The sequence below is a fragment of the Natator depressus genome, chromosome 11 (assembly GCF_965152275.1).
Source record: "Natator depressus isolate rNatDep1 chromosome 11, rNatDep2.hap1, whole genome shotgun sequence".
Lineage (NCBI taxonomy): Eukaryota > Metazoa > Chordata > Testudines > Cheloniidae > Natator > Natator depressus.
In genome coordinates this window covers 74,023,874-74,166,578 of record NC_134244.1, presented here as the reverse complement: position 1 = coordinate 74,166,578, position 142,705 = coordinate 74,023,874, and the positions used below count along the sequence as shown (strand labels likewise).

Sequence of the window (142,705 nt, the reverse complement as noted above, 5' to 3'; positions counted from 1 at the left end):
AAATCACTGCTGATAAAGTCTGTGGCTAACACAGCTTGGAGGAGTGGTAAATAATGCTAGTGACGGGGCCGTTGTATGGAGCAGCCTGGATAGTTTGGTAAACTGGGATTAGTAAAACAAATGCAGCCAAAAGCAAGGCCCTATAGCTGGGAATGGAGACGGGTGGCCGCCCCTAGAGCCTCGGGAACGGTAGCCTGGAAAGCAGTGACTAGGAGAAGGATTTACGTGTCACAGAGGACAAAGAGCTGAACACCGACTCCCATTGCTAATGTGATCCTCGGATGTAGAAACAGGGGAGCAGCCTTGGCTTCTTTGTGTATGTAATTAAATCACCTCTTCATTTCTTTAAGTAGCTCATTGCTTGTTTGGGGGCTTTTCGGGGGGCGCGGGTTCTGCTTTGGTTTTGGTTTTGTTTAAATTTCCCGCCGGTGAGGGTGATTGGCTCCTGGTTGTGCAATCGGCTGAAAAAAAAGATTTAAAGGGCTGCTGGCTACTTCCTCTGCTCAGGAAAGTGCGGCGGGGCCATGGCCGCCGGGGAGCTGGCCGGGAGCTTCCAGGACGAAGTGACTTGCTCCATCTGCCTGGAGTATTTCACAGACCCGGTGACCATTGAGTGTGGGCACAACTTCTGCCGGGCCTGCCTCAGCCAGTGCTGGGGGGAGCCGGAGCCAAACTTCTCCTGCCCCCAGTGCAGAGAAACCGCCCTGCAGAGAGACCTGCGTCCCCACGGGCAGCTGGGGAGCCTGGCGGAGCTAGGGAAACGCCTGAGGCTGCAGGCGGGGCCAGAGCCCGAGGGGCAGAGAGTGGGTGACAGGCACCAGGAGGCTCTGAAACTCTCCTGCGAGGAGGATCAACCCCCCCTTTGCTTGGTGTGTGACCGATCCTGGGCGCACCGCGCTCGCATGGTGGTTCCCATGGAGGAGGCTGCCCAGGAGCACAGGGTAGGGAACAGTTATCTGCATGTCTGGGAGTTACAGGGGCAGCTTCTCTGCAGCTACAGAGCCCCCCGTGTGTCTGACCAGCCCTGGGTTAGAGCCAGGGAGCTGCCTAATAACGGGATTGTTGTGCAGTGGGAATTTTTCATAATATTTTGGATGAATATTGTGTGTGCCTCAGTGTCCCCTATGTGGTGCATGTTTAACACCCACAGACCCCCGTTGTCGTCAGCTGGGATCAAAGAGGGGGACCTGTGGAGCTGAATGGACGAGCCTCTACTGCGTGAGCTGAAAGACCTGTTCTCTTCTCCAAGACTGAAGGAGGTTCACACATCTTTAGTTGGTCTAGGTGCTGCTGAAGGGGGACAGAGCGCCACACCAAGCCGGCATGGGTTACACGTGGTTAAGGCTATGAGTTTTTCACAGAGGTTGCAGAAGTCACGGAATCCGTGACTTCCAGAGACCTCTGTGACTTCAGCTCGTAGCTCCAAGCGAGCCCCCACAGCTGCCCAGCCACTGTGAGCGGTGTGGGGACCCCGCAGCTGAACTCCCCATGGACAGGTCACGGGCTTCTGTGAATTTTTCTTTATTGCCCGTGACCTGCCGTGACTGTTACTAAAAATATCCCGGACAAAATCTTAGCCTTACCCATGGTTAAGTAGGTGAGGGGAGGGGGGAAAGGTGTTACTTGTAGAGACCCAGAGATACAGGCATGAGGGACAGCTGGCTGCCTGGGGCCCCATGCCCATGGAGTGTCCCAGAAGACAATGGCCATTCCAATTGCCTGGACATTGGGCACCAAACAATAAATGACCATGGACGGCCCACCCTCCATGGGAAGCCAGCCAAGTGTGCCCAGCGGGAGGACAAAGGATTGGGCTGGGGTTAAGTGTGGGCATCTGGAGGCAGGAGAGCAGCTTGTGGGCTCGGACGACAGAGGGGACAGAGGGCTCCGGGACTGACCCAGATGGACCTTTCCGTTCTCTGTGTTCACTAAGCACTGTCTGCGCTGTGTTCCAGACATGTCAAAAAACAGGGAGAGTCAATTATTTTTTATAAAGGTCCAAATTTCTTGGTCAAGGCATAGTCAAGGTCCAGACTTCAGAGAAAATAATAAAAAATAATAACAATCATGATCATAATAAAATAATAAAAAGATTTCAGGATCTGCTCGAAAGCAGCTGGTGGCCCAGATTTGGCCCGCGGTCTGCCTGTTGACTGCCCCTGTAATAACCCCCCGTGCTTTCACAATGCTGGTTGAGAGTCACTCCAGGGTAAGGAAGTGGGGGTACATGGCTCCCTGGGGGCCTACAAGTCTCCCTTGGGTGTCCCACTCAGGTGGACTTGCTGACGTGAAGCGGGGTGTTGAAGGCTCTGAGATTCATAGTCAGGAGGCGGTGAAGCCAGGTGACTTTCCTCATTGGAAAAAGTATGACCTTAAGGGGGTTGCCACACTAAAGAGCTCCTCCCAGGGACTGTTCAAGAGCACCAGACCTATGGCAGGGAAACCGCCTGGAGATGATGGTGCTGGGGCGGAGTGGGCCAGGCCCAGCAGCTCTGCCGGGGAGCTACCTTGGAGCTGAGGTCACTTTTTCAGAGGGTTGGAGAAGGGGGACCTGCTCCCACAGCCTCACTCTGCTCAGTTATCGCTGGGCACAAACCAGTGACCCCAAACCAGCCCCCAGAGCCATTGTCTGTTTGCAGGAGCAAATCCTGAGCCGCCTGTAGCATCTGTGGGAGGAGACAGAAGAGCTCCTGGGCCTGAAATCCGACTGGGACAAGGAGAGTGAGAGGATCCTGGTAGGTGCCCTGCCCTGCCCGGCCGCTTTGCATAGGGGTGTCAGCGACAGCAGCAGGGGGTCTCTGCGCTGCTTGGGGTCTGGGTCATTCAGAAGGTTAAAGGGTTTCCAGGGTCGCTACAGGGAGACAGGTCAGGGTCATTGTAACCAGTGCAGGGCAGCTCTGCTCTCAGGTACCTGGTGTACATCAGGAGTGACCCCACCGAAGTCAGTGGGGTCAGGGTCAGACTCCTCTGGGACCCTGGTGTTAGTTCCCACTGGGGTCAGTGGGTTTACACCAGGGTAGCTGGGAGCAGCCTCTGGCTCTGTCTCTCTAGCACTGGGAGTGGGGGCCAGAGGGAGAGGCCAGTGAAACACTGAACAGACACAGATGTGGCAGGGGTCGGGGCGGAGCGGGGGAGACTTTTGCTGATCCCAGGGTTCGAGTGTCAGACGTTCCAGTGATGCCACTGGGCAGTTTGGGAAGCACCATTTGCCACGGCCTGGTCTGCACTTCACTCTGGTGCTGGGACAGTGCTGGGGACGGGCTGGGGGTTGGTGATTTTGGGTCACATTTTTATACTAGCAAAAGCTCTAGTGTAGCCACAGTGACTCTGGCAAAGATATTGAATGAAAGGCTCTGTGGAGCCCGGACAAGGCTTTGTCCCATTTCCCATGACACCCGCTCTCCCCGTGTCCCTGCCCTGCCCCTGCGTCTCTCTGTGCACCCCAGAGGCAGACGGAAGTGGAGCGGCCGCTGGTGGTGTCCAAGTGCGAGGGGCTGCGCCAGTTTCTGGCTGAACAGGAGCGCCTCCTCCTGGCCCGGCTGGGAGAGCTGGACGAGGCGATTGGGAGGAGGAGGGAGGAAAATGCCACCCACCTGGGTGAGGAGATTTCCCGGCTCAGCGCCCTGATCACAGAGCTGGAGGGGAAGCGTCAGCAGCCGGTGCTGGAATTGCTGCAGGTGAGACAGTGTCAGATGCGCCCAGAGCCCAGTGCAGGGAGGAGACGGCCCCTGAGTCACTCGGGCTGACAGGGTAACTCAGTGCAGGGAGCACGGCCCGGGGCGTCTGCAGGGCCAGGGGCCCAGGGCTGCAGAGAGACAGGAGTTTGGGCTGTCGGGGAGGTGGGGGGAGGCTGGTGAAAGGCTGTTCCAGCCCTGGGCTCAGCACAGAGGACCCGGCCGTCCCGTCCCTGAGGAACATCTGGTGTGAACGGGGCTCTGCGCCCACTAGCACAGCCCTTCAGTGCTCCACCCCGCTGGGGGAGCAGCCTGTGGGGCTGGGGCTGGGGGAGCAGAGTGACCCCTCTGGGGCAGGGGGCCGGCTGGGCCATGGGCACTGACTCTCTGCTCTGTCTCTCCTTCCCCTCTAGGGTGTCAGAAGTGCCGTGAGCAGATACATCCGGGCTCCGTCTGCCCCCACGCCTCGTTGTGCTGGGAAAGACTCAGGGTATGTCTACACTACGAAATTAGGTCGAATTTATGGAAGTCGGTTTTTTAGAAATCGGTTTTATATAGTCGAGTGTGTGTGTCCCCAGAGAAAATGCTCTAAGTGCATTAAGTGCATTGACTCGGCGGAGAGCTTCCACAGTACCGAGGCTAGCGTCGACTTCCGGAGCGTTGCACTGTGGGTGGCTATCCCACAGTTCCCGCAGTCTCCGCTGCCCATTGGAATTCTGGGTTGAGATCCCAGTGCCTGATGGGGCTAAAACATTGTCGCGGGTGGTTCTGGGTACATGTCGTCAGGCCCCCGTTCCCTCCCTCCCTCCATGAAAGCAACGGCAGACAATCGTTTCGCGCCTTTTTTCCTGAGTTACCTGTGCAGACGCCAGACCACGGCAAGCGTGAAGCCCGCTCAGCTCACCTTCACCGTACGTCTCCTGGGTGTTGGCAGACGCGGTACTGCATTGCTACACAGCAGCAGCAACCCATTGCCTTGGGGCAGCAGACAGTGCAATAGGACTGGTAGCCGTCATCGTCGTGTCCGAGATGCTCCTGGTCGCCTCTGTGAGGTTGATCAGGAGCGCCTCGGCAGACATGGGCGCAGGGACTAAATTTGGAGTGACTTGATCCGGTCATTCTCTTTAGTCCTGCAGTCAATCCTATTGAACCATCTTATGGTGAGCAGGCAGGCGATACGGATTGCTAGCAGTCCTATTGCACCGTCTTCTGCCGAGCAGCCATGAGATGTGGATGGCTAGCAGTCCTTCTGCACCGTCTGCTGCCAGCCAAAGATGTAAAAGATAGATGGAGTGGATCAAAACAAGAAATAGACCAGATTTGTTTTGTACTCATTTGCAAACACACACACACACACACACACACCCCGCGTCTAGGGGACTCATTCCTCTAGGTCACACTGCAGTCACGCACAGAGAAGGTGCAGCGAGGTAAATCTAGCCATGTATCAAGCAGAGGCCAGACTAACCTCCTTGTTCCAATAAGAACAATAACTTTGGTGCACCATTTCTTATTGGAACCCTCCGTGAAGTCCTGCCTGAAATACTCCTTGATGTAAAGCCACCCCCTTTATTGATTTTAGCTCCCTGTAAGCCAACCCTGTGAGCCGTGTCGTCAGTCGCCCCTCCCTGCGTCAGAGCAACGGCAAACACTCGTGCATCCGAGTTGAGAGTGCTGTCCAGAGCAGTCACAATGGAGCACTCTGGGATAGCTCCCGGAGGCCAATACCGTCGAATTGTGTCCACAGTACCCCAAATTCAACCCGGCAAGGCCGATTTAAGCGCTAATCCACTTCTCAGGGGTGGAGTAAGGAAATCGATTTTAAGAGCCCTTTAAGTCAAAATAAAGGGCTTCATCGTGTGGACGGGTGCAGGTTTACATCGATTTAAAGCTGCTAAATGAGACCTAAAGTCCTAGTGTAGACCAGGGCTCAGAGCCCAGGCAGCAGACCCAGCATCCCAACCGTGGGACGGTCTCATGGGGCAGTGTCTCGGTCCCAGAACCCCCACCCCATGGGGAGTGACCAGGCCCCTTGGAGGCTAAGAGGAGAAGCTGAGAAGAAGCTGGGCATGGAGAATGGGCCCCTCTCTCATCCCTGGGAGAAGCCCCTCCAGGCCCTTGTAGGGAACGTGGGGCTGGGCCAGGTGTGAGGGGAGCTGGCCCTGCCTGGGCTGGGTTTTCTCTCTGGATGGAGAGAGGCCCCCAGTCTCCAGGCCGGCCCCGGCAGATTGTGCAGGCAGTAAATTCCCTGGGCAGCAGAGGTCACGGCCCCGTTAGCCCTGCCTGTGGCCCAGCTCCCACCCACTCCCCATCTGGCTCTGGGGGGCAGGAACTTAGAGCAAAGGAATGGGAGGAATAAACACGCTCGTGACTCTGCAGGGATGAGAAGGCTACGTCTCCGCATCCGGTGCCCGAGTCCCCTGAGCTGGAAAAAAGAACCAGGACTTCCCTCGAGAGAACAATCTCCAGGAGGCTGTGACGGGATTCCTGGGTAAGGGGCGCTGCCGGGGGTTTCTCTCATTGTATTCGAGCAGGGCAGGGGGAGGGATTTGGCCCAGCAGGTTGGGTTATTATCAGTTCGTGGGTGCCCGTATTACTCGTGGATCAGAGCCACACTATCAGAGGCTCGTTCACCTGCACATCCACCAATGTGATATATGCCATCATGTGCCAGCAATGCCCCTCTGCCATGTACATTGGTCAAACTGGACAGGCTCTACGTAAAAGAATAAATGGACACTAATCAGATGTCAAGAATTATAACATTCATAAACCAGTCGGAGAACACTTCAATCTCTCTGGCCACGCGATTACAGACATGAAAGTCGCTATTTTACAACAAAAAAACTTCAAATCCAGACTCCAGCGAGAAACTCCTGAATTGGAATTCATTTGCAAATTGGATACAATTAACTTAGGCTTGAATAGAGACTGAAAGTGGCTTAGTCATTACGCAAGGTAGCCTATTTCCCCTTGTTTTTTCCTAACCCCCCCCTCCCCTCAGACGTTCTTGTTAAACCCTGGATTTGTCCTGGAAATGGCCCACCTTGATTATCATACACATTGTAAGGAGAGTGGTCACTTTAGATAAGCTATTACCAGCAGGAGAGTGGGGTGGGAGGAGGTATTTTTTCATGCTTTTTGTGTGGATATAAAAAGATCTTCTACACTTTCCACAGCATGCATCCGATGAAGTGAGCTGTAGCTCACGAAAGCTTATGCTCAAATAAATTGGTTAGTCTCTAAGGTGCCACAAGTACTCCTTTTCTTTCTGCGAATACAGACTAACACGGCTGTTACTCTGAAACCATTCAGAGCACTGTGACTGCCCAGCCCAGAGGGGCCCAGATCCTGGGAGAGCCCTTGGGGTCCCAGCTTCCCTGGCTGCTCAGAGCAGAGCCCAAAGGGGAAGATTTCAGGAGAGCAGATAATTCAATCATGAATCTGTGCGCCCAGTGCTGTCTCCTGCTCTCTCCCTGGCTATCTGAGCGCAGGGGCTGATGCTCCTGGTTAACAGGAGACATTATCACGGATTCTCAGCCTCCCTGACTGACACCAGCTGAGCATCAGGGCCCTAGTGTTTAAGCACCTTGGGCCACACTTTCAATGGTATTTAGGTGTCTGCTGGGAACCTCCAAAGCACCTAACTCCTATGGACTTGCCAAACCTGCTTCAGCCCTTTGGAAAATCCCCTTCTCCAGGCGGTTTCCCTGCCATAGGTCTGGTGCTCTTGAAGGGTCCCTGGGAGGAGCTCTTTAGTGTGGCAACCCCTTAAGATCACACTTTTTCCAGTGAGGAAAGTCACCTGGCTTCACCGCCTCCTGACTCTGAATCCCAGAGCCTTCAGCACCCCTGCTTCACGTCAGCAAGTCCACCTGAGTGGGACACCCAAGGGAGACTTGTAGGCCCCCAGGGAGCCATGTACCCCCACTTCCTTCCCCTGGAGTGACTCTCAACCAGCATTGTGAGAGCAGGGGGGGTTATTACAGGGGCAGTCAACAGGCAGACCGTGGGCCAAATCTGGGCCACCAGCTGCTTTCCAGCAGACCCTGAAATCTTTTTATTGTTTTATTCTGATCAGGATTGTTATTGGTGTTTATTGTTTTCTCTGAAGTCTGGACCTTGATGATGCCCCGACCAAGAAATCGGGACCGGAATAAGAAGTAACCGGCTCCCCCGGTCCCGGCCTGTCCGGAGCAGGGCGCGGCCAGGGCCCAGTGACCACGGGGACGGGCAGGTCCGGCTGGGCCAGCCCCGGAGCCCGCTGTCCCCCGAGCCGGGCCGGCTCCCCGCCGCCAGCAGCCCGCCCCTCCGACCCACCCGGCTCTGCCCGCGGCTGGGCCCCGGCCGGCTCCCTGGGGCGGGCCGCCCTGCCCCGTCTCGGCGGGCGCCAGCGGCCCGGGCGGGGGCGCGGCATCGCCTCCCGGGCCGGCCCCGGCCCGGCCGCCTCAGGCCGCGCCGCGGGGTGCGCAGGGGACCCCGGCCGGGAGCCCGGGAGCCGCGGCCCCGCCCGGGACGGGCCCGGCCGGCGTCAGGGCGGCCCGACGCCCGAGGCTTTTCCCGGCCCAGCCCGGCGGAGCGGGAGACCCGCGGCCCCGACGGACGGGCCCGCCCGCCCCGGGAGACCTGCCGCGCCCCCCCGCCCGCGGGCGTCGCGAGGCCTCCGGCGGGCCCGGGCCGGGGGGTCCGGCGGGGTCCGGGCCCCGGTCCGCGCGTTCACAGACCCGGGGGCAGCGACCGGAAGTCCCCCCGGCACCCCAGGGCCTGCGGCCACCCAGGCGAGTCCGCTCCGCGGCCGGCGGCGGGCGCCCGGTGCTCGCGGGGGGGGCTGCGGGGGGGCGGAGCCAGGGAGCCCGGCGCCGAGCGGCCTCGCCCGGAGCGCGGGACGGCCGGGTCGGGCCGCGGCCGCGGCGTGCGCCCCGCAATGCCCGATGGGACATGGCGGGTCACCCGCAGGGCCCGGCTCCGCCCCCCCCCCGCCGCGGGTCTGCTCGCGAGTCTGACGCCGGCGGGACTCGACCCCGCTGCGGCGGCCCGTGAGGCCGGATCCGGGGCGGTTCAGCCGGCGTGCGCGGGAGCCGGGGGAGGAGCCCGGCCGGGCCTCCAGCGCCGCCCTCCGCGCAGGCAGCCGCGAGCGGGGCCGGGCTCCGGGGCGCCCTGAGCTGGCGGGGGGGCCGGGGGGAACCGGGGCCGGCGGGGGGGCCGCAGCATAAAACCAGCGGCTTTGAATTCCCGACCCCCCCCCGCCCACACCCAGAGACCCACAGAGAGACCCCCCACACCCACAGAGAGACCCCCCACACCCACAGAGACCCCCCCCGCACACACCCACAGACACAGAGACCCTGAGACAGAGACCCCCCCACAGAGACCCCCTCACACACACAGACACAGAGACCCTGAGACAGACACCCCCCCACATACACGAGACAGAGAGACAGAGACCCCCCCCCACAGAGACCCCCCACACCCACAGAGACCCTGAGACAGAGACCCCCCCACACACACACACACGCGTCCTGTGAACCGGGAGTTCGCGGCTATTTCTTAAACCGCGGGCAATTAGCGCAAGATTTGAGGATTCCCTGAACTAGTTAATAGCCAAGAATAACAATTCCTGCAACCCAATCCAGTAAATTTCATAGTGTGTGCCCACACACACACACACACACACACACACTGGGGCTGTCAAGCGATTAAAAAAAATCACCATTAAGCGCGCAGTTGTACAACGCTAGAATACCATTTACTTAAATATTTGGCATGCTTACATCTTCAAATATATTAATTTCAATTACAACACGATACAAAGTGTACAGTCCTCACTTTATATTTATTTTTGATTACAAATATTTGCGCTGTAAAAACAAAAACATTGTGTTTTTCAGCTCACCTCATACCCGTACTGTAGTGCAATCTCTTTCCCATAAAAGTTGAACTTACAAATGTAGAATTATGTAAAAAAACAGCAACCCTACATTCAAAAATAAAACAGTGTAAAATTTTAGAGCCCACAAGTCCCCTCAGTCCTACTTCTTGGTCAGCCAATCGCTCAGACAAGCAAGGGTAGTTACAATTTGCAGGAGATAATGCTGCCGCTTCTTGTTTACAGTGTCACCTGAAAGTGAGAGCAGGAGTTCGCATGGCACTGCTGTAGCTAGTGTTGCAAGTTATTTACATGCCAGGTGCGCTAAAGATTCATATGTCCCTTCATGCTTCAACCACCATTCCAGAGGATATGCCTCCGTGCTGATGACGGGTTCTGCTCGATAAAGATCCAAAGCAGTGCGGACCGATGACACGTGTTCATTTTCATCATCTGAGTCGGATGCCTCCAGCAGAAGGCTGATTTTCTCTTTTGGTGGTTTGGGTTCTGTAGTTTCCGCATCGGAGTGTTGCTCTTTTAAGACTTCTAAAAGCGTGCTCCACATCTCGTCCCTCTCAGACTTTGGATGGCACTTCAGATTCTTAAACCTTGGGCCGAGCACTGTCGCTGTTTTTAGAAATCTCACATTGGTACTTTCTTTGCGTTTTGTCAAATCTGCTGTGAAAGTGTTCTTAAAACGAATATGTGCTGGGTCATCATCCAAGACTGCAATAACATGAAACATATGCAGAATGCAGGTAAAATAGAGCAGGAGACCTACAATTCTCCCCCCAAGGAGTACAGTCACAAATTTAATTGATGTATTATTTTTTTAACGAGCATCATCAGCATGGAAGTATGTCCTCTGGAATGGTGGCCGAAGCATGAAGGGGCATACGAATGTTTAGCATATCTGGCATATCTTGCAACGCCGGCTACAAAAGTGCCATGTGAACGCCTGTTCTCACTTTCAGGTGACATTGTAAATAAGAAGCAGGCAACAGTATCTCCCGTCAGCTGTAAACAAACTTTTGTCTTAGCGATTGGCAGAATAAGAAGTAGGACTGAGTGGACTGGTAGGCGCTAAAGTTTTAAACTGTTTTGTTTTTGAGCGCAGTTATGCAACCAAAAAAAAAAACCAGCTGCATTTGTTACACTTTCACAATAAAGAGTTTGCACTTCAGTACTTGTATGAGGTGAATTGAAAAATACTACTACTTGCGTTTTATCATTTTTACAGGGCATATATTTGTAATAAAAAATAATAATATAAAGTGAGCACTCTGCACTTTGTATTCTGTGTTGTAATTGAAATCAGTATTGAAAATGTATCAAAAAAATTTAATAAATTTCAATTGGTCTTCTATTGTTATAAGTGTGATTAATCGCGATTGATTTTTTTGAGTTAATCGTGTGAGATAACTGTGATTGACAGCCTTAACGTACATATATAAAATAATACCAAATCCTCAGAACACCAATGTAATGGGGAAACTAATTCTTACCTTAAAATGACAAGTGATTTTATGTACTCATGTGGCACTTGTTGGCATTGCCCTAGCAACAAAGCTATTGAAACAGAAAAGCAAGCAGGGTGCGGCAGTGAGGCTGATGCCTAGCAGGGCTACCAGGGAAAAAAAAAATTCTTTTCATTTTGCCTGTGCTCCTAAGAGGTTGAAAGTTACCTAAACCCCAAAGCATAAACGTGGGAGTGGGGGCAGGTGCTTTGAAACTTCCATTCCCAGGATGGCCATGGCAAATGGGTCATGAGAGACAGAATCTACAGGGGCCAGGGCAGGGCTTGCAACTAAACTCCCATGTTTCCCTCAGGATTTTCAAACTACACCGGACCCTCACGAGAATGTGGGATTTGGGATCCATGCATTCTAGCGGGTACTGCGTTACAGCGGGGACCGCGTTACAATGAAAGTTAATGACCGTTACTAAATTTGGGATCCGCAACCACGTTCTATCAGAATTTGTATTATATAGACACGTGTTCTAGCGAGCGTCCGGTGTATAACTTTCAGGTTCTCATCTCTGTCAGTTAAGGCTATGTCTACCCTATAGCATTTACAGCGGCACAGCTGCAGTGGGCTAGCCCCTTGTTCTGTGTTTGGGCGTGGCAGGGGATTCATTCATGGTCTTTTTCCTCTTTCAGGTGCTTTCAAGGGTCATCATGGTGCACCTTGGTAAGTGCAGACAGGGCTTGTTAGGGGTTGCGTGCACACCATGTTGTACTGGCAGACCCCAGGTTCTGCATCCCTCTAAATCAATCACAGTTAGTGGAGAATGTGCAGCCTTCACCGCTGAACTCTCTTAAGGGTTGGTAGAGCAAATCTGTCATCTTTATTGTAAATAAATTGCTTTAAGACCTCAGTCTCCTGGCAAGGTACAGACTTCGATTCCATCATGAAGAATAATCTATTGTTGCTGTGTAAGGGAAGGTTACAGCAGTTTTATTGATTTTTAAATGAAACCAAGCTTTTCTCTAAGGCCTTTGGAATTTTTTGGCTCGACGTCTATACACATCTGTTTATAATCAAATCTATTGTGACACCTGTTGATCTTCCCTTCAGCTCATCTCCTTATGAAAAATTATCATGGAGGACACGTAGCTATCCGATTGGCTCTTGGTGGTTGTGCCAACAGACCCTTCTTCCGTATAGTGGCCGCATATAACAAGCGAGCACGGGACAGCAAGTATTTGGAGCAAGTGGGCTGCTATGACCCACTCCCAAATAGCCACAATGAAAAGCTTGTTGGCTTGAACATCGAGAGAATCAAACACTGGATTGGTTGTGGAGCACATGTCACAAAACCGGTTGAAAAACTTCTAGGTAACTCAATGTGTTTTTCAATCTGAACTATTTGCTTATTTCTCTTAAAAGACAACAGGTTTTCCTTGGTGATCCTCCGCATACTTGGAGTACCAAAGACTCTTTCTTCATTTCTTTGCATGAATTCTTGAGAATATGTATATATGCAATCACCCTTCTTTTGGCCACAGGAAATGGGATGTTTCAGAGTAGCAGCCTTGTTAGTCTGTCTCCGGAAAAAGAACGGGAGGACTTGTGGCACCTTAGAGACTAACAAATTCATTTGAGCATAAGCTTTCGTGGGCTACAGCTCACTTCATCAGATGAATAGAATGGAACATATAGTAAGAAGATCTATACACATACAGAGAATCATGAAAAGGTGGGAGTTGCCATACAAACTGTAAGAGGCTAATTAAGATGAGCTATCATTTGTTAGTCTCTAAGGTGTCACAAGTACTCCTGTTCTTTTTGAGGAAATGGGAACGGGTCTCATTTATGGAGACACTGAGCTGGCCGAGACAGCAGTAAAAGGCACTTCAAGCCACTAGAGGGTTGGTGAGAGAGACAATTACTCTCACTTCTTAAAAGTCTCATTAACTATTGGAACAGTTGACCCAGGGTTGTCGTGAATTCTCCATCACTGACAATTTAACTTGAGATTGGATGTTTTTCTGAAATATCTATGCTAAGAATTATTTTGGGGAAGATCTATAGCATGTGTTATATAGGATGTCAGACGAGATAATCACAGCGCTCCCTTCTAGCCTTTGAATCTGTGAGTCTAGAACAGTCATATTGCAACTCCAGCTATAAACATAAATAGTCTTTCTTTCAGGTCTTTCTGGATTTTTCCCATTGCATCCTATGACAATCACAAATGCAGAAAGATTAAGGAAGAGAAGAGCCTTGAAAGCCATAACAGCTTCTGAGGAAGAAACTCCAGGTGACTGATAACATCTAACTGAACTGAATGACTCAAAAGATTACTGTACAGACAACGATCAGAACAGTGTGCCAACTAAAAAGGACAATATCTTTACTACAGGCAAAGAAATGATAGTGGATGTGAATTATTTCATAAGAACATTAAAGTATTTTGAGGCTTTAGGAGTTCTCAGACAAGGATTCTGATTGTCCTCATTTGTTAATTACTTCTTATTTTGCACAAATTATTCATCTTTCATGTTTCTCAAACTGCAATTACTTAGGCCCAGATCCACAAAGGTAAAATTTAGGCTTCTAAATTCCACTGAAATCCAATGGAAGTCAAGAACCAAAATACCTTTGTGGATCTGGGCCTTCCAGATTACAGCATTCATACAAACTGAATACAAACTCCCGTTTTCTAAATAGCTCTATTGTGGAGGTAGAGAGAGCGTTACTGACTGCCGTAAGAGTCTAATGTATAGGAAGTTGTGCTGGATCAACGAACAGGTGAGGATGCACCTGTAGGCTTCCTTCTAAACGTCACCTTACCATTACTTAAGACAAGCCACAGTTGTTTTTTAATTTTACAGTGAACTATTTCAAGATTTTTGTTAGAGGAGGGGCACTCAGACCTGGCCACTGTTGATTCTTTATTTTCACCCAATGAAGCTGCAAATAGTGTAAGCAGCAGAAAATCCTTTTTTCGGTGCAGGGGTGCAGCACAGAATGTGACACGATTTACTTAACCACACTACTGTTCTTCCAGAAGGTATCCCACAGAACATGACCACTCTAAACATAGCAAATACTTGGATGTTTTTATACCTTTCTCCCTGAACAGTATTTGATCAAACATTATACATGCGTCCAGCTAAAACAATAATTTAAAAATCCAGGATTACTACATGGTGTTCATAGATTATCAGCCACCCATAGCAGCCATTCATATTCCAGCGTGATAAGCACAATAAACATTGAGCTATGTTCAGAGGCAGACGGCTATCCCTGTTACTTGGAGGAACTCGCACATCATTCGTTCTATCGTCTTCCATCCACATTGTAACTCGCTTAAATGTCTTAGGTAAGGCTTGTACCATCCCCGAAGATCACCAACCTCAGACTCTGGTAGACCAAACAAAGCCACTGAGTTTGAGTCATAGAACCATCACCCCAAAAGCCTTAATGCCAATCAGTGCAAATCTCAGAATTGATGATAGGGAGCACATGAGATCTTTCTCAGCCCACGCTGCAGCACATCACCCCTTTTAAAGCGCTTGACGTAACAAAGCTGAGACACGCTCACTGGACGATCACAGTATCCTGCTTATTTAAGAAGAGCACAATACAATAGACCACTCTAGTGCTGACAGAAAAGTCGCCTTCCTCAGCTGTTGCTCCAAGATGGCAATCTGCTGCTGTTCCTGCATGTGAGGAAGTTGGTGGGGCTCAAAAGGAGGGCAGCTCACAGCAAGAGAAATGGCTGAGAAGAGCTAGACAAGTTAGAGGCACTTGAGATTCACTGCAGGCCTATGTGGTGCTCCCTTGGCACCAGACCCATAAGGGTGCAGGGAGAACCATGGAAACTCAGCCGGCTCTCACTTGACAGGCAGCTGGGAATTGGTTCCATTTTTAATGGAGAAGTAAAATCTGAGCAAATGTATACATGGAACCAAAGAAAAATAAGATCTTTTGGGTGATACCTGAAGTCCTGCCTGAAAAGGTTCAGGCAGACATGGCTGGTTTGGATTTGGCCTATTAGTACATTTAAACCAGAAGTTCTCAGAACACATTTTTTGGTGGCCTCAGACTGTGACCACCAATTCTTGCTGGTGGCCGCACTGACGCTTTTCCCTAAAATACTTAACTGTAGGAAAAACAAATAAATATGCACATACACGTGTCCAAATCATTGTAATTTATTTATGTAGGGTTTTTTCAGACTCAAAAATAATACGAAAAATTATATTTGTATGTTGAATATTGCTTTTCGCAGCACCCTTAGTAGTTAGCTGGGAGTTTGTGAAAAGTGATATTAACAAACATACAAGTATCACTTTTCACAGCCTCCCAGGCAGCTAGTAAGCGTGCTGTGAAAAGTGATACTTGCATGTTTCTTTGTTTCGCTTTTCTCAGCAAGCCCTGGGTTTGGAGAGGGAGGCAGCAGGGGTCTGGGGCAATGGGGGGGATAGAGGTGGAACCAGGGAAGGCAGTGGGGGCTGGGGGCGATAAATGGGGGTTAGGGGAGGCGTCGGGGAGAATGGTGAGCCCTGCTGCCATATGGCTGGAGCTGGGAGGCAGCACCCCCAGGGTCCAGAGTGAGCGGCTGGAGCCCAGGGTTGGTGGCTGCTGCTGCGCAGCTGGAGCTGTGGATCAACACCCACCACCCTGGGGCTGGGGCTGGGGCTGGGGCTGGGTTTAGGGAGCGGGGTTAGGGCTGGGGGTCGGTGCCAGAGCCCGGAGCCAGCACTTGTTGCTGCACAGCCAGGGGTTAGCGCCCAGGGCCAAGGACACGTGGCCGGAGCCTGGGTCAGAGCCCGGGGCTCGAGCCGTGCAGCTGAAGCCCTGCGGCCAGGTTCTCACCCAGGGCTGAAGCCCAAGCCCCAAGGTGCCCTGCCCACCCCACAGGTGAGTCAAGAACTCACCTGGCTCCTGCAGCATTGTGCCCCACCTGTCTCCAGAGGCGGGGCATGGTGGCTCATGCAGGAGCAACAGGGAGGGAAGGGGAGAGGCTGATGCTTTGGCCTCTCCACCGCTGCCCAGGAGGCTGTTAGGCCTGCACAAAAAGCCCCTGGTAGCCGCATGTGAGAAATGCTGATTTAAACTCACTTCCATGCTGTCAAAACCTTTGCCATTGTACCTCCTAACTGCTGGTTTCTCAGGTCAGAGTGCACTTAAGGGTTAAGTGAAGTGCTGCTGTAAGAATAAGCCTCGTGTCCTTTAAAGGAAACCAAGACAGAAGAAAATACTGATGATTTTTAATATTTTTTCTTTATCTAAAAAAATTAATGAAACGATATAGAAAATTCTATTAAACACACCTTTTGCATTTTACAGATTTGTAGTATGCAAAATTTGATTTTATGTAGTGCCCATCCCCATATATATTCCAGATTAGTATAAACAAGACATGATTTCCCTGGTAACTGGGACCAGTTTTTATTCTGTCTCCTCAAATTTAAAAGTTCATTTGTATGTAGGCTTCGGGAAGAGTTCCTTTCTCATTTCTAAACACACAACACGGTTTTCTTTTCTGGATTTCTCGGCCTCAAATACAAGGAGGTGGGTCTGCAGGGTTGCTTCAGGACCAGTCTGAATGAGGGATGGTTTATTCTCCTGTTTAAAAAACAAAATTATTTCTAGTGTTACAGGAATAAAAGACAGAGAAGTCTGGTTTATAAAGCTGGATCTCTGCATCCCTCTCCCAAAAGGACTGCATGATCAGGCTCAAGGGAGTATTCAGAAATAAATTGTTGATCATCCCTTTAATCGAGTTATACCAAAGCAAGAGTTAGACAGTGGTTGGGCAATCACCATACAGTAAAATGGAGTAAATATTAATTAGAATGTTACTGCCAATAAAGACAGGTGACTCAGTAGTAAAGCTTTGATAATTAGGGGAGGCAACATTGTCTAGTAATAACTGGCTGAACGAAGAGAGGTCCTACACTCAACAGTCACTCCCATGTTGGAGGAATCTCAACTACAAAGATGAACAATCATCTTCCCAAAATAATTTTAAAATGGTGACACCCCCAATGACTTATCTCTCAGACAGAAAGAAAAGAAATAATGGTGGGGAGAAAAGGGGACCCTGGCCTGGGGAGAGGAGGCATACAGAAGTTCTGTGTGGTAGGGGAAGGTCGGAGGGCACACAGAGCCCCAGCCTAGGGGAGATGAAGAAACATGGGACAGAGCCTGTGACATGAAAGAGGGGTGAGCAGATGCAGGGAATCTGTGAAATAGAGAGGATGGGAGGGTGGCACATGGGGGGAGGGGAATGGAGGGCAGCCAGGAGCCCTCAGTGTGTGCAATGAGTACAGCCTACAGAAGCATCTAAGTGTGAGAATGCCAAGTTCATAATACTTTGCATGTCTAAAATGACTTTTATCACTGTCCCAAAGAACTTTAAAAATGCAATTATTTCTTCCCATTTACAAATAAACTCTCTTGCCATGGTTTTCTGGAGAGAGCTGCACAGAGTCAGAGTATTAGCTATGTTTCTGGCTCCTGACCAAAACAGATAATCTGTCAACATTTGCTTTACGTGCATGTAGCATTCAGGGGTGGGGTTCTGGGAAGGGATCAGGAGTGATGCTTATATGCCTAGATCGTCCAGTAGAAGATTTTGGAAGTAAAAGATGTCTGACAGAGGCAGGTTTCAGTATGAACCTAGCTCTCAGGTAAAGCCTGGCCCCTTCTTGGTGGCTGTGGAGCATTCTTTCTTAAAAGACCTAGTCTTGGACTGCAAAGGCGTGGGGTAGCATTTAAGGAGCACTGACAGGGGATGCATACTTCCTACTGCCAAGGAGCTCAGCTGCACAGGGGCTCACTGCACACCACTATACAGCTGAGATCTGGAACTTGATCAGTGGATCCTTTGTGTTCTCTTATCCTTCTCTCTTATCCTTTGAATTCTCCGGGAATTACTGGGTAAAATCATATTGTTGGTGTAATGCCGGAGGTCAGATTAAAAAACCCACATTAGTCCTTTCCATGGAATCACAGAACCGGAAGGACCGTCCTAGTCCCGTCCCCTGCACTCAAGGCAGGACTAAGTACAGTAGAACCTCAAAAATACGAACACCAGAGTTACAGACGGACCCGTCAACCAGACACCACGTGGACCCAGAAGTACGCAGTCAGGCAGCAGCGGAGACGAAAAACAAAAAAACCCAACAAATACCGTGCTGTGCCGGCACTGCATCGTCAAGTTAGGCACATCGGGGCTGCCTGTCCCCACCCCACCCACCACTTGCCACGCGGAAGGCCAGCCACGTACAGGTGAAGACGCTGAGGTTCACAGGCACAGCTGTGAGCTCCCGAGAAGGAGTGCTGGGGTCTGCACTAGCCACAGGGGCCGTTTCCCGCCTCTGGCTGGGAGGGGGACAAGCCTGCAACCTTAGTCTCAGTCCAGGAAAGAAGCTCCCTGAGCTGCTGCTGGAACCTGGCCGAGAGCGTCAGCTGCTGGAGCCCGAACTCCTGCCCGCCTGCCGCGCTCTGGAGGAGCGGCTGCGTTTGAAAGGGCCCCAGCCTGCACTGCGCACCCACTGGTGCCAAAGCGCCCCCGGGTGCCTCACGCATCACCCTTGCAGTCAGGGGGCTAGAATCAGAAACTTGCCAGGCAGCCGCTGCAGAGTGTGAGCCCCCGTTCCGAGCACTCCGCCCTGAGGAGCAGCCCATAACGGCTTGGGCAAAGTTACGAACAACCTCCATTCCCGAGGTCTCCGTAATTCTCCTGTATTATCTAGACCAGGGGCTGTCAACAGGCGAACCACGGGACAAATCCGGATTGCCAGACGCTTTTGAACAGACCCCAGAAACTTTTTATTTACATATTATCGTTATTATTATTTTTGTAAATGATTTTCTCTGCAGTCTGGCCCCTGACTGTACATTAATGAAGAATTTGGACCTTGACAAAAAATAATTGACTACCCCTCATCTAGACCATCCCTGAGCGGTGACTGTCGATCCTGCTAAGAAACTACAATGACAGAGATTCCACAACCTCCCTAGGTAATTTGTTCCAGTGCTTAACTATGCTGGCAGGAAGTTTTTCCTAACGTCCAACCTAAACCTCCCTTGTTGCAATTTCAGCCCATTGCTTCTTGTCCTGTCCTCAGAGATTCACAAGAACAATTTTTCTCCCTCCTCCTTGTAACAACCTTTTATGTACTTGAAAACTGTTCTCATGTCCCCTCTCAGTCTTCTCTTCTCCAGACTAAACAAACCCAGTTCTTTCAACCTTTCCTCGTAGATCATGTTTTCTAGACCAGGAGTTCTCAACAGGGGGTTCGTGGCCCACTGGGGGTCCATGAACCCTTTCAGGGGGGCCGCAGGGCCCCGTGGCTAAAATCCAAAGCCCGAACCCCAGCACCTCCCACAGGGCTGAAGCCGGGAGCAGCAGGGCTGAATTCTGGAGCCCCGAGCCCCGGTGCTCCCCAAGGGCCAGAAGCCCTGAGCCCATGGGCAGAGTTGGGGGAACACAGGGGTGTTACACCCCCCCCAAACTACAGTGCAAGAGCAGGGCAGTCCTGGGGTAGCTCCACACCCCCCCTCCACCACCTCCTCTCTCCACCCCCTTGCTAGGTCGGAGGTGGGAAGTCAGAGTCCGGCAGCGTGGGACAGCTGCTGCTCTGACTGGTGCCATGGAGCAGGCAGCCGCAGCGTTGCCTCGTCTCCTGCTGCTGCAGGGGGTTGAAGCTGCTCCCCTTTGCTCATGCAGCTGGTAAGAGCTGCCTGGGCGGGGGGACCCGGCTGCTTTGTGGCTGGCAGAGCCCTCAGGGTACAGGGACCGCAGGGGAGCCTTGAGAGCACACAGACCCTAGCTACCTCCTCCCTGTACCCTGAGCTACCCTCTGCCCAGACACAGCCCCTAGCTACCCCCCTCACTGCACCCTGAGCTACCCTCTGCCCAGACACAGCCCCTACCTACCCCCCTCCCTGCACCCTGAGCTACCCTCTGCCCAGACACAGCCCCTAGCTACCTCCTCCCTGCACCCTGAGCTACCCCCCTGCACACCCCCATGCACAGCCCCTAGGAGTCTCCCTGCACCCTGAGCTACCCTCTGCCCACACACAGCCCCTAGCTGTCCCTCTCCCTGCACCTCAAACTTTTTGAGCTGAGCCCCCCCACCTTTGAGTTATAATTTTTGTTGGTAGGCCCCCCAAGTCCAGACAGGCGGGTGGCCTGCTGAGGTGAGTCAGGGGGTGGAAGTAGCATACCCTCCCCAGACCCCGACGTCGGAGCTGGCTTGAGCCTCACTGGCCCCTGCCCACCCAAAACAGAAACTCCCCAGTGCAGCCACAGCCTCAGGGCAGGGACGATGCCCCGGGACTCCGGGGACACAGTCCGGGCCTGTCACCTCCAGGGCACTGGGGTTCTCTTCTGCCCAGGGCAGGAGTGAGCAAACGTCTGTATGACGTGATGACCATTCAGAAACCGGTGAGGAATGAGCTGGTTTGAGGGGAGTTGATCTCGGTCCAGTTGCAGGTCAGTGAACCTCTCCCTGTCTCCATGTCCCTATCTTTAAACAATTACAGGCCCCACAGGAAGGGGTTGGTTTCATGTTTAACCACATGGCTAAGCAATGAGAACCCCAAATCCCCCTGCGCTTTGGGAGCCAGGTTTCCTGTTTGAATTCTGTGTTTCAGAGGACTTCAGGCCTGGGCACTGTGATTATTTACCAGTTTCTCGGGCCTGAGGGGGTCACGTCACTCACAGCTGTGATGGCCGAGAGGTTAAGGCATTGGACTCGAAATCCAATTGGGTTTCCCTGCGCAGGTTCAAATCCTGCTCACAGCGAGGCCTGTGTTTTAGCCACACTTGCTCACCAGGGCAATACATCTCCACCGACCCTGGGACGCTCTCCATACGCTCCCCACCCCAAGGAAACCCTGTTCTGCTCCTTTCATGGGGATGCCTGGGATGGTGCCTCATGCTGTGTCCCTGCGGTCTCAGCTCCCGAGGCCTCTGCCCCTCACCCAGTGCCCCCCGGCTCAGCCCCACCCCTGGGTGCTGCTCCTCTCCAGCGCGTGGAAGGAGCTGAGCACGGGCAGCCCGTATCAGAGGCCAGGGGAGGCTGAGCTTCCCCCAAAAGGACGTCCATGCGGGGGGGAAACGCTGGGGATGTGGGGCGGGTCTCCCCTCCGGAGGCCCGTGGGCCCGTGGTCAACTTTTGAGGGCCGGAAACGAAGCTCCAGAGAAGTGGGGGCCCCGCCTGCACCCCGCTCCCCTCTGCCTCTTAGCCCGATGCCCTGCTCTTGCTCTGCCTCTTCCCATCCCCCCTCCGCCTCTTCCCCCAAAACCTGCACCCCACCCCCCCTCGGCCTTTTCCCCCGCGGCCCCGTCTTCTCATGCCTCTTCCTGTCCTGCTCCACCTCCTTCCCCAAGGACCCCACGGCCCCCCGCTCACCGAAGACAGAGAAAAGGGACGGGTGCCTGGCCCCATGGCCCCCCGGTAGCCTGCCTTAGGGGAAAGGGGCAGAGAGGAGCAAGCAGGGGGTGAGTGGAGTCTTGGGGGAAGAGGCGGAGAGGAGCGAGGGGCAGGTAGGGGGACCTCGGGGGCCAGAGGAGTGAACAGTGGGTGGGCGGGGCCTCGGGGGAAGAGGATGACCAGGGGCGGGGCCTCTGTGGCAGGGCCATGGTCTAGGCGCCGGTGGCCCCCCAACTTCTCGGGGTCATCGGAAACCCAGGATGAAGGTGACACAGGGCCTGGTTCCTGTTTGGGCAAAGATTCCATAACACCTCTCCCTTCCTGGCAGTGTGAAGGGGCTGGACAGGGCATAAAGCCCTCCAGACACGGCCGGAGACAGGGAAAGGGCCGTCAATGCGGAAGAGAATCGGGCCCAGAGTTAGACAAGGGGTGCAGAGAATATTCTGGATTCTGGTCATTGCACTTCGCCCTTGCTCGAAATGCTTCCTGTATTTTCTCCATTTCACTCCCTGACTCTCGATCTCTGCCCCTTTCCCCGTTTCGTCCTCAGAATTAGCACGTTCAGCCAGTTAATCGCAGCAATCCCGCCATAACGCAGCAGCCTGAAATCTCAGCTCTCCCCCGCCCCTCGCACGAGACCTGCTGCCAGCTGAACTGGAGAAAGAATGGGGAACGTCTCTGGCGAAGGGTGTGAAACAGACCCCCGGAAAAGGTGAGTTTTCACAGGGATTTCCTCAAATTAGGAGAAACTTGGGGTCCCAGTTAGTGCCCAGAAAACCCTTCAGGGATCAAACAAACCAGAGGCCCAGCCCACCCCGATCTGGGCTCCACGTGGGAGTGAGCAGGGGGCTGCTGAGACACACACAGACTGCTGGGCACGCACGGACTGTGGCTGGGGAGAGGGCTGCCAGACCTCCCTAGGGTGACCAGACAGCAAGTGTGAAAAATCGGGACAGGGGTGGGAAGTAATCGGAGCCTATATAAGAAAAAGACCCAAAAATCGGGACTGTCCCTCTAAAATCGGGACCTCTGGCCACCCTAGACCTCGCCCACAGACTGCCACTGAGGGAGGAGGGGGCAGATGCACAGACCTGCAGTGACCACACGGATTGTGAGGTTTGCTCCCCTCCTGTCTCCAGTGGGGCTGAGGTTTCTCCCTGAGCCTGCTGAGCCCTGTGGCCCTTCCCAGCCACGCCCGTGGGAGCAGAAAACACCGAGAGACCAGGCCGGGGAGGTCATATGGTTTATTGGACCCGCTTCTGCTGGGGAGAGAGACCAGGGCCTGAGGACGAGCTCTGTGGAGCTCGAAGGCTGGTCTCTCCCCAGCAGAAGTTGGAGAATGAAAGAGATCCCCTCCCCGCCTTGTCTCTCTAATCTCCTGGCACCGACCTTGCAAACAGAGAACTCTGAGGCAGTTCAGTGCTTCCAACCGAGCACCAGGAGCCCGTATGTAACACGGACGTTGCATTCATTCAAACAGTGCCTAGTGCAGCTGGGGGACGGGCTTCAAGCTGCTGCCAGCCACAGCCCCTTCTGTGCCCCAAACCGGGGGCGACTGCACCTACCGGCCAGACCTCTCTGTTCCAGAACGGAGGTGCCCTTTGGTCTCAGCCCGGCGCTCTCAAACAACCACAGCAGCTCCAGTCACCAGGTCCCCTCTTGGCGCAGTGGGAGCGGGCAGCAGGACAGAGCAGGCAGGCCACCGAGGGGGAACTGTACTCCGGGAAGCCGTGACTCTGTCAAGGATTTAGGTGTCATACCGGGCGAGCCGCTCAACATCCGCTCCCGGTGCGATGCTGTGGGGAACAGGGCCAAAGCCATCGGTGATGACGGGGGGATTTTCTTGGTTTTTCAATGGTTTGCATGCCACGTGTGGGACTCAGTTTCCCTGGGTGCTGTTTGTTTAACGAGGTGGCACTGGTGGGAGAGGTAGTTTGTTGTTACAGAGGACCAGCGGTGATCTCGCCTGACAGTTGGGCCCTCAGGCAAAGGCCTGGAGAATGGATACCCCAGCGACTGGTGAGCGGGAGGCCCAGCTTGGAAGTCACAGCCAGGTCGGGCCAGTAGTAGGACAATGGGCTGAGGAGAGAAGACCCGGTGACTGCTTCCAGCCTGGGGGAAAGAAAAGAGGGAGGAGAGGAGAGGCTGAGATAGAGGAGACCCAGGCAGCCTGTTCACCTGGGACAGAAGACAAAGGACACAGGCTTGTGGGAAGCTGATATCGGACGCTTAGCTGGAAGGAGGGGGCTTCTGGACTGGGGAGAGAAAACAGCCAGAGCCCACACAGGTGCAGGAGAGACCTAGATGGACTGTGCTGAGGGAGGTTAGGCCTGAGGCCCTGAGAGTTTGCTGTGCTGTGTTCAGATGCTCAATAAACCCCTCTCTTTTACGCTGGCTGAGAGTCACGGCAGTCTCAGGATCGGGGTTGCGTTCTTCCCTCTGGGAGTAGAAGCCCCAGGGGTCCAGAGTGAGGGGACTCCCTGAGGGGGCCCACGGCAGACAGGCATGCTCAAGGCTCAGAGAAGAGGGGTTCCAGGAGGTGGAAGGGCCTACGACTTAACCCTCGAGAGAGTGGATCTCCGAGAAGGGCTGTCACACTGAAGGAGGTTCCTCCCAAGGACTGTACGAGGCTGAGAGAGAGCACAAGTCCTGTGAGTCCGTGACGCCATCCATGGATAGATAAACAGAGGATGGAACGGGAGGTGATTCAGCAGTGGGGAGACTGACACTGGAATACCGCATCCTGTTCTGGTGTCCACATTTCAAAAATAACGTTAAAAAAAACTGGAGAGGGTGCAGAAAAGAGCCATATTTGAGGGATGGAGAAGACTTATAAGGAGGGATTGAAAAACTCAGTCTGTTTAGTTTTCAAAAAGATGGAGAGGTGAGCTGATGGCAGCCTGCAGTGCCTTCGCTGAGAGAAAACACCAAGTATTTAAAGGGCTCTTTAGTCTTGCAAAGAAAGGCAGAACAAGAACCAATGGCTGGAAGCAGAAATCAGAAAAATTCTCCTGAGAACAAGGCAGAGATTTGTAAGAGGGAGGGCGACTCATCACTGGAACAAACTGCCAAGAGAAGTGATGGATTCTCCATCTCTTGATGTCTTCCAGTGAAGACTAGATGCCTTTCGGGAAGGTGCTTTCATCAAAAAGCAGCTCTTGTGATACACGGGAGGGCTGGGAGATACAGGGCGTCATATTAGATGCTCCAATGGTCCCTTCTGGCCTTAAGTCGACTAATTTATGAAAAACTGGTGTTTTATTGTATAGCCGGCTCCATCCCCCGACTCACCAGTCATTGAGTGCGGAGATCCGGGGGCAACAACTCCAAGCTCCACAGAGGCTGGGCAGGGGCAGGACATCAGCTGGGAGGGGAGGGGAGGGGGGGCAGTGACATCACAAAGGCCTTTTGCAGGACCTCAGCCCATTGGGCAAAGGTGGTGGGGAGGGGGTGACCTCACAGACAGACCCCGACATCAGCGGGGCAGGGCCGAGGTGCAGGGCCAGGGCAGTCGCTGAGACCCCCCCGGCTTTGCAGCCGCACGTCTCCTTCGCTCGAGGACGGGGAGAGAATTAGGATTCACGTCATGAGCATGAGGAGGAGCCTCTGTGGAGTTTCTCCTTTTCCACCACTGATTGTGCCAGAAAACGAACTTCCCTTGACAAGGTCGGAGGCTGCGAGAGGTTTGGAACCTGTTGGGTCTGATGCACCTGCTGCAGGCAGAATTCTCGGCACAGAAAACACTGGCTTAAGGGGGCAGAATGTGATTTCCTACCGAGCACTTTGACGCTTGGAATCACTGGGGACCTTGGGGTTTATCCTTTTTGGTTTCCCTTTTCCTCTTTCCTCCCTCCTTTCTCCTCTTCTCTTGCTTCTTTTTTCCCTGTTTCCCTCTCTCTACCAAGGAGGGGTGAATGTGGAGGGTGGGCGGGGAGGGGGTTGCTCTCATCGCGGGAGGTCCTCACAAAGAGGTGGGTCTGGATCTGAGAGCGATCCGCTCTGATGGTGACCTGGGCCGTCCTGTGGGACCTCTGGTGAGACCTCTCAGCCGCCCGCCCCTCAGCGTCTCAGTGCTGGTTGGCCAAGCGGGGGGCTATCGACAGCGAGGAGACTCAGGTCCTTTTGGTCTCGTTTTAAATCAGGCAAATAAGTCATCATCAATGCAATGTATGGGATTAATCTTGCTGCTTCAGGGGTGGAAGGAGGCAGGGTCTTGGGGGAAGGGGTGGAGTGGGGCGGGGTCTGTGGCGGAGGGTGGGTTTGCCCCGGGCCCACACCTCCCTCGTGACGGCCTTGGCAGCAGTATTGATCCCACCCCGTGGCAGAGCCGGGCTGGAGCCAGGTACGGCCGGGGCAGGGGAGGGCAGGGCAGGGGGTGGGGGAAAGCTGGGCGGGCGGGAGCCAGGGGAGGTACCTCTCTCCAAGCCAGACCTCGTAACCTGAGATCCAGAGAGGGCTGGGGCTCAGGGCACACCCCTCCCATCGGCCTTTCCTGTTGGTTAGCGTCGGTGTGGAGATGCCTCGCACGCTGGGTTTTGTGGGTCCTACTTTCAGGCACCTCCTTCTTCCTGTAAGCGGGGGAATAGTCCCGCTCTTGTGGGGAACTTTCCGAGCTTCTGCACGACCCCGGTGAAGTGGGCTAGCGAAAGGATCTGAGTCCTCGCTCCCACTTCCTTTACCCAGTGGCCTCCCTGCCCTCGAGGACTCCCCTTCCGCTCTCCTGTCTGGCAGAGTCCTCGTAACCCCAACAAGGCTGGGCGCAGGAGTCCTGGGGGGCTCGACCCCCAACCCTGCGGTAGTCACCGAGGACAGGGGCTAGGGTGTCCCCACTCCGGGGTACTCTCTGCACTGGGCACTTCTCTGACCCACTGACCACTACATACAATTTAAAGCAAATGCAAGTTATTTAATCAACAATTAATTTTAAAAAGAATAAGGGAAAATGGGAAAGGTGAAAGGAAACACATCACCCCGCTCTGTGGCAGGGAACATCACAAACAGCGTCTCTGGAACGTCAGGGCAGTTCACAGTCTGCTCCTTGTAGGTCCCAGGCCCCTTCTCTGGCCCTGGCCGTGCTGCAGAGATGCTGTGGGTTGGACACTCGCTCTGGTGGTGGCCACATGCTCTCAGGCTCGAAGTGGCAGGACCCTTCTGCCCAGTGTCGCCCCCGCCCTGTCGGGGTTACGATCCAAGCCTGGCCTGCAGAGCCTCTGGGCTGAGACGTCTCCCTGTGCGGGGCCCGCTGTCCAGGGTCCCCCTCGCTCTCCCCAGCTGCTCACCGCACCCAGCTCCGGACGGCTCCCGCCCCAGCCCCACCACTCGGTCTCTGCCCGGCTGCTGCTCTGCCTCCCGCTCCCTGGGCTGCTTCTCTGGCCCCTCGGGCTCTGGTTGCTTGCAGGACAGGTCTGCTCTCTCTGGGCTGCTTTACTGGTCCCTCTGGATCGGCACAGCTCTTCCCCCCAGCTCAGCTCGGGCCCCTGCTTTCTCCTTAGCTCGGCCCCACTCTGTCTGTCTGACCCAGGCAAATCCAGCTCACATGGAGGACGGGACCCCCCTGGCCTCCTGACTCCCTCATTAGCCTGCCCGCCCTGTCATTCAGGCTGACCTGGAGCGTTGGCCTCTCCCCATTGTTCCTGGGGACTATCAGTCTCAGGGTCCTGGTTTCCCATCGACCCTTCCCCCTTTTAGGACTAGGAGCTAGCCAACCAAAACACCCCCACTGACTGTTAGTAAGGGGGCAACAGTCCCCTTACATTTAGGCCGTAGCTGGGGGGGTTGAGGATCGGCAGCATCTCAGCGTCAGATTTAGGTAGCTAAAGTGAAAGTAGCAGCCAAGCCCACCTCAATATTTTTGTGGAGCTAGCCCCTGGTGCCTAACCTGTTTTGAACAGCCCACTAGGCCCCCATCTGTGTTGTCAGGTGCCCGATCCCAGACCTACATTATTTTAAACAGATGCTTTTGAAAAACGTACCAAAAGTCTAACAGGCTCTAAAAATCAGCTGAATACATTTCGGGCCTACAAGCACTAAAATACCTTCCTCAAACCAGTGTATGGGGCTTTGAACGGTATCACGACATGGCAGGGGCTGACAGTCAGTGCTAACTGTGTGAAGACCCATTTTTCATGATTCTTACTAAAGCCAGTCAGCAAATGTCGTCTAGGAGTAAGTGCTGTAATTATGGGGAAGAAAAATCTGCATTTTTCACACGTAACAGAAGTGGAATAACTGCATTCAAAAATAAAACAATGAAAAACTTGAAAGGCCACAAGCCCACTCAGTCCTACTACTTGTTCAGCCAGTCGCTCAGACAAACAGGTTTGTTGACATTTGCAGGAGCTCGTGTTGCCCACTTCTCGTTTACAGTGTCACCTAAAAGGGAGACCAGGCATTCACAGGGCACTGTTGTAGCTGGCATCGCAGGATAGTGACAGCCCAGATGTGCTGAAGAATCATACGTCCCTTCGCGTTTCAACCACCATTCCAGAGGTCATGCGTCCGTGTTGATGACAGATTGAGATGTCACCAGCGGAAGGTTGATTTTCTTGTTCGGTGGTTTGGATCTTGTCGTTTCCACATTGGCGTGTTGCTCTTTTCAGACTTCTGAAAGCATGCGCCACACCTCATCCCGCTCAAATTTTGGAGTCCAATTTCAGACTCTTAATTCTTGGGTCAAGTCCTGTGGCTACCTTTAGAAATCTCACATTGGTCCTTCTTTCCTTTTGTCAGATCTGCAGTGAAAGTGTTCTTAAAACGAACACCACGTGTTGGGTCATCATTCGAGATGGCTAAGAGATGAAATCTGTGGCAGAGTGCAGGTAAAACAGAGCAGGAGACAGACAATTCTCCCCCAAGGAGCTGAGTCACCGATTTAATTCACACATTACTTTTTTTTAACGAGCGTCATCAGCATGGAAGCATGTCCTCTGGAATGGTGGCAAAGGCATGCAGGGGCATACGAATGTTTAGCATCCCTGGCACATAACTACCATGCAATGCTGGCTGCAAAAGTGCCATGCGAATGCCTCTTCTCAACGTCCGGTGGCCTTGTAGGCGCTAAACGTTTACACTGTTTTCCTTTTGAGTGCAGTTCTGGAACAAAACAAAAAATCTACATTTGTAAGTTGCCAGGAGCTCCTGCTCCCTCCATGGCCCCACCCCTGCCCCGCCTCTTTCCCTCAAGGCCCTGCCCCCCAGCGAAGCTGGAAGCCGGAGCAGGGCTGGGGAGCCACAGACCCGTCGTGTGCCCAGGCTGGGCGGGCCTGAGAACAGCCCCCAGCCCATATCCCCATCCTCCATCCCCCGGCCCAGGGCAGGTGGAGGGTCTGAAGCTCCCCACAGCTGTCTGCACGGCTCTTCCCCCGACCTGGTTCCAGACGGGGCTGGGGCCTCAGAGCCACAGCTGGGTTATGGTAAGAGCCCCCCCGGGCAGCTGGTGACTCAGGAGGGTGCTCGAACCATGGGGCTATGCTGATGTGAGGCGTTCTCTGTCTCTCCAGTTAAAGCTGCGCTGGAGACACAGGCCTGGACGCTGGTCAGTGCTGTAACCCCCCGGCAAGCGGGTCCTACTCATGTTTATGTTCCCTCTCTCAGGCTCTGGCCCAGATCACTCTTTGAAGGAGAGGGAGAGAGCACAAGAAAACACACGCATGAGACTGACGCTATCGGAGGGTGGTTAGCGTACCCACCCACAAGGTGGGAGACCAGAGTCCAGTCCCTCTGCTCCAATTCAGCTTTAATTATTGATCCAGAGGGCAACAGCTTCACTAGGACAGACTGACGGGGCCTCACAGCACAGTATCCCATAGCTTAGTGCTCAGAGCACGCTCCCGAAAAGAGCGGATCCCTGTCCAAATCCCTTCTCATCCTCAGGCAGAGGGGGGCTGTCACCTGGGTCGCTCATGTTCCAGGTGAGTGCTCTAACCAGGGGGCTACAAAGGTGGGAGGGACGTGTCGTTTCCCCTGGCTTCTTGCAAACCCAACAGATGCGGGTATCTCCAAAGAGGGTTCCTGGCTGTGGCTGGCACCTCCCATTGTCAGCATAGGCAGGTCCATGCGTAGCGTGCTGGCTTTTGTGAGTCACATTCCAGGGTTGTGTTTACGCTTCACTTTTATCAGTACAACTTTTGTGTCGGTCAAGAGTTTGAAAAAAACACACCCTGGGCCAACGAAAGTTTTACTGACGAAAAGCACCTAAATCTTTCTGAACCTAGCCCTAAGTCTAGGAGCAAAGAGGACCAGGGAATTGTAGACTCAGATTTTAATGGGTTTCTCTCACCAACTGAACGTCAGATTGTGATGGGGGGGGCTGTTTGTCAAAGGGGGCCACGCTCATAGATCCAGTGTGGAGGTCGCACACTTCCTCACACAGAGGTAGTGGGTATCGAAGGCCGGGAAAGGCTGAGCCTCCCCAAACAGCCTTGCATGGCCCCACTGACGCTCCACCCCCAGGCCTCTTCCTGCTTCCTGGTGCTGTGCTGTGGGGGGCTCTTCCCCCCATGGCCGGGGCCCCAGGCTGGGGCTAGTGGGGGCCGGCCTGTGCTCTGGTGCTGGTGGGGGGGCATGCTGCCTGCCCTCCCACCCGGCACTCCGGGGCTGAGGGGGTGCTCTGGGGCTAAGGGGAGGTGCCCACCTGGTGCTCCAGGGCTGGAGGAGGGGGACCATGTTGCCTGCCCAACTGCCCGTGCTCTGGGACTGGGGTAGGGGGGCCACGCCACCCACCCCACTGCCTGGTGCTCCGGGGCTGCGGGAGCAGGGCTGCGCCACCCGCCTGGCTCTCCGGGGCTGGGGGCACTCAGGCAGCCCGGGGGTGGGGGGAGGTGGTGGTGGCCGTGCAGGGTGGGGCTCTGGGCTCTGGTGGGAGGGGAAGAGCCTGAGGCAGAAGGGATGGGCCAGGCCAGGGGCTAGCGTCCCCAAGCCCAGGTTCCACCCGCCCCCCATGCCGTCACACACGTGTCTGGACTCCCTGTGGGATCAAATAATTGCAACCGTGGGGTCTCAGGATCCCTGGCAGGGCTGAGCAAATATCAACCCGCAGGCAGGGTAGAACAAGCAGTCTGTAGCCTCCGAGCCTCCTGCCCGTGGCCGACAGTAACAGTTCGGGTTCCTGACCTTCTGGGCTGGGCAGAACAAATAGTCAGTTCATCGCCCCCGGGGGGGCAAAACAAACAAACAAACAAACAGTCTGTGGCCCCTGAGCATCCGGGCTGGAGGAGGCAACCACCGTTGGGGTTCTGGCCCTCTGGGCCGGGCAGAACAAACAGTAGCCAAACCTAGCGGGAAGTGGGGGAGTGGCAGGGTCAGCCGGGCCCATCCAGCTCCACCGGGTGCCGACCCAGGGCCCGATGAAGCCAGGGAATTCCACGTTAAGGGATGAACCATCAGCTCCTACTACATTCCCTGGGTCACTTCCTACCCCAGGGCGCTTCTCATACACCTCTCGGCTCGCCGCAGCTCAGCATCCCTGTCAACCTCTGCGCTTGCCTGGCCGCTCACAGTGCAGTCCGGGTCTCAGGTTCCCACTGCTTGGGGAGCCTCCGGCCTCTCTGCAGGAGCTTGCAACACACGTCCTTCCTCCTCCTCAGCCGGCCCAGGCTGGGCTGGGCCGCCTCCTTTTATCTGTCGCTTCCACTGGGAGCGGGTGCAGCAAGGCTGAGGGGACGTGGCCTTCTGAGGCCTGCAGCGACTGGTCTGTCCCTGGTGGCCTAACGAGGGGTCGTACACCCCTTCACACAGATCCTGAAAAGACCAGGAACTAAAATCGAAACTTCTCCTTATGGAGGAAGCCATCCAAGAGGCGGCTGACCTGGTCCCAAGTCTCCTTGGCCATGCGTGCCAGCGCCGCGGCCTTCTCCCTCCAGAGGGTGAACGTAGGAAAAAGACTCCAAAAAGAGACCCACGAGCCCTCCCGTGAGCTCCCAACCAGCCAGAGGTGATGCCCAGCGTATGCAGTCACTTGGGCACGCCTACGCCCGGTACCCGCAGATTGCAGACACACCTAGGAAGCCTAAGGACCCGACAGGCATAGGCACCGAAGCCGTGTTACCGGCTCTCAGAGACAGGAGCACAGATCAGACCACCTCTGGGAATCTCACTTTAGAATTGTTTAAACGTTGCGGAGCTGAGGGGCCACAGAGATGTGGTGACCTTGATCATAATTCAACCCTGACATTGCACCAGCACTGGAGATGTTGGGTGGGTCACTTGTTGTACCAATAAAATAAAAACCAGCAGGATCTTATTAAAGGGAAAAAGGCAAAATACCACATTTATTGTGAATACAGAAAGAATCATAGTAAGCAGTTAGTTACAGCTATAACATTTCATTCAATCTCATATTTATTCACACAGTCATTCATACACACACACACACACACACACACACACACACAGGTTCTGCAAAGTTGTTATCATAGTTACCAGCCTTAAAGTTGCTCGTGCCAAGCCACTGGCCAGGTGGCCTGGACATGAGGAGGGAGCAGGACCTTGTCAGATGCTCATCTGATGCTCCTGGAAGTTGGTTTGCAGAATCAGACCCCAAAGTTCTCACTTTTTAGAGTCTGTTTTTATAGGAATTTCTTCCTATGCCAGTCTATGGGAATTGCTTCATCATGCTGTTGCTGAATCAATCAGCAGATAGCACATTTCTGACGGCTCCAAGATGTTATCTTGTTCTTTGGTTCTCCCATTCTTGAGGCTGTTGGGTGGATTCCAGTCTGCCCTCCGGGGGTCCTCTGGTTATTTCCACTTCACGCCTTCTTCAGCCGATGGACGCTGGATTCTTAGGCTGGCACCTCCCTGATCATTTAGTTATTATCCACACCAAGCATCCATCCACATACATCCTCTATCTCTATTTTAATCACAATTGTTAATACAACAAAAGGGCGGGGAGTCTCTGGGGGCTGTTTCTGTTGTTACAGAGTATTGCTTTGAGTCTCTGTGAATTGCTTGAGAACAGACTCTGTCTTAGGCTGTACTAACACAATTAGCAGCTTGCAAGTTTCACACAGAGAGGGAGAGAAACAGCACCAAAACCCAGGAGAGCTCTTCATTAGTAATACCCTGGAATTGAAACTATGGGGAATCAAACTCATTTGTGATTTTAATACAGAACTTCTTTAATATGATCCAACACACTGACATGTAAAATCACTGGGGCCGGGGGCTGATTTGCTCTTTGGGAGATCCTCCGAGAGCCCTCACCTATGGGCAGCACGTGACCTGCCCGTTGCAGGACCCTAGCCCCGGGCCTCTCCCATTCTGCCCAAGTCCCCGCCCCCCTCCCTGCCGGTGCCCCCCCACCATAGCCACTGGCCCCCCAGTCCCAGGACACCCCAGCCACCCCCAGCCCCGGAGCACCACCCTGAGTCCTGGCCATAGGCCGGTGCTTGTACCGGCCCCAGCCGCCCCAAGTCCCAGCCACATGCTGGCTGCCCCTGCCCAAGTCCCAGCGGAAAAGAGGGAACTGGAAGCAGGCAGGTGGGGGCTGGGGGCAGAGCATGGGCTGGGCTGGGCAGGCTGGGCTGTTTGGGGAGGCTGAGCCTCCCCTGGCCTGTGATACCTGCTGCCCATGCCCTCACCCAAGACAGGTGTGGCTGGGAGATGGCGCTGCTTTCTCCTACAGCAATAAGGGGCCATTCCTACCACGCTCAGAGGCATTGCGTGCACTCACTTGCTCTCCTTAATACCTCCTTTCTTATTTATTTATTTATATTACAGTAACTCCGAAATGGCCCAACCAAGATGCGGGCCCCATTGTGCTGTGCCCTGGACACACCAATAGTGAGGAACCATCCTTGCCCTGGAGAGTTTACAGATTTAAAATTTTTATTAAGATGATGTTTTTTAAAAAAGTGAACGGTACAGAATTTAAGCACAGAAGTTTCAGGTTATCAGGGAATAACGTACAGATTATCAAGGGCTGCGAAGATCGGTTTAAGATCGGGTGGCTAAGGAATACATAATCTGCAATATCCCCGACTGGGGGTAAAAGGTTAACGGGTCAAAGGACAGACATTGAGATATGAGGGCATGTTGTTCATATAATGGCTATGTTCAGGTGTGGAGTATAGTGAGTGAATACGATGATGAGGATGGATTGACCCTCATTTGGTGAGATTTAACGTTCAGTGAGTTTATGGCTCCAGTTCATATGGTCCAACGGACAAAGTCTCTCGGTCCCTCTCTCATAGTTGATGCACCATGTCGCTCCAGCTCATGCCTCCTGGCACTGTCGGTGGCCGGTGATGTGTTCAGTGTAGATGTCCTATTGCAATCTAAATTACACCAGACATCTCCACAGGTGCAGCCATGGTGTGAGTGTGGTATGGACCGGCTGCTGGCCCAGTGACATCTGACCCTGCTCGGAGCCAGGCAGGCGAGACCTGTGGGGGAAATCCCTTCCCTTCTGGTGCTTGTTACCTCCTCCCCACTGCCCTGTGTCGCTGTCACCGCGTCCCACTCACTCACCATCTGGTTGGTTATTTCTCCTGTTCCCCAGACCCAGCTACGATGATGGGGAAGGTTCCCTCGTTCTCTCCCGGCTCCACAGTGAGCTCCGCTCTGCCCGGCTACGTCGCTCTCTGCCTCGCTCTACAGGTTCACAGTCTGGTGTCAGGTAGGAGCTCTGGGCTCCTCGCTGGGTTTGCTGATGTTCTCTTGCTGGTCATCACCATCCACCTCACTTCCCTGCCTTGTCTCGTAAACCACGTCTGCTTTTTGCAGGGCCAGCCCTAGACCAAATGGTGCCCTCGGCGAGGAGCGTTTCTTTGTTGCCCCCCCCTTCCATTTGTTAAATTTTTGAATACTTTTCTCTTATTGTATTTGTAGCCCATTTCATGGCTTTGATGCACGATTTGCATGCATGATTTATCCCTGTCATATAAGACAATAAATGGGCATGCTAGGATCTGTACATCTGTATCTATTCATGCCTATAGAAGCAAAAAAAAAAAGTTTCCTCAAAGAAAATTTTTAATTGTAGGAATAACTGGAATGTACTAACATCTATACTTGAAACATTTCACTTCAAACATTCTGTTTTCCCTTTTGTCACTAACAGACACAGGACCCCAAGCCTGGCACCCCCCGAGCCTGGCGCCCACCAATCCTGGCACTCCAGGTGGTTGGCTGGGTCGCCTGCCCCTAAATCCAGCCCTGGTCTTTTGCTCTTTACACAATGACCATAAACCGCAGAGCACAGCTGGGTCCTAGTGATGGTGTTTATCTATACACAATCTAGTCAGGCCTAGTTATACACACGCTGCTGCTCTGACTGGAGGCTTCTAAGACATAGAACATGGTGAGCGCCGTTACTGGGCTCACAAACTATTTAAAGGGACACTACACAATTCCGCTACACTACACCGCTGGACCATGTAAGTCACAGATCAGACTCTTCAGCCACAAACAAATCATGACTTCCCAACTCTCCACTTATGAAATTAAAACCCACAAGTCATTCACACTGCACTAGGCACAGCCGTCTAGGGGTGAGAGTGAGGCCTTCTTCATTCTGTGCCCTCAGTGAAAGTCTTATCGTATCCCATGGCACCCCCGGGGCTGCCCCCACAGCTACACAGACATTTTGGTTCCCTCCTGCTGTGGTTTCCATTCTGCTAATTTAACCAGCTCTCTTTGTCGCTCTGGATGCTGAGTCTCTGCCCAGAGACCCCCCTTTCTGTTCAGTTCCACAATGGCTGGTTCTCTGCCCCCTGCACTTTTCTATCTGCCTCCTTCTCCCTCTTCATTATCTGACTTCTGACTTTACCTGCACAGTGGCAATGATCTCTTTTCACATCCTGCTGGCCCTTACACCATCCTTACAGCAGTCAGGGAGGGCACTGCACTGGAGCAGCATGAAAAGTCCTTGGTGTGTCAGAGAACCAGCCCCCCCTCCCCATTACCCATTATACCCAAGGTGCTTGTGAGAAGTGTTCAGCCCTGTTCAGCGATGATAGGGACAGTGTATAACATTCACCTGTGAACGCTGGGTGACAGATATGGCAACCACATGCCGTATTTGGGGACTATCAAATTAACATCATGTCTATTTTGCACCCTCTCCATAGATAGTATCTGTGATGGGTTCGGTCACAGAGACCCCCTGGAGACTGTCACCTGATGCTCTGGGGTACCACAGAGAACAACCCTCCTGCCAGAACGGGTGCCCCTCCACTCTTGTCACACTCCAATTCGGCTCTAGCCCAGACTCAGAGGTTGGGCCACGCCCCTCTGCAGTTCGCAGAAACTGAGATTCACTCAGCCGTGGGGCTTCTCAGTTAACAGGGACTTTCCCAGCGCCCAGTGTTCAGCCTTTCTGGGAGCCTGAACCCCAAATAAATCCGTTTTACTCTGTATAAAGCTTATACAGGGTAAACTCATAAAATGTTCGCCCTCTATATCACTGAAAGAGAGACGTGCACAACTGTTTTTCCCCCAGGTAACAATTACTTGCACTGGGTTTATTAATAAACAAAAGCGATTTTATTAAGTATAAAAAGTAGGATTTAAGTGGTTTTAAGTAATAACAGACAGAACAAAGTAAATCATAATGCAAGATAAACCAAAACACGCACGGCTCAGCTTAATACATTAAGAAATCAGTTACAGATGATAACTTCTCACCCTCGATGTTATTTCAAGTAAAATGCTTCCCAGGTCAGTTGCCTTTTCTGACCTGGGTCCAGCCTGTTCTCTCCCACCCCTGTAGTTACAGTTCTTTTGTTTCCAGATACTTTCAGGTATCTCCTTGGGGTGGGGAGGCCATCTCTTAAGCCAGATGAAGACCCTCATTGTTTACTTCCCCCGCCTTATATAGAATTTCCCTAAGGCGGGGAAACCCTTGTTTGGAATCCCACCCCCACTCTGGAAAAGTACCAGCTTCAAGATGGATTTCAGTATCAGGTGACATGGTCACATGTCTGTGTAAGACCCCAGTCTCCATTCTTCCTAGGTTGCCTGACCCATACACAGGAAGGCTTTAAGGTAAACCAGGCCATTTACAGCCAATTGTCCTGTGAATGGGAGTCACCAAGTTCCCGATGCCCCATTGACGGCCCTCACCTGGTCTGACTACACCAGTAATACAAGTTCATACCTCATATTTCTATAAGAACGATAGATGCATACAAATAGGAAAATCAAATGCAGCACATTATAACTTTGTCAGTGATATGTTACAAGAGACCTTTTGCATAAAGCACATTCCAGCTATGTCATTTTCAGATTCATAAGCCTATTTTCATAAAGCATACGGAGTGGAACTTCACAGTATCGATCCGTTCTATATGTATCTTTGTGGGCTCCGGACTGTAATCTACTCTGTGGGGGAGGGTTACCCCATCTCCTGCAGGATATACAAATGATGGGGCGTAATTTCTTGTGGGACAGATAACAGCTCTAGAGAAGTACCAGCCCAGGCAGTGAAACTAGTTCAGAGCAGGTTCCAGAAACCAAAGAGAATGAAGATTTTTGGTATGAAAAGCTGATTTAAGCTAACCAGAAGCCTGGGATCTTGGGCTACAAACTGAGAGAAACCCTTAGAGAAAGGTTTGACAGAGAGTCTGTCCCCATGTGCCAGATGAGAATGCTTTGCGATAAGTGTAAGATGTTTGATTGGTTTGTGGTAACTTTTCTCTCTCGGGCTTTTGTCCATAAATGTTCCCTGCTTTGGAAAACCTGTTTGGTTACTGGTAACCGCTTGCACACACTGTTCATAGCCCTGGGATGGAAAGCAAAGCATAGGTGGTGGACTTTGGTCAGACCTGGTGGGAAAACCTGCAAGCCTTAAACCCCAGTGGAGAGAGAGGGCCATGGGTCCCTGCCCAGAGAGAGGTGACAGCTGGAGGCCTGAGACCTAAGGGACAATCCTTAAGCAGACCCCAGAGGGAGTCAAAGATGCAGCTACCCCAAGCATGTGACTCTCTGCACTTATAGACATGCCTAGGGCACTGCATGGAGACGGGGTGTTCACTTCTAATGCAGGACGCTCTTTTATTTTGTCTTACTGCTGAATTAATGCCACCTTCAGCCCCCTGTCAATTTAATTTCTATTTTCATTGCATTTTTCTCAGCACAGTTCACAGTAACTGGACCTGCCCATCCAATCACCGCTTCCTTAGGTGGGGAGGCCATCCTGCCCTGCCACCTTTCCCCCAGGATGGATGCTCAGAGCATGGAGGTGAGACGGTGCAGGTCCCCGTACTCTGCAGTTGTGCATCTGTACCACGATGGGCAGGATCAGTGTGGGGAGCAGATGCCAGAATATCAAGGAAGGACTGAGCTCTGAAAAGACCACATCACGGATGGGAGTGTTTTCCTGAGAATACGCGATATCCGACCCTCCGACGATGGACAGTACAAGTGTTTTTTTCAGTCTAGAGTGGCTTATGAAGACGCTTTATTGGAACTACAGGTGGCAGGTCAGTAACTTGTTGTGATACTTTGATGTCTTCAATAGGGTCATAAGTGGATCAAAGATTCATTGTGAGATGACACCTGATTTATCTCATTACAGAGGGGCAGTAGCTCTGCTCTGGTGAAGGTTTATTCTAGTTGACTGTTTTTTCTAAGGGCTCTAAAATCCACACAAATACTCAGATTGTCTCGAAGAGTGTTGTGACTCTTTGGAGTCTGGGGTAGCATTCATGGGTTACATTTACGGGGTTAATAAAATACACAAACACGCCTAAAAAGTTGGGTGATATGAATATGTTGTGTTTATTACAACTCTCTTGTGCACCCCTGGGGCCAAACAATAGCTGATCCTCCTCACACTAATGTCTGGCCTCATGTCTGGCACTCACAGGGTAACCGTGGTTGATATACAGGGTCCTGTAGCCCACCGCCTGCCACTGGGGCTTGGCTGCCCATGGGTGCACCCACTATTTTTTCTCCATGGGTGCTCCAGCCCCGCAGCACCCACGGAGTCGGCGCCTACGCCCCTCTCCTCTCCCTCTCTCCACCCTCCTCCCTCTGGAACACCCAGCCCTTCCTCTGCCTGAGGCAGGTGTTAAAGGGGCTTCTCTAAGCCCAAGGGGATTACAAATATGTTTCTAAAATTACCTTTGCAAGTGAAAGTAGTGGAAGAGTTTAGCCTCCCTGCCCATCAGTTCAACTGTGCACAGCTCCTTCCAGTGGTTCTTATTCAACCCTTCAGACCTGCCGCGAAGTGTCTGTGGCGAGAGGCACGGTCTGTGTTCATCAACGGGAAAGCCAGTCCCTTGTCCCTGCTCAGGAGCTGGCAGGATTATGGGGCCACTCACACAGCCTCACTGGAGAATGTGAAGCAGGTGCACATATGCTAGACCAGCAATACGTGAGAGGCAGGGTTACCGGGTGGATAGAGCCGTCGACTGAGCGTCAAGGGACAGGGTTCCAGTCTTGCCTTTGCTACTGAGCTGTGCAAGAATTTGGGCAAGTCTCTGTGCCTCTGTTTCCTCGCTCACCCTTTCTCCATCATGCCTGTTGAGACTGTAAACTCTTCAGCGCAGACTGTCTCCTAGGATGTGTGCATGACGCCCAGCCCGCTGGGGACCCAGTCTCAGCTGGGACCTCTAATTGCTTCTGTAAGACAAACAATCATAGCCCACAGCTCTGGCACACTTGTACGTGTGTTTTTCGTCATTTCCATGTGCCTCTGGAGACATGTGGGGCCAGTGTGAATGGCACTGGAGGAGGCTCTTGTCAGCAGGGTTTGGTCACTGAGGCACTCCCCTGGGCAGTTGCCTGGCTCCCGCCCGGCCAAGGCATGGGGAGGCTGGGACTTTGCAGCTGGCCAGTGAGTTCCTGACTCACCTTCCTCAGGGTGGGCTATTGCTTAAGGGCTGCAGGTCGGAGAGGGGTTTTTCAGAGTGGCCACCAGAGTGGCTGCACACACTTAGGCCACCAAAAAAATTATTGTGAGAACCCCTGCTAGCCTGTGCTTTTCTGGTGAAGACTCCCGAGTGGAAATGGCACCAGACACCCATCCCTTCTTTGTCTCTCCTGGGCGGTTGTTTTCCCTTTCTCGGATGGTCTGTATGCAATTTCCAAGCAACCTAAGGGCCTCTCTGCCCACAGACTGACCCCGCAATAAAGAAATCCATTTGAATTCACAAGACACTTGCTTCAAATTAAGATAATTTTATTTCAGTTCAGCTCATCAGTAATAAAAAATCCCCAGTGTGACCTTATCTAGTGTTTGCGACAGCCCCCATCTCTCCCCCGACCCAGCCCTGCCCCTTCCACCCGAGGCCTCATCCCCTCTGTGCTCAATGGAGCCCGGCTCACATTGTGGGCTTGGCCCCTGCCCTGTGCCCCCAGCCCCCTTCCATTGTGGCCACTGGTCCCTGCCCCAGGTTAGCCCCCTCCTCCCCCCGACCCCGAGAACCAGGAGGCCCGGCAGTGCAGCTCCAGCCTTTCCAAGCTGGAGTGCCAATGTAATGGCAAAAACAGCAGCCAGCAAATTTTCCTACCCCTGGTGCTCTGGGGCCGGGAGGGCTGGAGTAGGAAAATTTGCTGGCTGTTGTTTTTGCCATTACACTAGGCAGTGTGGCCACAGCCCTCCTGGCCCCAAAGCACCAGGCTGTCGACCAGTACATTGGGAGGGCCCAAGGGACCAGCCCTCCCGGCCACGGAGCACCACACGGCCCTGGAGTGTGGGGAGGCCAGACAGCGTGGCCGCAGCCCTCCTGGCCCCAAAGCACTGGGCTGTTGGGCAGCAAGGCCCCTGCCTTCCCGGCCCCGGTGTGCCAGGACTCCGAAGCCGGGCAGAGCAGCCCCAGCCCCCCTGGCCCCAGAGCATCAGCAGGCTGGCAGCCCCGGAAGAGCCGGACACCTGCAGAGTGAGAAGCCGGACGGGGAGAAGGGGCAGAGTGTGGATGGGCCACATCCTGGCTGTTTGGGAAGGCTCAGCTTTCCCTGCCGCCCATGGTTTGTGTTTCTGTTTTGGTGAGTGTATTTCCTGGCTCTGAGAGGTATCAGTTTTCTGCTACCCATTTCAGCATTCTGGAAGGATACAAGGCCCTGCCAAGGCAAACTGAATTCCCCTATAATAAAGTTTTTTATTAGTGAATTATTTAAGGCTTGTTTACACATACACATACACTGGTTTCAATGAACTAGTGAAGAGTTTTTCAAACTGGGTCCGTGGACCCCCAGGTACTCCAGGGGGTGCACTGACCCCACTGATCAACTCCTTCCCCTTCCTCCCTCAACACAGCCTCCTCCCTCCCAGTGCTTCCTGTGTGCTGGGGAACAGCTGTTCAGCGGTGTGCAGCAGGGCCTGGGAGGGAGAGGAAGGAGCAGAGACGGGGTGTGCTCAGGGGAAGGGCTAGAAAGAGGTGGAGAAGAGGAGGGGCAGGGGTGGAGCAGGGGCAGGAAGAGGTGGGGCGAGGATGGGGTCTTGGGGGAAGGGGTGGAGTGAGAGCAGGGCCTGGTGCTGAGCGGGTTGGGCTAGGGGGTTTGCTGAAAATTTGAAATCAAAATGGGGGTCCTTAGGTTGCTAAAATTTGAGAACTGCTGAACTAGGGCAAACATCCAGGTGGACCCTCTGAAACGAGTTTGGAAATGGCTTATATTGATTTAGTTTAAGTCTTGATTTAAGGGATTTGCACTTGATTAACTAAACCAGGTTAACTAAACTGGAGAAAGTTTGTGCATAGAACAGCACTGACATTAACATTAATTCTACTCTACATCAAATAGGAATCTGGCCAAATTAGGTGACCAGCTGCACTCGTGGACTCACATTCAATTATTAGTTTGATAGGAAATGGCTTTTGATAACAGTGTAATAAAGCTTTTGGCTCATTACTGGGTTATCACAAATTTATTTATTTCTTCTGTAGGTTTGGGCTCCGATCCTGATATCTCTGTAGAGGGACATCAGGATGGAGGGATCCAGGTGGTGTGTCGATCATCTGGATGGTACCCAGAGCCTGAGGCTCAGTGGAGAGATCTCCAGGGGAAGCTCTTACCATCAGCCTCTGAAAAAATATCCCAAGAGGCCGGTGGCCTGTTTCAAACAGAGATTGCCATTGTTCTAACAGAAGAGTCCAACCATAAAGTGTCCTGCTGTGTCAGGAACCCCCGACTCGACCAGGAGAGAGAGTCAGCGATTTCCATAGCAGGTCAGTGCCCGGCCGTGCCGCACATGGCTGGACTGAGATGCCACAGACATGGGCAGAAAGTATTTATCATTGTGTCTCCTATTTATTGGCCTGGACCTTCAACATGGTGAGCACTTCTTGGAAACTTCTGAATAAGCTTAGTTCTCTTTGGATATGTCTACGCTGCAATTCAAAACCCATGGCTGGCCCATGCCAGCTGACTCAGGCTGGTGGAGCTTGGGCTAAGGGGCTGTTAAATTGCAGTGTAGACATCTGGGCCTGGGCTAGAGACTGAGCTCGAGGGCCCTGCAAGGTGGAAGTTGTGCCTGCTGCCTTAGGGAGCAGCCCCTCTCTGTTTTGGGTTCTTGGGTGTTAAGATTCTGGATTCTAAAAAACAAAACATTGTGTTACGCTGCAAGCTTCAAGCAAGAGTATTTCGGTTTGTATCTGACTTCTCTCTGTGCTGGAACATCGCAGTTCTCAAGGGGGTGATGAAGAGAATTCTTATTAAAAAACAAAAAGTCTCCAGAACCGAGCCTGGCAGCTACAGCCTAACTTCAGTACCAGACAAATTGGTTGATACTATGGTAAAGAAAAGAAGTACCAGACACATAGGTGAACATGATTTGTTGGGGGAAAAGTCAACGTGGCATTTGTAGAGGGAAATCATGCTGCATTAATCTATTAGAATTTTTTGAAGGGGGTCAACAAACATGTAGAGAAGGGTGATCCAGTACATGCAGGGTACCTTGACTTTCAGAAAGCCTTTGGCAAGGCCCCTCACCAAAGGCTCTTAAGCAAAGTAAGCTGCTATGGGATAAGAGGGAAGGTGCTTTCATGGATCAGTACCTGCTTAAAAGACAGGACACAAAGAGTAGGAATAGATGGTCAGTTTTCAGAAAGAAGAGAGGTAAATCGTGATGTCCTTCAGGAATCTGTACTGGGACCAGTGTTGTTCAACATACTAATAAAAGGTCTGAAAAAGAGGTAAAAAATGAGATGGTAAAACTTGCAGATGATACAAAATTACTCAAGATAGTTAAGTCCAAAACAGACTGTGAAGAATTATGAAGGGATCTCAAAAAACTGGGGAACAAAGTGGCAGATGAAATTCCATGTGGATAAATGCAAAGTGATGCACATTGGAAAACATAATCCCAACTAGACATATAAAATGATCAGGCCTTACTTACCTGTTTCTACTCAAGAAAGAGATCTTGGACTCATTGTGGATAGTTCTCTGAAAACATCCACTCAATGTGCAGTGGTATTAATAAAAGCTAACAGAATGTTAGTAACTATTAGAAAGGGGGTAGATCATAAGACAGTAAATATCATAATAAATTTATATAAACCCATGGTACGCTCATATCTTGAATACTGTAGGCAGTTTTGGTTGCCCCATCTCAGAAAAGCTATATTAGAAATGGAAAGGTGCAGAGAATGGCAACAAAAATGTTTAAGGGCCTGGAACAGCTTCACTCTGAGGAGAAATTAAAATGACTGTGACTTTTCAGCTTGGGAAAGAGACGGCTAAGGGGGGATAGGGCAGAGGTCTATAAAATTGTGAGGGGTGTGGAGAAAGTGAACAAGGAAGTGTTACTTACCCCTTCACATAATACAAGAACCAAGGAATGAAACTAATAGGCAGCAGGTTTAAAGCAAACAAAACGAAATATTTCTTCACACAACGCACAGTCAACCTGTGGAGCTCATTGCCATCTAGTGAAGGCCAAAAGTATAACTGGTTTCAGAAAAGAAGCAGGTGTGTTCATGGAGGACGGGTCCACCAATGGCTACTAGCCAAGATGGGCAGGGATGTGGCCCCTTGCTCTGGGTGTCCTTAAACCTCTGACTGCCAGAAGCTGGGTGTGGGTGACAGGGGATGGATCACTTGATTATTGCCCTGTTCTGTTCATTCCCTCTGCAGCATCTGGCTTTGGCCACTGTCAGAAGACAGGATACTGGGCTCCACGGAACATTTGTTTGACCCAGTCTGGCTGTTCTAATATTCTTATGTACGTATTTGTTCCCAAGTCAATAACACTTTCTCTTGCAGAGCTGTTTTTCCCAAGAGTCGATGCCTGGACTGTGGTTCTGGGGGTGATCCTGGCTCTCCTGGTGGTTCTCATTGCCCTGGCCACTTACTGCTTCTGGAGGCAACACAGAGAGAAAGGTAAAGTGACAAGAGGGGAGAAAATAAATAAATGAATTAATTTATAATGTATCAGAACCCCGCAGAAGGGGAAATTTATTTTATGTGCTTTGGCCTATGAAAAACCATAGGGAGCCCCAGGATAGAAATGAGGGTGGTGTGCGTGCAAGTCACCGTATGCTAGAAGACGGTGCTCTGGAGATGACATCACTGCAGCACCCATGTGGACTAGCCCTGACTTACCTCAAGGGCTGCTTTGGCACCAGAGCAGCCCAGGAGCCAGCGGATGCCAGGAATGTTAAAAGTCACAGTGACGTTGCAGGCTGTATGATTTTATGAAAATATGCTAATGAGTATGAATATAATGTAACTGGAATATGCTTCATGCAAAAGGTCTCTTGTAAGGTATCATTCCAAAGCTTATAATCTACTGAGTGTGGTCATCCTATTTGTATAAATGTATCACTCTTATATCTGAAACTAGAAATAGGAAATATAACTCTGAGGGCCGATTGTAATTATGCAAAGTGTGGGCCATTAATGGTGGTTTGGAATCTTGATGGCTCCCATCAACCAGGACAATTGACGGTGGATGGCTCTGTTTGCAGGCAGGCCTTCCTGTGAGCCAGGCTGGGAGCAATGAAGGCTTGGGGGGGTCTCACAGTGACAGGTGACCATGTCACCTGGTACCGGACTCCATCTTAAACTTGGTGCTTTTCCATTTGGAAGTGGGGGTGGGGACCCAGAGAGACAAAAGATTCCCACCTTATGCCAACGCCATATAAGGGGGTGGAACAGAACACAGAGGGCGGCCATGATGAGAAATCCCCTCGCTACCACCTGGGCTGGAACAAGGGCTGAACCAGGGGAAAGGATTGTGCCCAGACTGGGAAGGGGCCAGTCTGTGAAATAAACTTATTGAAACATCTCGGAGGGTGAGATTTTATCTGTATTCAGTTTTATTACTGTACTAGGCTTAGATTTGCATGTTTTATTTTATTTTGCTTGGTAATTCACTTTTTTCTGTCTGTTATTATTTGGAACCACTTAAATCCTACTTTCTATATTTAATAAAATCACTTTTTACTTATTAATTAACCCAGAGTATGTATTAATACTTGGGCGGGGGGGGGGGCAAACAGCTGTGCATATCTCTCTATCAGTGCTATAGAGGGCGAACAATTTATGAGTTTACCCTGTGTAAGCTTTATACAGGGTAAAACTGATTTATTTGGGGTTTGGACCCCATTGGGAGTTGGGCATCTGAGTGTTAAAGACAGGAACACTTCTTAAGTTGCTTTCAGTTAAGCCTGCAGCTTTGGGGCATGTGGCTCAGACCCTGGGTCTGTGTTGGAGCAGACTGGTGTGTCTGGCTCCACAGGACAGGGTGCTGGAGTCCCAAGTTGGCAAGGTAAGCAGGGGCAGACGTAGTCTTGGCACATCAGTTGGCAGCCCCCAGGGGGTTTCTGTGATCCAACCCGTCACGGTCACCTTAGCTCTTCCCTGCACCGATGCTGCAGGTTCCGAGCACAGAATCTCACTGTGAAAATTTAGATCATGGAGCAAAATTATGTGGCTTTTTTTCAACTAGAAGGTTGCATACTTCATTGCTTATGTAGGCTGAGCCCCTCACCCCGCACTCTGGTCAGAACCCTGTAGATTTTGTCGAAAATCAGATTCCTGAAATTCTTCTCTAGTGGCTACCTGCAGCTGGTTTGCAAACTTAGGCATCACTGTCCAATTTACGAAGTCATAACTGGACACCAATGCCTGCTGGCATAAATTCCCATTTGCAGGGAGGAGCAAGTGTAAATCTTCCTGCCCATTTAATCCATCCTGTTGGAGAATTTGTCCTTCAGAATGGACTTAAACCTGCCCTGCTGGGCTCTATCATTCACAGCAGTCATGACGAGGGAGTTTATGCCAAAGTGAGAGAAGAAGCCCTTTCTGTGCACTTTCATAGAATCATAGAACTGGAAGGGACCTCGAGAGGTCATTAAGTCCAGTCCCCTGCACTCATGGCAGGACCAGCACCATCTAGAACATCCCTGACAGGTGTTTGTCTAACGTGCTCTTAAAAATCTCCAGTGATGGAGACTCCATAATCTCCCTAGGCTATTTATTCCCGTGCTTAACCACCCTGGCAGGTAGGAAGTTTTTCCTAATGTCCAACCTAAACCTCCCTGGCTGCAATTTAAGTCCATTGATTCTTGTCCTATCATCAGAGGTTAAGGAGACCAATTTTTCTCTCTCCTGCTTGTAACAACCTTTTAGGCATTTGAAAACTGTTATCAGGTCCCCTCTCAGTCTTCTCTTTTCCAGACTAAACAAACTCAGTTCTTTCAATCTTCCCTCATAGGTCATGTTTTCCAGACCCCTAATCATCCTTGTTGCTCTTCTCTGAACTCTCTCCAATTTGTCCACATCTTTCCTGAAATGTGGCGCCCAGAGCAGGACACAATACTCCAGTTGAGGCCAAATCAATGCAGTGTGGTGGGCAGTATGGAAGTCAGCAGGCTCCAGAAAACCTTTGCAGACTCCAGTGGTGCATCATTGATCAGGAGGGCTACGCTACCAGGAGCAGATGGCTGCAGGGCATCCACTAACTGATGGACATTCATTGAAGGAACTCTGCCTGAATCCCCAGTGAAGCAGGGGACAAGAGGTCCTGATGGGCCTCGAAATACTCCATGGGTAAAGCTCACCAGTGCTGGGAGAGCAATACAGCGGTGCATAGACAATCCAGGAAGTTTTTGGAAAGCGTAGGGGACAATTTCCTGGTGCAAGTGCTAGGGGAGCCAACTAGGGGGGGCGCTTTTCTTGACCTGCTGCTCACAAACCGGGTAGAATTAGTGGGGGAAGCAAAAGTGGATGGGAATCTGGGAGGCAGTGACCATGAGTTGGTTGAGTTCAGGATCCTGACGCAGGGAAGAAAGGTAAGCAGCAGGATACGGACCCTGGACTTCAGGAAAGCAGACTTCGACTCCCTCAGGGAACAGATGGCCAGGATCCCCTGGGGGACTAACATGAAGGGGAAGGGAGTCCAGGAGAGCTGGCTGTATTTCAAGGAATCTCTGTTGAGGTTACAGGGACAAACCATCCCGATGAGTCGAAAGAATAGTAAACATGGCAGGCGACCAGCTTGGCTTAATGGTGAAATCCTAGCGGATCTTAAACATAAAAAAGAAGCTTACAAGAAGTGGAAGGTTGGACATATGACCAGGGAAGAGTATAAAAATATTGCTCGGGCATGTAGGAAAGATATCAGGAGGGCCAAATCGCACCTGGAGCTGCAGCTAGCAAGAGATGTCAAGAGTAACAAGAAGGGTTTCTTCAGGTATGTTGGCAACAAGAAGAAAGCCAAGGAAAGTGTGGGCCCCTTACTGAATGAGGGAGGCAACCTAGTGACAGAGGATGTGGAAAAAGCTAATGTACTCAATGCTTTTTTTGCCTCTGTTTTCACTAACAAGGTCAGCTCCCAGATTGCTGCGCTGGGCATCACAAAATGGGGAAGAGATGGCCAGCCCTCTGTGGAGATAGAGGTGGTTAGGGACTATTTAGAAAAGCTGGACGTGCACAAGTCCATGGGGCCGGACGAGTTGCATCTGAGAGTGCTGAAGGAATTGGCGGCTGTGATTGCAGAGCCCTTGGCCATTATCTTTGAAAACTCGTGGCGAACGGGGGAAGTCCCGGATGACTGGAAAAAGGCTAATGTAGTGCCAATCTTTAAAAAAGGGAAGAAGGAGGATCCTGGGAACTACAGGCCAGTCAGCCTCACCTCAGTCCCTGGAAAAATCATGGAGCAGGTCCTCAAAGAATCAATCCTGAAGCACTTACATGAGAGGAAAGTGATCAGGAACAGTCAGCATGGATTCACCAAGGGAAGGTCATGCCTGACTAATCTAATCGCCTTTTATGATGAGATTACTGGTTCTGTGGATGAAGGGAAAGCAGTGGATGTATTGTTTCTTGACTTTAGCAAAGCTTTTGACACGGTCTCCCACAGTATTCTTGTCAGCAAGTTAAGGAAGTATGGGCTGGATGAATGCACTATAAGGTGGGTAGAAAGCTGGCTAGATTGTTGGGCTCAACGGGTAGTGATCAATGGCTCCATGTCTAGTTGGCAGCCGGTGTCAAGTGGAGTGCCCCAGGGGTCAGTCCTGGGGCCGGTTTTGTTCAATATCTTCAAAAATGATCTGGAGGATGGTGTGGATTGCACTCTCAGCAAATTTGCGGATGATACTAAACTGGGAGGAGTGGTAGATACGCTGGAGGGGAGGGATAGGATACAGAAGGACCTAGACAAATTGGAGGATTGGGCCAAAAGAAATCTGATGAGGTTCAATAAGGATAAGTGCAGGGTCCTACACTTAGGATGGAAGAATCCAATGCACCGCTACAGACTAGGGACCGAATGGCTAGGCAGCAGTTCTGCGGAAAAGGACCTAGGGGTGACAGTGGACGAGAAGCTGGATATGAGTCAGCAGTGTGCCCTTGTTGCCAAGAAGGCCAATGGCATTTTGGGATGTATAATTAGGGGCATAGCGAGCAGATCGAGGGACGTGATCGTTCCCCTCTATTCGACACTGGTGAGGCCTCATCTGGAGTACTGTGTCCAGTTTTGGGCCCCACACTACAAGAAGGATGTGGATAAATTGGAGAGAGTCCAGCGAAGGGCAACAAAAATGATTAGGGGTCTAGAGCACATGACTTATGAGGAGAGGCTGAGGGAGCTGGGATTGTTTAGTCTGCAGAAGAGAAGAATGAGGGGGGATTTGATAGCTGCTTTCAACTACCTGAAAGGGGGTTCCAAAGAGGATGGCTCTAGACTGTTCTCAATGGTAGCAGATGACAGAACGAGGAGTAATGGTCTCAAGTTGCAATGGGGGAGGTTTAGATTGGATATTAGGAAAAACTTTTTCACTAAGAGGGTGGTGAAACACTGGAATGCGTTACCTAGGGAGGTGGTAGAATCTCCTTCCTTAGAGGTTTTTAAGGTCAGGCTTGACAAAGCCCTGGCTGGGATGATTTAACTGGGAATTGGTCCTGCTTCGAGCAGGGGGTTGGACTAGATGACCTTCTGGGGTCCCTTCCAACCCTGATATTCTATGATTCTATGATTCTATGATTCTATGAACCTGTGGTGGGCCTATATTTCCTACTGCTGATCTGACCAGCAATGTCACCTTTGCTTGAGCTAAGCAGTATGACCTCCATCACCGAGGAAGGTCCCACAGATTCCATGGAGGCCTCTGGTAAGGATAAGGCATTGTGGCCAGAGACCCCCATCTCGACCATGAGAGAAGCACCAGTCCTGATGCCTATAATGCTCTGTAAACAGTCCCCGATGCTGGTTTGGCGATGGAGACCAGGAGAAGGAAGATCCCAACCTTGAAACTGAGAAGCCTTGGGATTCCAGGAATAAAGTCAGAGCCAGACCAGAGGGAGCAAGTACCTGGCCTGACTCATCTGTGACCCATAACAAGGCAGGGACCAGCGCTGATAATGGAAGCAGCTCCACCTGCACTGAGTATGCCAAGGCTGGAAGCAGTATCAGTCCCAAAGTCATCAGTTGTACTGGACTGGTTGACAGTGCCGAAGTCAAGGACGGTGAAAGCTGTTGAGATCTCCCACACCAACCTCGATACTGGCCCTGATTCAACAGCCTGTTCAGCCAATGGGGTGATAGATGGCATAGCCCTGGGCCAAAGGAGAGGTTGGGGTAAAAGGCAAAGGAGGTCTGTGGCTGCCTGGAATGCCACCGACACGGAGACAGTCAGTGCCACCATCATCCTCTTTGGTACCAGACTCCACAGATGCCCTGGGGCCGGAACCAGAGCCCATAATACCAGGTCTCTAATCTCTCCACATCGTACCAGGGAAAGGTTAGAGGCACCCATGCCATATCGCACACGAGCACCAACCCTGTGCAAAGTGAAAGAGTCTCCTGGAGTCTCAGTTGGTCTTATGAGATCCTTTCCTTGGTGCATGCAGTGGCGAACAGCTCCCCCGTTTCTTGAGAGAGGCACCTGCTCTGGACTGCGAAGCAGCAGTGCTCTCAGAGCCCGAGGGCCACTTCCAGTCAGACAAGGACCTCACAACGAAAGGAGGTCACATAGCCTGGTCAAGCAGGTGCTGCTTTAGGCAAAGGTCTCGAGCCACTTGAGTCCATTTCATGACTGAGCAACGCTTCTTTAACGTGGGCCTCACACAGGCACGGCAAGCACCATGTGTGAGGATCACTGCTGGGGACATGAACGACAATGTTTGTCCCTGATGAGGGCATCACCGAGGAAAAACTTAACTAATACCACCATAGGCGCTGACTTCCCCGTTTCCCCTGTGTGCTCGACTTCCCTCTACCCCTGGCCCTGACCCCACTCCACCCCTTCCATACGGCCCCGCCCCACCCCACCTCTTCCCACCCTAGCCCCACCCCCCATGCCAACCCCTTACCCCAAGGCCCCACCCCAACTCTGCCTCCTCCCTGCCCCTATTCCAACCCCTTCCCCAAGGCTCACTGAGCTGTCATTCTCAGGACAAGTCCTACCAAAATTTGAAAAGCTGGTTACAACATTCCGATTCTCCAGAAGAGTAGCTGATTTTAATGAGATGCATATTATTGTTAACAGCTCCGCCATAGCGCTCTTAGGTCATTTCACAACTCTTGGGCATTTGCAACCTGGCAAGGATCTCCTCTGGTCTTGGTGACGTCTGGCTCTTTCATTAATCAGTCTGTTCTATTATCTCTGCTTCACACCTCAAGCCCTGATGTTCATTTCTTGAAAAGAGCAGCTCCAGGGCTGGTCTCTTCCCACCACACTCAGTGTGGTAAAAACTGTTGCAAAGAAATCAGTCTCTCAGCATTGTCATTACCCTCCTCAATTGTTCCCTTTATTTGTTTTATATTTTTGGCTATTCCCTCTTCTAATTCCATTTTAACCCCCTAATTCCTATCATTCGCTTCACCCAATGTACTTAATGTGGCTTTCTACTGGCTTCACAGGGTTAATTCTTTTCATTTGCTGAAGGATCCCTCTTTAGCTCTAACAACCTCTTGCTCCTGAGCAGGTGGCCAGATGAGGTTACTGTACTGTATTTCTTCCTTTCCTTTTCCTTTGCTGCCCAGGAGGCTTCCTTGCTTTGAGGTCTTTTTCACTCACTTCCCTTCTGCAAGGTAATGTGACACTGACTCATTTCTCTCTCTTTTATTTTCAGACAAACTCCAGGCTGAGCTCAGTAAGTTCCATTCCCCCCAGTACGACCCTTGGGTGACATTGTCTCCTGCTCAGTGTGTCTGTGTCCAGGGGCGTTCTTACCCCTCTGTCTGTGTTTGGTTGCAGGGTGGAGAAGCGCCCGGCTCTACGCAGGTACTGTACATACCGCTGGTATTGTATCCATGGTGAGACCCACCTTCCCCTGGGAGCTCTCTGCTCCTTTCCCTGCACAGAGTGTTTCCCTGTGACATTCAGTCGGCTGGAAATAGCAATGTCACTGGGGGCAGACGAAACGCAGATTTATTGCTGAGCACAGGGACACACTCCCTTTGGGAAAGGGCTGATTGGTGGTGAAATATGTCCCCTAGTGTCCCCTTCCCAGGGCTGTACCTGGGTTCTGCAGGATGGGCATTCTTATCTGCCCATCACTGGCACTGAACGGCTCAGCTCTCTCTTCCCAACGGCAGGATTTCCATGCTCAGACCGAGCTCTACCCACAATGTTCTTCTCGTGTAACAGGAGCAGACAAGAGCTGCTCAGCGTCCCCCTGGCTCTGGGGTGAGGCAGGCCCTGTCCCCACTGCAAGGGCAGACAGGTTTTTATAACCAGCTTGTGACACTCCCCTGACCCAGTTGCCACAAATTGTGCCATACGGCAGCTTTTCTGCCTCACACCTGTGGCTATGTGCGTGTTTTCACCTGGCTTGCAGCCTGACCATGTGTGTGTACTCGAGCAGGCTGGGAGAGTCTGGCAGCTCCAGCAGGGATGAGCTTGTCCAGTGGATGTGCACGCACATTGTAGCACCGGGAGCCCCGGGCTCCTCGCACGCCAGGGTATCCTAATGCACTGAGCCGGGGGGGGCGGGGGGGCAGGGCTGGATGAACTAAACTGATGGGAAAAGCTCCTTCCTCTCAGTTTAGAGCATCTCCGTGAAAGTGCTACGGCGGCACAGCTGCATCGGTGCAGGATTTTAAGCGAAGACCTGCCCTTAGACTGTGATTCACAAACGCCAAGACATGAGGTGAGGAGATGCCTACGCTAGACAGTAGGAGATGCGGATGAAAGGGGGGTGTGCTAAGCCCTGCCTCTCTCGTGGAGATGGGCACCTATCTCTGCTCAGTGATCCACAAAGGGAACCCCTTTCTTGGAGTCAGGCTGCTTAGCACCTACGGCAGATCTTGTGGGAATGAATTGGACGCCTTCCTCACGCCACACAAACCGGCCGGGGTGGAGGAGCTGGCAATGACTTGTAGCCCCGTGGTTAAAGCCATCACCTGGGAGACCCTGCTTCAATTCCCCCTTCTGCCCAAGGCAGGGAAGGATTTGAACAGGGGCCTTCTAGCTCTCGGGGTAGGGCCCTAACCCCTGGGGTATAAGTTAGTCTGTTCTGAGACCTCCTCTCTCTGGAAGCTGTTCCACGACGGACTGAATAATTAAAGATCATTGGGCACAGGTGCCGACTTTCTTCTTTCTGGGTGGGTGCTCCACCCCCACCCCAAGGCCCTGCCCACACTCTGCCCCTTCCCCCAAGGCCCTGCCCTTGCTCCATCTCTTCCTGCCCCCGCTCTGCCCCACACCAGCACCTCCCGCCCACTGCCAAACAGCTGGGCCCACCAAACAGCTGATTGGAGGGTGGCTGATGGGCACCCACTGTTTTGTTTCTGAGGGTGTCTAGCCCCGGAGCACCCTCGGAGTCGGCACCTGTGATTGGGTCAGAGAGCGCAAGTATGCGGCTGACTCTACAGCTGGGGGGTTAGAGCACCCCCCGGCGAGGGGGGAAGCCAGGGTCCGTCCCTGCACCAATGGCCCTTTATTTACCCACCATGGAAAATCCTCAGCAGGAGAGAGTGCGGGAGCCCCCCACCTCCGCCTCGCCTCGTGGTCAAAGCGCTCTCCTGAGACTGGCGGAGCCCTGTTTCAGTTTAAGCTCCCCCTCTGCCCGAGGGGAGCAGGGACTGGGAGTCCCCCCATCCTAGGGGAATGCTCTAGCCCCTGGGTTAAAATGTATGAGGGAAGCCCTCCCCAGCCAGCTGCTGCGTGGCCTCGCCTGAGGGACCCGGTCTGAGAGCGCCCCTGAGCTCGCCTACCAAACTAGCTGGGACGGCTGGACCCCGATCTTCCCCCAGTCTGTGGATCACGCTGGGGCCCAGGCCGGGGAATAGGCGTCCACGCGCCTGGAGGGAGGCAGCCGTGGTCATGGCTGGAGGGAGAAACGCAGGCACCGAGGGAACTTTTACTGCACAAACTTCGACTGCGAGTGAGTTTTGGCAGCTCCGGGGTCAGCAGGAGGTTTGTGCCTCACCGTGGAGCTGAAACCAGGGACTTAGGCCCCGAGCTCCTTTTGTGCCGCCCTAGGTGACCCCGGAGCCCGTGGACTGTCCTGTTGACAGCCCCTGGGATCTGTGCCCTCAATCATTCAGATCCAGGTGAAGATCCCCCTCTGCCCGTGTAGCAACCAGCACAACGGGGAACCGGCTTGAGTGGCCTCAGACCCCCCAGCAGCTCCCACAGTACCTGCCCCTCCCCTTCCTTTGCTGCCCCCCAATGTCTGCCTCCTGCCCCAGCCCTGAGCACCTTCCTCTGCCCCCGGCACCTGCCGTCATGAGCAGTGGGCGCAGCTTCCCTTGGCACTGACACCTTCTCCGGGACGCTCCGTCCTTATTTTTATGTTGGTTACAAAGAGGAGGGTAAAAACACTGCTCCCCTAATAATCTGTCCTGTCCCAGCTCAGGCCAAAGGGAATCTTTGTCCCTGAGAGTGACAGCCGTGGCAGAGACTATCCCCTCCCAGCGCTGACCAGCCCCCAGCTCTGTTCCCATGGGGATGGTACAAAGGGTATCACCTCCCTGCCCCCTCCCTCAGTTCCCAGTCCCAGGCCTGTGAGCTGGGGGAGAGGAGGGGGCAGAGAAGGGGGTGCGGGGAGCAGGCTGCTGGGCTGTGGGGGTGCAGGGACAGAGGGCGGTGTGGGGGTGCAATGTCAGGGGTGGATGCTGTGGCCAAGGGGGGCGTGGAGTGGGGAGGGGGCTGCAGCAGCAGGAAGGGAAGAGCCCAGATCATGAGAGAGACTCTGGGGAGGGGGTTGGGGGATGTAATGAGAGGGGAGGGGAGAGGAGAGGGGAGGGGAGGGGAGAGAGACCACAAGGAGGAAGAGAACCATGGCAGAAATGACAAAGGGGAGAAGACCCCAGTGTGAGGAGCAGGAGGATCTTGGGCAGGGTAAGAGTTGGCAGAAGGGAGGGATCCAGGAGCGGGGAAGGCTGGAGTCAGAGGAGGGAGGGATGCGTGAGGAGGGATTGGCCCTGTCTGCACTCTCCGTTTCTTGTTCCTGCAGGAGCCATTGAGCGCACGGTGGCTGCCAACACCCTCAGAGCGCGGCCGGGCTCTGCAGTGTAGACAGGACTAACCTCGGTCTCGTCTGTGCCCTGAGCTGCGCTGGCCCGGGAGGCACCTGCAGGGCCCTGCATGGCTCAGGGGAAGGTGAACATAGATCAGAACCATGTTCCATTGCAAACCCCACCCAGCGCTAGCCAGGACGGGTCAGATCTGTGCCGTGACTAGATTCCAAGACAGGGGGTTTGATGGAGAGGAGATAGCTGCATAGAGGGGGAGGGGGGATAAGTGGGGCGTTGGATGGAAAACAGTTTCTGGGACTGATGGTGAAAAGGCAGCTGCCAGGGGAGCAGGGAGACATCTGGCAGAGAGAGAAAATGGGACAGAGAGCAGGGAGTGACAGTGGACGGCGCTGTACAGCAACGCCAGGGCCAAAATATTCCTGAGGTGCTGCATGAGCCCTTCAATGCCAACTGGCAGAGCACCCACTGTACAGTAACTCAAATCAGGTCTGACACACTCATTACCCCCCCACGCGGTTCTCCTCATAGGTATCCAGACGGTGTCATATATAAACTGGTCACAGGCTGGTCCCCAAAATCATTGTGTGATGTCTGTGTGGGCTGTGTACAAAAGAGTGATACGTGAGTGCTGGAAATATGTTCTGAATGTGTTTGGGAGGCAGTGCGTAAAGCCAGCCAGCCCTAGCCAGAGGAACGTCTGACTGGCTTGGGGACAGGCAGAGAACAACGAAAGTACATTTACAGATAAGGTAAACGAAGCAATGCGGCCGGCAGGAAAGGGCTTAGTGAGCACGCTGGGGACAGAGTCCGCACCCCCAGGAAGTCTTCCTGGCTCCTGAAAAAATGCAGTCGACTTCCAGGACATACTGTTAGTTAGGGAAGAAAGAGAACGGCCCCCTCCGAGCCGTGGAAGCTGGGTCCCCTGGCCTGGGTGGCTAGTGATGTCAACTTCTTAGGTAACGATTGTAACGTGCTAAAACTGAGTTGTAGTCACTAGAAAGTCTGCTTTGTTTAGTTTTGTTTGGAACCAATCTGTTCTCTTCTTCTCTTGCTTAGCATCACTTAAATGGCTGTTCTTTGTTAATAAACTCAGTCTTATTTTTCCTACCTATCAGTGCTGTTATACTGGAGTGTAGACTGAGTCCTCAGCTCAGCTCACAGGCTGGTGTGTGCTGTGTATCTCTTTGGAGACAGAAAACTTAATAACGTTTTGCCAGTGTCCTGTGAGAGCGACTGGACGCTGCAGAGAAATGTCTCTGGGGAACTCGGGAAGTGGAGATCATTGATTTGTTACCTGCAAGCTATGGTAAAGACTGGCAGAGTCTCGAGGAGTTTGCTGGTGAATTGAACGGGAAGATGTGGCGGGGAGCGGACACAGTCTAATCTCCAGTAAAGCTCACTCTTTCTAAAACAGAGGGGTAACACTTCGGTTTACAGTTCTGGGTGTCCGGAACAGAACTTTACACCCCTCCCACATAGGTTTGATTTCTCTCTCAGGAGATGTGGAGGGAGATGCTTCTGTAGGTGGGGGCTCAGGGAGACCGGTTTATTGCTGGGAGACAGGCCCCCCACCCAAGTGATCCCTCCCTCTTGCTCCACATATCTATTCAGGGGACACCATCACAGGGCCTAATAACATCAGATGTCAAGAATTAGAACATTCATAAACCAGTCGGAGAACACTTCAATCTCTCTGGTCATGCGATTACAGACATGAAAGTTGCGATATTACAACAGAAAAACTTCAAAACCAGACTCCAGCGAGAGACTGTTGAATTGGAATTCATTTGCAAATTGGATTCAATTAACAGGCTTGAATAGAGACTGGGAGTGGCTAAGTCATTATGCAAGGTAACCTATTTCCCCTTGTTTTTTCCTACCCCACCTCCGCCCCGTTCCTCAGACGTTCTTGTTAAACCCTGGATTTGTGCTGGAAATGGCCCACCTTGATTATCATACACATTGTAAGGAGAGTGATCACTTTAGATAAGCTATTACCAGCAGGAGAGTGGGGTGGGGGGAGAGAAAACCTTTTGTAGTGTTAAACACCCATTTTTTCATGGTCTGTGTATATAAAAATATCCTCACTGCATTTTCCACTTTATGCATCCGACGAAGTGAGCTGTAGCTCACGAAAGCTTATGCTCAAATAAATTGGTTAGTCTCTAAGGTGCCACAAGTCCTCCGTTTCTTTTTGCGAATACAGACTAACACGGCTGCTACTCTGAAACTTTTTAAAATATTTAACATTATAATTAATGCTGGAGGTTTAAGCAGGGTTTTGGGTGGAGGCTGACAGCTCACAACCCCCCAGGTAATAATTGCATGACCCCCTGAGGGGTCACGACCCGCAGTTTGAGAACCCCTGCTGTAAACTGATGGTGAGAGATTCCCTCCCACACCTCCCTGAAACCAACTGTCTGGCTGAGGCAGCTTCCCACTCGGAGCGCTGGCTTTTGTTGATCCCATTCTTAGGCCCCTAACTCTCCCCATCCCTTGTACAGGGAGCCTAGGTGCCTAACTCAAGGCTCTGGGTTCCACTGGGTGGCAACTGCTGAGTCTGGGTCCCCTTTGTGAATCGGGACCTTTCTGCCTCCCTCACACAGAAATCCTCAAATGCTGCTGAGCAAGGTTCAGGTGCAGCCCGTTTGTGGAAAGGGGAAAATGAAACTCAGCTCCTCTCTTCCCTGCATTGGGGCTGATGAGAATCCAGCAAAACCCCTCCAAATTCAACGGACCTGCTCCGTCTGCCTGGAGCTTTCCAAGGATCCAGCGAGCACAGCCTGTGGGCACAGTTTCTGCTGCGTGTGTGACAGAGCAGCTAGATGCTAACGCCAGACGGTCTCACTCTCTGTGGTCATGGTGTTCCCCTGGATTTGAGGTGTGTTTGTGTACCCCAGTATGTGATCAAGCTAACTGCAGCCATATTATCTGCACTCAGTCACCATGAATTAATGAAATAGAACACCATATATTGAAGGGTTAATTTGAAAGCAGGCTTTTAGAGGCAAGGTCAAAACTAGCTGCAGTTTCTGCTAATCAGAATGGGAGGAGGGAAAAGACAAGTCAACATTTGAGACTGAAAGTAAACAAGTGGACAGAAAGCTTGGAGTTTGGGCACCTTTGATATAGAAGTTTATTATGACTAAAATGGTTAGGAAAAGTGATGACGTAGTAGGGGTCACTATGACCTATGTGTTTTGTAGAAGTTAATTATAAAAAGGGTTAGATATAGAATGTTCTTTGGAGCAGTCCTCTGCAGCCATCCTCAGAGAGATGTTCCAGAGGAACAGCCGTGTTCGTCTGTATTCGCAAACAGAAAAGGAGGACTTGTGGCACCTTAGAGTTAGTCCTTTTCTTTTTCCTAAGAGAGATGTTTTTCTGACACCTTTTCCCCCAGGAGGGAAGTGTTTGGCCACCCCTGACCTACCATTAATTACCCAATACTGTCTCACATTTTAGGAAAATACCCGGGATGTTCTAAATCTATTCCTTAGGTCTGTGTGGGCTTAAATGTAATAAACTGCAGTTTTAGAAAGCGCATACGTACTTGTATTAATCATTTATCAGACGGAATCTCTGTGTTCCCATTGATTTATTCCCGACACTGCCTGGAGTGAAACAGTGAAGTTACCATCGCTGCGGGTTCTGAAACCCCCAGGCAACAACGATGTTGAGAGGACCAGCTGAGGCATAGCCACTAAAATTCACACAAACAGGCAAAGCTCATTGTCCAGGTGAATTAGGTCTCAGTTTCCCTGATTGTAAATAAATCATTTTTTAAAACTTCCCTTTCTACAAGGAGGGTATTGTATCGCCTGATTTATTTTGGGGGTGGGATCAAACAAGTACGGACCAGGTTCTCTTTTCACTGTGAGGGGAAACATGGACCTTGCCATTCCCAGGCTGCCCTGTGGCACTCTGCATTCCCAGAGGGAGAGGGAAGGGGAGGGGGCAGAGATGCCATGAATAGCCTAGAACCCAGCCTCTGGGGGTGAAAAGACAGAGCCAGTGTAGGGGAAGCTGTGGGCTGAGAAGACAGCTAAATTCAGGGACAGCATCTCCCACTCAGAGAAAGAGGAGCAGATGGTGGCTGAATTGCAGAATCTGTGCAGTGAGACCCATCTCAAAAAAGATATACTGGAATTGGAAAAGGTTCAGAAAAGAACAAAAATGATTGGGGGTACGGAACGGCTTCCGTATGAGGAGAGATTAATGAGACTGGGACTTTTCAGCTTGGAAAAGAGATGGCTAAGGGGAGATATGATTGAGGTCTATAAAAATATGACTGGTGTAGAGAAAGTAGATAAGGAAGTGCTGTTTACTACTTCTCATAACACAAGAACTAGGGGTCACCAAATGAAATTAATAGGCAGCAGGTTTAAAACAAATAAAAGGAAGTATTTCTTCACACAATGCACAATCAACCTGTGGTACTCCTTGCCAGGATGCTGTGATGGCCAAGACCATAACAGGGTTCAAAAAAGAACTAGACAAATTCATGGAGGATAGGTCCATCAATGGCTATTAGCCAGGATGGGCAGGGACGGTGTCCCTAGCCTCCTTTTGCCAGAAGCAGGGAATGAGCAACAGACTGAGGTTGACACAGTGTGTGTGAGGATACTGCATGACCCAGGTCAACCCTAACGGACCTCCAGAAGCTGTCCCCCAGTGCCCAACACACCTCTCTGCTTACAGCTGTGAACTCCACTACCCAGGAGTCATGAAGACCAGGAGCCGTCGCTGTATTTAAACCCCCCCATATTTTTGAAATGCCGTTTCTGCATTGCCCAGCTGAGTGAGCGCACACTTAGCAGCTCTCCCAGGGCGCGTGCCGCTGCCCATCTGCGCACGCCAGTTACACATTCTAGACGCACCGATGGCTGGAGTAGGCAGGAAATGCTGGATCTCCTGAGCCTGAGGAGAGAAGAGCTCTGCAGGCAGAGCGACAGAGCAGTGGTATCCGGTATCCGTGAGCAGGTTGCTCGGGGGATGCCGGGGAAGGGGTAGGGCAGGGATCGGCAGCAGCGCCATGGGAACGTGAAGAAACTGCAGCAGGCACACCAGGCAGTCAGGGAAGCCAACAGTTGACCTGGTGCTGAGCCACAGACCTGCTGCTTCTCCAATAAGCTGCATGAAATACTTGGCAGAGACCAACACCCCACATCTCACTGTGGATACCTCTGAGGAGTCTGAGTCACAGGCCCCAGCCGTAAACAGCAGGGATGGGAACGAGGAAGAGTAGCAGACGGGGGGACATGCAATTGGGGATCCCGTTATGATGTTCGAGAATGCACTACAGTCAGACCTGGCTGTCAAGAACTGGCGAGCCTGATGCGGGGGGGGACCCTCAGGTAAATGTGTAAATTTATTTCCCATGACAGTGACGGTGGCCATGAACTTGGCAGGACACAGCTATTGACTTTTCTTTAATTCACTCACACTGGAAGAGGAGGTGGTACCACACAGTGAGGTAGCGTTGGGGGAGCACGTGGAGCAGTTTGCTTCTGACACAGGGAGGACCCTCGAATCCTCCTGAGCAATCCTGATGAAATTTCTGTGCAGGTACTCTGCAATCCTCTGCCCAAGGTTTCGAGGGATTGCAGCCTCGTTTCTTCATCCATGGTAGGGCACTTTCCCACATCAGTCACTGATAACTTCGGCAGGCACCATCACAGTAAAGAGACGAGCAGCAAGTAGGTGGCTTTGGGGTGCTATCAGTAGCCAGGCTCCCTGGACCTTCGTCACACGCAGGAGGGAGATATCAGCTGTTAGCGACCAAAGGGGAAATAGAATGTCTGAGGTAACATGTGTCAGGTGTTCTGTAGGTGGGTTCATTTTTCACGAACCTCCTACAATATTCTGGATCTTTGTAGAATCTTGTGGCACCTTCCAGACTTTCTGAGAACTACATTTTCCTTGAACTTCCTAGAATGCTGTCAGCCTCGCCCTCACGGGTAGATAAGGGGCAGGTGTCGCCAGGCACCCAGTGAGATAGAAGAAAAAAATGAAGTGACGTGAGAGCCATGCTACAATAGTGTGAACCTTATTTTATTGCGGAATCGTGGAAGTGAACTTGTGTTATAAGACTCCAAGAGTGTAAGCAGCAACTAATAAAAGACACATCTAATGAGACGCCAGAGACATCTATCGAACACCTATCGATGCAACAACATAAAAGAACCACTGTTCCTTCTTTTGCCCTGCTTAACACAGAATGTTGGATGACTTTCTAAGACTGCAGAGCATAGACTTTTGGTCTCCATGATACTGTCTGTTTCCCCTGTAGAAAATAAAAGATGATCCCAAAAAAGCCTTCAGGAGCTCAGTATAGGAAGCAAAAAGCTCAGCTGCCATCTACTTTGCAGCAAGGGGCAAATGTGATGGGACAATATCTGAAGCAGATCCACACAGACCAGGTTGTAGGCAGTAGCAGTTGTTCCCGTGCAGAAGAAACTGAGGAGTGAAACATAAATGATGGAAGCCCTATTACTAAGGAATGAGCAGATTCGCCTGAAGATGAGGAATGGGAATGTGAGGAAAGTGATGGAGAATCGTCTAGTTTTCCTGGTGGCGTAAAGGAGAGGGATGATAAAGAAGAATGTGGCTCCCATGAAAAGGGGAGTAATGACAAAGAAAAATCTGGTTTACATGAAAAGGAGAGAAACGATAAAGAAGAATCAGCCTCGCATGATGAGAGAAACAGCAGTAAAAAAAAATTGCACACCACAAATCGATACATCAGAGTCTGCTTTATGGCCGGCGATCCTAAACTCTGCCAATATTGATTGTACAATTTTGAATGGTCTGAGCAAGATTGAGGATATGACATTTCTAGTAAATGAGCAGAAGTGTTCTGTCTCAAAGTCACACTGAGAAAGAGTGCTCGAGAATGGTGAGCAACTGAATCGGCATTGACTAGTTTACTCAAAATCAACTGACAAAGTGTTCTGTTTTTGTTGCAAAATATTTGACAAGAATGCCAAATCCTTGCTTGCGCGTTCCGGGTACAGTTACTACCAAAACTTGGCTGATGCTCTGAAGCAACATGAAAAGTCACCCAGCCATTTTAGGGCCTACTCCAAATGGATGGAGGTCAAGTCCAGGATCAAGCTGAATAAATGTATAGATGCAGAAAACCAGTGCATTATTAATGTAGAAACCCAGCATTGGAGGAACGTGCTTGAGCATCTGATCTCAATTACCCTCCCCCTTGCAAAGAATAATTTGACTTTCCATGGCTCGTCGGATAAGTTGCTCACTGAACATAACAGTAATTTCCTCAGTTTGGTGAAGCTCCTTGGGAAATACGACAATATCATGCATGAGCACTGGCATCGAGGAATTCAACACGAGGTGCAAAACCTGGCAAAACAGATCACTGACTTCAAATTGATGGTCTCAGCTGTGGTCTGGCACAATATCCTGTTCCAAGGAAACATTGTAAGCAAGGCATTACAAACTCATTCGATGGACAACCACTACTACTTTGATGAGACGCTACCTTGATTTCGCTCTGGCCTATGGAGACAACAGATTTGAAGATGCCGTCACTGCTGCCAAAGAAATTTTGGAAGACTTAGGAGTTGAGCCTGTCTTCAAGGGAACTTGTATTCATCGGAAGAAGAGACATGTTGCTTACGAGGGCAGAGATAAGGTGATGGGAAGCTCGGAAGAAAAATTTAAGAGGGAGGTTTTTTGCTCACTTGTGACACTGCTTGAGTGCCCATCGAAGAAAGGTTTGGACAAATGAAGCACCACAAAGAGAGCTGGGTTTTTTTTTTGTATGACCTTAGTAAACTGCCAGCAGACTGGAAAACACTCTTGAACAATTGTATTGACCTTCACCGGACACTGACACAGGGGGAATGTTCAGATAAAGAGCTCTATATCAAATTGGACAACATCTGTCACATTTTGCCACACAGGAAGCACTCTCCACTCCAAGTTCTCCAATTCAAGGGATCAAATCAGGGTCTCAGAAGATAAAGCTCCTAGCCCCATTAACCATGCAGTTAGCAAATGATTTAAATGGGCGGCAGGGAAAAACAAACATAATTACAATGAATGGGTCCTTCCCAGGATCCTTTTCATTCTGAATTCCCTCCCTATCCATATTCCTCCTTTTTATTTTACCAAAATCGACACCATGTCCAGGTCATTGTTGTAGGTACTGGTAACAAACCCAGAATCTCCTTACACAGATTCCAGCTCCCTGTCAAAACAGATGGATTTAAATTTCCTAACTTTAACATCAGGCAATAATTCTTAGCCAAGCAGCACAATGGCTCATTCCCCTGGGCTGCAGAGCTCCAGCTGGAAACAGAAATGGCTGCACCTTTACACCTTGCCAATGCACTGTACTTGGATTGATACCGATTCCCTAAAGAACAATTACCAGCTATTGGGGCAGCCAGAAATACTTGTCATATAGTGTCTACTAAATTTAAAAAATCCCTCCCTTCTTCATCTCAGGGCTTCAGGCTGGGGTAACTCAAAACTCTGTCTAGCAGGCAACCCCATCGTTTGGCCAGATTGGATTAGGACTGGAATTTTGACCATCAGTCAATTTATTGAAAATGACACTTTCCTCCCTTTTACAATCTTAAAAGAAAGGTTCAATCTAGAGTCTAAGAAGGAGTGGCAATACATCCAACTTAACCATGCCATCTCCCATCTGTATGGCCCTGATACCTTTGCTACCCCAACTCATCTCAACTGCTTTCTTTTCTCCAAATATTACCCAGATTGCCAAGATCTATGGCAACACTATATGCATACCTGGCCAGCAAATTTGAATTAAACAAAGATCCTCTAAAGAACGAAATGGGAGGAGGAATAGACCAATTATTCTCTGCTAACCAAGGGAAACAAATTGTAGCCGGAGCTCTGAACTGCTCCTTGGATCTCTGTTTAAGATTAATCCAGTAGAAAATGATATGGAAGATGCATTGGACACCTCTCTGACTGTTCAAAAGAGGTGCCACTGAGTCCGACAAATGTTGGTGCTCTGATTCAGTGTGTGCTAAGGTAGCCCATATGTCGGGGAATGCTCCTGTGCCCTTAGGTTTTGGGCAGAACTTAACTGCAGAGTTATTTTTGTCTGATAAAATACAATTGTGTTACAAGCTGAGCGTGTAATTTTAAGCCTAATGGATGTTAACTGGAAGCTGAATAAATCTGAAAAAACTTTGGCTGAGCAGAGCACTAAGAATTACTAAAAGACTAATACCTCAAACACGGACATCCCCAAAGCAACCAGCAGTTGAGACCTGGAGCATAGACATTGTAAGCTTGGCCACCATGGAAAGTAAACAAAAACACAATCTGAGCTTAGTATACTACATAGATCAGATATGAATAGCAAATTCTCACCCTAAGTGATGATACCAGCGGGTGCAGATTCTTAAGGGGCCAGCTTGGAATCCCCAGCTGTTTCATTCATAGGCTAAATCTCCCGTAAGCCTGGGTCCGGAACTTGCTCCAGTTCCGTCTCTGTTCCTTAGGTGTTTCCAAGAGTCTCTTTGGGTGGGGAGTCAGTGAAGAACGCTGCCTTAAATAGCTTTTGCATATGGCGGGAACCCTTTCTTTCAAAGCTTAGTTCCCAGATCAGTCTGGGGAAAAACACTGATATTCCAAGATGGAAACCAGAACCAGGTGACCTGGTCACATGTTACAGTAGCCATAACTCAGAGGCTGTCTGTAGCATCCTCAGGAAGGCTCCCCAGGTTCAGGAAGAGAAGCTTCTTCTAAGGCCTACTGTTTTCCGAATGGCTCATTAACCTGAATGGGCCCTTCCCAGCCAGCCATTCTGAATGAAAGCAGCTTGTCTAGGGGGCGCTCCCCAAGTGTAAACACAGTTGAAATACAGTTACATAGTCAATATTCCTAACTTCAGATACAGAAATGATGCATGCATACAACTAGGATAATCACAGTCAGCACATCATACCCTATGCAATGACATCTCCCATGACTTCTCTTGCGTAAAATACATCATAACTATGTCGGAATCATCTCACGATAATGTCAGTGTGAAGAATCTGGGGGTGCACTGTCCCGGCGGCTTCCATAGCACTGCTGGGGAATGTTACATGTTACACCGGGGAGGGCACGGTTATGTTAATTTCCAAACAAAAGGAAAAAAAGAAAACCACGTCATGTGCTCCATGACCTTCACGCCACCGGGGAAAGAAAACACACGTGTCAATAGTCCGACAAAGTCTAGGAAAAGTTGTTTCCCAGGCAGCACTGTCAGCCTGTGGTGCATACAAGTGTGTAAGTATCATGAATTTGTTTTCGATGTGCTGCAGGAAACTATTTGCAGATTTCACACAAATAGTTTTGGTCGGTCACAAAAAGGCCAGAGGAATTCATACTATCCCCCCCCCCCCCCATCCCCATTTCACCCAGTGGTTATGGCACTCACCTGGTGTGTGAGGCACCCAGGCTTGAATCTCCAGAATAGCCCCAAAATTGACTTTTTTGATTCACTGGAAATTCCAGAAAAGACCGACGAGTTGGACCTGAAATGATTTTTATTCTGAACTGCCACGGAACCAAAAAGAGCAATCTCCTCAACACTGCCGTTGTCTTCAGCCAAAGGGAGGCACTTGAAAATGCGAGTCTCCTGTTGCCAACCCTTGCAGCTCAGTAGAACTAACGGTGGGTGGTTCTTTAAGGATACCTCTCCTCTCACGTTAATTAACTGGAATTACTGTAACTATCCAATTAATCAGCTGCTTTCGCAAACCAGCTCAGGAGAGCTGATGGAATTTAAAAAGCCAAGTGATCTTAAAACTTCTCAGAAGCTTCATTCCAGGATCCAGGAGGGACACAAAAGTGGCACCAGCTAAAGGCGGGTGGGGGGGAATGTCAGCCTGTCACATGAACCCCCACGTGACTCCTCCCCACCCTGCCCCCCGCGCTCTCCCTATCCCTCCCACCCATCCCATGTTACCTGAGGGGGGCCTCTGTCCTGAGCCACAAGGCTCTGGCCGCAGCGGACTCCTGGCCCAGGGGTCTGTACAGCCCTGTCAGAGGACAGAGCTGGGGGTGCTCTAGGGATCAGCGGCCCCATGTTCTGCTCCTCTCGCCGCTGCGGTTTGCGGTTGAGCTGCAGGGCTCTCCCGGGAACAGCAGTGGCGAAAGCAGCAGAAAGTGGGGCTGCCTGGCGGCCTCACACTGGCAGCTCCTCCGGCACAGCTGTTCCGTACCATCCCTAGCCCTGACGCGGCTCCATCTCTCGGCATCTGTCCAGCCCCGCCGGAAGACAGGGCTTGGGGCGGGGCTGGGGCGGTACCAGAAGAGCCGCGCTGGAGAGCTGCTGGCATGTGGCTACTCCTGTGCCCCCCACGGCGTCTGGGGAGGGGCATGTGGCGCTTGCCCCTCCCCTCGTCGCCTCTGCATCTACTTGGTGAGTACTGGCTGCTTGAATATCACCCAAGTGAGCCTTTATCTATTCCATGGGGGAAACGCTGAGATCAAATCTCCCACGTTAAATTTGTCTGACACATACATATATCTCATGAGAAATAGAAATTCAAAGCAATATAAACTATATTTCAGTTCACTTCCCTTGTAACTTGTCGGCAAGGTGCCATGGCCTGCAACGTGCAGGAGGTCAGACTAGATGATCACGATGGTCCCCTCTGACTTCAAAGTCCATGAGCCTATGAGATCTTTGCCCCAGACTTTCAGACCACAGAACATTAGTGAGGAAATGATTGTTTCACACATTATTCATGAAGACAGGACTGAATGACCTCAAAGGGAAATCTGTAATTATCTACTTCTTTTAATTCAGTTTACAACAACAGATTGATCCAAATTTGTCAGCATGGGACTGCTCCTTCTTTATTGCCATTGTAATGTTTCAGCTCCGGCTATGGGACTGACTCCGGTCATTTCTAATATTCTGAACAAATCAATTCATCGAAGTATTTCCCTGAACCAGTCCCTACCAAGAGTTCTGGTTGGTCTGCGTTCCTTGAAATACTGAGTGGAAAGTCCCCAAGCGAAGATTTTAGGAGGGAACCTATAAGTATTCAGGTTTCAGAGGAGCAGCCGTGTTAGTCTGTATTCGCAAAAAGAACAGGAGGGCTGGTGGCACCTTAGAGACTAACCAATTGATTTGAGCATAAGCTTTCGTGAGCTACAGCTCACTTCATCGGATGCATTCAGTGGAAAATACAGTGGGGAGATTTATATACACAGAGAACATGAAACAATGGGTGTTACCATACAGACGGTAAGGAGAGTGATCACTTAAGATGAGCTATTACCAGCAGGAGAGCGGGGTGCGGGGGAGAAGACAGGAGTGAAGGGGTACCTTTTCTGGCAGGGGGGTTGTTCTCAGTGGTATCCCCAGCACATCGAGTGACCGTCTCCAGGGGGTCTCTGTGACTGAACCCGTCACAGGTGGGTTATGTGCTCCAATCAGGCCTGAGGTAGCCAAAACAGAGGCCTATGGAGGCCAGAGGGAGGAGGTCTGTGTAAAAGGCAGAGGAGGCCTTGGATCTTCTTCAGGGTGATAAGGCCAAACTCCAGAAAAAAAGTCCTGGGAGTCCTTGCTGGGAGAGCAGGGGTGTTATTGACCACAACCCTTTGTGGATTATTTCTGGGAACCTCAGAGGGAAACTGAGGCAGGGCCTCTGCAGAGCCACCCTGGGCCATGAGGGGACACGCTGGAGGCGGTGACCCTGCTACAGTGCCCTATTGCTGTGCTGCTCCCTCCCACCCAGTCCCTGCTTCCTGCAATCCCACCCCTGATTTTATCAAACAGACTTGCTCGGGTCTGTAGGATGGGAGCACCACTTCAGTGCCCCCGCTAAGTCTCATGGGGGTGGGGCTCCCTTCCTGCCTGCGTGAGGAGTTCTGCAGGGAAAGCGTGATGGCGATTGTGTGCCCAGAGTGTTGCGGTTCAAATACAAGACAGGACAAGGCTTTAAGCAAGCAAGCAGGCTGGTCTGCCGACGGGCTGCTCTGCCTGTCAGCTTTTCCACCCTCTCCTTTATTTCTCTCTCTCCCCCCGCGCATTACATATTCCAACAGATAAAAGGAATACACTGGCTTTGTATAATATTCTTATTTACCAATTTCTATCTACCGCATTCCTTGCTCTCGGGCCTTGAGCCCAGTCCTGGGAGGCTTCCCACGGTTCATGTCATCTGGGCGAGATTCCAAGGTTCATGCCCTTGAGAGGAGCCGTGTGTGCACTGCTCCTACACAACACTCCGGGCGTGCCCTGAATGTTGCCAAGTGCATGAACCTTGCATGAATGCTACATCCCCTCCTTTTTTGTTTATTTGTGCTCGGCCATCTCATGGTAGCCATCAATTTGCTTTTGCAAGCCATTTAACTCCCGTACAGACAAGATCATAACTCGTGGAGCCTGCCAGGGCGGTTCTCGACAAAGCCTTAACAAAAAGGAAATACATTGCACACAGCAACAGCAAAAAATAAGCTTAAGAAGGTAAAGTGTAATTGGCTGGGCCCCAATTAGCCATGCTAGAGTACTGGGAAGAGAGGTTCGCGTAAGCAGCGAGCATCATCTCATTCCCTATTTCCTCAGGGTGATGACATACTGGAATAAGGCACGTACCTAACAATTCTTCAGCTGCTACAAAATCAAATAAACAAAAGTGGGTAACATTTGCTATTGAAGCCAATCTTTCCCATAGGTTATATGTCATTCGGGCCCGTAACGGAGGAGGCGCTCCCAAGTCAACCCCTCCAGGAAATAGCAGGCACAAAAGGCATACAATCAGTACAGAATTAGCAGTGATTTGGGCGAGAATCGCCACAAACAGAGTCTCAGGAGTCTCTGGCTGTTGGTTTGCTGCCAGTCTTCGTTGAGCCGCAGCGACCAATGCTTTCACTGCTCCGCATGTCACGGGCTGGCTTGGGACGCTACGTCTCCTCCATCTCCGTCCCGTCATTGTCGACCCGGGAGGCACCGCGTTCTCCTCCAAGGTCAGCTGAAACTCCGGTATGGGGTTTGACAGCCCCTGGTGCCACGCCATGCTGTTTCAGTGCCAGTCGCACACACCGGGCCGGAACCCACAACGGTCCTGCAGGGAGAGACACAGCAGCATATCCCCGACCCCAAGTGATTAAAGGCACTGGGCCCAACCATTGCGGATCGGGCAGCTGATTGTAATAGACACACGGTCTTTCCGGTACCTCGGACTTATGAAAATGCCAATCCGCGGGGGTCTGCTGATCTGCGTTCAGCGTTAAATTATTTAAAGTAAACAAAAGGATATGCAGTTGTTGCTGAATCTCTCCTAAGGTTCGGAGACGCAGCTCCCCTTGTTTTAATTGTTTGTCAAGCAAGGTTTTTAGCGTGCGATTTGCACTTTCAACAATAGCTTGGCCTGTGGAATTATAAGGGATCCCGTGTTTGAGACGGACGTCCCATTGGGCACAAAAGGTGGAGAGGGATGTGGAGCAATAGGCTGGGGCATTATCCGTTTATATCTGGCTCGGGTGACCCATAACAGCAAAACAGGCTAGCAAATGGTGAATAACTTTGGGAGTGGCTTCCCCACGCTGTGGGGTCGCCCAGAGGAATCCCGAATAGATATCAATGGAAACATGTGAAAACGAATAGGGGCAGAACTGTGGCACGTGAGTGACATCCATTTGCCACAGCTGATTCGCTGCGGCACCTCTGGGGTTAACGGCATAAGAAAAGGCAGGGGCAGCAGCGGCACGGTGGGGGCAGGAACGAACAATGGAACGGGCACGATCAGCAGGAATGTGAAACTGCCGGGCCAAGACAGAGGCAGACTGATGAAAAAAGGCATGGCTTTCAATGGGGTCAGAGAAAAGGGAATTTACCTGACCACGTAACGCGCGATCGGCGCGCGCATTGCCTTCAGTGAGTGGCCCAGGCAGAGGGGTGTGACTGCGAATATGAGCAACAAAATAAGGGAAATTACGAGTGGTGAGGAGATACTGTAAGGACAAAAACAGGCGAAGAAGGTCCGCATTGACCTGAGGGGTGATGAGGGCAAGGGGTAAATGATCAATTACCTGATGAACATAATGCGTGTCCACAATCAAATTAAAGGGACAATCAGCAAAAAGTTGAAAGGCCAAAATAACAGCAGCTAGTTCCGAGCGCTGCACGGAACGCTGGGGCAGCGTAAAACGAGAATGCCAACGAGGGGGGGTCACCGGATTGATAGGTGACAACACCGCGACGTGGAGAGCCATCAGTAAAAAGAGTGATAGCTGGAACAATCGGTCGAGAGCGGCTAAGACGATGTACGATTAGTGGCACCTTTTGTGTGATCACCAACCGAGGATCTTTTGGGGGATTATAAGAAATCTCTCTCACATAATCACAAAGAGCAACCTGCCAGGCCAAGGAGGTGTGATACAAGGAATCAAATTCACTACGTGACAAGGGGAACACAATGGCAACTAAATCAGTGCCCGTGAGTTGCACTGCACGGTGGCGGGCTTTACGAACAAGGTCAGACAGGGCGTCTAAATAAGGATAAATGTTCCGAGGAGGAGTGGAAGACAAATATATCCACTCTATGATAGAGACGGCTGTGTCTGTACGAGGTACAAACAGAGCAGCAGTAGGCGTATGAGGGGTAGCAAGGAGAACTAATCGCAGGGGACGAACCTCAGTAAGTCTATCCACAAACTGCTGACTCAACACTGCATTGATCTGTTGAATGCAGGCAATGTGCTCCTCAGTGATGGCAATAACTGCGCCAGGTGCCCGAGCTCCACGTAGAAGCTCGAACAACGGCTGCAGCATCGATGTGGGGAGACGGAAGTAGGGTCGAATCCAATTTAAATGACCCCAAATTTGCTGTAATTTAACGAGGGTTAGGGGTTGGGGTACCACTTCCGGGCGAACAGGGGGAGCATAGGTTTGTAAAACCTTATGCCCGAGGTATTGGTAGGGATAAGAGCGTTGGATTTTTTCTGGTGCCACTAACAGGCCATTTTGGCCGAGAATCTGGGACAAATATTCAAGCTGTTGTGCCGTGACCTGGGGACCGCTAAGCAAAATGTCATCCATATAATGGTAGACCTTTAATGTGGGGTATCTGGCACGAAAAGGGGCGAGGGCCCGATCCACAAAAAGTTGACACAAGGTTGGACTATTTTGCATTCCCTGGGGCAAGACCTTCCACTGATACCTTTGAGAGGGTCGTTGATTATTATATTCTGGCACCGTAAACGTGAATTTTTCGCAATCTTGTGGGCAAAGGGGGATTGTGAAGAAACAATCTTTTAAATCTAACACACAAAGCTGATCGGTTTGAGGAATTAAATTCCGGTTTGGCAACCCAAACTGCAAGGGGCCCATGGGTTGGATGCATTTATTTATTTCCCTTAAATCATGTAACAGCCTCCATGCACCAGATATTTTCTTAATAACAAACACCGGGGTGTTCCAGGGACTAGTAGAGCTCTCCAAGCGCTGTGCCTGCAAATGCTGCTGCACAAGCGAATGAAGCGCTTTCAGCTTTTCTAGGGGGAGGGGCCACTGGTCAATCCATACGGGCTCTAAGGATTGCCATACCAAGGGTAATGCGGAGGGCAAGGTGGGTGGGGGAGGGTTTTGGGCCATTATATATTAATATCGAGGGTGGTGTCCAGCTTTACAAGTAAGTCACGGCCCCAAATATTGAGGTGGACAGGGAGCACAAAAGGGCGGATCGTAGCAAGGGCATGGCCTCCTGGTTTAGAGACCGTGACCCAAGACAAACTTTGGCGCCCGGGTTTGCTACCCCCAATCCCTCACAACTCTTTAGAAGGAACTGTTGGCCAACCGACCGGCCACTCCGGATCACGAATCACCGTAACGTCAGCTCCAGTGTCCACCAGCCCTGTAAAAGGGAAATTATTTAAAAGAAGTGTTAACTGAGGTTTCGAGGGGCGGACCAACATTATTAGAGCAACAAATTGAGAGGACGTGTCGTGAGGCGGCGACTGAGACAGCGTCGATCCAAAGTCGCCTCTGCCCCGGGCTCGATCCTCTGCGGCTGGCACCTGATAGGGGACTAAAATCAATTGTGCAATTGACCGTCCACGCGGGAGGACTGCGGAAGATGGGTCCACACCTGAACCTTAATAACGCTGGTGTAATCGGCGTCAGTGACTCCTGGGATGACAAAAAAACCCTGTTTCCCAGCGTGTGAGCGAGGGAGAACCAGACCCACAAATCCGGCAGGGAGAGGTCCCGTCACCTGTGTAGGTATGGCGCAAACCTCCCCCGGCAACTGAAAATCAGCGTCCTCCTGCATAATCAAATCAAGCCCTGCACTTCCGGCAGTCGCCGCCCTCATGGAGTCTATGGATTGTAAGGCAGAGGAACAGTTGTCTGAGTGGGAAACACCCCCGTTTGGCCCTGGGTTCGGGGGGGACCCGTCGTGTGGTTTCCCGACCCGCTACGACACTGATTAGCCCAGTGATAGCCCTTCCGACACTTGGGGCACTTCTTTGAGGGGCGGGCGGGCGCCGTCGATGAGCTTTTGGTAGGCCTGCCCGAATCCGGGACCTTCCGGAAAGCATGCTGGGCGCAGGTGGAAATAATGGGGAAGACGGCCTGAGGGAGTTGAGACTGCAGCTGAACAGTAGCAAACGGGCCCTCCCCTGCCAACTGCTCATAAATGACACCTTGCTCTCTATATACCTGGGCTTGGCGTTCCGCCGTCTGCCGATACTCACTAAGCCAAATAACGTACTGACTGGGTGTCAGCATCATGCGCAACAGCGCCTTCCAGTCTTCAGGGACCAGGGAGTACCCAGAACCTAGCCCTTCAATGAGACCACGCACATACGTGCTAGTCAGGCCGAACTCGCGAATCGCTTTCTTTACCTCCCGGATCACTGAGTAAGGCAAACTGACCCAGTCTGCAACCTGGTTGCCCTGGCCATCATCCTGCCAGGTCACTGGGCAAACTGAGACCAGATCAGCTAATTCCTCTGCTGTAAGATCTGGGCGAGTCTTCGCTGCGTGAACCATTTGTTGCACCAGCGAAAGCCCCTGAGCAGACGCAGACGACCCCCCGGGGGGCCCCGGAGCATGGGGCCCCACAGGGGGACGGTGATCACACACCGGCTCCGGTGGGGAAGGCAAGGGAGGCGGTGGTAATTGAGGAACTGGGGGCGAAGCAGAGGGAGGGATGGCTGCAGGAGTGGACGGGGGTGGCGGGATCGGCAGCCCCTCTGTTGGCGCAGGAGAGGGTCTTTCCGAGGCGACACGCTGTGTCGCATCGCCAGGAGGGGGGATGGCTGCAGGAGCGGACGGGCGTGGCGAGATCACCAGCCTCGCGAGGGAGGGCCTGTCCGGGGCGACACACTGTATCGAGTCGCGGCAGAGGTGCCAGGCATGTAAAGCCTGCACGGACGCCCGAGGCTCTTTGTGCAATGTCTGGCTCAACCGCTCCCAGTCCGCTAGCTTAAGGGCTCCGGCTTCAGGGTACCACGGGCACTGGGCACTCACCTCCTGTAGCAGGAGAGTGAGTTCTCGAGTGGGGCAGTCATGCTGAGCCTTACGCAGCAAATTCTGTAGCTCATTGCGGTGTTGCACTTGCAAAGCAGAGAGGGAGCTTCCCATACTTACCACGACGAAAAATACTCACCGGAATCCGCGAAGCGGATGAGTGACGCGTCTGAAACCCTTGCCGGGCGAGGCGAGTGCTGAGGGCCCCACGTTGGGCGCCAGTTGTTGCGGTTCAAATACAAGACAGGACAAGGCTTTAAGCAAGCAAGCAGGCTGGTCTGCCGACGGGCTGCTCTGCCTGTCAGCTTTTCCACCCTCTCCTTTATTTCTCTCTCTCCCCCCGCGCATTACATACTCCAACAGATAAAAGGAATACACTGGCTTTGTATAATATTCTTATTTACCAATTTCTATCTACTGCATTCCTTGCTCTCGGGCCTTGAGCCCAGTCCTGGGAGGCTTCCCACGGTTCATGTCATCTGGGCGAGATTCCAAGGTTCATGCCCTTGAGAGGAGCCGTGTGTGCACTGCTCCTACACAACACTCCGGGCGTGCCCTGAATGTTGCCAAGTGCATGAACCTTGCATGAATGCTTCACCAGAGGACAGCCCCAGCAGCATCCTACTGCTTCCTTGGCCCCAAGAGGGGAGAAGCAATGAAAGGGAGTTTGTGTCTCTGGGATGTGGTGGGAGGGGCAGAGCAGGTGAGTTTCCCAAGGCTGAAGCTATAAAAATGATGGTTAGTCAGTAAATTCCTACCTTGAATTCTTCAGCAGCAACCTCCTCTGCAGGAATCACAGAGTGATCTCTGTGCTCCTTGGATTTGTCACACACGACACAGATGAGGATTTTATCCTTTTTGAAGAACAGTTTCAGAGGCTCCTTGTGTTTCTCACACAATGTCTCTGCTTCTGGTTCCTTCACTGACTGCAACCTCAATTCTCTGACTGCTTCTGCAACATTCCTGAGCTTCTTGTTAAGTCTGAGATTCCTCTGGGGAAAGACCTCTCTGCACTGAGGGCAGGAGACCTCTGTATCCAAGCTCTCCCAGCACTGGGTGATGCAGGCTCTGCAGAAATTGTGACTGAACTTGGCTTAGTCATTGGGCATTTCCTTTCTGGGCACAGTCTCGTATTCTCTGGTTTTTGCGGACTGCAGAGTAGCTTTGAACTAAGTGTGATGAGTCCAAACTGAGACTAACTCCTCCCTTTGTTAACCCAGAAATCCATGGCGTAGATACCCCATTGCCCTGCGACTTCCCTTGTCCTTTACTCACTCACGTATACAAATTAGAGCTGGTCACAAAAAAAAATTCTAATGGAACAATTTTTCTGTTGGAAAATGTTATTTTGATTAAATCAAAACTTTGCATGGGAATGTGCCATTGTTGTAACAAAAATATACAAAAATGCTTGTTGTATATTGCATTATCAATTATAAAATGAAATAGTCAAAATCAGAATATAACATTACAATGTATCGAAAAGAAATATTTAAATTGATCCCAAATTATTAACCTTTATTTGGTTTTGCAGGAAGTTTCTCTTTTTTTCTTCTTTTTTCTTTTGGATTCAAAACAAAAAATAAAACTGGAATTTCCCCCAAAGGGAATTTCTGGTTCCTGCAAAGCTCTAATGAAAAGCACCAACTCCTTCTACGTCTTACCAGACATCATATCCAGCACACTAACCACATAGACAGCAACATCAAAAGGCCTGTGACGGAACTTTCTCCCCCATATCACTCACTCCTTTGCACTTCCTTCAGTGAGACAGCCAGTAACTACACAGCTCACTCTACCTTCCTTCAAGAACCTGTACCCACTCCTTCCCTTCCCTCCTGAAAGTTTCAACTTTTCAATGAAAAACTGAATACCGAACTATTTTGTCCAAACCCCAAAGTATTTCAGTTTGGAAATGTCACTGCATGGGAGTTGTAATTTACGTTCCTCCTGCATCCATCCACCATGGACTGGGCTCCCTGATAGCACTCTCCCACAATGCACCACGGTCTCTCCTTTGCGTGAGTCATTGAATGAGGGGAGTCCAATAACCATGATGCATCATGGGAGATGAAGTCCATCTGGGGAACCTAGCCCGTACAATAAAAAGGGGACATCAAGCAGCCCCACGACATCTCCCATGGGACATAGTAGTGGCATGCCCAAATCGATCTGTTTGGTTTCCTGGTGAACTAGTTCAGCTTTGGAGCTTTTATTTTTATTTTTTTTTGGATGAAAAATATCAAAACCATTAACGGATGGCAGCCGTTTTTTGTGAAAACTTTTTAAAATCAAAACCGCAGTTTGTCATCAAAACCAACAAAATTTTCAAGCAGCCTTAATCATAGGACCATCCCATGAGCTCTTCCGTAGATTAGCTAGTGCTGCCAAGCACTTTCATCTCCTTTCATAATTCACAAGGGGCCATCATGTTCTAATGATGATCCACCGACGGTTTGTCACTCTTCTCTGGTCCATGTGGCAAACTGCAATTTGCAAAGCCTCCTGTCCTAAGATATTTGGACATAAGGTGACCAGATAGAAAGTGTGAAAAATCGGGATGGGGTGAGGGGTAATTGGCGCCTGTATAAGAAAAAGCCCTGAATATCTGGACTGTCCCTATAAAATCGGGACATCTGGTCACCCTATTTGGACACCCAAGTCAATTGGAATGTTCTGGCTTTCTCACTTCTTCCTTCACCTATATAAAATAAACATAAGCAAATCAGAAGCATAGCCACAGTCCTCACGCCAAATTATCCATTGTTTGGTCTGTGGTTAAATACTTAGGGTTGTATTTTCAAAACTGCAAACAGAGTTCGGTGCACAGGTCTTGCTCCCAGTCAATGGGACTTGTGCTCCTTACTCTGTTGGGTCTGCAAAACCATCGAAAGCCGGGGCACTTGGCACTGGCCCCTGTCGGGACACTGGGCTAGATGGACCTTTGGCTTGACCCCGTCTGGCCGTTCTTCTGTTAAAGCAAGGGAGCGATCAAGGCGGAGAAGCCCATCTCCTTGCTTCAGGAATTTTGCAGTTTTTTGGTCACAGTCCTCTCTAGTCCAGGATGACTCTGATCGTCCAGGCTCGGATTGTGTCGCTGAGACAACAGGGAGTCCGGCGAGCATGAAAAATACAGGCTTCTCTCGCTGCAGTTAGCCCAGTCTCTCTGATCCTGGAGGACTCCCATCTATCCAGCACCATGGCTCGTCACCTGTATAGCCCCTGGAAGCTCCTCTGCACCCTTCTCAGCAGCATCAGGGATGAGAGGGACGAAGGAGACCTGCAGCTGCAGGAGGAGCAGAGGGGCCCTGTGGGGCAGGGGTAGGGGCGGCTCTAGGGGGAGCTTGCAGGGTCCATAGCAATCCCAAAATTTGCCTTAGCCCCTCCCCCGTAGCCATCCCTCCCAACTGCTGGTAGCACTGCCTTCAGATCCGGGCACCCGGCTGAGAGCCACTGCTCTCTGGCTGCCCCTTTCTGAAGGCAGAGCAGAGAGAGCTCCCCACAGCAGAAACACTCACTTCTCCTGCCCCAGGTTCACGGGCTCTCACTTCCCCTTCTGCATACTCTTGCCCACAAACAGCAGCAGCTAGGGGAAGCGGACTGGCACGTGGCTGGGACAGTGTCCCACACAAGCTCCCCCTACACACACACCTGATCTGCCGAGAGGAGGCTTCAGACACCTGCCTAGACTGGAGGAAATGTCTCCTTCTTCCATTCAGTCCCTTTGCACTCAGGAGGGGCCTGACCCATTTGTAGCCCTGCTGCACTCCAGACACAGGTGCCAACGCAGAGGGTGCTCCAGACCCAGAGCACCCACAGGAAAACATAGCGGGTGCTCGGCACCCACCAGCCACAGCTGTTGGGCTGGCCCCTGCTGATCAGCTCTTTGAGCTGTCTGGCAGCTGGGGAAGGGGCTTGGGGGAGGGTGGAGAGCGGGGAGTGGTGGACGGGCAGGCAGGGACCTATGGGGAGGGGAAGGAGCCAGGGTGGGACCTTGGGGAAGCGGTGGAGGTGGCATCCCCAGGAAAAATAGGTCCGTGCCTGCGGCCCCAGAGATCTGCACAGTCAGCTCCCCTGCTGATGCTAGCCTGGGCCAAGCTCTACACCGGCTCCTCGGCAGCCGGCACTGCAGAGGCTGCAAGCCCCACGTTTACACGTCAGTCTCCCTTTCGCTGGGAAGCTGATGCACGGCTGGCCGGGCACTGGGGGATTCCGCCCGCTACGAGAGGTGGCCATGCCCAGGTGGGTCTCCGCTGAGCTGGGGAGCATGGGGCAGGAGCCTGTCTGCGCTGAGGCCTTTCACTCAGGAGTGGGAGCTGCAAGTCTTCAGGCTCAGGAGTGCCTGGCTTAAAGAGACAGTGGGCTGACACACACGCAGTCTCCCCCACACAGGGCCAGATTAACCTTTTGTGGGCCTGGTTCCAAACACATTTGTGGGCCCCCTTGGGCCGGGAGATTGACACAGGAGCTGTGTTTGACACAGCACACAGCTGTACCGGTTTTATTTACAATATTTACAAGTTTAAACGGAGGGGGCTCCCAGCAATGGCAGCCCTAGGGCAAAAAGTTACACACAGGTACATCCGATGCGTTATGAAAGAAAACATGCAAAAGAAACCACAGTGGGTAAAACCAGGGAACAAAAGCTTGAGCAGCCAAAACACCAGCCAGCTGTTGCTCCCACGAAGAGGGAGCAGTTACAAATATCTCATCCTTCACATTTCTCATAGGAACTACCAGGGCCTGATGAAACTGGGGCAGATTGAAAAGTGTGAAAATATTTTAAAAATAAAAACATCCACAACTTTATTCCATTTTATTTACAGCATCATTTTTCGTACTCGCCTGGCTTGGCCTTCTCTGCCAGAAGAGAGGCAGACAGAGTAGGATCAGGACCACCAGCTGTGCCCCCAAAAGACTGGGCTCTGGGCCAATCCTCCAAATATCTGAGACCCACATCCTGCCCCAGAACAACCCCCCCAAACTGGACCAGCCCCACATCCCCCCCCCAGAATGACCATCCGTGACCTGGACAGCGCACCCAGCTCAGCCAGGAAGGAGAACTCTTGATACTTTCTTTGGGTTTTTATCTACGGCTTTGGCTACACTTGCATGTTACACCGCAATAAAGCCTCCCAGAGCGCTCTACCTTACTCCCGTCCACACTGGCCAGGCACGTAGAGCGCTCTGACTCCCTGGCTGGAGCGCTCCTGGTACTCCACCTCCCCGAGAGGATTAACAGCTGTTGCGCATCGGCTGAGACGCTCCAGCTCCAGTGTAAACGGGGAGTAAGGTTATTAGGCACTGATTGACCTCCGGAAACTCCCCATAATCCTTTTAACTGACGCGTCCTCTCTTGTTCGGTTGTGAACTCCGGACGTGGCCGTGCCGTTTCAAAGCTCCGTTTCGGGGGCTGCTTATCAAACACACACACACGGCTCCCGTTGGCTTTGAATGAGTGAGAGGCAGGCGGGGGGCTCCGTTTGGAGCGCCGGCCGCTCCTGTTTGCTTGCAGAGCGAGGCGGCGGCGAGGCGGGGTTGGGGTCCATTTCAGCGAGCGGCTGCTTCTCTCGTCAATGAGAAAAAAGGAAAGAACGGCCGTTTGCTTTCAGTGAGTGAGAGAGAGGCGGGGGAGGGAGGGAGGGAGGTCTGGACTTACAAGACAGCACGCTGACACACTCTCAGCCCCCCAAACCCACTCTCTCTCCCCCCACGCTCCCTGTCACACTCCACCCCACCCCCGTTGGAAAAGCACATTGCAGCCACGGGAACGCTGGGATGGCTGCCCCAATGCGCCCCTCCCACTGCAGCGGCAAACGTGGCCAGGACAGTGGGCTGGCAGCTGCCAGTGTGGACAGGCTGCAGCGCTCCCCCTGCGCGGCTGTAGAAGGCAGGTTTAACTCACAGCACCGTGCATCTGCAAGCGTGGCCACGGCCTGCCTGTCCTTCCCCTAATTGTCAGGGTCTCAAAATCTCCCGCTGTGGGAAGCGAAGATGCAGGCCCTGGACTCTACCTGCCGGCAGCCAACCAGACACGCACAGACGATCGCCTGCGGTCTGGTGCCACGCTGGAAGTGCCATTTCCAAGTGGTTGAATTTTAAAGCTAGATTTGGCTGTTGGTTTCTGGCCCAAAGTTCTGAGGCCTGACAATTTCAGCAATGGCCAAATGTGGCTTGTTGTTGTAAGGGTCTGATTCTCACTTTGGGTGCCAAGGGGCCTGGCTGCAGCTCCTGGACAAGCCCTCCCCCAGGGTGTGTTTGCTGCTGCCCCTTGCCATGTCCAGGCTTCTTCTGCCTGGGTGTGTGGCTGGTGGTTTGTCTTTGGAAACTCCTGTGGGATGCGGCTTCCTTCGAGTTCCCAAAGGGTTTGTTGGACTCGGGCATGAGTCTCCTTTACCAAGCAAGAGATCCCGGCTTCAAATTTCGACCAAGGCTGCGTTTGCAGCTTACCTTGGAAGTTTTTTTCACCTGTGTTTTCTCCAACATCCTGCAGAGGGAGAGCTGCATTAGGGTCTGAATTTGGTTTGTTTCTCAAGGTGTAGGATTCTCACTTGGGGCGGGAGAGAGTGCGGAGAAGACCTTGGAAAGGTGAAGTCAGGGGCAGGACTTTTCAGGTGCCTGTTGTTGTGGGGGTTTGTTTGATTTGGGGTTTTGCTGAAATTGCAAGAAACGATGTCACTTTTCAGCCTGAAGGCTTGTTCTGTCCAGCAGCCCAAACGGCAAGCCTTGTTTCACCTGTTTAATGTTGGACAGTGACAGGGTGACGTTAACACCTTTGTCTCTCTTTGAGCCCCTTGATTCTCTTTAAATTACCACCAAAGTTCCCACCCCCTGTGTGAGTGGCATGGGGGACTGAGCGTCTTTTCTCCTTTCTCCCCTCTAGGATGTCACAAGCACCATAGACAGGTGCCTGGCTCCTTCCCCTTCACACCTCATTATTCTGGCCACAGGCTGAGACAAAACAACTGTCCCAGGGCACAGCTGCAAAGTGGGGAAGGTGACTCGTGGGGTCGGAATCTCCTTTGGTTTATTACAAACCTGGGGTTCCTGCATTTCCTCCAAAACTAAAGCGGTTTTCTTAATCGCTTCTCTGCTAAGGCTGCGTCTACACTCCCCCTTGTGTCGGTAGAACGTATGTGGCTCAGGGGTGTGAATAAGCCACCCCCTGAGTGACACAAGTTACACTGACCTAAGTGCCGGTGTGGACAGTGCTATGGTGCTGGGAGAGCTTCTCCTGCCAACATGGCTATGGCTGCTCGTTGAGGGTGGAGAGCTCCCTCCGGTCGGCTTCCAGCGGCTCCACTAGAGACTGCCACTGTAAACTCCCCAGTGCAGCCACAGCCTTCGGGCAGGGACGTGATGACCATTCAGAAACCGGTGAGGAATGAGCTGGTTTGAGGGGAGTTGATCTCGGTCCAGTTGCAGGTGGGCAGATGTCCACAGAACAAAGACCAGCAGGAACATTGGAATCTATTGGTCACTGAAGCATGGAGGCCGAGGAGTGAATTGCCCACGGGGACTGAACTCCCATCCTGTCCCCAGAGTTGGTCTCAGTCAATCAGGGCTGAAGCACATTGACGGGACACCTCGGGGAAGCTTTCCCAGCCATTGCTGGGGCTGTAGCTATTCTGTGGCTGGCTACACAGAGATTCATTCTCCAGGCCCCTCAATTCAGCATTTTTCAGTGGCAAGAAATTCACAGTAAAATACAAAAATAAAATAAATCATGATTATTGGGAAAAAACCTGTTTCTTTCTTGATGTGAAAAAGGAAAGTTCCAGCAGCTGGAGGACACGTCTCCTGACCTGGAAATCAGACCTGGTTATTGGAGCCAACAAACCAGGAGACTCTGAGGAAAATCAAAGGTACCGAGAAGGGAGCTAGGTGGGGAAACTGAGACACGCGTCTGGGACTTTTGGAAGTGACAGATTCTGACCAATTAGTTGCAATAGATGCGAACATAAAACTGAAACAAATCAGAGTGAACCAATAAACCATAATTCCTGACTCAGGGGAAGAGGCTGGGGCGGGGGGGGAGAGCCGTGTTCCAAGGCAACAAAAATTACAAACGGTTCATAATCTGTAGTCATTTGAATGTGATTCATTTTTCCACTGAGAAGTTTCTCTGAAGGAATGAGAAATCCAGGGTCCAAGTGAAGGGAGCCGTGTCCCATTCTCCCGTCTGACAGTCCAGTCATGGCTTAGTCCTGTTTATAAAGAGAGACAAGAGACAATAAAAACAGGTGAATCGAGCGAGACAGTCAGGACAGGGGAGGATAAAGCGGAGAGGGGCAGAGCTGGGCTCTAACTCCCTGCGTGGCCTTGGTCAGGTCAGTGAACCTCTCCCTGTCTCCCTTTACAGTGGGGATAGCAACAATTACAGGCCCCACGGGAGAGGGTTGGTTTGATGTTTAACCACATGGCTAAGCAACGAGAACCCCAAATCCCCCTCTGCTTTGGGAACCAGGTTTCCTGTTTGAATTCTGTGTTTCAGAGGACTTCAGGCCTGGGCACTGTGATTATTTACCAGTTTCTCGGGCCTGAGGGGGTCACGTCACTCACAGCTGTGAGGGCCGAGCGGTTAAGGCGTTGGACTCGAAATCCAATCGGGTTTCCCTGCGCAGGTTCAAATCCCGCTCGCAGCGAGGCCTGTGTTTTAGCCACACTTGCTCACCAGGGCAATACATCTCCACCGACCCTGGGACGCTCTCCATAAACTCCCCACCCCAAGGAAACCCTGTTCTGCTCCTTTCATGGGGATGCCTGGGATGGTGCCTCACGCTGTGTCCCTGCGGTCTCAGCTCCCGAGGCCTCTGCCCCTCACCCAGCGCCCCCCGGCTCAGCCCCACCCCTGGGTGCTGCTCCTCTCCAGCGCGTGGAAGGAGCTGAGCACGGGCAGCCCGTATCAGAGGCCAGGGGAGGCTGAGCCTCCCCCAAAAGGCCGTCCATGCTGGGGGGAAACGCTGGGGATGTGGGGCGGGTCTCCCCTCCGGAGGCCCGTGGGCCCGTGGTCATCTTTCGAGCGCTGGAAGCGAAGCTCCAGAGAAGTGGGGGCCCCGCCTGCACCCCGCTCCCCTCTGCCTCTTAGCCCGATGCCCTGCTCTTGCTCTGCCTCTTCCCATCCCCCCTCCGCCTCTTCCCCCAAAACCTGCGCCCCACCCCCCTCGGCCTTTTCCCCCGCGGCCCCGTCTTCTCGTGCCTCTTCCTGTCCTGCTCCACCTCCTTCCCCAAGGACCCCACGGCCCCCCGCTCACCGAAGACAGAGAAAAGGGACGGGTGCCTGGCCCCATGGCCCCCCGGTAGCCCCCCTTCGGGGAAAGGGGCAGAGAGGAGCAAGCAGGAGGTGAGTGGAGTCTTGGGGGAAGAGGCGGAGAGGAGCGAGGGGCAGGTAGGGGGACCTCGGGGGCCAGAGGAGTGAACAGTGGGTGGGCGGGGCCTCGGGGGAAAAGGATGACCAGGGGCGGGGCCTCTGTGGCAGGGCCATGCTCTAGGCGCTGGTGGCCCCCCAACTTCTCGGGGTCATCGGAAACCCAGAATAAAGGTGACACAGGGCCTGGTTCCTGTTTGGGCTAAGATTCCATCACACCTCTCCCTTCCTGGCAGTGTGAAGGGGCTGGACAGGGCATAAAGCCCTCCAGACACGGCCGGAGACAGGGAAAGGCCGTCAATGCGGAAGAGAATCGGGCCCAGAGTTAGACAAGGGGTGCAGAGAATATTCTGGATTCTGGTCATTGCACTTCGTCCTTGCTCGAAATGCTTCCTGTATTTTCTCCATTTCACTCCCTGACTCTCGATCTCTGCCCCTTTCCCTGTTTCGTTCTCAGAATTAGCACGTTCAGCCAGTTAATCGCAGCAATCCCGCCATAACACGGCAGCCTGAAATCTCAGCTCTCCCCCGCCCCTCGCACGAGACCTGCTGCCAGCTGAACTGGAGAAAGAATGGGGAACGACTCTGGTGGAGGGTGTGAAACAGACCCCCGGAAAAGGTGAGTTTTCACAGGGATTTCCTCAAGTTAGGAGAAACTTGGGGTCCCAGTTAGTGCCCAGAAAACCCTTCAGGGATCAAACAAACCAGAGGCCCAGCCCACCCCGATCTGGGCTCCACGTGGGAGTGAGCAGGGGGCTGCTGAGACACACACAGACTGCTGGGCACGCACGGACTGTGGCTGGGGAGGGGGCTGCCAGACCTCCCTCGGGTGACCAGACAGCGAGTGTGAAAAATCGGGACAGGGATGGGAGGTAATCGGAGCCTATATAAGAAAAAGACCCCAAAATCGGGACTGTCCCTCTAAAATTGGGACATCTGGCCACCCTAGACCTCCCCCACAGACTGCCACTGAGGGAGGAGGGGGCAGTTGCACAGACCTGCAGTGACCACACGGATTGTGAGGTTTGCTCCCCTCCTGTCTCCAGTGGGGCTGAGGTTTCTCCCTGAGCCTGCTGAGCCCTGTGGCCCTTCCCAGCCATGCCCGTGGGAGCAGAAAACACCGAGAGACCAGGCCGGGGAGGTCATATGGTTTATTGGACCCGCTTCTGCTGGGGAGAGAGACCAGGGACTGAGGACGAGCTCTGTGGAGCTCGAAGGCTGGTCTCTCCCCAGCAGAAGTTGGAGAATGAAAGAGATCCCCTCCCCGCCTTGTCTCTCTAATCTCCTGGCACCGACCTTGCAAACAGAGAACTCTGAGGCAGTTCGTGCTTCCGACCGAGCACCAGGAGCCCGTATGTGACACGGACGTTGCATTCATTCAAACAGTGCCTAGCGCAGCTGGGGGACGGGCTTCAAGCTGCTGCCAGCCACAGCCCCTTCTGTGCCCCAAACCGGGGGCGATTGCGCCTACCGGCCAGACCCCTCTGTTCCAGAACGGAGGTGCCGTTTGGTCTCTCAGCCCGGCGCTCTCACACAACCACAGCAGCTCCAGTCACCAGGTCCCCTCTTGGCGCAGTGGGAGCGGGCAGCAGGACAGAGCAGGCAGGCCACCGAGGGGGAAGTGTACTCCAGGAAGCCGTGACTCTGTCAAGGATTTAGGTGTCATACCGGGCGAGCCGCTCAACATCCGCTCCCGGTGCGATGCTGTGGGGAACAGGGCCAAAGCCATCGGTGATGACGGGGGGATTTTCTTGGTTTTTCAATGGTTTGCATGCCGCGTATGGGACTCAGTTTCCCTGGGTGCTGTTTGTTTAACGAGGTGGCACTGGTGGGAGAGGTCGTTTGTTGTTACAGAGGACCAGCGGTGATCTCGCCTGAGAGTTGGGCCCTCAGGCAAAGGCCTGGAGAATGGATACCCCAGCGACTGGTGAGCGGGAGGCCCAGCTTGGAAGTCACAGCCAGGTCGGGCCAGTAGTAGGACAATGGGCTGAGCAGAGAAGACCCGGTGACTGCTTCCAGCCTGGGGGAAAGAAAAGAGGGAGGAGAGGAGAGGCTGAGATAGAGGAGACCCAGGCAGCCTGTTTACCTGGGACAGAAGACAAAGGACACAGGCTTGTGGGAAGGTGATATCGGACGCTTCGCTGGAAAGAGGGGGCTTCTGGACTGGGGAGAGAAAACAGCCAGAGCCCACACGGCTGCAGGAGAGACCTAGATGGACTGTGCAGAGGGAGGTTAGGCCTGAGGCCCTGAGAGTTTCCTGTGCTGTGTTCAGATGCTCAATAAACCCCTCTCTTTTACGCTGGCTGAGAGTCACGGCAGTCTCGGGATCGGGGTTGCGTTCTTCCCTCTGGGAGTAGAGGCCCCAGGGGTCCAGAGTGAGGGGACTCCCTGAGGGGGCCCACGGCAGACAGGCATGCTCAAGGCTCAGAGAAGAGGGGTTCCAGGAGGCGGAAGGGCCTACGGCTTAACCCTTGAGAGAGTGGATCTCCGAGAAGGGTTGTCACACTGAAGGGGGTTCCTCCCAAGGACTGTACGAGGCTGAGAGAGAGCACAAGTCCTGTGAGTCCGTGACGCCATCCATGGATAGATAAAGAGAGGATGGAAAGGGAGGTGATTCAGCAGTGGGGAGACTGACACTGGAATACTGCATCCCGTTCTGGTGTCCACATTTCAAAAATAACGTTAAAAAAAACTGGAGAGGGTGCAGAAAAGAGCCATATTTGAGGGATGGAGAAGACTTATAAGGAGGGATTGAAAAACTCAGTCTGTTTAGTTTTTAAAAAGATGGAGAGGTGAGCTGATGGCAGCCTGCAAGTGCCTTCGCTGAGAGAAAACACCAAGTATTTAAAGGGCTCTTTAGTCTTGCAAAGAAAGGCAGAACAAGAACCAATGGCTGGAAGCAGAAATCAGAAAAATTCTCCTGAGAACAAGGCAGAGATTTGTAAGAGGGAGGGCGACTCATCACTGGAACAAACTGCCAAGAGAAGTGATGGATTCTCCATCTCTTGATGTCTTCCAATGAAGACTAGATGCCTTTCGGGAAGGTGCTTTCATCAAAAAGCAGCTCTTGTGATACACAGGAGGGCTGGGAGATGCAGGGCGTCATATTAGATGCTCCAATGGTCCCTTCTGGCCTTAAGTCGACTAATTTATGAAAAACTGGTGTTTTATTGTATAGCCGGCTCCACCCCCAGACTCACCAGTCATTGAGTGCGGAGATCCGGGGGCAACAACTCCAAGCTCCACAGAGGCTGGGCAGGGGCAGGACATCAGCTGGGAGGGGAGGGATAGGGGGGGCAGTGACATCACAAAGGCCTTTTGCAGGACCTCAGCCCATTGGGCAAAGGTGGTGGGGAGGGGGCGACCTCACAGACAGACCCCGACATCAGCGGGGCAGGGCCGAGGTGCAGGGCCAGGGCAGTCGCTGAGACCCCCCCGGCTTTGCAGCCGCACGTCTCCTTCGCCAGGTCTCCCCTCGAGGACGGGGAGAGAATTAGGATTCACGTCGTGAGCATGAGGAGGAGCCTCTGTGGAGTTTTCTCCTTTCCGACCAGTGATTGTGCCAGAAAACGAACTTCCCTTGGACAAGGTCAGAGGCTCCGAGAGGTTTGGAACCTGTTGGGTCTGATGCACCTGCTGCAGGCAGAATTCTCAGCACAGAAAACACTGGCTTAAGGGGGCAGAATGTGATTTCCTACCGAGCACTTTGATGCTTGGAAACATTGGGGACCTTGGGGTTTATCCTTTTTTGGTTTCCCTTTTCCTCTTTCCTCCCTCCTTTCTCCTCTTCTCTTGCTTCTTTTTTCCCTGTTTCCCTCCCTCTACCAAGGAGGGATGTGTGTGTGGAGGGTGGGCAAGGGCGGGTTGCTCTCATCGCGGGAGGTCCTCACAAAGGGTGGCTCTGGATCTGAGAGCGATCCCCTCTGATGGTGACCTGGGCCATCCTGTGGGACCTCTGGTGAGACCTCTCAGCCGCCGGCCCCTCAGCGTCTCGGTGCTGGTTGGCCAAGCGGGGGGCTATCGACAGTGAGGAGACTCAGGTCCTTTTGGTCTCTTTTCAAATCAGGCAAATAAGTCACCATCAATGCAATGTATGGGATTCTTCTTGCTGCTTCAGAGGCAGAAGGAGGCAGGGTCTTGGGGGAAGAGGTGGAGTGCGGCGGGGTCTGGGGCGGAGGGGGGGTTGCCCCGGGCCCGCACCCGCCTCGGGACGGCCTTGGCAGCAGTATTGGTCCCACCCCGCGGCAGGGCCGGGCTGGAGCCAGGTACGGCTGGGGCAGGGGAGGGCAGGGCAGGGCAGGAGGTGGGGGAAAGCTGGGCCGGCGGGAGCCAGGGGAGGTACCTCTCTCCAAGCCAGACCTCGTAACCTGAGATCCAGAGAGGGGTGGGGCTCAGGGCACACTCCTCCCATCGGCCTTTCCCGTTGGTTAGCGTCGGTGTGGAGATGCCTCGCACGCTGGGTTTTGTGGGTCCTACTTTCAGGCACCTCCTTCTTCCTGTAAGCGGGGGAACAGTCCCGCTCTTGTGGGAAACTTTCCTGGCTTCTGCACGACCCCGGTGAAGTGGACTAGCGAAAGGATCTGAGTCCTCGCTCCCACTGCCTTTACCCAGTGGGCTCCCTGCCCTCGAGGACTCCCCTTCCACTCTCCTGTCTGGCAGAGTCCTCGTAACCCCAACCAGGCTGGGCCCAGGATTCCTGGGGGGCTCGACCCCCAACCTTGCTGTGGCCACCTAGGACAGGGGCTAGGGTGTCCCCACTCCGGGGTACTCTCTGCACTGGGCACTTCTCTGACCCACCGACCATTACATACAATTTAAAGAAAATGCAAGTTATTTAATCAACAATTAATTTTAAAAAGAATAAGGAATAATGGGAAACGTGAAAGGAAACGCATCACCCCACTCTGTGGCAGGGAACATCACAAACAGGGTCTCTGGAACGTCAGGGCAGTTCACAGTCTGTTCCTTGTGAGTCCCAGGCCCCTTCTCCGGCCCTGGCCGTGCTGCAGGGATGCTGCGGGTCGGACGCTTGCTCTGGTGGTGGCCACACGCTCTCAGGCTCGAAGTGGCAGGACCCTTCTGCCCAGTGTCGCCCCCGCCCTGTCGGGTTACGATCCAAGCCTGGCCTGCAGAGCCTCTGGGCTGAGACGTCTCCCTGTGCGGGGCCCGCTGCCCAGGGTCCCCCTCGCTCTCCCCAGCTGCTCACCGCACCCAGCTCCGGACTGCTCCCGCCCCAGCCCCACCACTCGGTCTCTGCACGGTTCCTGCTCTGCCCCCAGATCCCTGGGCTGCTTCTCTGGCCCCTCTGGCTCTGGTTGCTCCCAGGACAGGTCTGCTCTCTCTGGGCTGCTTTACTGGTCCCCCTGGATTGGCACAGCTCCGCTCCCCAGCTCAGCTCGGGCCCCTGCTTTCTCCTTAGCTCGGCCCCACTCTGTCTGTCTGACCCAGGCAAATCCAGCTCACACGGAGGACGGGACCCCCCTGGCCTCCTGACTCCCTCATTAGCCTTCTCGCCCTGTCATTCAGGCTGACCTGGAGCGTTGGCCTCTCCCCATTGTTCCTTGGGACTATCAGTCTCAGGGTCCTGGTTTCCCATCGACCCTTCCCCCTTTTAGGACTGGGAGCTAGCTAACCAAAACATCCCCTCTGACTGTTAGTAAGGGGGCAACAGTCCCCTTGCATTTAGGCCATAGCTGGGGGGGGGTTGAGGATCGGCAGCATCTCAGTGTCAGATTTAGGTAGCTAAAGTGAAAGTAGCAGCCAAGCCCACCTCAATATTTTTGTGGAGCTAGCCCCTGGTGCCTAACCTGTTTTGAACAACCCACTAGGCCCCCATCTGTGTTGTCAGGTGCCCGATCCCAGACCTACATTATTTTAAACAGATGCTTTTGAAAAACGTACCAAAAGTCTAACGGGCTCTAAAAATCAGCTGAATACATTCCGGGCCTACAAGCACTAAAATACCTTCCTCAAACCAGTGTATGGGGCTTTGAACGGTATCACGACATGGCAGGGGCTGACAGTCAGTGCTAACTGTGTGAAGACCCATTTTTCATGATTCTTGCTAAAGCCAGTCAGCAAATGTCGTCTAGGAGTAAGTGCTGTAATTATGGGGAAGAAAAATCTGCACTTTCACACGTAACAGAAGTGGAATAACTGCATTCAAAGATAAAACGATGAAAAACTTGAAAGGCCACAAGCCCTCTCAGTCCTGCTACTTGTTCAGCCAGTCGCTCAGACAAACAGGTTTGTTGACATTTGCAGGAGCTCGTGTTGCCCACTTCTCGTTTACAGTGTCACCTAAAAGGGAGACCAGGCATTCACAGGGCACTGTTGTAGCTGGCATCGCAGGATATTGACAGCCCAGATGTGCTGAAGAATCATACGTCCCTTCGCGTTTCAACCACCATTCCAGAGGTCATGCGTCCGTGTTGATGACAGATTGAGATGTCACCAGCGGAAGGTTGATTTTCTTGTTCGGTGGTTTGGATCTTGTCGTTTCCACATTGGAGTGTTGCTCTTTTCAGACTTCTGAAAGCATGTGCCACACCTCATCCCGCTCAAATTTTGGAGTCCAATTTCAGACTCTTAAATCTTGGGTCAAGTCCTGTGGCTATCTTTAGAAATCTCACATTGGTCCTTCTTCGCCTTTTGTCAGATCTGCAGTGAAAGTGTTCTTAAAACGAACACCACGTGTTGGGTCATCATCCGAGATGGCTAGGAGATGAAATCTGTGGCAGAGTGCAGGAAAAACAGAGCAGGAGACAGACAATTCTCCCCCAAGGAGCTGAGTCACCAATTTAATTCACACATTACTTTTTTTTAACGAGTATCATCAGCATGGAAGCATGTCCTCTGGAATGGTGGCAAAAGCATGCAGGGGCATACGAATGTTTAGCATCCCTGGCACATAACTACCATGCAATGCTGGCTACAAAAGTGCCATGCGAACGCCTCTTCTCAGTGTCCGGTGGCCTTGTAGGCGCTAAACGTTTACACTGTTTTCCTTTTGAGTGCAGTTCTGGAACAAAACAAAAAATCTACATTTGTAAGTTGCACTTTCACGGTCAAGAGCTTGCACTGCAGCACTTTTATGAGGGGAACTGAAAAAGGCTCTTTCTTTTATTACTTTGACAGTGTAAATATTTGTAAAGAATCATCCTAGAAAGGGAGCCCTGTATTCTGTGTTGTAATGGACATCAATATATTTGAAAAAAGTAGAAAAACACCCCAAAATCTTTAATAAATTTCAATTGGTATTCAATGTTTAACAGTGTGATCAATCATAACTAAAAAAATCACAATTAAAAAATTAATCATGATTAATTGCAGTTTTAATTTTTTTAATTGTGATTAATTTTTTTGAGTTAATTGCATGAGTTAATTGCGGTTCTCCCTGCCCCAGCCCAGAGCCTCCACCCAGCACCCAAACTCCATCCCACAGCCTGCACCCCCACCCCCTTCCCACATCCCCCCTCCTGCACCCGAACTCCCTCCTACACACCCACCCCTTACCCCAGCCCAGAGCCTACAACCAAACTCCGTTCCAGAGCCTGCATCCCCTCCCTCCGCAGCCCCTCCCATCCCCAAACTCCCTCCCAGAGCCTGCACCCCTCCACCCATCCTGCACCCCCACCCTGTGCCCCAGCCCGGAGCCTGCACCCAGTACCCAAACTCCATCCCAGAGCTTGCACCCCAGACTCCATCCTAGAGTGGTGAAGAGGACAGATTACTAACTCATCACAGTGGGTTTCAGCCCCATAGGATCACCTGTCAGGATTTTTCCTTCCTTTAAAGAGGGCAGAACCTAAACCCCATTCAGAAGATGCGGGGAATCTTACAGTAAATTCTTCCCACATAGTCCCCTCTGTAAACTCATCTAGCAGCACTTGCCTTTGACTGCATTTGACCAATCAGGGGACGTTGCGGGGCAGGGTGACCCATGCAGAAGGGGGTTGTATCTCCCCTCTGAGAACTCCTCCCTCTGTCCTCTACCAATTGAAGTGGGCGTCAGCTCTGTAGGACCACCCCGAGAGGGGATTTGACCAAATACGGGAAGTGCCGCAGTGGAGTGAGCTGCCCACAACAGGATTCCGTGGTCCCTAAAAAGTCCCCACACCGCCCTCTCCCAATTGGAGAGGGTTTCACTCCCACCTTAGGCCATCTCAGAAGGGAAACGTGTACCAATCCAGAACAGGTTTAGCCCGAAGGCCTAGGCCACGATTTCTGCAAAAGACAACCTTGGAACGAGACGGGCTCTTCCACGCAGTGTTGAGTTGCGACTTTCAGGAGGATGCTGCCAGCCACGCAAACATGGAGCTCCAGAGATCGGCGGCTTCTGGCCTAGACCTTCGGGCACTGCCTATTCTGATCGGTACGTTTCCCTTCTGGGATGGCCTAAGGGGTGTGTGAAACCCTGACCGATTAGTAGAGGACGGTGGGGGGATTTCATGGAGCGGTGATGGGCCCCTCTTGCGGGCAGGTCACCCCACCACAGCACTTACCCTATTTGGTGAAATCCCCTCTCTGGCTGGTCCTAAGGGGATGAGGCTCAACCCAACTGGGAGGAGTTCTCGGAGGGGTCACGTGACCCACTTCCGGATGGGTCACTCTGCCCCAGAACTTTCCCCCATTGCTCAAATCCATTCTTGAGGCAGATGGATGGAGATAAAACACCCCCAGATTGGTAGAGGAGTGGCAGGAGCTCTTAGAGGGGTCACATGCCACTCCTTGCTTCTACTCATATTTGCATCCTGACCCCGAAAATCTTATATCATAGTGTGGGTCTTATGGTGACAGATGAGAGATGCCTTAGGGGTGACGGGGTGAGGTCCCATGGGTGAAACTAAATAACTGTCCTTAGCCTCAGGGTGGTTTGGCCTTATGGCCAGAGCAAAAATGGCTGCCCTCCCACTCAGGGGTGTGTGCCCCAAAGACCAGAGTCCGTGCGGCCGCCCTCTCCGTCCGGGGCTGTGTGGCCCAACGACCAGAGTCCGTGCGGCCGCCCTCTCCATCCAGGGCTGTGTGGCCCAACGGCCAGAGTCCGTGCGGCCGCCCTCTCCGTCCGGGGCTGTGTGGCCCAACGACCAGAGTCCGTGCGGCCGCCCTCTCCATCCAGGGCTGTGTGGCCCAACGGCCAGAGTCCGTGCGGCTGCCCTCTCCGTCGGGGCTGTGTGGCCCAGCGACCAGAGTCCGTGCGGCCGCCCTCTCCATCCAGGGCTGTGTGGCCCAATGGCCAGAGTCCGTGCGGCTGCCCTCTCCGTTGGGGCTGCGTGGCCCAGCGACCAGAGTCCGTGCGGCCGCCCTCTCCTCCAGGGCTGTGTGGCCCAGCGACCAGAGTCCGTGCGGCCGCCCTCTCCATCCAGGGCTGTGTGGCCCAACGACCAGAGTCCGTGCGGCCGCCCTCTCCATCCAGGGCTGTGTGGCCCAACGGCCAGAGTCCGTGCGGCCGCCCTCTCCATCCAGGGCTGTGTGGCCCAACGACCAGAGTCCGTGCGGCCGCCCTCTCCATCCAGGGCTGCGTGGCCCAACGGCCAGAGTCCGTGCGGCCGCCCTTCAGTGCAGGGCTGTGTGGCTGAGAGTTCAGAGACAAGATGGTTGCCCCTCCTCTTGGGGCCGTGCAGTCTAGTGGCGCAATGGGGACGTGGGCAGCCACCCGAGGATGGATGGCAGCCAGGGCAGGTGGACCCAGACTCTCCTTACTCCCCCTTGCCCTAGCCCAGGGCCTTGTCTGTGGCCAATGTGTTTGCCGTTGAGTCAGTGGGGATCCAACCAGAACATGCTGACGTCACTCAGCATGACAATGGCTCGTTCACCCAGGTTACTTCAGAGGAGAAGTCTCTAGGCCACGGGCTGGGGGTCTCTGGGTTCCCGGCGTGGGAAACTCCCAGACACTCCGATCTCCCTTGCACGTCTGCAGGCCCCCGGGGGTGCGGCTGGGTCTCGGCGCCTCGGAGCTCTGCAGTCAGGGGCTTCAGCTGCTTCTGGACTGGAGCCTACAATGTGCATCCTCCATTTTCGGCGCTCTGCCTAGCGTGAGCTGAGCTGCTCCCTTTCACACTGGTGCTCCAGTTGTAGCGTGTCCGGCAGGGCTGGGGAGGGGCTTGGCTTCCTCCGCCTAGACTGTGGGGTTATGTGGGGCTGGTTCACCCCGGCACACGCTGCTCGGCCTCTTCTCTCTCCTCCTTCCCATGCAACAGCTGCTTTGCCATCTCACAAGAGATGGGATCAGTGGTGGGCTCAGTTGGCTCCTGTTGGCCTCCAGACGTCTGGAAGAGGGAGAAAGGGCAGGAGCACAAATTAGAAAAACAAACCCTTCAAGCAGGGTAGTTTTCCACAGCACAAAACCACCCCACTTTGCCAATATTCATTTGCAACTTCCCTGAGAGCTGGCATTTCTTAAAGAGAGCACCCAACCCCCCGCAACCTCCACTACCCTGGGGGCTGGCAATGGTTAAAGGGAGTCTGGGAGAATTTCTCCTCTCTCCGCCTGGCTCTGATGAGTGAGGGAATCACATGCGAGAAGCTGTGTGAATGTCGGGCTCTGTGTGGTGGGGTGAGATGTCCTACATGGTGCCCAAAGGTGGGGTTGTCCTGACTCTGCAGTGACTTCATTCTAGGGAGAGAGATGTCAGAGATCAGCTCCAGGGTGCTGCCCTGTACCAGTGTGTGGGAATGGGGCAGAAGTGGGGCAATGGTGCACTCAGGAAAGGAGCAGGGCTTAGGGGGGCCCGAGCTGCAGCCACTAAAGCCCCTGTGTGCTGCGTTCCAGCCAGGCTGGCTCTGCCTGGCTGGGGTGCGGGCGAGGCGGCTCCACGTACTGCCCTTCTTGTCTGCCCCCCCAGCCACGTCGCCGCGATGAGCACTGCACCGGGAACCTCTGTCCCGGGGGCTGCTCTTGCCTTTCGGCTCTGCCCTCCCCCCGCGTATCTCCCCCAGCAGCTCCCATTGGCCGGGAATTGTTAATCCGGCCCTGGCCCTACTCCCCAGCCTGTTCCAATCCTGCTCTTGACTCCTGACTCCGGCTCCAACCCTTGGCTCCCCTTGGCTCGACCTCCACCACTCTGAGCACACGGCCCCAGCAACCCTGCTCCAACCACTGGGCCCAACCAGCCGTGCTTTGGTTTCTGACACCAGCGATATGGAGGAGTCGTTCACCTCACCGCTTTCCATGTGTATGGCCCTGCCTTGGTCAGCGCTGGTTTTCATCTGCCATTGCGCTGCCCGGTGACATGGCTTGATTAGATCCCTTTGAACTTCTTCAAAGTCTTCTCTAGGCTGATTAATCTGCATAATTTTGTGTCATCTGCCAACATCCACCTTGTTGTTCAGCCCCGGTTCCAAACATAAGAAAGGCCAGACTGGGTCAGAGGAAAGGTCCATCTAGCCCAGTATCCTGTCTTCTGACAGTGGCCACTGCCAGGTGCCCCAGAGGGAATCAACAGACAAGACTCATCCAGTGATCTATGCCCTGTTGCCTAATTCCTAGTTTCTGGCAATCAGAGGCTAGGGACACCAAAAAGTTGATAAGCGTCTGGTGTACGTACCATAGCAGGACAAAGAGCTCTTCTGTGTCGGTCCCGGTTCCCTAGTCAAATGCAGAACCCGACACGAGATTTACAAGCTTCTGCAACCATTTGTAATGTCTGTTGAGGATGTCCCACGTGGTCCTGTCAGATTTCAAAGGCACTTCCTGAAAAGCTGAAACCAAGAGGAAACGGGTTGAAAAGCCCCTGGTGCTCATGTGCCTGGTGCCTAGGAAACCTCCACTCCCGATGGCCATTGCCCCCTGCTATTCGCTCCCCCAGAGTCTAAGGGCACGAGAGCAACAACTCCGCTCCTCCCAAAATAGCTCTGGACAGAGAGGAGACCCCATTCTTGTCACTTCCCCCTCCGCCGGCCTACACCCCTAAACACACCCCTACACACAGACGGTTGGGGGCACTTGTTCTTTCGATGGAACAGGAAAGCGACAGCCGCAGCGACATTAAACCATCCAACATTTAGGCCGAGATCCACAAAGGGATTTAGGCTCCTAATGTCTGCTGAAATCCTTTGTGGCCCTGTGCCTTCATTCCTGAAGAGATCACAGGGAAAAGTGTTTCCCATGTGCCCTCATGGGATTTCCTAGGAGCTGATCACCAATCTCGGAGTGAATCTCCCTGGCCTGCAATCACTCCATTCCAGGGAGGGCAGGTGATGAGGGTAATTGTCATCATCATCATCATCCTTAATAACAACGGCTCTTTTCAATTCTGTCAGGCCTTCCATTACAGACTTTCAGACCTTTATGAAGACAGTTTCCCCACACAGCTTTAAGGTTATGTCTACACTAGGAGCTAGAGATGGAATTCCCCTGCTCCCATACACATATTGTGGTACCTCGATGAAGCTCGCATGACCATCCTTCTTCCTTAAACGCTGTCCTTAGACAGAGAGGGACCTGTGTCCACATTCAAACCTGTGTTCGGGCCCTGTGCTGCACCCCTGTACTTCCCACAGAGGCACAAACACACAGAGGTATTTCCTTACCTTCATACAGGCGGGAGATGCCATCTTCATTCACTGTTTCAGACAACAAATTGTAGTAATGGCGGATAGTATTTCCTAGACATACAATGAATACAGTGCATCTCATTACTTTTCAAATCCTTCGCTGAAAACTGCTAAGGATGCAGCCATTCCCCCAAGACAGCCCTTCGGAAATTAAATACATTCCTTACATCTGTTCACAAAGCACATTAGATAAAGCATCAGATGCCCAGCAGTGACTGAGAAGCTGATTTCCAAAGGAGATTGAATTCACATCAAACCAGCATGATGTGAATTCAATCTCCCCTAGGCACAGCCAAAGAGCTGTTGTGGGCAGGGGAAGTTGGTGCAGTTGATACAGCTAAGTTGCTCCCTTCATCTTGGAATACATGTTAATTCTCTCTCTCTCACACACACACACACACACACACACACACAGACACCCCGTTGTAGGATTCTGGTGCTGTCGGAGGGAACAGAGCAGCCATCTAGAAAAGGGCTTTGAAGGAAACATTTAAGAAAGCTCAAGTGAATTTCCTCTGCTTACCAATGAACAAGGCTGCAGAGTGTCGTATTGTTGTCTGGGAGCTTTCCAGGTACTCTAGGGCCTGGAACAGGAATTTGGGGATGTGGCTCTTGTTGTTCTGCATCTGGAAAGAAAGAAGGAAGAAATGCACAATATACAAATGACATGTTCTCCCCACAGCGAATAGTCCAGGAAAGCCAAAGCATATAGCCAGGCAATGGCAGCCGCCAATACGAACCCATACACCAGAGCAGCACCTCTCTGAAGTCACTGTTGTGTTCTCCAGAACCTCCGCTTTCATTTGAAAAGACAAAAGTTTGGAGGTCTGACAGTTGTGGAGAAAAATGTCAAAAATGTGAACGGATTGTAACTCCTGCAGAAATGAACCAGCAGAGAGCCTGGAATAGAGTCTTGCAACCCGACCGAAGCGGATGGGTACTCAGGCTGTGGGGTTCGAAAGGTCTCCCTCAAGTCCCCATTCACCCCTCTCAAGGCACAAGGAATTCACCTACCAAGCACTTCCCGACACACTTCAAGAGCTGTGAGGAGCCATCCCAGGCCATGCTGCGGAACAGCCTCTTCAAATGAGCCCAGCCGAGAAACATTGCGCAGCGGAAGAGCGTCAGTTTACATCGCTGCAAGAGAAGGGAGACCAAGAGGGTTCTCACTGCGAGAGGGATAGTGTGGGGGACACTGGACCTTCTCCACCCCTTGTGCTGTGTGCTGTGAGGATGGATGAGGCACGAGGCTCCAGCATGGAGTGAAGCCGGGAGGAGAAGACTCTGCTTGGGCAAGGGGCTCTGGCGATGACTGGAGTGGGGGCCCCAGGGGATTCTGGCCCTTTGCTCTGAAGGAAATAATGACGGTTGCACTTACCAGTGTCACACTCTCCTCCTGGTCTGCAAGATGCAGCAGCAGCGGGAGCAAGCAGTGGATGATTTCCTGCTGCACGAGGGGTTTGTCTGGGTCCTGCACCCTGCTCACCACGTTGCCAAGCAGTGAAATGGCAGCTGAGCGCACACTGCCCCTCTCCTGGCAATGACACACAGGGGGTGGGGACCCCCAGTTAAAGCCAGGCAGTATCAGAGCAGAACGCGACAGAGTCATAATCCGCCCGCTGCTCCGGTTCCCCCTGTGTGAACTGACTTGGCTGGCGGGAGCAGGGCGGACACCAGGCCAGTGCCATAGACATCTTGTGCAAGGCCTGAGACCCTGTGCGGGACAGCGCAGCCCCAGGGTGTCCCAGAGGCAGTTTCTGTCTGGAGAGCCCAGAATCCCAGAACCCGAGAAGATTTGGGGAGAGGGAGGGAAGTCTGCTGGAGACTGGTCTGGGGAAGGGGAGAAGCCGCTGCTGGAGCCTTGCAGGGATGCGCTGCTACAAAACACAGCATTTCTTTTGCTCTTCGGTGCCCCCGAGAGCCGAGCCATTCCCGACCCACCTCTTTCCTGCTGAGAATCTCCACCTCTTTGGGGGCCTGTGTTCTCCAGACAGCTGGTCATCTGCCCAGGGCCAGGCCCCCTCTCCCCCAGGCCAGGCTGCAGCAGGGGCTGGGAGCATGGCGCTGAGGCTGAGCTTTGGAGAGAAGAGCTCTGACAGGGAGGTGGCTCAGCAGGAGATTCCCCACCCATGGCGGGGGCGCTCCTTGGAGGCTCCATGGCAGGCCTGAGGGGTGGGAGCCAAGGAGATGGGGAGAGAGAGACAAGGGCATCAGAGACAGGTAGGGGGGGGCATGGGCTTCTCCTGGGGTTCCAAGCCTTACGTCATCAATGAAGGGGCGAAGGCTGACTGCGATGTCCTGGGAGATGGAGCCAAGGCCCTCCCTCTTGAGGAGGTAGATGATGTCTCCAGCTTTCTGCATGGCCTCCTTGACACACCCTCCATCCCGGTCACAAAACCTGGCCACGGTTCCTGGCAGCTGGGCCTGTAACCATCTCACCTGCACGAATGAAGAAGGCAACTCATTACTTTCCAGGGTGACAGCCTGGAGCACATGCTGGACCACTCCCACCTAGGAGAAACCACGGATGGCACAGCCCCCCAACGGGGCAGAAAGTCGTTCTCCTGTCACTCTGTGCCCGCTGCTCACTGTAACCTTTGTCTTTGCTCACCCCACCTCCCCCATTGCATCCCATCTGCAATCAGGGCTCAGCTCACAGGAGCAGGGAGCACGTCATGCCTTGATTTGCTCAGGAAAACAACTCCACCATTTGAGGGCTGTGTGTTAAACAACAAGGCTTGTGTGGGGATCTGGCTCTCATTTCCGAGCTATCTGAGAGACATCGGCTTCCTCGGTCCCCTGGGCAATCCACGCCTCTTACCTTTTCTGGCTGGAACACAATACTGCCAAGGCCTCGCAGACTGAGCTTACGTATGACGGGATTTGTGTCTTTGCTCCATTCCATGAGCTGCGCCCGGAGCTCTGATTTTGTCAGCACTGTCTCAATGGAAGGACTCTGGAGAAACTGGAAAGAGCCAAATCAACATCAGGTTGAGGAACAGAGGTCTTCCTGTGGGGTCTCTGCCCTAGACAGTCGTCTTTACCAAAGGGCCACTTACTCCCACCCAAAGTCTCTGGTGCGTAGGGAGCCAGTTGCTGCTGTTTCAGTTGGTTCATTCCCAAAAGTTGGACTCATGCACAAATCACAAATCAACCCCCAGGGAAAGGGGCGTCTCCAGGCCTCATTGAGCGCCATGCAGAGACCCCTGGGACAGAAGAAAAGCACAACCCCAGGAAAAGGTGAGGAGAGAAGCAAGGCCTTGGGGCACTGGAGAAACATCCCCTCTTGCCCCATAATCCCATCGAGGCACATCCAGCCAGGAGCAATCTCACCCTGTCTCCCCCTCCCTCTCTTTGCCATGCCCCACAACCATCTTTGTGCGGAGAGGAGCTAGCTGGCGGTAAGGCTGCTGAGCTGCTGACAATGTGCCCCAGAGCTTACTGGCCTGAGCTGCTCTCCAGAAAGCTCCCTTGTGCCTGTCAACTAATGAATCTCACCTCAATACAGAAAGCCATGGCGATCGTTCTCTGCTCCTCCTCCCTCTCGCTCTGGACGATGGTGATTGCCTCTCTGAAAACTGCAGGGAGCTGAGGGTTCTCACACTCGATCATGGATCTGGAACATGGAACAGAAAGTCCCTTAAAGAAAAGGAGTACTTGTGGCACCTTAGAGACTAACCAATTTATTTGAGCATAAGCTTTCGTGAGCTACAGCTCACTTCATCGGATGCATAGTGTGGAAAGTGTAGAAGATCTTTTTATATACACACAAAGCATGAAAAAATACCTCCTCCCACCCCACTCTCCTGCTGGTAATAGCTTATCTAAAGTGATCACTCTCCTTACAGTGTATATCTTCTGTCCCAGGGGTCTCTGCATGGCGCTCAATGAGGCCTGGAGACACCCCTTTCCCTGGGGGTTGATTTGTGACTTGTGGGGGGGGGGTGAGAAAACCTGGATTTGTGGTGGAAATGGCCCAACTTGATTATCATACACATTGTAAGGAGAGTGGAACAGGAATATTTCACACGGAAATCCCATTCCCAAGAGAGACCCAGTGAGGAGGAAACTTTGGGCTCTTACCTTGCAATCAGGCCAACACCCTGTGAGTAGTAATATCTGGAGGCTATCGTGTCCCAACCCTGCTGAAACTGGATGATGGCAAATTCCTTCCAGTAGCCGGGCATGGAGAAAAGAGTCTTCACAGCCTCCACTGACGTGCTAAAGAGAAACAAATACCAGTGTCAGGCAACGAGATCAGCCCCAGGCATGGCAACTCTGCAGAAGTCCTGGGACACACAGCGTGGTCAGCAGTAGCTAGCCTCCCCGAGGATAGATCCAGTGTGATATCACGGTGCTTCCCTGCCCAATGGGCCCTGTCTACACTGCCGTTTCATTGAGTTTCTAACCAATTAGTGACAATGTCGCTTCTTAAGATGATTGGTGTCATCACTCACTGTGGCTGAATACTTGATTCTTTACCGTGACAGGTAACAGGACTCAAGTGGGCATGTGGGGTCGGGTCCTTCGTTGGTGTAAGCGAGCAAAGCGATGTCAGTTTACACCACCTGAGGTGTCTTCCGGCGCTCTGGTTTTCCCGTGTAGATAGAAGCCCCTCACTGTGCCCACAGAGCCAGTCGAACGGGTCCCTCTTCCTCCTGCCTGCCTGTGGGGCTGAGATCCTGCACGGCCTGGCCCCAGGTGCTGCCGGTGTGGCTCTGTCCACATTTGGGGACGGAGGCCCCCAGATTTGCTCAGCAGACAGTGATGAAAGCACTGACCCTCTGGCGGGTGGCACATGTGGTTGGATGCACAAACTTGACTGCTGCCTGAGTGTGTGGGGAAAGCAGCTGGCCTGTGGACGGCGTCAGATGAGCGAGTGTGACTCACAAGAACACACGGCTCTCAACCCTTTTCCCTCAAGAGAGACCTGCACCCAACTGAGCCTGGGCCAACGACAGCACCTGAACCACTGATGGCCATGAACAGACCCCAAGTGTTTAACAGAACAAATCTGTTCTTCCTTTTCCTTTCAGTCATTACCTTAGGGGGCTGAGGCAGCTGGATCCCTCCTCGGGGCTGGATGTCTCGCTGGCCATGTCGGTCCCTGGCAAGTGCAGATCCATCACATACTGCACATACTGCTGTTCCTGCATGTGAGGAAGTTGGTGGGGCTCAAAAGGAGGGCAGCTCACAGCAAGAGAAATGGCTGAGAAGAGCTAGACAAGTTAGAGGCACTTGAGATTCACTGCAGGCCTATGTGGTGCTCCCTTGGCACCAGACCCATAAGGGTGCAGGGAGAACCATGGAAACTCAGCCGGCTCTCACTTGACAGGCAGCTGGGAATTGGTTCCATTTTTAATGGAGAAGTAAAATCTGAGCAAATGTATACATGGAACCAAAGAAAAATAAGATCTTTTGGGTGATACCTGAAGTCCTGCCTGAAAAGGTTCAGGCAGACATGGCTGGTTTGGATTTGGCCTATTAGTACATTTAAACCAGAAGTTCTCAGAACACATTTTTTGGTGGCCTCAGACTGTGACCACCAATTCTTGCTGGTGGCCGCACTGACGCTTTTCCCTAAAATACTTAACTGTAGGAAAAACAAATAAATATGCACATACACGTGTCCAAATCATTGTAATTTATTTATGTAGGGTTTTTTCAGACTCAAAAATAATACGAAAAATTATATTTGTATGTTGAATATTGCTTTTCGCAGCACCCTTAGTAGTTAGCTGGGAGTTTGTGAAAAGTGATATTAACAAACATACAAGTATCACTTTTCACAGCCTCCCAGGCAGCTAGTAAGCGTGCTGTGAAAAGTGATACTTGCATGTTTCTTTGTTTCGCTTTTCTCAGCAAGCCCTGGGTTTGGAGAGGGAGGCAGCAGGGGTCTGGGGCAATGGGGGGGATAGAGGTGGAACCAGGGAAGGCAGTGGGGGCTGGGGGCGATAAATGGGGGTTAGGGGAGGCGTCGGGGAGAATGGTGAGCCCTGCTGCCATATGGCTGGAGCTGGGAGGCAGCACCCCCAGGGTCCAGAGTGAGCGGCTGGAGCCCAGGGTTGGTGGCTGCTGCTGCGCAGCTGGAGCTGTGGATCAACACCCACCACCCTGGGGCTGGGGCTGGGGTTAGGGAGCGGGGTTAGGGCTGGGGGTCGGTGCCAGAGCCCGGAGCCAGCACTTGTTGCTGCACAGCCAGGGGTTAGCGCCCAGGGCCAAGGACACGTGGCCGGAGCCTGGGTCAGAGCCCGGGGCTCGAGCCGTGCAGCTGAAGCCCTGCGGCCAGGTTCTCACCCAGGGCTGAAGCCCAAGCCCCAAGGTGCCCTGCCCACCCCACAGGTGAGTCAAGAACTCACCTGGCTCCTGCAGCATTGTGCCCCACCTGTCTCCAGAGGCGGGGCATGGTGGCTCATGCAGGAGCAACAGGGAGGGAAGGGGAGAGGCTGATGCTTTGGCCTCTCCACCGCTGCCCAGGAGGCTGTTAGGCCTGCACAAAAAGCCCCTGGTAGCCGCATGTGAGAAATGCTGATTTAAACTCACTTCCATGCTGTCAAAACCTTTGCCATTGTACCTCCTAACTGCTGGTTTCTCAGGTCAGAGTGCACTTAAGGGTTAAGTGAAGTGCTGCTGTAAGAATAAGCCTCGTGTCCTTTAAAGGAAACCAAGACAGAAGAAAATACTGATGATTTTTAATATTTTTTCTTTATCTAAAAAAATTAATGAAACGATATAGAAAATTCTATTAAACACACCTTTTGCATTTTACAGATTTGTAGTATGCAAAATTTGATTTTATGTAGTGCCCATCCCCATATATATTCCAGATTAGTATAAACAAGACATGATTTCCCTGGTAACTGGGACCAGTTTTTATTCTGTCTCCTCAAATTTAAAAGTTCATTTGTATGTAGGCTTCGGGAAGAGTTCCTTTCTCATTTCTAAACACACAACACGGTTTTCTTTTCTGGATTTCTCGGCCTCAAATACAAGGAGGTGGGTCTGCAGGGTTGCTTCAGGACCAGTCTGAATGAGGGATGGTTTATTCTCCTGTTTAAAAAACAAAATTATTTCTAGTGTTACAGGAATAAAAGACAGAGAAGTCTGGTTTATAAAGCTGGATCTCTGCATCCCTCTCCCAAAAGGACTGCATGATCAGGCTCAAGGGAGTATTCAGAAATAAATTGTTGATCATCCCTTTAATCAAGTTATACCAAAGCAAGAGTTAGACAGTGGTTGGGCAATCACCATACAGTAAAATGGAGTAAATATTAATTAGAATGTTACTGCCAATAAAGACAGGTGACTCAGTAGTAAAGCTTTGATAATTAGGGGAGGCAACATTGTCTAGTAATAACTGGCTGAACGAAGAGAGGTCCTACACTCAACAGTCACTCCCATGTTGGAGGAATCTCAACTACAAAGATGAACAATCATCTTCCCAAAATAATTTTAAAATGGTGACACCCCCAATGACTTATCTCTCAGACAGAAAGAAAAGAAATAATGGTGGGGAGAAAGGGGGACCCTGGCCTGGGGAGAGGAGGCATACAGAAGTTCTGTGTGGTAGGGGAAGGTCGGAGGGCACACAGAGCCCCAGCCTAGGGGAGATGAAGAAACATGGGACAGAGCCTGTGACATGAAAGAGGGGTGAGCAGATGCAGGGAATCTGTGAAATAGAGAGGATGGGAGGGTGGCACATGGGGGGAGGGGAATGGAGGGCAGCCAGGAGCCCTCAGTGTGTGCAATGAGTACAGCCTACAGAAGCATCTAAGTATGAGAATGCCAAGTTCATAATACTTTGCATGTCTAAAATGACTTTTATCACTGTCCCAAAGAACTTTAAAAATGCAGATTATTTCTTCCCATTTACAAATAAACTCTCTTGCCATGGTTTTCTGGAGAGAGCTGCACAGAGTCAGAGTATTAGCTATGTTTCTGGCTCCTGACCAAAACAGATAATCTGTCAACATTTGCTTTACGTGCATGTAGCATTCAGGGGTGGGGTTCTGGGAAGGGATCAGGAGTGATGCTTATATGCCTAGATCGTCCAGTAGAAGATTTTGGAAGTAAAAGATGTCTGACAGAGGCAGGTTTCAGTATGAACCTAGCTCTCAGGTAAAGCCTGGCCCCTTCTTGGTGGCTGTGGAGCATTCTTTCTTAAAAGACCTAGTCTTGGACTGCAAAGGCGTGGGGTAGCATTTAAGGAGCACTGACAGGGGATGCATACTTCCTACTGCCAAAGAGCTCAGCTGCACAGGGGCTCACTGCACACCACTATACAGCTGAGATCTGGAACTTGATCAGTGGATCCTTTGTGTTCTCTTATCCTAATCTCTTATCCTTTGAATTCTCCGGGAATTACTGGGTAAAATCATATTGTTGGTGTAATGCCGGAGGTCAGATTAAAAAACCCACATTAGTCCTTTCCATGGAATCACAGAACCGGAAGGACCGTCCTAGTCCCGTCCCCTGCACTCAAGGCAGGACTAAGTACAGTAGAACCTCAAAAATACGAACACCAGAGTTACAGACGGACCCGTCAACCAGACACCACGTGGACCCAGAAGTACGCAGTCAGGCAGCAGCGGAGACGAAAAACAAAAAAACCCAACAAATACCGTGCTGTGCCGGCACTGCATCGTCAAGTTAGGCACATCGGGGCTGCCTGTCCCCACCCCACCCACCACTTGCCACGCGGAAGGCCAGCCACGTACAGGTGAAGACGCTGAGGTTCACAGGCACAGCTGTGAGCTCCCGAGAAGGAGTGCTGGGGTCTGCACTAGCCACAGGGGCCGTTTCCCGCCTCTGGCTGGGAGGGGGACAAGCCTGCAACCTTAGTCTCAGTCCAGGAAAGAAGCTCCCTGAGATGCTGCTGGAACCTGGCCGAGAGCGTCAGCTGCTGGAGCCCGAACTCCTGCCCGCCTGCCGCGCTCTGGAGGAGCGGCTGCGTTTGAAAGGGCCCCAGCCTGCACTGCGCACCCACTGGTGCCAAAGCGCCCCCGGGTGCCTCACGCATCACCCTTGCAGTCAGGGGGCTAGAATCAGAAACTTGCCGGGCAGCCGCTGCAGAGTGTGAGCCCCCGTTCCGAGCACTCCACCCTGAGGAGCAGCCCATAACGGCTTGGGCAAAGTTACGAACAACCTCCATTCCCGAGGTCTCCGTAATTCTCCTGTATTATCTAGACCAGGGGCTGTCAACAGGCGAACAACGGGACAAATCCGGATTGCCAGACGCTTTTGAACAGACCCCAGAAACTTTTTATTTACATATTATCGTTATTATTATTTTTGTAAATGATTTTCTCTGCAGTCTGGCCCCTGACTGTACATTGATGAAGAATTTGGACCTTGACAAAAAATAATTGACTACCCCTCATCTAGACCATCCCTGAGCGGTGACTGTCGATCCTGCTAAGAACCTACAATGACAGAGATTCCACAACCTCCCTAGGTAATTTGTTCCAGTGCTTAACTATGCTGGCAGGAAGTTTTTCCTAACGTCCAACCTAAACCTCCCTTGCTGCAATTTCAGCCCATTGCTTCTTGTCCTGTCCTCAGAGATTCACAAGAACAATTTTTCTCCCTCCTCCTTGTAACAACCTTTTATGTACTTGAAAACTGTTCTCATGTCCCCTCTCAGTCTTCTCTTCTCCAGACTAAACAAACCCAGTTCTTTCAACCTTTCCTCGTAGATCATGTTTTCTAGACCAGGAGTTCTCAACAGGGGGTTCGTGGCCCACTGGGGGTCCATGAACCCTTTCAGGGGGGCCGCAGGGCCCCGTGGCTAAAATCCAAAGCCCGAACCCCAGCACCTCCCACAGGGCTGAAGCCGGGAGCAGCAGGGCTGAATTCTGGAGCCCCGAGCCCCGGTGCTCCCCAAGGGCCAGAAGCCCTGAGCCCATGGGCAGAGTTGGGGGAACACAGGGGTGTTACACCCCCCCCAAACTACAGTGCAAGAGCAGGGCAGTCCTGGGGTAGCTCCACACCCGCCCTCCACTACCTCCTCTCTCCACCCCCTTGCTAGGTCGGAGGTGGGAAGTCAGAGTCCGGCAGCGTGGGACAGCTGCTGCTCTGACTGGTGCCATGGAGCAGGCAGCCGCAGCGTTGCCTCGTCTCCTGCTGCTGCAGGGGGTTGAAGCTGCTCCCCTTTGCTCATGCAGCTGGTAAGAGCTGCCTGGGCGGGGGGACCCGGCTGCTTTGTGGCTGGCAGAGCCCTCAGGGTACAGGGACCGCAGGGGAGCCCTGAGAGCACACAGACCCTAGCTACCTCCTCCCTGTACCCTGAGCTACCCTCTGCCCAGACACAGCCCCTAGCTACCCCCCTCCCTGCACCCTGAGCTACCCTCTGCCCAGACACAGCCCCTAGCTACCCCCCTCCCTGCACCCTGAGCTACCCCCCTGCACACCCCTATGCACAGCCCCTAGGAGTCTCCCTGCACCCTGAGCTACCCTCTGCCCAGACACAGCCCCTAGCTACCCCCCTCCCTGCACCCTGAGCTACCCTCTGCCCAGACACAGCCCCTAGCTACCCCCCTCCCTGCACCCTGAGCTACCCCCCTGCACACCCCCATGCACAGCCCCTAGGAGTCTCCCTGCACCCTGAGCTACCCTCTGCCCACACACAGCCCCTAGCTGTCCCTCTCCCTGCACCTCAAACTTTTTGAGCTGAGCCCCCTCACCTTTGAGTTATAATTTTTGGTGGTAAGCCCCCCAAGTCCAGACAGGCGGGTGGCCTGCTGAGGTGAGTCAGGGGGTGGAAGTAGCATACCCTCCCCAGACCCCGACGTCGGAGCTGGCTTGAGCCTCACTGGCCCCTGCCCACCCAAAACAGAAACTCCCCAGTGCAGCCACAGCCTCAGGGCAGGGACGATGCCCCGGGACTCCGGGGACACAGTCCGGGCCTCTCACCTCCAGGGCACTGGGGTTCTCTTCTGCCCAGGGCAGGAGTGAGCAAACGTCTGTATGACGTGATGACCATTTAGAAACCGGTGAGGAATGAGCTGGTTTGAGGGGAGTTGATCTCGGTCCAGTTGCAGGTCAGTGAACCTCTCCCTGTCTCCATGTCCCTATCTTTAAACAATTACAGGCCCCACAGGAAGGGGTTGGTTTCATGTTTAACCACATGGCTAAGCAATGAGAACCCCAAATCCCCCTGCGCTTTGGGAGCCAGGTTTCCTGTTTGAATTCTGTGTTTCTGATGACTTCAGGCCTGGGCACTGTGATTATTTACCAGTTTCTCGGGCCTGAGGGGGTCACGTCACTCACGGCTGTGAGGGCCGAGCGGTGAAGGCGTTGGACTCGATATCCAATCGGGTTTCCCTGCGCAGGTTCAAATCCTGCTCACAGCGAGGCCTGTGTTTTAGCCACACTTGCTCACCAGGGCAATACATCTCCACCGACCCTGGGACGCTCTCCATACACTCCCCACCCCAAGGAAACCCTGTTCTGCTCCTTTCATGGGGATGCCTGGGATGGTGCCTCATGCTGTGTCCCTGCGGTCTCAGCTCCCGAGGCCTCTGCCCCTGACCCAGCGCCCCCCGGCTCAGCCCCACCCCTGGGTGCTGCTCCTCTCCAGCGCGTGGAAGGAGCTGAGCACGGGCAGCCCGTATCAGAGGCCAGGGGAGGATGAGCCTCCCCCAAAAGGCCGTCCATGAGGCGGGGGAAACGCTGGGGATGTGGGGAGGGTCTCCCCTCCGGAGGCCCGTGGGCCCGTGGTCAACTTTTGAGGGCCAGAAATGAAGCTCCAGAGAAGTGGGGGCCCCGCCTGCACCCCGCTCCCCTCTGCCTCTTAGCCCGATGCCCTGCTCTTGCTCTGCCTCTTCCCATCCCCCCTCCGCCTCTTCCCCCAAAACCTGCACCCCACCCCCCCTCGGCCTTTTCCCCCGCGGCCCCGTCTTCTCATGCCTCTTCCTGTCCTGCTCCACCTCCTTCCCCAAGGACCCCACGGCCCCCCGCTCACCGAAGACAGAGAAAAGGGACGGGTGCCTGGCCCCATGGCCCCCCGGTAGCCTGCCTTAGGGGAAAGGGGCAGAGAGGAGCAAGCAGGGGGTGAGTGGAGTCTTGGGGGAAGAGGCGGAGAGGAGCGAGGGGCAGGTAGGGGGACCTCGGGGGCCAGAGGAGTGAACAGTGGGTGGGCGGGGCCTTGGGGGAAGAGGATGACCAGGGGCGGGGCCTCTGTGGCAGGGCCATGCTCTAGGCGCCGGTGGCCCCCCAACTTCTCGGGGTCATCGGAAACCCAGGATGAAGGTGACACAGGGCCTGGTTCCTGTTTGGGCAAAGATTCCATAACACCTCTCCCTTCCTGGCAGTGTGAAGGGGCTGGACAGGGCATAAAGCCCTCCAGACACGGCCGGAGACAGGGAAAGGGCCGTCAATGCGGAAGAGAATCGGGCCCAGAGTTAGACAAGGGGTGCAGAGAATATTCTGGATTCTGGTCATTGCACTTCGCCCTTGCTCGAAATGCTTCCTGTATTTTCTCCATTTCACTCCCTGACTCTCGATCTCTGCCCCTTTCCCCGTTTCGTCCTCAGAATTAGCACGTTCAGCCGGTTAATCGCAGCAATCCCGCCATAACGCAGCAGCCTGAAATCTCAGCTCTCCCCCGCCCCTCGCACGAGACCTGCTGCCAGCTGAACTGGAGAAAGAATGGGGAACGTCTCTGGCGAAGGGTGTGAAACAGACCCCCGGAAAAGGTGAGTTTTCACAGGGATTTCCTCAAATTAGGAGAAACTTGGGGTCCCAGTTAGTGCCCAGAAAACCCTTCAGGGATCAAACAAACCAGAGGCCCAGCCCACCCCGATCTGGGCTCCACGTGGGAGTGAGCAGGGGGCTGCTGAGACACACACAGACTGCTGGGCACGCACGGACTGTGGCTGGGGAGAGGGCTGCCAGACCTCCCTAGGGTGACCAGACAGCAAGTGTGAAAAATCGGGACAGGGGTGGGAGGTAATCGGAGCCTATATAAGAAAAAGACCCCAAAATCGGGACTGTCCCTCTAAAATCGGGACCTCTGGCCACCCTAGACCTCGCCCACAGACTGCCACTGAGGGAGGAGGGGGCAGATGCACAGACCTGCATTGACCACACGGATTGTGAGGTTTGCTCCCCTCCTGTCTCCAGTGGGGCTGAGGTTTCTCCCTGAGCCTGCTGAGCCCTGTGGCCCTTCCCAGCCACGCCCGTGGGAGCAGAAAACACCGAGAGACCAGGCCGGGGAGGTCATATGGTTTATTGGACCAGCTTCTGTTGGGGAGAGAGACCAGGGCCTGAGGACGAGCTCTGTGGAGCTCGAAGGCTGGTCTCTCCCCAGCAGAAGTTGGAGAATGAAAGAGATCCCCTCCCCGCCTTGTCTCTCTAATCTCCTGGCACCGACCTTGCAAACAGAGAACTCTGAGGCAGTTCAGTGCTTCCAACCGAGCACCAGGAGCCCGTATGTAACACGGACGTTGCATTCATTCAAACAGTGCCTAGCGCAGCTGGGGGACGGGCTTCAAGCTGCTGCCAGCCACAGCCCCTTCTGTGCCCCAAACCGGGGGCGACTGCACCTACCGGCCAGACCTCTCTGTTCCAGAACGGAGGTGCCCTTTGGTCTCAGCCCGGCGCTCTCACACAACCACAGCAGCTCCAGTCACCAGGTCCCCTCTTGGCGCAGTGGGAGCGGGCAGCAGGACAGAGCAGGCAGGCCACCGAGGGGGAACTGTACTCCGGGAAGCCGTGACTCTGTCAAGGATTTAGGTGTCATACCGGGCGAGCCGCTCAACATCCGCTCCCGGTGCGATGCTGTGGGGAACAGGGCCAAAGCCATCGGTGATGACGGGGGGATTTTCTTGGTTTTTCAATGGTTTGCATGCCACGTGTGGGACTCAGTTTCCCTGGGTGCTGTTTGTTTAACGAGGTGGCACTGGTGGGAGAGGTCGTTTGTTGTTACAGAGGACCAGCGGTGATCTCGCCTGAGAGTTGGGCCCTCAGGCAAAGGCCTGGAGAATGGATACCCCAGCAACTGGTGAGCGGGAGGCCCAGCTTGGAAGTCACAGCCAGGTCGGGCCAGTAGTAGGACAATGGGCTGAGGAGAGAAGACCCGGTGACTGCTTCCAGCCTGGGGGAAAGAAAAGAGGGAGGAGAGGAGAGGCTGAGATAGAGGAGACCCAGGCAGCCTGTTCACCTGGGACAGAAGACAAAGGACACAGGCTTGTGGGAAGCTGATATCGGACGCTTAGCTGGAAGGAGGGGGCTTCTGGACTGGGGAGAGAAAACAGCCAGAGCCCACACAGGTGCAGGAGAGACCTAGATGGACTGTGCTGAGGGAGGTTAGGCCTGAGGCCCTGAGAGTTTGCTGTGCTGTGTTCAGATGCTCAATAAACCCCTCTCTTTTACGCTGGCTGAGAGTCACGGCAGTCTCAGGATCGGGGTTGCGTTCTTCCCTCTGGGAGTAGAGGCCCCAGGGGTCCAGAGTGAGGGGACTCCCTGAGGGGGCCCACGGCAGACAGGCATGCTCAAGGCTCAGAGAAGAGGGGTTCCAGGAGGTGGAAGGGCCTACGGCTTAACCCTCGAGAGAGTGGATCTCCGAGAAGGGCTGTCACACTGAAGGAGGTTCCTCCCAAGGACTGTACGAGGCTGAGAGAGAGCACAAGTCCTGTGAGTCCGTGACGCCATCCATGGATAGATAAACAGAGGATGGAACGGGAGGTGATTCAGTAGTGGGGAGACTGACACTGGAATACCGCATCCTGTTCTGGTGTCCACATTTCAAAAATAACGTTAAAAAAAACTGGAGAGGGTGCAGAAAAGAGCCATATTTGAGGGATGGAGAAGACTTATAAGGAGGGATTGAAAAACTCAGTCTGTTTAGTTTTCAAAAAGATGGAGAGGTGAGCTGATGGCAGCCTGCAGTGCCTTCGCTGAGAGAAAACACCAAGTATTTAAAGGGCTCTTTAGTCTTGCAAAGAAAGGCAGAACAAGAACCAATGGCTGGAAGCAGAAATCAGAAAAATTCTCCTGAGAACAAGGCAGAGATTTGTAAGAGGGAGGGCGACTCATCACTGGAACAAACTGCCAAGAGAAGTGATGGATTCTCCATCTCTTGATGTCTTCCAGTGAAGACTAGATGCCTTTCGGGAAGGTGCTTTCATCAAAAAGCAGCTCTTGTGATACACGGGAGGGCTGGGAGATACAGGGCGTCATATTAGATGCTCCAATGGTCCCTTCTGGCCTTAAGTCGACTAATTTATGAAAAACTGGTGTTTTATTGTATAGCCGGCTCCATCCCCCGACTCACCAGTCATTGAGTGCGGAGATCCGGGGGCAACAACTCCAAGCTCCACAGAGGCTGGGCAGGGGCAGGACATCAGCTTGGAGGGGAGGGGAGGGGGGGCAGTGACATCACAAAGGCCTTTTGCAGGACCTCAGCCCATTGGGCAAAGGTGGTGGGGAGGGGGTGACCTCACAGACAGACCCCGACATCAGCGGGGCAGGGCCGAGGTGCAGGGCCAGGGCAGTCGCTGAGACCCCCCCGGCTTTGCAGCCGCATGTCTCCTTCGCTCGAGGACGGGGAGAGAATTAGGATTCACGTCATGAGCATGAGGAGGAGCCTCTGTGGAGTTTCTCCTTTTCCACCACTGATTGTGCCAGAAAACGAACTTCCCTTGACAAGGTCGGAGGCTGCGAGAGGTTTGGAACCTGTTGGGTCTGATGCACCTGCTGCAGGCAGAATTCTCGGCACAGAAAACACTGGCTTAAGGGGGCAGAATTTGATTTCCTACCGAGCACTTTGACGCTTGGAATCACTGGGGACCTTGGGGTTTATCCTTTTTGGTTTCCCTTTTCCTCTTTCCTCCCTCCTTTCTCCTCTTCTCTTGCTTCTTTTTTCCCTGTTTCCCTCTCTCTACCAAGGAGGGGTGAATGTGGAGGGTGGGCGGGGAGGGGGTTGCTCTCATCGCGGGAGGTCCTCACAAAGAGGTGGGTCTGGATCTGAGAGCGATCCGCTCTGATGGTGACCTGGGCCGTCCTGTGGGACCTCTGGTGAGACCTCTCAGCCGCCCGCCCCTCAGCGTCTCAGTGCTGGTTGGCCAAGCGGGGGGCTATTGACAGCGAGGAGACTCAGGTCCTTTTGGTCTCGTTTTAAATCAGGCAAATAAGTCATAATCAATGCAATGTATGGGATTAATCTTGCTGCTTCAGGGGTGGAAGGAGGCAGGGTCTTGGGGGAAGGGGTGGAGTGGGGCGGGGTCTGTGGCGGAGGGTGGGTTTGCCCCGGGCCCACACCTCCCTCGTGACGGCCTTGGCAGCAGTATTGATCCCACCCCGTGGCAGAGCCGGGCTGGAGCCAGGTACGGCCGGGGCAGGGGAGAGCAGGGCAGGGGGTGGGGGAAAGCTGGGCGGGCGGGAGCCAGGGGAGGTACCTCTCTCCAAGCCAGACCTCGTAACCTGAGATCCAGAGAGGGGTGGGGCTCAGGACACACCCCTCCCATCGGCCTTTCCCGTTGGTTAGCGTCGGTGTGGAGATGCCTCGCACGCTGGGTTTTGTGGGTCCTACTTTCAGGCACCTCCTTCTTCCTGTAAGCGGGGGAATAGTCCCGCTCTTGTGGGGAACTTTCCGAGCTTCTGCACGACCCCGGTGAAGTGGGCTAGCGAAAGGATCTGAGTCCTCGCTCCCACTTCCTTTACCCAGTGGCCTCCCTGCCCTCGAGGACTCCCCTTCCGCTCTCCTGTCTGGCAGAGTCCTCGTAACCCCAACAAGGCTGGGCGCAGGAGTCCTGGGGGGCTCGACCCCCAACCCTGCGGTAGTCACCTAGGACAGGGGCTAGGGTGTCCCCACTCCGGGGTACTCTCTGCACTGGGCACTTCTCTGACCCACTGACCACTACATACAATTTAAAGCAAATGCAAGTTATTTAATCAACAATTAATTTTAAAAAGAATAAGGGAAAATGGGAAAGGTGAAAGGAAACACATCACCCCGCTCTGTGGCAGGGAACATCACAAACAGCGTCTCTGGAACATCAGGGCAGTTCACAGCCTGCTCCTTGTAGGTCCCAGGCCCCTTCTCTGGCCCTGGCCGTGCTGCAGAGATGCTGTGGGTTGGACACTCGCTCTGGTGGTGGCCACATGCTCTCAGGCTCGAAGTGGCAGGACCCTTCTGCCCAGTGTCGCCCCCGCCCTGTCGGGGTTACGATCCAAGCCTGGCCTGCAGAGCCTCTGGGCTGAGACGTCTCCCTGTGCGGGGCCCGCTGTCCAGGGTCCCCCTCGCTCTCCCCAGCTGCTCACCGCACCCAGCTCCGGACGGCTCCCGCCCCAGCCCCACCACTCGGTCTCTGCCCGGCTGCTGCTCTGCCTCCCGCTCCCTGGGCTGCTTCTCTGGCCCCTCGGGCTCTGGTTGCTCGCAGGACAGGTCTGCTCTCTCTGGGCTGCTTTACTGGTCCCTCTGGATCGGCACAGCTCTTCCCCCCAGCTCAGCTCGGGCCCCTGCTTTCTCCTTAGCTCGGCCCCACTCTGTCTGTCTGACCCAGGCAAATCCAGCTCACATGGAGGACGGGACCCCCCTGGCCTCCTGACTCCCTCATTAGCCTGCCCGCCCTGTCATTCAGGCTGACCTGGAGCGTTGGCCTCTCCCCATTGTTCCTGGGGACTATCAGTCTCAGGGTCCTGGTTTCCCATCGACCCTTCCCCCTTTTAGGACTAGGAGCTAGCCAACCAAAACACCCCCACTGACTGTTAGTAAGGGGGCAACAGTCCCCTTACATTTAGGCCGTAGCTGGGGGGGTTGAGGATCGGCAGCATCTCAGCGTCAGATTTAGGTAGCTAAAGTGAAAGTAGCAGCCAAGCCCACCTCAATATTTTTGTGGAGCTAGCCCCTGGTGCCTAACCTGTTTTGAACAGCCCACTAGGCCCCATCTGTGTTCTCAGGTGCCCGATCCCAGACCTACATTATTTTAAACAGATGCTTTTGAAAAACATACCAAAAGTCTAACAGGCTCTAAAAATCAGCTGAATACATTCCGGGCCTACAAGCACTAAAATACCTTCCTCAAACCAGTGTATGGGGCTTTGAACGGTATCACGACATGGCAGGGGCTGACAGTCAGTGCTAACTGTGTGAAGACCCATTTTTCATGATTCTTACTAAAGCCAGTCAGCAAATGTCGTCTAGGAGTAAGTGCTGTAATTATGGGGAAGAAAAATCTGCATTTTTCACACCTAACAGAAGTGGAATAACTGCATTCAAAAATAAAACAATGAAAAACTTGAAAGGCCACAAGCCCACTCAGTCCTACTACTTGTTCAGCCAGTCGCTCAGACAAACAGGTTTGTTGACATTTGCAGGAGCTCGTGTTGCCCACTTCTCGTTTACAGTGTCACCTAAAAGGGAGACCAGGCATTCACAGGGCACTGTTGTAGCTGGCATCGCAGGATAGTGACAGCCCAGATGTGCTGAAGAATCATACGTCCGTTCGCGTTTCAACCACCATTCCAGAGGTCATGCGTCCGTGTTGATGACAGATTGAGATGTCACCAGCGGAAGGTTGATTTTCTTGTTCGGTGGTTTGGATCTTGTCGTTTCCACATTGGAGTGTTGCTCTTTTCAGACTTCTGAAAGCATGCGCCACACCTCATCCCGCTCAAATTTTGGAGTCCAATTTCAGACTCTTAATTCTTGGGTCAAGTCCTGTGGCTATCTTTAGATATCTCACATTGGTCCTTCTTCGCCTTTTGTCAGATCTGCAGTGAAAGTGTTCTTAAAACGAACACCACGTGTTGGGTCATCATCCGAGATGGCTAGGATATGAAATCTGTGGCAGAGTGCAGGAAAAACAGAGCAGGAGACAGACAATTCTCCCCCAAGGAGCTGAGTCACCGATTTAATTAACACATTACTTTTTTTTAACGAGTGTCATCAGCATGGAAGCATGTCCTCTGGAATGGTGGCAAAGGCATGCAGGGGCATACGAATGTTTAGCATCCCTGGCACATAACTACCATGCAATGCTGGCTGCAAAAGTGCCATGCGAACGCCTCTTCTCAACGTCCGGTGGCCTTGTAGGCTCTAAACGTTTACACTGTTTTCCTTTTGAGTGCAGTTCTGGAACAAAACAAAAAATCTACATTTGTAAGTTGCCAGGAGCTCCTGCTCCCTCCATGGCCCCGCCCCTGCCCCCCCTCTTTCCCTCAAGGCCCTGCCCCCCAGCCAAGCTGGAAGCCGGAGCAGGGCTGGGGAGCCACAGACCCCCCGTGTGCCCAGGCTGGGCGGGCCTGAGAACAGCCCCCAGCCCATATCCCTATCCTCCATCCCCCGGCCCAGGGCAGGTGGAGGGTCTGAAGCTCCCCACAGCTGTCTGCACGGCTCTTCCCCCGACCTGGTTCCAGACGGGGCCGGGGCCTCAGAGCCACAGCTGGGTTATGGTAAGAGGTCCCCCGGGCAGCTGGTGACTCAGGAGGGTGCTCGAACCATGGGGCTATGCTGATGTGAGGCGTTCTCTGTCTCTCCAGTTAAAGCTGCGCTGGAGACACAGGCCTGGACGCTGGTCAGTGCTGTAACCCCCCGGCAAGCGGGTCCTACTCATGTTTATGTTCCCTCTCTCAGGCTCTGGCCCAGATCACTCTTTGAAGGAGAGGGAGAGAGCACAAGAAAACACACGCATGAGACTGACGCTATCGGAGGGTGGTTAGCATACCCACCCACAAGGTGGGAGACCAGAGTCCAGTCCCCCTGCTCCAATTCAGCTTTAATTATTGATCCAGAGGGCAACAGCTTCACTAGGACAGACTGACGGGGCCTCACAGCACAGTATCCCATAGCTTAGTGCTCAGAGCACGCTCCTGAAAAGAGCGGATCCCTGTCCAAATCCCTTCTCACCCTCAGGCAGAGGGGGGCTGTCACCTGGGTCGCTCACGTCCCAGGTGAGTGCTCTAACCAGGGGGCTACAAAGGTGGGAGGGACGTGTCGTTTCCCCTGGCTTCTTGCAAACCCAACAGATGCGGGTATCTCCAAAGAGGGTTCCTGGCTGTGGCTGGCACCTCCCATTGTCAGCATAGGCAGGTCCATGCGTAGCGTGCTGGCTTTTGTGAGTCACATTCCAGGGTTGTGTTTACGCTTCACTTTTATCAGTACAACTTTTGTGTCGGTCAAGAGTTTGAAAAAAACACACCCTGGGCCAACGAAAGTTTTACTGACGAAAAGCGCCTAAATCTTTCTGAACCTAGCCCTAAGTCTAGGAGCAAAGAGGACCAGGGAATTGTAGACTCACGTTTTAGTGGGTTTCTCTCACCAACTGAACGTCAGATTGTGATGGGGGGGGCTGTTTGTCAAAGGGGGCCACGCTCATAGATCCAGTGTGGAGGTCGCACACTTCCTCACACAGAGGTAGTGGGTATCGAAGGCCGGGAAAGGCTGAGCCTCCCCAAACAGCCTTGCATGGCCCCACTGACGCTCCACCCCCAGGCCTCTTCCTGCTTCCTGGTGCTGTGCTGTGGGGGGCTCTTCCCCCCATGGCCAGGGCCCCAGGCTGGGGCTAGTGGGGGCCGGCCTGTGCTTGGTGCTGGTGCGGGGGCATCCTGCCTGCCCTCCCACCCGGCACTCCGGGGCTGAGGGGGTGCTCTGGGGCTAAGGGGAGGTGCCCACCTGGTGCTCCGGGGCTGGAGGAGGGGGACCATGTTGCCTGCCCAACTGCCCGTGCTCTGGGACTGGGGTAGGGGGGCCACGCCACCCACCCCACTGCCTGGTGCTCCGGGGCTGCGGGAGCAGGGCTGCGCCACCCGCCTGGCTCTCTGGGGCTGGGGGCACTCAGGCAGCCCGGGGGTGGGGGGAGGTGGTGGTGGCCGTGCAGGGTGGGGCTCTGGGCTCTGGTGGGAGGGGAAGAGCCTGAGGCAGAAGGGATGGGCCAGGCCAGGGGCTAGCGTCCCCAAGCCCAGGTTCCACCCGCCCCCCATGCCGTCACACACGTGTCTGGACTCCCTGTGGGATCAAATAATTGCAACCGTGGGGTCTCAGGATCCCTGGCAGGGCTGAGCAAATATCAGCCCGCAGGCAGGGTAGAACAAGCAGTCTGTAGCCTCCGAGCCTCCTGCCCGTGGCCGACAGTAACAGTTCGGGTTCCTGACCTTCTGGGCTGGGCAGAACAAATAGTCAGTTCATCGCCCCCGGGGGGGCAAAACAAACAAACAAACAAACAGTCTGTGGCCCCTGAGCATCCTGGCTGGAGGAGGCAACCACCGTTGGGGTTCTGGCCCTCTGGGCCGGGCAGAACAAACAGTAGCCAAACCTAGCGGGAAGTGGGGGAGTGGCAGGGTCACCCGGGCCCATCCAGCTCCACCGGATGCTGACCCAGGGCCCGATGAAGCCAGGGAATTCCACGTTAAGGGATGAACCATCAGCTCCTACTACGTTCCCTGGGTCTCTTCCTACCCCAGGGCGCTTCTCATACACCTCTCGGCTCGCCGCAGCTCAGCATCCCTGTCAACCTCTGCGCTTGCCTGGCCGCTCACAGTGCAGTCCGGGTCTCAGGTTCCCACTGCTTGGGGAGCCTCCGGCCTCTCTGCAGGAGCTTGCAACACACGTCCTTCCTCCTCCTCAGCCGGCCCAAGCTGGGCTGGGCCGCCTCCTTTTATCTGTCGCTTCCACTGGGAGCGGGTGCAGCAAGGCTGAGGGGACGTGGCCTTCTGAGGCCTGCAGCGACTGGTCTGTCCCTGGTGGCCTAACGAGGGGTTGTACACCCCTTCACACAGATCCTGAAAAGACCAGGAACTAAAATCAAAACTTCTCCTTATGGAGGAAGCCATCCAAGAGGCGGATGACCTGGTCCCAAGTCTCCTTGGCCATCCGTGCCAGCGCCGCGGCCTTCTCCCTCCAGAGGGTGAACGTAGGAAAAAGACTCCAAAAAGAGACCCACGAGCCCTCCCGTGAGCCCCCAACCAGCCAGAGGTGATGCCCAGCGTATGCAGTCACTTGGGCACGCCTACGCCCGGTACCCGCAGATTGCAGACACACCTAGGAAGCCTAAGGACCCGACAGGCATAGGCACCGAAGCCGTGTTACCGGCTCTCAGAGACAGGAGCACAGACCAGACCGCCTCTGGGAATCTCACTTTAGAATTGTTTAAACGTTGCGGAGCTGAGGGGCCACAGAGATGTGGTGACCTTGATCCTAATTCAACCCTGACATTGCACCAGCACTGGAGAAGTTGGGTGGGTCACTGACATGTAAAATCACTGGGGCCGGGGGCTGATTTGCTCTTTGGGAGATCCTCCGAGAGCCCTCACCTATGGGCAGCACGTGACCTGCCCGTTGCAGGACCCTAGCCGTGGGCCTCTCCCATTCTGCCCAAGTCCCCGCCCCCCTCCCTGCCGGTGCCCCCCCCCACCATAGCCACTGGCCCCCCAGTCCCAGGACACCCCAGCCACCCCCAGCCCCGGAGCACCACCCTGAGTCCTGGCCATAGGCCGGTGCTTGTACCGGCCCCAGCTGCCCCAAGTCCCAGCCACATGCTGGCTGCCCCTGCCCAAGTCCCAGCGGAAAAGAGGGAACTGGAAGCAGGCAGGTGGGGGCTGGGGGCAGAGCATGGGCTGGGCTGGGCAGGCTGGGCTGTTTGGGGAGGCTGAGCCTCCCCTGGCCTGTGCTACCTGCTGCCCATGCCCTCACCCAAGACAGGTGTGGCTGGGAGATGGCGCTGCTTTCTCCTACAGCAATAAGGGGCCATTCCTACCACGCTCAGAGGCATTGCGTGCACTCACTTGCTCTCCTTAATACCTCCTTTCTTATTTATTTATTTATATTACAGTAACTCCTAAATGGCCCAACCAAGATGCGGGCCCCATTGTGCTGTGCCCTGGACACACCAGTAGTGAGGAACCATCCTTGCCCTGGAGAGTTTACAGATTTAAAATTTTTATTAAGATGATGTTTTTTAAAAAAGTGAACGGTACAGAATTTAAGCACAGAAGTTTCAGGTTATCAGGGAATAACGTACAGATTATCAAGGGCTGCGAAGATCGGTTTAAGATCGGGTGGCTAAGGAATACATAATCTGCAATATCCCCGACTGGGGGTAAAAGGTTAACGGGTCAAAGGACAGACATTGAGATATGAGGGCATGTTGTTCATATAATGGCTATGTTCAGGTGTGGAGTATAGTGAGTGAATACGATGATGAGGATGGATTGACCCTCATTTGATGAGATTTAACGTTCAGTGAGTTTATGGTTCCAGTTCATATGGTCCAACGGACAAAGTCTCTCGGTCCCTCTCTCATAGTTGATGCACCATGTCGCTCCAGCTCATGCCTCCTGGCACTGTCGGTGGCCGGTGATGTGTTCAGTGTAGATGTCCTATTGCAATCTAAATTACACCAGACATCTCCACAGGTGCAGCCATGGTGTGAGTGTGGTATGGACCGGCTGCTGGCCCAGTGACATCTGACCCTGCTCGGAGCCAGGCAGGCGAGACCTGTGGGGGAAATCCCTTCCCTTCTGGTGCTTGTTACCTCCTCCCCACTGCCCTGTGTCGCTGTCACCGCGTCCCACTCACTCACCATCTGGTTGGTTATTTCTCCTGTTCCCCAGACACAGCTACGATGATGGGGAAGGTTCCCTCGTTCTCTCCCGGCTCCACAGTGAGCTCCGCTCTGCCCGGCTACGTCGCTCTCTGCCTCGCTCTACAGGTTCACAGTCTGGTGTCAGGTAGGAGCTCTGGGCTCCTCGCTGGGTTTGCTGATGTTCTCTTGCTGGTCATCACCATCCACCTCGCTTCCCTGCCTTGTCTCGTAAACCACGTCTGCTTTTTGCAGGGCCAGCCCTAGACCAAATGGTGCCCTCGGCGAGGAGCGTTTCTTTGTTGCCCCCCCTCCTTCCATTTGTTAAATTTTTGAATACTTTTCTTTTATTGTATTTGTAGCCCATTTCATGGCTTTGATGCACGATTTGCATGCATGATTTATCCCTGTCATATAAGACAATAAATGTGCATGCTAGGATCTGTATATCTGTATCTATTCATGCCTATAGAAGCAACAAAAAAAAAGTTTCCTCAAAGAAAATTTTTAATTGTAGGAATAACTGGAATGTACTAACATCTATACTTGAAACATTTCACTTCAAACATTCTGTTTTCCCTTTTGTCACTAACAGACACAGGACCCCAAGCCTGGCACCCCCCGAGCCTGGCGCCCACCAATCCTGGCACTCCAGGTGGTTGGCTGGGTCGCCTGCCCCTAAATCCAGCCCTGGTCTTTTGCTCTTTACACAACGACCATAAACCGCAGAGCACAGCTGGGTCCTAGTGATGGTGTTTATCTATACACAATCTAGTCAGGCCTAGTTATACACACGCTGCTGCTCTGACTGGAGGCTTCTAAGACATAGAACATGGTGAGCGCCGTTACTGGGCTCACAAACTATTTAAAGGGACACTACACAATTCCGCTACACTACACCGCTGGACCATGTAAGTCACAGATCAGACTCTTCAGCCACAAACAAATCATGACTTCCCAACTCTCCACTTATGAAATTAAAACCCACAAGTCATTCACACTGCACTAGGCACAGCCGTCTAGGGGTGAGAGTGAGACCTTCTTCATTCTGTGCCCTCAGTGAAAGTCTTATTGTATCCCATGGCACCCCCGGGGCTGCCCCCACAGCTACACAGACATTTTGGTTCCCTCCTGCTGTGGTTTCCATTCTGCTAATTTAACCAGCTCTCTTTGTTGCGCTGGATGCTGAGTCTCTGCCCAGAGACCCCCCCTTTCTGTTCAGTTCCACAATGGCTGGTTCTCTGCCCCCTGCACTTTTCTATCTGCCTCCTTCTCCCTCTTCATTATCTGACTTCTGACTTTACCTGCACAGTGGCAATGATCTCTTTTCACATCCTGCTGGCCCTCACACCATCCTTACAGCAGTCAGGGAGGGCACTGCACTGGAGCAGCATGAAAAGTCCTTGGTGTGTCAGAGAACCAGCCCCCCCTCCCCATTACCCATTATACCCAAGGTGCTTGTGAGAAGTGTTCAGCCCTATTCAGCGATGATAGGGACAGTGTATAACATTCACCTGTGAACGCTGGGTGACAGATATGGCAACCACATGCCGTATTTGGGGACTATCAAATTAACATCATGAAGATTCTGTCTATTCTGCACCCTCTCCCTAGATAGTATCTGTGATGGGTTCGGTCACAGAGACCCCCTGGAGACTGTCACCTGATGCTCTGGGGTACCACAGAGAACAACCCTCCTGCCAGAACGGGTGCCCCTCCACTCTTGTCTTGCTGAGCCAGACACTCCAATTCGGCTCCAGCCCAGACTCAGAGGTTGGGCCACGCCCCTCTGCAGTTCGCAGAAACTGAGATTCACTCAGCCGTGGGGCTTCTCAGTTAACAGGGACTTTCCCAGCGCCCAGTGTTCAGCCTTTCTGGGAGCCTGAACCCCAAATAAATCCGTTTTACTCTGTATAAAGCTTATACAGGGTAAACTCATAAAATGTTCACCCTCTATATCACTGAAAGAGAGACGTGCACAACTGTTTTTCCCCCAGGTAACAATTACTTGCACTGGGTTTATTAATAAACAAAAACGATTTTATTAAGTATAAAAAGTAGGATTTAAGTGGTTTTAAGTAATAACAGACAGAACAAAGTAAATCATAATGCAAGATAAACCAAAACACGCACGGCTCAGCTTAATACATTAAGAAATCAGTTACAGATGATAACTTCTCACCCTCGATGTTATTTCAAGTAAAATGCTTCCCAGGTCAGTTGCCTTTTCTGACCTGGGTCCAGCCTGTTCTCTCCCACCCCTGTAGTCACAGTTCTTTTGTTTCCAGATACTTTCAGGTATCTCCTTGGGGTGGGGAGGCCATCTCTTAAGCCAGATGAAGACCCTCATTGTTTACTTCCCCCGCCTTATATAGAATTTCCCTAAGGCGGGGAAACCCTTGTTTGGAATCCCACCCCCACTCTGGAAAAGTACCCGCTTCAAGATGGATTTCAGTATCAGGTGACATGGTCACATGTCTGTGTAAGACCCCAGTCTCCATTCTTCCTAGGTTGCCTGACCCATACACAGGAAGGCTTTAAGGTAAACCAGGCCATTTACAGCCAATTGTCCTGTCAATGGCAGTCACCAAGTTCCTGATGCCCCATTGACTGCCCTCACCTGGTCTGACTACACCAGTAATACAAGTTCATACCTCATATTTCTATAAGAACGATAGATGCATACAAATAGGAAAATCAAATGCAGCACATTATAACTTTTTCAGTCATATGTTACAAGAGACCTTTTGCATAAAGCACATTCCAGCTATGTCATTTTCAGATTCATAAGCCTATTTTCATAAAGCATACGGAGTGGAACTTCACAGTATCGATCCGTTCTATATGTATCTTTGTGGGCTCCGGACTGTAATCTACTCCGTGGGGGAGGGTTACCCCATCTCCTGCAGGATATACAAATGATGGGGCGTAATTTCTTGTGGGACAGATAACAGCTCCAGAGAAGTACCACCCCAGGCAGTGAAACTAGTTCAGAGCAGGTTCCAGAAACCAAAGAGAATGAAGATTTTTGGTATGAAAAGCTGATTTAAGCTAACCAGAAGCCTGGGATCTTGGGCTACAAACTGAGAGAAACCCTTAGAGAAAGGTTTGACAGAGAGTCTGTCCCCATGTGCCAGATGAGAATGCTTTGCGATAAGTGTAAGATGTTTGATTGGTTTGTGGTAACTTTTCTCTCTCGGGCTTTTGTCCATAAATGTTCCCTGCTTTGGAAAACCTGTTTGGTTACTGGTAACCGCTGGCACACACTGTTCATAGCCCTGGGATGGAAAGCAAAGCACAGGTGCTGGACTTTGGTCAGACCTGGTGGGAACACCACAGTGAATTGCAAGGAAGCTGCAAGCCTTAAACCCCAGTGGAGAGAGAGGGCCATGGGTCCCTGCCCAGAGAGAGGTGACAGCTGGAGGCCTGAGACCGAAGGGACAATCCTTAAGCAGACCCCAGAGGGAGTCAAAGATGCAGCTACCCCAAGCATGTGACTCTCTGCACTTATAGACATGCCTAGGGCACTGCATGGAGACGGGGTGTTCACTTCTAATGCAGGACGCTCTTTTATTTTGTCTTACTGCTGAATTAATGCCACCCTCAGCCCCCTGTCAATTTAATTTCTATTTTCATTGCATTTTTCTCAGCACAGTTCACAGTAACTGGACCTGCCCATCCAATCACCGCTTCCTTAGGTGGGGAGGCCATCCTGCCCTGCCACCTTTCCCCCAGGATGGATGCTCAGAGCATGGAGGTGAGACGGTTCAGGTCCCCGTACTCTGCAGTTGTGCATCTGTACCACGATGGGCAGGATCAGTGTGGGGAGCAGATGCCAGAATATCAAGGAAGGACTGAGCTCTGAAAAGACCACATCACCGATGGGAGTGTTTCCCTGAGAATACGCGATATCCGACCCTCCGACGATGGACAGTACAAGTGTTTTTTTCAGTCTAGAGTGGCTTATGAAGACGCTTTATTGGAACTACAGGTGGCAGGTCAGTAACTTGTTGTGATACTTTGATGTCTTCAGTAGGGTCATAAGTGGATCAAAGATTCATGGTGAGATGACACCTGATTTATCTCATTACAGAGGGGCAGTAGCTCTGCTCTGGTGAAGGTTTATTCTAGTTGACTGTTTTTTCTAAGGGCTCTAAAATCCACACAAATACTCAGATTGTCTCGAAGAGTGTTGTGACTCTTTGGAGTCTGGGGTAGCATTCATGGGTTACATTTACGGGGTTAATAAAATACACAAACACGCCTAAAAAGTTGGGTGATATGAATATGTTCTGTATGAATATGAAATTGTTTGGCTCCAGGGTTTATTACAACTCTCTTGTGCACCCCTGGGGCCAAACAATAGCTGATCCTCCTCACACTAATGGCTGGCCTCATGTCTGGCACTCACAGGGTAACCGTGGTTGATATACAGGGTCCTGTAGCCCACCGCCTGCCACTGGGGCTTGGCTGCCCGTGGGTGCACCCACTAATTTTTCTCCGTGGGTGCTCCAGCCCCGCAGCACCCACGGAGTCGGCGCCTACGCCCCTGTCCTCTCCCTCTCTCCACCCTCCTCCCTCTGGAACACCCAGCCCTTTCTCTGCCTGAGGCAGGTGTTAAAGGGGCTTCTCTAAGCCCAAGGGGATTACAAATATGTTTCTAAAATTACCTTTGCAAGTGAAAGTAGTGGAAGAGTTTAGCCTCCCTGCCCATCAGTTCAACTGTGCACAGCTCCTTCCAGTGGTTCTTATTCAACCCTTCAGACCTGCCGCGAAGTGTCTGTGGTGAGAGGCACGGTCTGTGTTCATCAACGGGAAAGCCAGTCCCTTGTCCCTGCTCAGGAGCTGGCAGGATTATGAGGCCGCTCACCCAGCCTCACTGGAGAATGTGAAGCAGGTGCACATATGCTAGACCAGCAATACGTGAGAGGCAGGGTTACCTGGTGGATAGAGCCGTCGACTGAGCGTCAAGGGACAGGGTTCCAGTCTTTCCTTTGCTACTGAGCTGTGCAAGAATTTGGGCAAGTCTCTGTGCCTCTGTTTCCTCGCTCACCCTTTCTCCATCATGCCTGTTGAGACTGTAAACTCTTCAGCGCAGACTGTCTCCTAGGATGTGTGCATGACGCCCAGCCCGCTGGGGACCCAGTCTCAGCTGGGACCTCTAATTGCTTCTGTAAGACAAACAATCATAGCCCACAGCTCTGGCACACTTGTATGTGTGTTTTCGTCATTTCCATGTGCCTCTGGAGACATGTGGGGCCAGTGTGAATGGCACGGGAGGCGGCTCTTGTCAGCAGGGTTCGGTCACTGAGGCACTCCCCTGGGCAGTTGCCCGGCTCCCGCCCGGCCAAGGCATGGGGAGGCTGGGACTTTGCAGCTGGCCAGTGAGTTCCTGACTCACCTTCCTCAGGGTGGGCTATTGCTTAAGGGCTGCAGGTCGGAGAGGGGTTTTTCAGAGTGGCCACCAGAGTGACTGCACACACTTAGGCCACCAAAAAAATTATTGTGAGAACCCCTGCTAGCCTGTGCTTTTCTGGTGAAGACTCCCGAGTGGAAATGGCACCAGACACCCATCCCTTCTTTGTCTCTCCTGGGCGATTGTTTTCCCTCTCTAGGATGGTCTGTATGCAATTTCCAAGCAACCTAAGGGCCTCTCTGCCCACAGACTGACCCCGCAATAAAGAAATCCATTTGAATTCACAAGACACTTGCTTCAAATTAAGATAATTTTATTTCAGTTCAGCTCATCAGTAATAAAATATCCCCAGTGTGACCTTATCAAGTGTTTGCGACAGCCCCCATCTCTCCCCCAACCCAGCCCTGCCCCTTCCACCTGAGGCCTCATCCCCTCTATGCCCAATGGAGCCCAGCTCACATTGTGGGCTTGGCCCCTGCCCTGTGCCCCCAGGCCCCTTCCATTGTGGCCACTGGTCCCTGCCCCAGGTTAGCGCCCCTCGTCCCCCCCCGGGAGGCCGGGCAGTGCAGCTCCAGCCTTTCCAAGCTGGAGTGCCAATGTAATGGCAAAAACAGCAGCCAGCAAATTTTCCTACCCCTGGTGCTCCGGGGCTGGGAGGGCTGGAGTAGGAAAATTTGCTGGCTGTTGTTTTTGCCATTACACTGGGCAGTGTGGCCACAGCCCTCCTGGCCCCAAAGCACCAGGCTGTCGACCAGTACATTGGGAGGGCCCAAGGGACCAGCCCTCCCGGCCACGGAGCACCACGCGGCCCTGGACTGTGGGGAGGCCAGACAGCGTGGCCGCAGCCCTCCTGGCCCCAAAGCACTGGGCTGTTGGGCAGCAAGGCCCCTGCCTTCCCGGCCCCGGTGTGCCAGGACTCCGAAGCCGGGCAGAGCAGCCCCAGCCCCCCTGGCCCCAGAGCATCAGCAGGCTGGCAGCCCCGGAAGAGCCGGACACCTGCAGAGTGAGAAGCCGGACGAGGAGAAGGGGCGGAGTGTGGCTGGGCCACATCCTGGCTGTTTGGGAAGGCTCAGCTTTCCCTGCCGCCCATGGTTTGTGTTTCTGTTTTGGTGAGTGTATTTCCTGGCTCTGAGAGGTATCAGTTTTCTGCTACCCATTTCAGCATTCTGGAAGGATACAAGGCCCTGCCAAGGCAACCTGAATTCCCCTATAATAAAGTTTTTTGTTAGTGAATTATTTAAGGCTTGTTTACACATACATCATCCTCTTTGGTACCAGAGTCCACAGATGCCCTGGGGCCGGAACCAGAGCCCATAATACCAGGTCTCTAATCTCTCCACATGGTACCAGGGAAAGGTTAGAGGCACCCATGCCATATCGCACACAAGCACCAACCCTGTGCAAAGTGAAAGAGTCTCCTGGAGTCTCAGTTGGTCTTATGAAATCCTTTCCTTGGTGCATGCAATGGGGAACAGCTCCCCCGTTTCTTGAGAGAGGCACCTGCTCTGGACTGCGAAGCAGCAGTGCTCTCAGAGCCCGAGGGCCACTTCCAGTCAGACAAGGACCTCAAAACAAAAGCAGGTCACATAGCCTGGTCAAGCAGGTGCTGCTTTAGGCAAAGGTCTCGAGCCACTTGAGTCCATTTCATGACTGAGCAACGCTTCTTTAACGTGGGCCTCACACCGGCACGGCAAGCACCATGTGTGAGGATCACTGCTGGGGACATGAACGACAATGTTTGTCCCTGATGAGGGCATCACCGAGGAAAAACTTAACTAATACCACCATAGGCGCTGACTTCCCCGTTTCCCCTTTGTGCTCGACCTCCCTCTACCCCTGGCCCTGACCCCACTCCACCCCTTCCATACGGCCCCGCCCCACCCCACCTTTTCCCACCCTAGCCCCACCCCCCATGCCAACCCCTTACCCCAAGGCCCCACCCCAACTCTGCCTCCTCCCTGCCCCTAATCCAACCCCTTCCCCAAGGCTCACTGAGCTGTCATTCTCAGGACAAGTCCTACCAAAATTTGAAAAGCTGGTTACAACATTCCGATTCTCCAGAAGAGTAGCTGATTTTAATGAGATGCATATTATTGTTAACAGCTCCGCCATAGCGCTCTTAGGTCATTTCACAACTCTTGGGCATTTGCAACCTGGCAAGGATCTCCTCTGGTCTTGGTGACGTCTGGCTCTTTCATTAATCAGTCTGTTCTATTATCTCTGCTTCACACCTCAAGCCCTGATGTTCATTTCTTGAAAAGAGCAGCTCCAGGGCTGGTCTCTTCCCACCACACTCAGTGTGGTAAAAACTGTTGCAAAGAAATCAGTCTCTCAGCATTGTCATTACCCTCCTCAATTGTTCCCTTTATTTGTTTTATATTTTTGGCTATTCCCTCTTCTAATTCCATTTTAACCCCCTAATTCCTATCATTCGCTTCACCCAGTGTACTTAATGTGGCTTTCTACTGGCTTCACAGGGTTAATACTTTTCATTTGCTGAAGGATCCCTCTTTAGCTCTAACAACCTCTTGCTCCTGACCAGGTGGCCAGATGCGGTTACTGTACTGTATTTCTTCCTTTCCTTTTCCTTTGCTGCCCAGGAGGCTTCCTTGCTTTAAGGTCTTTTTCACTCACTTCCCTTCTGCAAGGTAATGTGACACTGACTCATTTCTCTCTCTTTTATTTTCAGACAAACTCCAGGCTGAGCTCAGTAAGTTCCATTCCCCCCAGTACGACCCTTGGGTGACATTGTCTCCTGCTCAGTGTGTCTGTGTCCAGGGGCGTTCTTACCCCTCTGTCTGTGTTTGGTTGCAGGGTGGAGAAGCGCCCGGCTCTACACAGGTACTGTACATACCGCTGGTATTGTATCCATGGTGAGACCCACCTTCCCCTGGGAGCTCTCTGCTCCTTTCCCTGCACAGAGTGTTTCCCTGTGACATTCAGTCGGCTGGAAATAGCAATGTCACTGGGGGCAGACGAAACGCAGATTTATTGCTGAGCACAGGGACACACTCCCTTTGGGAAAGGGCTGATTAGTGGTGAAATATGTCCCCTAGTGTCCCCTTCCCAGGGCTGTACCTGGGTTCTGCAGGATGGGCATTCTTATCTGCCCATCACTGGCACTGAACGGCTCAGCTCTCTCTTCCCAACGGCAGGATTTCCATGCTCAGACCGAGCTCTACCCACAATATTCTTCTCGTGTAACAGGAGCAGACAAGAGCTGTTCAGCGTCCCCCTGGCTCTGGGGTGAGGCAGGCCCTGTCCCCACTGCAAGGGCAGACAGGTTTTTATAACCAGCTTGTGACACTCCCCTGACCCAGTTGCCACAAATTGTGCCCATACGGCAGCTTTTCTGCCTCACACCTGTGGCTATGTGCGTGTTTTCACCTGGCTCGCAGCCTGACCATGTGCGTGTACTCGAGCAGGCTGGGAGAGTCTGGCAGCTCCAGCAGGGATGAGAGAGTCCAGAGGATGTGCACGCACATTGTAGCACCGGGAGCCCCGGGCTCCTCGCACGCCAGGGTATCCTAATGCACTGAGCCGGGGAGGGCGGGGCTGGATGAACTAAACTGATGGGAAAAGCTCCTTCCTCTCAGTTTAGAGCATCTCCGTGAAAGTGCTACGGCGGCACAGCTGCATCGGTGCAGGATTTTAAGCGAAGACCTGCCCTTAGACTGTGATTCACAAACGCCAAGACATGAGGTGAGGAGATGCCTACGCTAGACAGTAGGAGATGCGGATGAAAGGGGTGTGTGCTAAGCCCTGCTTCTCTCGTGGAGATGGGCACCTATCTCTGCTCAGTGACCCACAAAGGGAACCCCTTTCTTGGAGTCAGGCTGCTTAGCACCTACGGCAGATCTTGTGGGAATGAATTGGACGCCTTCCTCACACCACACAAACCGGCCGGGGTGGAGGAGCTGGCAATGACTTGTAGCCCCGTGGTTAAAGCCATCACATGGGAGACCCTGCTTCAATTCCCGCTTCTGCCCAAGGCAGGGAAGGATTTGAACAGGGGCCTTCTAGCTCTCGGGGTAGGGCCCTAACCCCTGGGGTATAAGTTAGTCTGTTCTGAGACCTCCTCTCTCTGGAAGCTGTTCCACGACGGACTGAATAATTAAAGATCATTGGGCACAGGTGCCGACTTTCTTCTTTCTGGGTGGGTGCTCCACCCCCACCCCAAGGCCCTGCCCACACTCTGCCCCTTCCCCCAAGGCCCTGCCCTTGCTCCATCTCTTCCTGCCCCCGCTCTGCCCCACACCAGCACCTCCCGCCCACTGCCAAACAGCTGGGCCCACCAAACAGCTGATTGGAGGGTGGCTGATGGGCACCCACTGTTTCGTTTCTGAGGGCGCTCTAGCCCCGGAGCACCCACGGAGTCGGCACCTGTGATTGGGTCAGAGAGCGCAAGTATGCGGCTGACTCTACAGCTGGGGGGTTAGAGCACCCCCCGGCGAGGGGGGAAGCCAGGGTCCGTCCCTGCACCAATGGCCCTTTATTTACCCACCATGGAAAATCCTCAGCAGGAGAGAGTGCGGGAGCCCCCCACCTCCGCCTCGCCTCGTGGTCAAAGCGCTCTCCTGAGACTGGCGGAGCCCTGTTTCAGTTTAAGCTCCCCCTCTGCCCGAGGGGAGCAGGGACTGGGAGTCCCCCCATCCTAGGGGAATGCTCTAGCCCCTGGGTTAAAATGTATGAGGGAAGCCCTCCCCAGCCAGCTGCTGCGTGGCCTCGCCTGAGGGACCCGGTCTGAGAGTGCCCCTGAGCTCGCCTACCAAACTAGCTGGGACAGCTGGACCCCGATCTTCCCCCAGCCTGTGGATCACGCTGGGGCTCAGGCCGGGGAATAGGCGTCCACGCGCCTGGAGGGAGGCAGCCGTGGTCATGGCTGGAGGGAGAAACACAGGCACCGAGGGAACTTTTACTGCACAAACTTCGACTGCGAGTGAGTTTTGGCAGCTCCGGGGTCAGCAGGAGGTTTGTGCCTCACCGTGGAGCTGAAACCAGGGACTTAGGCCCCGAGCTCCTTTTGTGCCGCCCTAGGTGACCCCGGAGCCCGTGGACTGTCCTGTTGACAGCCCCTGGGATCTGTGCCCTCAGTCATTCCGATCCAGGTGAAGATCCCCCTCCGCCCCTGTAGCAACCAGCACAACGGGGAACCGGCTTGAGTGGCCTCAGACCCCCCAGCAGCTCCCACAGTACCTGCCCCTCCCCTTCCTTTGCTGCCCCCCCATGTCTGCCTCCTGCCCCAGCCCTGAGCACCTTCCTCTGCCCCCGGCACCTGCCGTCATGAGCAGTGGGTGCAGCTTCCCTTGGGGGAGGCTAGCCCCCCGTCTCACCTCTTCCACCCGCTGCCCTGCCCACACTCCACCCCCACTCGCCCCAGGCCTCTCCCCCCACCTCCCTCCCCCACTTGGCCATCACTCGATGCATCCCACCTCACCCCCTGCCCCCGTGAGACCCCCGCCCACCGCTCACCGCATCTCGTCCTCGGGATGGCGAGCGGTGGGCGGGGGGTGAGGAGGGACACAGGGAGGGGCGGGGGGGGCTCATGGGGAGGGGGGAGGAGAGGAGGGAGGTGGTGGGCGGCAGGGACCTCGGGAGCGGAAGGGGGGGAAGTGGGGAGGGGCTCCCTCACCTGGTGGCAGCGGCTGTGCCAGGGGTGTTCTCCACCGCCCAAGCCTGCCCTTCCCGCTCCCCTAACCCTTCCCCCTCTGCCTGTGCCAGTCCTAGCCCCGCCACTCCTCTGCCCCCATTACTTCCCTCCTCCCAGCCCCATGGCACCTGCCCCTCCTCTCTGCTCCCCTCGTGCAACCCACCCTCAGCCCCCTCAACACACCCTCCCCCGTCTCCCCTCCGTCCCTGTCTCCCCTCCCCCCATGTCCTTCCCCTTGACCCGACCCCCTGGCACCTGCCCCTCCCCTCCCCCCTTTGGTGCCCACCCCTCCCCTTCCCCATCACCCTGGCACCCACTCCTCCCTTCACCCTCTGCACCCCGGTACGTGCCCTCCCTGGTGCCTGCTCCATCCCCTGGCCCCCACCCTTTCGTCCCCCTCTGGTTCCTTGGTGTCTGCCTCATGCCCCCCTATTGCCGCTGGAGATCTCCCCCTTCCTTCCCTTCCACTCCTGCTCCCCACCCCCTCCCCCTGCCCCTGTCCCCCGGCATTAGCTGAGCTCCGACTCCCCTTAAGGGTGAGGAACCCCATATCACAGTGATTAATGGGCACGTGGGTGAATTGCCCTTTGATCCCAGTGACCAGCCCCTGCCCCCAGCACTGACTCTGATTCTCTCCCCAGTGGATGTGACTCTGGATCCAAACACGGCTCATCCCAGCCTCGTCCTGTCTGAGGATCAGAAAACTGTGACATACGATGAGAGACGACAGGATCGACCTGACAATCCTGAGAGATTCAATACTTATCCGATTGTCCTGGGCACAAATGGATTCACAGGCGGCAGGTTTTACTGGGAAGTGGAGGTGGGAGACAAAATAAACTGGACTGTGGGGGTTTGTAGGGAATCTGTGATCAGGACAGGGAAGGTCAGACTCACTCCTGGGAATGGATACTGGGCTGTGTGGCTGAGGGATGGGAAATATGAGGCCTGCACCTCCCCCCCAAGATCCCCCTCCCCACAGGCATCAGGCCCAGCCCGGTGGGGGTTTTCCTGGACTATGAAGCAGGCGAGGTCTCATTTTACAGTGTGACTGACAGGTCCCATCTCTTCCCTTTCACTGACACCTTCTCCGGGACGCTCCGTCCTTATTTTTATGTTGGTTACAAAGAGGAGGGTGTGACGATGTGACGCAGCAGGGAGGGGGGAGTGTTGACCTGGGAATGTGCCCTGGGGACGGGAGACCTGAGAGCCTGCCACCTGAGCCAGGAGGGGGAGGGGGAGGTAACACCTCTGCCCAGGAATGTGGACGGAGGCTGCAGCAGGGAACCTGCTGGGTGGGTTTAGTTTCAGTTCGGGGCTGGGTGGAGGAACACAGGGAACCCCAGGGCTGGGGTCTAAGCTCCCTGCTCCCCCAGAAGGACTTGACTGAGGGGTCCTGGGTGTCCCCACAAGCTCTGTTTTGGACTGTGTTCCTGTTGTCCAATAAACCTTCTGTTTTACTGGCTGGCTGAGAGTCTCAGTGAATCCCAGGAAGAGGGGTGCAGGGCCTGGACTCCCCCACACTCCGTGACAACTGGTGGCAGCGGTGGGATCTACTGCACCCCGTGAACGGCGCTTCCTGCAGTAAGTGACTGGGGAACAGTAAAACGAAGGGGGATTGACGGGGACCAGGCGTGCTGAAGATTCAGAGAGAGACGGTTTCAGGGGGTGGTTAACCCCTGGGAGTGTGTGACCAGAGAGAAGGACTTTTGCAGTAACAGGGTCCCCCGGGGGATTGCAGCGAGCGGTCCCAGGGGCGGAGGAGTCTGCAGCTCGACCCTGGCAAAGAGGTGGTGACCTCAAGAAGGACTGGCACACTAGGGGCTTTTCCTGGAAACCGTGGACAGCTGCCCGGCCTGCGAGTGGCCAGCCGGGAGATGTACGCTAAACGCCTGAAGAGCGACCTGGTGGAGCTGTGCAGGCAGAGGGGGCTGCACGTCGGGAGGTCCACCAAGGAACAGCTGATTGCCCAGTTGGAGGAGAGGGATCGCTTGGATGACCCGATCCCTGTCCCTGAGGGAAGCCGCCCGGCGGACGCAGCGTGGGCCCTGGGGCCTGACCAGGCTGGGAGGGGTCAGACTGCTGCCCAGGACACCCCGAGACCCTTCCTACCTATGCCTGGGGGAGGGGTTGTGGGAAGCCCAGCGAATACCGAGGGCCCCCTGACCCCAGCAGCCAGCCGGGGATCCTCCCAGCGGAGCTCCCCATCCCTGGAGCGGATGCGGCTGGAATGGGAGAGGGAGAGGAAAATGAGGGAGCTGGAGGATCATGAAAAACAACGTCAACATGAGGAGAAACAACGTCAACATGAGCAGGAGGAGAAGGAGAAACAACGTCAACATGAGCAGCAGGAGAAGGAGAAACAAAGACAGCATGAACTGGAGCTGGCCAGGCTGAGGAGCAGTGGGGCCCCGGCTGCGGTGAGTGCCGGGGGACCCAAGACTGCAAGGAGCTTTGATAAGTGCTTCCTGGCCCAGCGGAAGGAGGGGGAGGACATGGATAGCTTCCTGACGGCCTTTGAGAATGCCTGCGAGCTGCACAGGGTTGACCCTGCAGACAGGCTCCAGTTCCTCACCCCCTTACTGGACCCCAAAGCCGTGGAGGTCTACAGCCGGATGACAGGGGCAGAGGCAGGGGACTATGAACTGTTCAAACAGGCCCTGCTCCGTGAGTTTGGGCTGACCCCCGAGATGTACCGGAGAAGGTTCCGGAGTCAGCGTAAAACGCCTGAGGTCACCTACCTACAACTGGTCAACAGGATGCAGGGATATGCCCGCAAGTGGACAGCGGGGGCCCAAACTAAAGAGGACCTGCTTGACCTGTTTGTACTGGAGCACCTGTATGAACAGTGCCCTTCCGACCTGAGGCTGTGGCTGGTGGACAAAAAGCTCGCGAACCCCCAGCATGCAGGGCAGCTGGCCGACGAGTTTGTGAACAGTCGGTCAGGGGGTAGCCGGGAGGAGTCCCAAAAGAACAGGCCCCCCCCGATGCAGAGAGAGAGTCACCATGGGGCCTCCCAGCGGGGAAATAGGGAGAACCCCCTCCAAAGGGGAACGCCTGGTGTCGGGCCCCTCCGACCCGTTCGAGGGGACCAACGTGATCTGAGCTGCTATCACTGTGGCCAGAGAGGCCACGTACGGGCCCAGTGCCCCGGGCTCAGGGACAAACTGAGCAGACCCAACCTACCCAGGGTTAACTGGGTAGGGACTCAGCTGGACGAGGGGCAGGCGACCCAGGAAAGGGGGTCTACCAGTTTGCCACCTGCTCAGGAGGGAAGAGTACCCCCAGCCAGCCCCGCCAGAGGGCTGGAGGCTCTGGACTCAGGGTGCTCGGTTTACAGGGTGGGTGCGGGGCTGTCCCTCCGGAGAGAGTGCCTTGTTCCCCTGGAGGTGGATGGGAGGAAGGTCAATGGATACTGGGATACGGGCGCGGAGGTGACGCTGGCCCGGCCCGAGGTGGTGGCCCCAGATCGGGTGGTGCCCAACACCTACCTGACCCTGACGGGGGTGGGCGGGACCCCATTTAAGGTGCCCGTGGCAAGGGTACACCTGAAATGGGGGACCAAGGAGGGCCCCAAGGATGTGGGGGTACACCACCATTTGCCCACTGAAGTTTTGATGGGGGGAGACCTAGAGGACTGGCCAAGCGACCCCCAGGCCGCCCTGGTTGTGACCCGTAGCCAGAGCCGGCGAGGGGCACTGCGACCTGACCCTGGGGAGGGTACCACACTGGAGGCGCGAGACCCTACTCGGGTGGGGAGGGAGCGCCGAGGGGCACGGCTCAGAGAGGCTGCGGCCTCAGACCTGGCCACGGAGGGGGAACCGGGCCCCATCCCTTCCCCAGCCGCTGAGTTCCAGGCCGAGTTGAGGAAAGATCCCTCCTTGCAGAAGCTCAGGGACCTGGCCGACCTCAGTGAGGGACGGACCATGAGGAGAGGCTGCCAGGAGAGGTTCCTGTGGGAGAAGGGGTTCCTGTACCGAGAATGGGCTCCCCCAGGGGAAGGGGAGTCCTGTGGGATCAGGAGGCAGCTGGTGGTCCCCCAGAAGTACCGCCGCAAGCTCCTGTCCCTGGCCCATGACATCCCCCTCGCAGGGCACCAGGGAATCCGGCGCACCCGGCAGAGGTTGCTACAGAACTTTTACTGGCCCGGGGTCTTTACCACCGTCCGGCAGTATTGCCGATCCTGTGACCCCTGTCAAAGGGTGGGGAAGGCCCGGGACAAGGGGAAAGCGGCGTTGAGACCTTTGCCCATCATAGAGGAGCCTTTCCAGAAGGTGGCCATGGACATCGTGGGGCCTCTCAGCAAGACGACCCGGTCGGGGAAGAAATACATTCTGGTGGTGGTAGATTTCGCCACCCGCTACCCCGAGGCAGTGCCCTTAGCCTCCATTGAAGCAGACACCGTGGCAGATGCGCTCCTGACCATTTTCAGCCGAGTGGGGTTCCCCAGGGAAGTCTTGACAGACCAAGGCTCCAACTTCATGTCGGCCCTGCTCCGGTGCTTGTGGGAGAAATGTGGGGTCCGGCATGACTGGGCCTCAGCGTATCACCCCCAGTCCAATGGGCTGGTGGAGAGGTTTAACGGGACGCTAAAGATGATGCTGAAAACCTTTATGAACCAGCACCCGCAGGATTGGGACAAGTACTTACCTCACCTGCTGTTCGCGTACAGGGAGGTGCCCCAGGAGTCTACCGGATTTTCGCCTTTCGAACTGTTATATGGAAGGAGGGTGAGGGGCCCCCTGGACCTGATGAGAGACGAGTGGGAGGGGAAGGCCACTCCCGATGGAGAGTCAGTGGTGGAGTATGTCCTGACCTTCCGAGAGAGACTGGCTGAACTCATGGGCCTGGCCAGGGAGAATCTGGCCAGAGCCCAGAGGAAGCAGAAGGTCTGGTATGACCGCACGGCGCGGGCCCGTGCCTACGCCACCGGGGATCAGGTGATGGTTCTCATCCCCGTGAGAAAGAACAAACTACAGGCCGCCTGGGAGGGCCCGTTCAAGGTCGTCAAGCAGCTCAATGAGGTAAACTATGTGGTGGAGCTGTCGAACCGGGCCCACCACCGCCGGGTGTACCATGTGAATATGATGAAGCCATATTATGCCAGGGGGAATGTGGTGTTAGCTGTGTGTGGTCAGTGGGAGGAGCAGGGAGATGACCCTTTAGTAGATCTATTCCCTGGGACCAGAGCTGGTTCCCCCCTGGAAACAATCCCCCTCTCGGATCAGCTCACCCCTGCCCAGCAAGCCGAGGTCAGGGGGGTGCTGCATCCGTACCGACAGCTGTTTTCCAACCAGCCTGGACGCACTAATCGGACTGTCCACCGGGTGCAGACAGGGTCGCACCCGCCGATAAGATGCTCCCCCTTCCGAGTCACAGGGAAAACTGCTCAGGACCTGGAAAGAGAGGTCCGGGACATGCTGGCTTTGGGGGTGATCCAGCCATCGGCCAGCCCTTGGGCCTCGCCGGTGGTGCTGGTCCCCAAAAAGGATGGGTCAGTCCGGTTCTGTGTGGACTATCGGAAGCTCAATGCCATCACTGTATCGGATGCCTACCCCATGCCCAGGCCGGACGAGCTCCTAGACAAGCTGGGAGGAGCTCGGTACCTTACCACCATGGACCTTACAAAGGGCTACTGGCAAGTGCCGCTGGATGCAGATGCCCGGCTGAAATCGGCCTTTATCACCCCTCTGGGGCTCTATGAGTTTCTGACCCTGCCTTTCGGCCTCAAGGGAGCGCCGGCCACCTTCCAGCGCCTGGTGGACCAGCTCCTGAGGGGGATGGAGAGTTTTGCCGTGGCGTATATTGACGACATCTGTGTCTTTAGCCAGACCTGGGAGGACCACGTGTCCCAGGTTAGACAAGTGCTGGACCGACTCCAGGGGGCTGGGCTGACTGTCAAAGCGGAGAAGTGCAAGGTGGGGATGGCTGAAGTATCTTACCTGGGCCATCGGGTGGGGAGCGGCCGCCTAAAGCCGGAACCGGCCAAGGTGGAGGTGATCAGAGACTGGCCCGCTCCCCACACCAAAAAGCAGGTCCAAGCCTTTATGGGGATGGCAGGATACTACCGAAGATTTGTGCCCCACTTTAGCGCCATAGCCACCCCCATCACTGCGCTATGCAAGAAGGGGAAGCCAGACAAGGTGGTCTGGACCGAGCAGTGCCAGGAGGCTTTCCGGGTGCTGAAGGAGGCTCTGGTCAGTGGCCCAGTTCTAGCAAACCCAGACTTTGACAAGCCCTTTGTGGTGTTCACCGACGCCTCCGACACGGGACTGGGGGCGGTGTTAATGCAGGAGGATGAAAAGGGGGAGAGACACCCCATCGTGTACCTGAGCAAGAAGTTGCTACCCCGGGAGCGACACTACGCGGCCATCGAGAAGGAGTGCCTGGCCATGGTGTGGGCCCTCAAGAAACTAGAGCCCTATCTCTTCGGGCGACACTTCACCGTCTACACCGACCACTCTCCCCTGACCTGGCTGCACCAGATGAAAGGAGCCAATGCCAAGCTCCTGAGGTGGAGCCTGCTCCTGCAGGATTACGACATGGACGTGGTCCATGTGAAGGGAAGTGCCAACCTGATAGCGGATGCGCTGTCCCGGAGAGGGGGCCCCGAACTTCCCCAGGTCACTGGTCACAGTGACCCCGCTCAGTTCAGTCTCGAAGGGGGGAGAGATGTGACGATGTGACGCAGCAGGGAGGGGGGAGTGTTGACCTGGGAATGTGCCCTGGGGACGGGAGACCTGAGAGCCTGTCACCTGAGCCAGGAGGGGGAGGGGGAGGTAACACCTCTGCCCAGGAATGTGGACGGAGGCTGCAGCAGGGAACCTGCTGGGTGGGTTTAGTTTCAGTTCGGGGCTGGGTGGAGGAACACAGGGAACCCCAGGGCTGGGGTCTAAGCTCCCTGCTCCCCCAGAAGGACTTGACTGAGGGGTCCTGGGTGTCCCCACAAGCTCTGTTTTGGACTGTGTTCCTGTTGTCCAATAAACCTTCTGTTTTACTGGCTGGCTGAGAGTCTCAGTGAATCCCAGGAAGAGGGGTGCAGGGCCTGGACTCCCCCACACTCCGTGACAGAGGGTAAAAACACTGCTCCCCTAATAATCTGTCCTGTCCCAGCTCAGGCCAAAGGGAATCTTTGTCCCTGAGAGTGACAGCCGTGGCAGAGACTATCCCCTCCCAGCGCTGACCAGCCCCCAGCCCTGTTCCCATGGGGATGGTACAAAGGGTATCACCTGCCTGCCCCCTCCCTCAGTTCCCAGTCCCAGGCCTGTGAGCTGGGGGAGAGGAGGGGGCAGAGAAGGGGGTGCGGGGAGCAGGCTGCTGGGCTGTGGGGGTGCAGGGAGAGAGGGGGATGTGGGGGTGCAATGTCAGGGGTGGATGCTGTGGCCAAGGGTGGGGTGGAGTGGGGAGGGGGCTGCAGCAGCAGGAAGGGAAGAGCCCAGATCATGAGAGAGACTCTGGGGAGGGGGTTGGGGGATGTAATGAGAGGGGAGGGGAGAGGAGAGGGGAGGGGAGGGGAGAGAGACCACAAGGAGGAAGAGAACCATGGCAGAAATGACAAAGGGGAGAAGACCCCAGTGTGAGGAGCAGGAGGATCTTGGGCAGGGTAAGAGTTGGCAGAAGGGAGGGATCCAGGAGCGGGGAAGGCTGGAGTCAGAGGAGGGAGGGATGCATGAGGAGGGATTGGCCCTGTCTGCACTCTCCGATTCTTGTTCCTGCAGGAGCCATTGAGCGCACGGTGGCTGCCAACACCCTCAGAGCGCGGCCGGGCTCTGCAGTGTAGACAGGACTAACCTCGGTCTCGTCTGTGCCCTGAGCTGCGCTGGCCCGGGAGGCACCTGCAGGGCCCTGCATGGCTCAGGGGAAGGTGAACATAGATCAGAACCATGTTCCATTGCAAACCCACCCAGCGCTAGCCAGGACGGGGCAGATCTGTGCCGTGACTAGATTCCAAGACAGGGGGTTTGATGGAGAGGAGATAGCTGCATAGAGGGGGAGGGGGGATAAGTGGGGCGTTGGATGGAAAACAGTTTCTGGGACTGATGGTGAAAAGGCAGCTGCCAGGGGAGCAGGGAGACATCTGGCAGAGAGAGAAAATGGGACAGAGAGCAGGGAGTGACAGTGGACGGCGCTGTACAGCAACGCCAGGGCCAAAATATTCCTGAGGTGCTGCATGAGCCCTTCAATGCCAACTGGCAGAGCACCCACTGTACAGCAACTCAAATCAGGTCTGACACACTCATTACCCCCCCCCCCACACGGTTCTCCTCATAGGTATCCAGACGGTGTCATATATAAACTGGTGACAGGCTGGTCCCCAAAATCATTGTGTGATGTCTGTGTGGGCTGTGTACAAAAGAGTGATACATGAGTGCTGGAAATATGTTCTGAATGTGTTTGGGAGGCAGTGCGTAAAGCCAGCCAGCCCTAGCCAGAGGAACGTCTGACTGGCTTGGGGACAGGCAGAGAACAACGAAAGTACATTTACAGATAAGGTAAACGAAGCAATGCGGCCGGCAGGAAAGGGCTTAGTGAGCACGCTGGGGACAGAGTCCGCACCCCCAGGAAGTCTTCCTGGCTCCTGAAAAAATGCAGTCGACTTCCAGGACATACTGTTAGTTAGGGAAGAAAGAGAACGGCCCCCTCCGAGCCCGTGGAAGCTGGGTCCCCTGGCCTGGGTGGCTAGTGATGTCAACTTCTTAGGTAACGATTGTAACGTGCTAAAACTGAGTTGTAGTCACTAGAAAGTCTGCTTTGTTTAGTTTTGTTTGGAACCAATCTGTTCTCTTCTTCTCTTGCTTAGCATCACTTAAATGGCTGTTCTTTGTTAATAAACTCAGTCTTATTTTTCCTACCTATCAGTGCTGTTATACTGGAGTGTAGACTGAGTCCTCAGCTCAGCTCACAGGCTGGTGTGTGCTGTGTGTCTCTTTGGAGACAGAAAACTTAATAACGTTTTGCCAGTGTCCTGTGAGAGCGACTGGACGCTGCAGAGAAATGTCTCTGGGGAACTCGGGAAGTGGAGATCATTGATTTGTTACCTGCAAGCTATGGTAAAGACTGGCAGAGTCTCGAGGAGTTTGCTGGTGAATTGAACGGGAAGATGTGGCGGGGAGCGGACACAGTCTAATCTCCAGTAAAGCTCACTCTTTCTAAAACAGAGGGGTAACACTTCGGTTTACAGTTCTGGGTGTCCGGAACAGAACTTTACACCCCTCCCACATAGGTTTGATTTCTCTCTCAGGAGATGTGGAGGGAGATGCTTCTGTAGGTGGGGGCTCAGGGAGACCGGTTTATTGCTGGGAGACAGGCCCCCCACCCAAGTGATCCCTCCCTCTTGCTCCACATATCTATTCAGGGGACACCATCACAGGGCCTAATAACATCAGATGTCAAGAATTAGAACATTCATAAACCAGTCGGAGAACACTTCAATCTCTCTGGTCATGCGATTACAGACATGAAAGTTGCGATATTACAACAGAAAAACTTCAAAACCAGACTCCAGCGAGAGACTGTTGAATTGGAATTCATTTGCAAATTGGATTCAATTAACAGGCTTGAATAGAGACTGGGAGTGGCTAAGTCATTATGCAAGGTAACCTATTTCCCCTTGTTTTTTCCTACCCCACCTCCGCCCCGTTCCTCAGACGTTCTTGTTAAACCCTGGATTTGTGCTGGAAATGGCCCACCTTGATTATCATACACATTGTAAGGAGAGTGATCACTTTAGATAAGCTATTACCAGCAGGAGAGTGGGGTGGGGGGAGAGAAAACCTTTTGTAGTGTTAAACACCCATTTTTTCATGGTCTGTGTATATAAAAATATCCTCACTGCATTTTCCACTTTATGCATCCGACGAAGTGAGCTGTAGCTCACGAAAGCTTATGCTCAAATAAATTGGTTAGTCTCTAAGGTGCCACAAGTCCTCCGTTTCTTTTTGCGAATACAGACTAACACGGCTGCTACTCTGAAACTTTTTAAAATATTTAACATTATAATTAATGCTGGAGGTTTAAGCAGGGTTTTGGGTGGAGGCTGACAGCTCACAACCCCCCAGGTAATAATTGCATGACCCCCTGAGGGGTCACGACCCGCAGTTTGAGAACCCCTGCTGTAAACTGATGGTGAGAGATTCCCTCCCACACCTCCCTGAAACCAACTGTCTGGCTGAGGCAGCTTCCCACTCGGAGCGCTGGCTTTTGTTGATCCCATTCTTAGGCCCCTAACTCTCCCCATCCCTTGTACAGGGAGCCTAGGTGCCTAACTCAAGGCTCTGGGTTCCACTGGGTGGCAACTGCTGAGTCTGGGTCCCCTTTGTGAATCGGGACCTTTCTGCCTCCCTCACACAGAAATCCTCAAATGCTGCTGAGCAAGGTTCAGGTGCAGCCCGTTTGTGGAAAGGGGAAAATGAAACTCAGCTCCTCTCTTCCCTGCATTGGGGCTGATGAGAATCCAGCAAAACCCCTCCAAATTCAACGGACCTGCTCCGTCTGCCTGGAGCTTTCCAAGGATCCAGCGAGCACAGCCTGTGGGCACAGTTTCTGCTGCGTGTGTGACAGAGCAGCTAGATGCTAACGCCAGACGGTCTCACTCTCTGTGGTCATGGTGTTCCCCTGGATTTGAGGTGTGTTTGTGTACCCCAGTATGTGATCAAGCTAACTGCAGCCATATTATCTGCACTCAGTCACCATGAATTAATGAAATAGAACACCATATATTGAAGGGTTAATTTGAAAGCAGGCTTTTAGAGGCAAGGTCAAAACTAGCTGCAGTTTCTGCTAATCAGAATGGGAGGAGGGAAAAGACAAGTCAACATTTGAGACTGAAAGTAAACAAGTGGACAGAAAGCTTGGAGTTTGGGCACCTTTGATATAGAAGTTTATTATGACTAAAATGGTTAGGAAAAGTGATGACGTAGTAGGGGTCACTATGACCTATGTGTTTTGTAGAAGTTAATTATAAAAAGGGTTAGATATAGAATGTTCTTTGGAGCAGTCCTCTGCAGCCATCCTCAGAGAGATGTTCCAGAGGAACAGCCGTGTTCGTCTGTATTCGCAAACAGAAAAGGAGGACTTGTGGCACCTTAGAGTTAGTCCTTTTCTTTTTCCTAAGAGAGATGTTTTTCTGACACCTTTTCCCCCAGGAGGGAAGTGTTTGGCCACCCCTGACCTACCATTAATTACCCAATACTGTCTCACATTTTAGGAAAATACCCGGGATGTTCTAAATCTATTCCTTAGGTCTGTGTGGGCTTAAATGTAATAAACTGCAGTTTTAGAAAGCGCATACGTACTTGTATTAATCATTTATCAGACGGAATCTCTGTGTTCCCATTGATTTATTCCCGACACTGCCTGGAGTGAAACAGTGAAGTTACCATCGCTGCGGGTTCTGAAACCCCCAGGCAACAACGATGTTGAGAGGACCAGCTGAGGCATAGCCACTAAAATTCACACAAACAGGCAAAGCTCATTGTCCAGGTGAATTAGGTCTCAGTTTCCCTGATTGTAAATAAATCATTTTTTAAAACTTCCCTTTCTACAAGGAGGGTATTGTATCGCCTGATTTATTTTGGGGGTGGGATCAAACAAGTACGGACCAGGTTCTCTTTTCACTGTGAGGGGAAACATGTACCTTGCCATTCCCAGGCTGCCCTGTGGCACTCTGCATTCCCAGAGGGAGAGGGAAGGGGAGGGGGCAGAGATGCCATGAATAGCCTAGAACCCAGCCTCTGGGGGTGAAAAGACAGAGCCAGTGTAGGGGAAGCTGTGGGCTGAGAAGACAGCTAAATTCAGGGACAGCATCTCCCACTCAGAGAAAGAGGAGCAGATGGTGGCTGAATTGCAGAATCTGTGCAGTGAGACCCATCTCAAAAAAGATATACTGGAATTGGAAAAGGTTCAGAAAAGAACAAAAATGATTGGGGGTACGGAACGGCTTCCGTATGAGGAGAGATTAATGAGACTGGGACTTTTCAGCTTGGAAAAGAGATGGCTAAGGGGAGATATGATTGAGGTCTATAAAAATATGACTGGTGTAGAGAAAGTAGATAAGGAAGTGCTGTTTACTACTTCTCATAACACAAGAACTAGGGGTCACCAAATGAAATTAATAGGCAGCAGGTTTAAAACAAATAAAAGGAAGTATTTCTTCACACAATGCACAATCAACCTGTGGTACTCCTTGCCAGGATGCTGTGATGGCCAAGACCATAACAGGGTTCAAAAAAGAACTAGACAAATTCATGGAGGATAGGTCCATCAATGGCTATTAGCCAGGATGGGCAGGGACGGTGTCCCTAGCCTCCTTTTGCCAGAAGCAGGGAATGAGCAACAGACTGAGGTTGACACAGTGTGTGTGAGGATACTGCATGACCCAGGTCAACCCTAACGGACCTCCAGAAGCTGTCCCCCAGTGCCCAACACACCTCTCTGCTTACAGCTGTGAACTCCACTACCCAGGAGTCATGAAGACCAGGAGCCGTCGCTGTATTTAAACCCCCCCATATTTTTGAAATGCCGTTTCTGCATTGCCCAACTGAGTGAGCGCACACTTAGCAGCTCTCCCAGGGCGCGTGCCGCTGCCCATCTGCGCACGCCAGTTACACATTCTAGACGCACCGATGGCTGGAGTAGGCAGGAAATGCTGGATCTCCTGAGCCTGAGGAGAGAAGAGCTCTGCAGGCAGAGCGACAGAGCAGTGGTATCCGGTATCCGTGAGCAGGTTGCTCGGGGGATGCCGGGGAAGGGGTAGGGCAGGGATCGGCAGCAGCGCCATGGGAACGTGAAGAAACTGCAGCAGGCACACCAGGCAGTCAGGGAAGCCAACAGTTGACCTGGTGCTGAGCCACAGACCTGCTGCTTCTCCAATAAGCTGCATGAAATACTTGGCAGAGACCAACACCCCACATCTCACTGTGGATACCTCTGAGGAGTCTGAGTCACAGGCCCCAGCCGTAAACAGCAGGGATGGGAACGAGGAAGAGTAGCAGACGGGGGGACATGCAATTGGGGATCCCGTTATGATGTTCGAGAATGCACTACAGTCAGACCTGGCTGTCAAGAACTGGCGAGCCTGATGCGGGGGGGGACCCTCAGGTAAATGTGTAAATTTATTTCCCATGACAGTGACGGTGGCCATGAACTTGGCAGGACACAGCTATTGACTTTTCTTTAATTCACTCACACTGGAAGAGGAGGTGGTACCACACAGTGAGGTAGCGTTGGGGGAGCACGTGGAGCAGTTTGCTTCTGACACAGGGAGGACCCTCGAATCCTCCTGAGCAATCCTGATGAAATTTCTGTGCAGGTACTCTGCAATCCTCTGCCCAAGGTTTCGAGGGATTGCAGCCTCGTTTCTTCATCCATGGTAGGGCACTTTCCCACATCAGTCACTGATAACTTCGGCAGGCACCATCACAGTAAAGAGACGAGCAGCAAGTAGGTGGCTTTGG

General features: G+C 53.2%; 3 non-coding genes and 1 pseudogene across 3 annotated transcripts; all 4 read left to right on the top strand.

Moving 5' to 3' along the window:
- Nucleotides 1-20,732: 20,732 nt before the first annotated feature.
- TRNAS-CGA (transfer RNA serine (anticodon CGA)) lies at nt 20,733-20,814 on the top strand. Its single transcript has one exon. It is a non-coding gene; the product is annotated as a tRNA-Ser (tRNA).
- Nucleotides 20,815-33,958: 13,144 nt separating this feature from the next.
- On the top strand, nt 33,959-136,393 carry LOC141996225 (butyrophilin subfamily 1 member A1-like; annotated as a pseudogene).
- TRNAS-CGA (transfer RNA serine (anticodon CGA)) lies at nt 81,308-81,389 on the top strand. The gene has a single exon. It is a non-coding gene; the product is annotated as a tRNA-Ser (tRNA).
- TRNAS-CGA (transfer RNA serine (anticodon CGA)) lies at nt 105,936-106,017 on the top strand. Its single transcript has one exon. It is a non-coding gene; the product is annotated as a tRNA-Ser (tRNA).
- Nucleotides 136,394-142,705: the final 6,312 nt, after the last annotated feature.